Source organism: Vipera berus, assembly GCF_964194415.1.
Source record: "Vipera berus genome assembly, chromosome: 4".
In the NCBI taxonomy this organism is placed as follows: Eukaryota; Metazoa; Chordata; class Lepidosauria; order Squamata; family Viperidae; genus Vipera; species Vipera berus.
This window is the reverse complement of record NC_138206.1, coordinates 21,171,981-21,316,159: the sequence shown is the minus strand read 5'-3', so window position 1 is coordinate 21,316,159 and position 144,179 is coordinate 21,171,981. Positions and strand designations below refer to the sequence as shown.

The 144,179-nt window shown below is 38.0% G+C and overlaps 3 protein-coding genes across 4 annotated transcripts in view; all 3 read left to right on the top strand.

Annotated features, from left to right (window-relative positions):
• LATS2 (large tumor suppressor kinase 2) overlaps window positions 1-34,361 on the top strand; it is a 54,884-nt gene extending 20,523 nt beyond the window's left edge. Inside the window, exons 3-8 of the mRNA XM_081326989.1 lie at window positions 22,274-22,406; window positions 23,368-24,914; window positions 26,331-26,913; window positions 28,612-28,794; window positions 29,624-29,730; window positions 31,085-34,361. Of these exons, the coding sequence (XP_081183115.1) occupies window positions 22,274-22,406; window positions 23,368-24,914; window positions 26,331-26,913; window positions 28,612-28,794; window positions 29,624-29,730; window positions 31,085-31,579 (3,048 nt within the window). The 3' untranslated portion in view covers window positions 31,580-34,361. The remainder of the gene's footprint in view (window positions 1-22,273; window positions 22,407-23,367; window positions 24,915-26,330; window positions 26,914-28,611; window positions 28,795-29,623; window positions 29,731-31,084) is intronic.
• A 10,776-nt stretch (window positions 34,362-45,137) lies between these two features.
• On the top strand, window positions 45,138-127,018 carry XPO4 (exportin 4). The gene is made up of 23 exons (XM_081326283.1): window positions 45,138-47,966; window positions 61,616-61,721; window positions 63,349-63,490; window positions 65,883-66,021; window positions 81,110-81,226; window positions 83,635-83,806; window positions 89,058-89,167; window positions 92,097-92,254; window positions 92,456-92,630; window positions 97,369-97,545; window positions 104,744-104,886; window positions 105,000-105,142; window positions 108,735-108,912; window positions 110,672-110,831; window positions 111,699-111,868; window positions 113,190-113,364; window positions 115,759-116,052; window positions 117,303-117,483; window positions 119,158-119,276; window positions 119,849-119,979; window positions 120,804-120,921; window positions 122,016-122,108; window positions 122,396-127,018. The coding sequence occupies exons 1-23, from the start codon at window positions 47,889-47,891 to the stop codon at window positions 122,591-122,593; spliced, it is 3,477 nt and encodes a 1,158-aa protein (XP_081182409.1). The 5' UTR covers window positions 45,138-47,888; the 3' UTR covers window positions 122,594-127,018.
• Window positions 127,019-135,677: 8,659 nt separating this feature from the next.
• Window positions 135,678-144,179, top strand: part of EEF1AKMT1 (EEF1A lysine methyltransferase 1) — a 10,401-nt gene continuing 1,899 nt past the window's right edge. Inside the window, exons 1-4 of one of the 2 annotated variants that reach the window (XM_081326292.1) lie at window positions 135,678-135,736; window positions 139,310-139,455; window positions 140,812-140,894; window positions 142,162-142,442. In XM_081326292.1, coding sequence (XP_081182418.1) covers window positions 139,312-139,455; window positions 140,812-140,894; window positions 142,162-142,442 — 508 coding nt within the window. In that variant the 5' untranslated portion in view covers window positions 135,678-135,736; window positions 139,310-139,311. Of the gene's footprint in view, window positions 135,737-139,272; window positions 139,456-140,811; window positions 140,895-142,161; window positions 142,443-144,179 lie in introns of both variants that reach the window. The other variant, XM_081326291.1, reaches the window with a different exon arrangement.

Below are 144,179 nucleotides of genomic sequence, written 5' to 3'. Positions count from 1 at the left end.
AATGCACCAGTTACATGCCAATTTGCACTGGGCTAGCACTTAAAGCACCATATGGATATGGGGTGGTATCAAGATTTTCAGGTTTTTCTCCTAGTTTTGGGTGTGTGTTGAATGTTTGCTTTTAAAATTATGTCAGGTCCCTATACTACAGCTTGTGTATATTTTTTTAAAATAGAAACATACAATTTCTAACAGTTTACAGACTGTCTCAAGCTTTGTAGCATATCAGGGGCCACCTACAAAAGTGAGTGGTTCAGAATCTTTAACAAAACATATTTAAAAGTGAAATGGGTGTCTCTTAAGCCTCAAATAATTTATGTAGGAGTCTCCAATTATTTTGGCACTAGACACATTTGAAAATTTGAAAATATGGGCTGTCTTATATATTTTATGCTACCTATTTTGCTCTGTAAATTTTAGGTTATACACCAAGAGTTGCATGGTTGTGGTGGCATACAAATATTTCCAAAACAAGGTTGAGGTGAAAGCCCAAGGGCTGTATTCACAGGCACTTTGATTTCCATGAATAGCATGTAGTGATTCCAGGTTTAAGACTTCTAAACAAGAATCAATACCAGGGATCTTCACACTTGGCCCTTTTATGACTTGTGGCTGAGGAATTCTGGGAGTTGAAGTCCACAAGTCATAAAGGGACCAAGTTTGAAGACCCCTAATCAATACCTTGAATTGAGACTAGCAACACATTGGGAATAGCTGCAATTAATGTTAGAGTGGTATAATGGTCATGTAATAGTTAAAATGGTATTTTCTTGTTTTCTGAGATGAAGGTCCTGCAGCTGTTGCTTGCTTTCTCCCTGGAAGCTTATTCTTGGTCATTTGTAGACATAGACAGAAATTGAATAATATTGCTGCAGCTGCTTTGCATGGAAATGCCTGACCTTTTGGATGTTTCATCTCGCTGATTCTTTTGCCTCCAGCAGTCACTGAACAATTCAAAAATTGTACCCTACCATTTTCGAACTCAAAGCAAACGGATGGTGTATTAATTAACAAGCCTTCCTTCTAATGGTCTATAGTATGTTGACAGTCTAAATTCCAATCTTGCAGCTGTTCAGGCAGTTTCATAAGAATATATTCAGAGAGGAGTTCTATTTTTCCCTTCTCACAGGATTTTAATATTCCTTTGCTTCTCTGTCTTTTGTCGTGTTCTGTCTGTATGTTATGTACAAGTTGGTTTGGAATGTCCTGGCAGCTTTAATGGAGATTTAAAGACTGCAAGTGAGTCTGATCAGAGAGCTAACTGTGGAAGGATTAGTACACTGCAGATAAAAATAATAATTCATCAGATTTGTAAGGTCACCAATTCAAAAAGACAAAAAGACGTGCAGAATAAAAACCATGATAAGAAGACAAAACCAGTACAAAAAACCCCAATATATTGGGGAAATTGTCTCCCCATTTTTTATTTTTTATTTGGATACCATCAGCTAGGGAGTATCAGCTGGCAGTGCTTTGAAGCAGAGCCTTTCCTGCTGCGGCTCCTGCCCTTTGAAACATCCTTCCCCCTGGGATTAGATTGGCCCTGTCCCTGTTGACCTTTGTGCTTGAGCCTGGGGCCCTGGGCATGGGTCTATTTATTTATTTATTTGGAGAATTTATATGGCTGCCCGCTCGCTTTCAGTGAATCTAGGCAGCTTACAAAAAATAAAAAACCCAATATAAAAAGAGTAAAAACAATAACCTCCTACCTACCTTGTCTCCTAGTTGTATAGATGATAAATTGTGCCTGCCTGATATGCATTTTTATTTTTCTTCTATTTTATAGGTTGTCCTCGACTTGCAACAGTTCATTTAGCAACCATTCTAAGTTACAACGGCACTGAAAAAAGTGACTTATGACCATTTTTCACACTTATGACTGTTGCAGCATCCCCATGGTCATGTGATCAGAATTTAGACGCTTGGCAACTGACTCGTATTTATGACCGTCACAGTGTCCCAGGGTTATGTGGTCCCCTTTTGCAACTTTCTGACAAGCAAAGTCAATGGGGAAACCAGATTCACTTAACAACTGTGTTACTAACTTAACAACCATGTTACTAACTTAACAACTGCAGTGATTCACTTAACTGTGGCAAGAAAAGTCATAAAATGGGGCAAATTCACTTAATTGTCTACTTATCATTTAGGTTAATTACCAGGCATAATTACCTAGGAAAAGGTTCCATCAAATGTAATGGGATATACTACTGAGAAAATATGCAGGTTATACTGGGCATAATTAAATCCAGAACTACAAATACTACCTTGGTACTTCTTTTTAAGGGCAAGGAGAAATTCATTATTTACTGTTCAAGGAAAGTTTGAAATACAATACATTTTATTCACATATATTATGCTTTATATTTCTTGTGGACAATTTTTTGTTATTTGATTAACATCCTAGTTCTTTTAAAAAAAAATAGAGTGAAATGTAATGAACAGTGCATGTACTACTTCAGAAACAAAAGATCAGGTCATATAAAATTGATCATTCTCTTCCCATCTTTCAAAGAAGGATAAATTGTTAATACAAGCCCCAAAGGCATTTGTGCTGTAGTACAGATAGTCTTCAAATTACGACTGTAATTGACCCTGGAATTTCAGTCGTAGGTCATAAGAAAGACTGAACGGGTGACCATGAGACCACGGCCAATTTTGTGACCTTTTTGTGGCGCTCCTTAGGCAAACATGGCAGTTCTTAAGCATACCCATTGTAGTCAGTAAGCAATTTTTGCTGAACAGATGTAAACACCAATTTCTAGCAAAGAATTGTCATAAATCACAGTCATATGATTATGGGACACCGCAAACGGTTGTAAATGCAAGCCTGTTGCCAAGTGCCCAAAATGTGATCACGGGAGAGGGAGGCACTGTCGGAACTTTGGGTCATAAGTAGCTCTGGGGGGTTTATCATAAATCTGAACATTTGCTAAGGTACTGGTCATAAGTTGAGGACTAGCTGTACTGTAACAGGTGGAAGAAAAGCAAACTGCACAAACTAGGAATCACTCCCTACCCCAGTTCTTAATTTCAGTTGGATCAAAAGGGCTATTTTTTTTTATAGAAGAAGTAGCGGGAAACTGTACAGAATAAACTAAAGATCCACATTGAAACAATACCTTTTTATTAGATCAATTCAGGCTTTTCGATTCTGGACTCTGTCAAGGAAAATGGCAAACATTGCAAAAAGTAGATGGAAAGAAAAGAACTGGCAGACATTCAAGCCATATCTGTATTTTGTTACAGACTCAGATGAAATGTGGGAGTGAGCTAGAGACATTCATACCGGGTTCCAATCAGGTGCGAAGAGAGTGTCAAGTTGCACCAAAATTCTTTGCATGACTGCTAGGGAGAAGCAGCAAGCATATATTGTTCAATTCACCAATTCAGAGTAATCTCCAGTCTTTAGCAAAACATACATAGATCTTTTGGGGATAAAAGATAAAGAAGGGGGGGGGAAATATTTTATTAGATGATCAAAGATGAATTCTATCTCAAAAAAACCCCTGCCTTGATATATTTCAAAACCAAAATGGACCAGGGCAGGGGTAGACAACCTCGGCTCTTTTATGACTCATGGACTGACTCAGGAATTCTGGGAGTTGAAGTCCATGAGTCATAAAAGAGCCGAGGTTGCCTACCCCTGGACCAGGGGAATGTAAACATTTTTCCCAGCTGGGTTTCCTCCTGAGATCTTGATTGGGGAGAGATAGAGTTTATAATCCATCATACGTAGAGAGGTAGGTGAACACTTAACTGAAGAAGGCTGATGGAGACAATTCGAGGACCAGAAAACAGACTGTGGAGAAATGAAGCAGCAGATGGTGGACGGAAGAGCAAAGTGTGGGAGGCATCCGTGCCAGAGGAAATAATCAGCAAGAGATAAGGAATGGCAGATAGCAGACAGAAAGCACAGAGGTTCAAGAAAATTACCAGGATCCTCATAAGAAGAGAGGGATGAAGAAAACAGGATGCAGAAATGGAAAGGCAACTGGTTTAGGAGTTTATTACCCGCACCAGAAGCTGTTATGATGCAACTCAATTTATAAGGGAGAGGAAGGAAGGGTTTGTGTTTGTATATGTGTTGAATGGGATACTTTTTGTTATAAAATTATGCCCACACTGATAGAAAGTTCCCAATGAAGAGTAGATCAGCTAACTATAAGGATTTTTTGCCTATCATGTTTTTCTACAGGTTATATTAAAGATAAAAATGAGGTTCTTTAACAGAATAACAGACTTGGAAGGGACCTTGGAGATCTCAGTCCAACTCCCTGCTCAAGCAGGAAACTATAATATTTTCAGATAAATGTTTGTCCAATCTCTTCTTAAATTTTTTTGGTGTTGGAGCACCCACAACTTCTTGAGGCAAGCTGTTCCACTGATTAATTCAGACATGTCAAACACAAGGCCCGGGGGCCGGATCTGGACCACAAAGTGGTTTCATGTGGCCCGCGAAGCCATCCTGGAAACAGTGAGGGAACGGCCCCCACTGCCTTGGCCCTGGCCCAGAGACCCTCTTTCTGCCAGAGACCCTCAGATCTCTCCCACTCCTGCCTGGGCCCCCATAGGCACCCTTGATGCAAACGATGTAGAGCTGGCCAGACCCACCCAGTAGGCCACACCCACTCTAGCCATGCCCACCCAGTAGGCCACGCCAACCCTGGTCATACCCACCCGGCCCCCTGAGGGCAACCGCAATGCTGATGCGGCCCTCAATGAAATTGAGTTTGACACCCCTGATCTAGAACCAAATATAAGATACAGAATGATGAAAGAAACAATGTGATTTACAAAATCAACAAAATATCACATCAAGTGAAAACCAGGGTCCATGAACACCAGCTGGCAGTCAAACACCATGATCATAAATCCCTAATCACTACCCACACTGACACTAAACAGCACCAGTCGATACAAGAATCATCAGCCATGCTACCACCTGCCAGGCTCATGAATTTATCGAAGCCTTGCGCTCCACAAGCAATTCCATCAACTGACACATTGACTTACAACCAGTCTACAAACCCCTCAGAATTCAAATCAACAGCACAGCCACCAGAGACAGCACTCTCAACCAATTATGCAACCCCCGCACCAACACACCTCCCAATGATCCTCACGTAAGGTGACCTCCCCATCACAAGACTGTAACTAGTGACCCACACCTGACCCATCACAAGACTTGACCTGAAGTGACCCTGACTTGAGGTGACCTCACCATCACAAAATCACACAAAGCCCTTATAAACAAAAGAATCCTGACATTCCTTAAATTCTGCTGAAGATGTTACCTATCCTGGTAACAAAACGTTCAAAAACCAACCCACAAGCTCAGAGAACCAACCTCCACCTTCATTCTACATCTGAGCCACAGATATCACCAGTATCACAAATCTACATATGTATTTTTTTGCCAAATGTATATTATCTATATCTGTCTCTTGACTAATTAGGGATTAGGGAATAAACTTTTGAGATTCCTCTGGTCCATAGAAATAATATGCATCCAACTAAACAGCAACTAGAGAAGGAAAGAGTTCAGAACTAATTGTCCTCTCCTGTCTACGTAGCAATGGAGTATGCTACATAGATTCCATCATTTGATCAGGCTCTACCATGACAAATAGACAGAATACAAGGTGGATTTAGGTAAGCAAGAATTATTAAATGGCTGAAATCATTAGAAGTATGCTCTATGGCCAGCTATAACAGTGTAGTTAAGAATCTAATAGATTAAAAAACTATTTTTTATCTTGAATATCTTCAAGATTTCACCTAATAATCTTAGCCTATTCCATACTATAAAGTAGTCAAAATATGCACCATATGTCTTAGTGTAAACAACAATTTCTTTGGTAATATCTATACCAGACATGTCAAACACAAGGCCCGGGGGGTGGATCCGGCCCGCGAAGTGGTTTCATGTGGCCAGCGAAGCCATCCTGGAAACAGTGAGGGAACAGCCCCCGCTGCCTTGGCCCCAGCCCAGTCCAGCCAGGAGCCAATGTACAATTTCGTGGTGGCCATCTATGCTGAAACGCATTCAGTCTTAGCTCCACAAAGCCGTCTGGAAGCAGTATGGGACCAGCCCCTGCTGCATCAGCCCCACTCCCTGGGCGTGCGTTGGGGGAGGTATCACCCTTTGTGAGGAATGAAGAAATGCACCATTGCCTGGAAGTGGCCAGCACATGGCCCTGCCTACTTCAGGCAGGCTAGGGGCTGGGCAGCATTGCGCTTCTCTTCAGATTTATGCCACCCGGCTCAGCCTCTCGGCACTGTGAGAAGAGTGCCCCGCTGCCTGCCAAAACTGGGCAGGCTGGGGGCTGGGCAGCATTGCGCAGGTATCATCGACTCTCATGCTGCTCATGGCATCCCCTCCCCCAGAGCCGGATATGTGAAGTAGGCGAGATATGTGAAGTAGGCGACGGCCATGTGCTGGCCACTTCCAGGCGATGGTACATTTCTTCATTCCTCATGAAGGATGACACTTCCCCAGCTGTGTTTCTTGCCTGTTTTTCTCCCTCCCTCATCTCAAATATTTTCCCACCACTCTAAGGGAGGGAGGGAGGGAGGAAAGGGAGGGTCTGAGGGAAGTCCTGCCTTAGTCCTTCCCTGCTGCCCTTTCACCATCCTGTTGCCCCCTCCTCTGGCCTATCCTGGGTGGTCTCCCATCGTATTGCTAAGGAAGCTTTGGATACAAAGCCAGGTCTCCTCACATGGAGAGGGACTGGGCCTCCCTCTTGACTTTGCCCTCATACCCAACATGAGCAACCTGGCTAAGGAGAGCAAGCACAGCAGCAGCAGCCTTGAGGAGGAGGTAAGTGCAGCTGGGCACCCCCTTGGGGAAGTGGGACTGGGCTTAATGCTGCATATACTTGAGGGCTGGGCTGGGCATTTGACCTCTGCGCCACCATCCAGCCCCCCCATATGGCCTGAGAGGAACAGTGAGGCTCCTCCAGTGGACCATGCCTTGGCACTTGCCCCGGTCCTTCTGCTAGAGACCCTCAGATCTGTCCCACTCCTGCCCAGGCCCCCATAAGCACCCTTGACCCAAACGATGTAGAGTTGGCCATGCCCACCCAGTAGGCCACATGCAGTCCAGCCACGCCCAGCCAGTACACCGCACCCACCCACCCAGCCTCTCCGAGGGCAACCGTAATGCTGATGCGGCCCTCAATGAAATTGAGTTTGACACCCCTGGATTAATTGTTCTGTTAGGGAACTTCTCCTTAGTTCTAGAATGATTCTCTCCTTGATCAGTTTCCATCTATTGCTTCATCCAGTTTTGGCTGCCACAATGTAAAAAAGATGTTGAAACTCTAGAAAAAGTGCAGAGAAGAGCAACAAAGATGATTAGCAGACTGGAGGCTAAAACATATAAAGAACAATTGCTGGGATTGGGTATGTCTAGTTTAATGAAAAGAAGGACCGGGGTGACATGATAGCACTGTTCCAATATTTGAGGGGCTGCCACAAAGAAGTGGGGTTCAACCTATTCTCCAAAGCACCTGAAGGCAGGATAAGAAGCGATGGATGGAAACTAATCAAGAAGAGAAGCAACCTAGAACTAACGAGAAATGTCCTGACTATTAGAACAATTAATCAGTGGAACAATTTGTGAATGCTCCAACACTGGAAGTTTTTAAGAAGAGATTGGACAACCGTTTGTCTGAAATGGTATTGGTTTTCCTGCCTGTTATTCTTGTCCTGCCTCTAGGTTCTTGGTTGAACCCCTCTTCTTTGTGGCAGCCCCTGGGATATTGGAATACTACTATCATGTTATCCCTGATTCTTCTTTTCACTAGACCAGATATACCCAATTCCTACAATCATTCTTATGTTTTAGCCTTCAGTCCCCTAATCATCTTTGTTGCTCTTCTTTGCACTCTTTCTAGAGTCTCAACATCTTTTTTATATTGTAGCAACCAAAATAATTTAATAAAATAATAATGTAATAATTAATATTAAAGCTCATAATACAAAACTCCATATAACTTTGCTTTAAATGCAAAGGAGCCTTTTTTATTTTAAAAATAATTGTGCACTCTACCGTATGCATGATAACCATCTTGTCCCCCAAACTGTTAATTTTGGCACTCTATTCACCACATATCTCCATAAACTGTGTTACTACTAGAGTAACACAAGCTTCAGCCCATGCCTTTTATTGTCGTGCTACATTTACGGTATTTATTATTAAGTCTCACTGCCAAGTGACTCTGAACAGCTTGTCTTCAGAAAAGTAGTGATCATAAGGAAGAGAAAAATTAATTTGAGGATCATGCCCAAACAGCTTTTGGAGAATGGATATCTCCTATGAACTATCCAGTAATAAATATGTCAATCAACAGAAACTTGTTACTGGAGATGGATCATTTGAGTAATACCTTTAAAATATTTCTAGTTTCATTAGTAATTACTCCCCAAGTTGCCTGTAGAAAGACTTGTGTCCTCCTGTGCATGTTGTTGTTCAACAACATCTAAAAAAACACAGAATTCCAGTAGTAGGCGGTCAACAAAATCAAGAAATTCAAGTTTGTTTGAGCAAAGCTTCCATTACAAAAGAGCATGGTTATACTACATCTTCTTTATCACTATCAAGCATCTTTAAACATTTATGAATATGGAAATCCATTACATTTATACATTCCTTTTGTGTTATTTAGATAATTCTAGAATATATAGATAAAAATATATACAGTATCATTTTTTAAATGTTCATTAAAATATTTTTGAAAATTCAATTTTAAGGAGAGATGCTTTGCTCGGGCTAGTTCAATTGACCTACCACTGCTTTTGAATGCTTTGGGTAGGCTTATCAGTTTCTTTGAGTTCTTTGGAAAAACAATTCGGCAAGAAAAAAAAGGTAGGATAGCATTCTGTAAGGATAAAGGTAAAGGTAAAGTTTCCCCCGCACATGCATGCTAGTCGTTTCCAACTCTAGGGGCCGGTGCTCATCTCCATTTCAAAGCCAAAGAGCCAGCGCTTGTCCGAGGACGTCTCCATGGTCATGTGGCCTGCATGACTAGACGCCAAAGGCACACGGAACACTGTTATATCTGTAAGGATATAAACTTTAATTAATTAATTGTCAGTGCATCAAATACTGGGGAATTTGTATAAGGCTTATGGATTTCTTCAAGTTATTCTGAGGGCAGCTGGTTTAATAATTTGATCTGTACACACAACTGATGGATTTTTTGTGTTTTATCTGACAGGATTATTCTGTTTAAATCCTAAGAATGTTTGTAGACAGAACAGATTTTGTACATAATTTACATTTTTCTCTGTGACGAGAAGGAATTAATAGAATGTAGTCATTTCAAAAGTAGTAACTGCAATGCTGAAATGGTTACCATATTATACTTTTTATAAACAGTATTAGCCAGCAATATTTTTTTTTTATAAATGCAGTGTTTGGCAAAAGTGTGTATGGTAAAATTAGCAAAATGCATCATTGATGCTAATGCCAGAGAATAACCTCATCACAGAAGTTCATTGGAAGTGCTATCCAGACAGATCACTTACCCTGAAAGTTGGGGTCAAGATGTTGCTATCAAGTATATTTGTGTTTGTGACTGGGGGAGAGTGCAAGAGAATGAATGGTTGCTATTTATGATGTGGTATAATTACACTCTGACAACTGAACACATGGAGAGTAGTCTGGATGATAACTAGTAGAACATCAGTGGGGAAAAACAACCTGATGTTACAACTCATTACTCCTAAAAAGCCAAGTACCAATCATTATTTTTTAGTTGCAGATAAACAAGCAATTGCATCTTGCTTGAATGTCATTTTGTGTTTGTTCTACTTTACAGGTGAAAAATATAGCATCTGAGATCCCTCAACACATTTGTGATATTTTTCCTTATCAGAATTGAATGAAATAAAGTAATAAAGTAATGAAAAAAGGACTAGGGGTGATATGACAGCAATGTTCCAAATTCTAAGGGGCTGCAACAAAAAAGAGAGGGTCAAAGCATTTTTCAAAGCATCTGAAGGCATGATAAGAAGCAATGGATGGAAACCAATCAAGGAGAGAAGCAACCTAGAACTAAGGAGAATTTTTTTAATAGTCAGAACAATTAATCAGTGGAACAACTTGCCTCCAGAAGTTGTGGGTGCCCCAACGCTGGAGATGTTTAAGAAGAGATTTGTCTGAAATGGTATAGGTTTCCTGCCTGAGCAGGGGGTTGGACCAGAAGACCTCCAAGGTCCTTTCCAACTCTTGTTATTCTGTTATTGTCTTGCAAATGGGAGTCTTTCTTCTTCTGCTTTACTTTAGTAAATTAGCAAACTGCCATGTCTGAATTAATAAACTACTTTGTCAGCCAGATTTGAAAAGTGCCTTTGAAGATGATCATGAACTTTCTCTTCCGAAGTATTGTTAGATTTCCTTATTGAATCAAAGAAAGGTGTTTCTGGATACTGTAATGCAGAAGATGGGAAGCTTTTTCTTAGGGACATTGCTCTCAGCTGACTCAGTTGAGTTTTGCATCCAGTGGTGGAGGCAGAACAAAGGGGGGGGGACGGGGACACAGCTTTTCCTCTACACATTCCATCACTTCCTTAATCATTTGCACAGCCATAAGTTGCTGAGGGCTTTTCAACTCAGCATGAAGGGCTCCTCTGAAACTGAGTTTTCAGGAATATTTTTGGCATATTTTTAAGATTTAAATATATCAGAACCAGTTCTTTCCTTTTGCAAAATCTTATTTCTTTTGTGGCAAGTAAATTGGGTAAAAGAGTCCCTGCGGATTTTACTCTGCTAATTGTTGCCAACCAAAGGGGCAGTGCTCATCTCCATTTCAAGGCCATTGAGCCAGTACTGTTCAAAGACATTTCTGCAGACGTGGCCAGCTTGATGTCATGGGGTACTGTTACCTTTGCACCAAAGTGGTACCTATTTATCTACTTGCATTTGTATGCTTTTGAGCTGCTAGATTGGCAGGAACTGGGGCAAGGATGGGAACTCACCATGTTGTGTGACTCTTGAGTTTCAAACCTGGGCTGTCAGCTTTCAGGCCAACAAGCCCAGCATCTTAACTGTTGAGCCACCTTGCCGCCCCTTTTTGTGGCAAATATTTATTTATTTATTTATTTAATACTATTTCTATACCGCCCTTCTCCCGAAGGACTCAGGGCGGTGAACAGGGCAAGAATAAAAATACAGATTACAAAAGTTAAAACAAGATTAAATAAATGCCCACATACTAAAATACATCTTTAAAACTCAATAAAATAACCATAACAACCCCCCCCCAATCCCTTCATCAGGCCAGGCCAGCTTGTTCAAAAAAGCTTGTTGCATATTGCTAAATGCATTCACCACCATTCATTTGTTGCTCCTCTTCATGCAGCTGATGAAATTGACTTACGTCTATCAGAGTTTCTGTAACAATGAATTATTCTTTAAAGTGTCAGCGTATTTTTCTGTTGCTTTTCATATAACAGATTTATTGTTGGAAATTCTAATATTTCCTTTCCTTTAATGCAAACCTTCTACAAAGGATCAGTGTTGGACTAGTTAAGAATACTGATCTGGACACTTTAACTGATTTTGTGGCATTCAGGATCAAAACATGAATGGAGGATATTATTAAGGTGGAATCTAATTTTGTGAGGCTCAATGGAAGCACAAATTAACCAGTGCTATTTTAGCCCAGTGCAACTTTGCTGGGAGTTGAAGTCCACCCATCTTCAAGGGGCCAAGGTGGAGAAACACTGTCCTGGTGCATTGTGGGTGCCCATCCCATGTTCATTATTTTATGGTTCAGTGTCCATGCAAGTCCAGGAAATTAAGTTAGTTAAGTAAACTATGATTCAGCTAATAACAAGTAAGTCTGAACTTGTGTAAAAGATTGGCTAACCTGCAATATATTTAGCCAGTGTTCCTGGCCCTGACCATTGTTCAAACAGAGCAGCAAACAGCAATCAAACGTCATGTTACGGTATATATTCAGTTGCTTTCTACTCTTCGTGCCCCAGTAGACATCATTTGCCTGTTGGTGGCTGCTTTTTTTGAATTTTCATAAGCTCTTACTTGTACTGTCCCTGGTAATATCTACTTCCTTCTAGCAATTTATTTTTCAACTGCCTTTTTGTTAGCCTTTTCCAAATACCAGGATCTTCTCCTAGTCACCTAGTGACTCTTGTCATTGCATTATATGTCCAAAGTATTGAAGCTTTAGCTTCTTAGTGCATCAATGAATCACCTGATTTAATTTCATGTAAAATATTTATCTGAAGTAGGGAAGGTTTGCAATCCAAACTACTGCATTCTCAATTTTATCCAATCATATCAATTTTATTCAACACCTCAGTTAAAAGACATCAATTTTTCTTTGTTCAGCTTTTCTGGCAGGACATATGTTATATTACAGCTTGGAAAACCAAGGATTAGATCATACATTTGTTGTCAATATGATGTTACTGCACTCGGGAATCGTCTACAATTGTTATGGTCTTTCCATCAAGTAGCACTTGTCTCTTATTTCATGATTGCACTCACCATTATTGTAATTTCATTAGTTTAGGAAGATAATATATATATTACAGGTAGTCCTTGACTTACAACCATTTGTTTAGTGACCATTCAAAGTTACAATGGCACTGAAAAAAATAAACATAATGACCATTTTCCACACTTAATGACCATTGCAGTATCCCCATGGTTATGTAATCAAAATTCAGATGTTTGGCAACTGATTAATATTTATGATGGTTGCAGTATCCCAGTCATGTGATCACTTTTGCAACCTTCTACAAAGTCAATGGGGAAGCCAGATTCACTTAACAACCCTGTTACTAACTTAACAATTGCAGTGATTCACTTAACAACTGTAGCAAGAAAGGTTGTAAAATGGGGCGAAATTCCCTTAACAACTATCTTGCTTAACAACCGAAATTTTGGGATTGACTTTGGTATTCACTTCTTGCGATATGTGGTGCTTGCTTTCGAGTATCGAATAATTCAATATGTTCTGAACATGCTACAAAGAAATCAGATATCGAAATAAAACTTCTCTATACATATCACTTGGATCATTAAAATAATGTCAAGGAAGAAGGGAAGACTATATACATAGTCCTCACTTAACAACCACAATTGGGATAGGCAACTCATTGCTAAATGACAAAGTCGTTAAGGGAAACATGAAGTGACCACATCCAACTCTTGATGTCATTTCTACTGTGGTCATTAAGCGAATCATCTATGGTCATTAAACGCAATGTCACATGACCACAACTTGTGTCTTCATGCCAGCGTTCCCATTTACTTTGCTTGTCATAAGCCAGCTGTGAAGGTCATAAGCAAAGTTATATATCAACAAAGGATGTGGTAACAGTTATTTGAGCACTGTCCTAAATTCAAACGATTGTTAAATAGGGAAGTCATTAACCGAGGACTCCTGTGTATTAAATAAATAGCATATTGAGGGCTGTCAGAGATTTCATATGTTTAGATTTCACATTGCAATTCAGTGGAACAAATTCAGCTGCTACATACTGAGGAGAAATAAGCATGTAAACTATAGCTGTTGAAGTTACTTTCAGGGTTATCACTACATTTTCAGTCTGTGTACACAAAATGTATTTCAATACAGAATATTGGAGATTGACTTCGAAACAAAATGTTGATCAGATCTTATATGAAACTTGTTATATTTATTCAAAAGTTTGTCTTTTCAGTCTGAAAAATAGAATAATTACAGCAAGATTGTGACAATATAAAATTACTACAGCCACAAAATCAAAGATTAAAATAAAAGTCTGTATAAAATGGATCCTTTAATCCAGGCATATCAAACTCGCAACATCATGTGACATTGCACAACATATTGGGACTTTTCCCCCGTTGCCGGCAATGGGGTGAGCGCAGTTTCAGCATGACGCATCCCGCCCGCAGGCTGGCAGTTTGACATGCCTGCTTTAATCCAAATAAGTACATATAGTTGTCTAAAGCTATACTGAGTTTTCTGCAAATCTGTAAAATGCCACTGAAAATATAAAAATGGCCTACCTCAGTCCGTGGTGTCCAGTTACATTGTTATAGAGATTAAATCTTCCATACTTGTTTATTTTGCTTATTATTAAGGATTTGTACTGTTTATTTTTTGAAATGGATATTAGCACTAGGATTAGCAGAGATAATGCTAAATAACACACACATTTATCTCCCAAATTTTAACAGTTTGCAGAGTTCTGACCTTTGGTTGTCTGACTGAAGGTCACTTGGGAAGTTCTTCACAGCATGCAGAAAAGTTTAAATGAAAATCTCATTGGTTTTATTTTTTTTTATCCCAGCTGTATTTTCGGGTACCCCTGTAGTGATTGCTATTATTAGCTAATTTATCATTTAACCATTACATTTGCGTAACAGAAAGATATGCACAAATGTTTTGAATCTTTTGCTGCTAAAAGGGGCACATCAAAGCCTGAGCATTATTAGGAAGAGTAAAAACCCAATTTTTTCATCCTGAAGAAGTGAATTCTGAAATGGAAACTCTTTGTCAAGTCTTTCAACCCATTGAAGCACTTGGAGGATAATCTGCTCTGATGAATCTATTATGCTAGTCAAGTTGGCAAAGGACAATTTTTGCCCTGTTCACCTCAAGGTCTTGGCTAATAGCCCTGAATTTGAGAAATGTGCGGTCCATTCAAATTTAGAAATTATAGTCATTGAGGATGACCATTACTTCCAGGTGAAAGTGCCAATTAAGTTGTATCTTATGGTCAAACAGGCATGGCAATAAGGACTAAACAGCAAAAAAAAGGCAAAAGGTTAAGTATTATTCATAGGTTACTAGCAAATTGCTCTAGTTTTAAAAGATAAGGATGGCATAACGAAAGAATTTTGCTTATCTCATACAGGTAGTCCTTGACTTACGACCACAACCGAACCAAAAATTTCCACTGCTAAGCATTGAGTTTTGCCTCATTTAATGACCTTTCTTAGCCACAGTTGTTAAGTAAATCAAAGCAGTTGTTAAGTTAGTAACATGACTTTGCTTGTCAGAAGGTCGCAAAAGATGATCACATGACCCTGGGACGTGGCCACCGTCATAAATACGAGTCAGTTGCTAAGTGTCTGAATTTTGATCACATGACCATGGGGATGATACAATGGTCATAAGTCACCTTTTCCAGTGCTGTTGTAACTTCAGACGGTCACTAAATGAACTGTTGTAAGTCGAGGGCTACCTGTATACCAATTAGTTCCCATTGAGGCCAGAAAGATGCAGGATATGATTGAATAACTCACTCCAACTTCTGTCCCAGGAAATGATACCATGAGACATAAACTGCCTCTGAATATAGAAAATATGTAGCCACAATCAACTGAAATCCATCATTACTTCTTATAGTAATTACTTATTTTTAGGTTGGACCTTTGCAAAGAGTTTTCTTTTTACATTTCCTAATTTGACAAGCTTTCAGGTTTATTGGATGACCGTAGACTTCAGTACTGTGAGAGAGAAAATCTTCCTTTCTGAACTATCACATCTCCCCTCCCAATTTATTAATTCTGAAGCTAAACAAAGAAAGATCCTCGTACAGTAGGCCCCTTGATCAATTTAACTGTTTGTTTCATCGTTTTTGAAGGACAGTTACAAAAAAAACCACTATTCCCTGAATGAATGCATCACTAATCTAAATCATGGCATCTTATTGAAACTACCAGTTTTCATCTCATTTCCTAATGATCCCTAATTTTTATTTTATTAAGCCCAACAGTACTTTTCAGACCAATCACTGCCAAGTGCAACTCAGATTTCCATCAGCTTGTATAAAGAATTCCTTTTGGGGTTTTCATATTTGTTTGTATGAATTTCCCTAAATAATTGGTATAACACTAGCAAAATCAGCTAATTCCCTTGCTAATCCTAGCTTAATGACTGTAGAATAAGTTAAAAAGCATGGCCCCAATATTTTTATTTTTTATTTTTATTTTAATCCCATTTATATCCCACCCTTCTCCGAAGACTCAGGGCGGCTTACACTCTAAGCACAAATCAATCTGCTTTCCAGCAATATGTATGCTGGAAAGCTCTCACTGTTTAAATTCTCTACTATATAGAATAGAATAGAGCTGGAAGGGACCTTGGAGGTCTTCTAGTCCAGCCCCCTGCTCAAGCAAAAGAACCTATACCAGTGATGGCGAACCTTTTAGAGACTGAATGCCCAAACTGCAACCCAAAACCCACTTCTGTATCGTTGGGTGCTGGGTGGATGTGGCCCACTGGGCGGGTGTGGCCAATTGGGTGGGCGTGGCTGTGGTGGTAATGGCAGACTGGGTGGGATTAAAAAGTTCAATCAATTCCAACTTTGTGAGATTTTTTTCCCCCGTGATAAGTTGAAATTGATTGATTGATTGATTGAACCTTTTTTTTTGCACATGGTGGCAGAGGCCTAAAGCGAAAAGGTTTTATAAAACCCAGCTGAAGGCCTTGAACTGGGGCGATGGTGCACGTGCCCACAGAAAGGGCTCTGTGTGCCACCTGTGGCATGCGTGCCATAGGTTCGCCACCATGGACCTATACCATCTTGGACAAGTGACTGTCTAGAGCAGGCATGTCAAACTCGTGACGTCACGTGACGTCTCCAAGCTTTTTCCCCATTGCCGGCAATGGGGTGGGCGCGGTTTCGTCATGACGTGTCTAGCCCGCAGGCCGGCAGTTTGACACCCCTAGTCTAGAGACTCTAGTCTCTTCTTAAAAATCTCCAGTAATGGAGCATCCACAATTTCTGGAGGTAAGCTGTTCCACTGGTTAATTGTCCTCACTGTCAGGAAGTTTCTCCTTAATTCCAGGTTGCTTCTCTCTTTGATCAGCTTCCAACCCATTGTTTCCCGTCCTTCCATGTGGTGCTTTGGTGAATAATGTGACCCCCTCTTCTTTGTGGCACCCCCTCAAATACTGGAATACTGCTATCATGTCACCCCAATTTCTTCTTTTCTTTAGACTAGCCAAACGTCCTGCAGCCATTCTTCATATATTTTAGTCTCCAGGCCTTTGATCATCTTAGTTGCTCTTCTCTGAATTTTTTCCAGACTCTCAACCTTTTTTGTGTGATATGGTGACCAAAATTGGCTGCAGTATTCCAGGTGTGGTCTTACTAGGGTTTTATAAATCGGTACTAATACTTCGTGTGATCTTGATTCTATGCCTCTGTTTATACAACCCAGGATTGTATTAGCTTTTTTGGTTGCTGGTGCACACTGCTGTCTCATAGTCAAGTGATCATCCACTAGGACTCCAAGGTCCCTCTCACAGTTACTGTTTTTGAGCCAGGTCTTGCCCAATCTGTACTTGTACGTATCTAAATGTAAAACTTTCCTACCTAAATGTAAAACTTTGCTTTTCTCCACACTGAAACTTATTTTGTTGGATAGGGCCCATTGTTCAAGTTTGTCAAGATCTATTTGGATCCTGAGTTTGTCTTCTGCAGTGTTGGTTACTCCTGTTGGTTTGGTGTCATCTGCAAATTTGATGAGTTCCACTTCAATCCCCTCATCTAAGTCATTTATGAAGATATTGAAGAGTACTAGGCCTAAGACAGAACCTTGTGGTACCCCACTGCTTACTTCTCTCCATGTGGATGTGATGCCATTGAGGACTACTCGTTGAGTACGGTTTGCCAGCCAGCTCCAGATCCATCTGGTGGTGATGTTGTCTATTTCACCTTTTTCTAGCTTACCAAGGAGTAGGTTGTCGTCCACTTTATCAAATGCCTTACTGAAATCTAAGTATACTACATCTACAGCATTTCGCTGATCTACTAGTTTAGTCATTTTATTGAAGAATGAAATAAGATTGGTTTGGCAAGATCTATTTTTAACAAACTTGTGCTGGCTACTAGTTATAAATTTGTTTGCTTCTAGTTGTTCGCAGATCTGTTTTTTGATTATCTTTTCTAGGATCTTCCCAGGACCCAGGTATTGATGTTAAACTGATTGGTCTGTAGTTTCCTGGGTCTGTTTTTTTCCCTTATGAGGAATAAGCAATCAATATAAATTATTGATTGATTATTCCTATTTTCTGTTCTTTAGTTAATTACTGAGTTAAGGGGAGATCTCCTCTTACGTGTTTGCTGTATTTTCTTAGAAACCTTTCCAAAAAGCCTTTTTATGAGTTCAGGCAGCCATTGTCTACCAGATTATCTCATTCACATGCTTGTTGACACCCTCAGAAAATTCAAAAAGGTCAGAGAGACAACCATGTTGATGATTCCTTAACAAGCTTTGTCTTCCTATAAACCTGATCATTTTAACTCTAATAACACTTAGCACCAATTTACCCAGAACAGATGTTTCCTGGATCTTTCTTGGTTCCTGTATAAAAATGAACCACTGCCCGGTGCTGTTCTGAAGGTCATGTCACATATATTTGCTAAGGGATCGGCATGTTTATGTTTTAGTACTTTAAAATCTCTTGGATGACTTCTATCTGAACCAGAGGAATTATTTGCTTTTCATTTGCCAGTTCAATTTAAAACATATCTTGTCAGCACAATCTTTCCTCAGATTTCTCTTGTTAAATTATCAGTTCAGATATGGATATTTGCACTAGGATAATATATGCTGACTACTAAATTACTTTGGGGACATATCTTAGTTATATTGCTCTTATATAGGAATCTGCCCTTCTGTAATTTCTAGTTTATATGACATTGTATCTTCTTTCTGAAGTGCAAAGTGACAGCATTTACCATAGACTTTTATGCTGAGATGACTATATGCCCCTATTCGTCTCTGTGCCACTAAGTTTCTTTTTAGCACTATGGCTCTGGTCTCCCAAGTACCCCAGTTTTCCCCAATACACACAAACACACACAATTTTAACTCAAAGACTTTTAGCATTCACTTCTGAACATTTAGATAGGATGCCTTTATGCAAATATCTGAGATATGTGTTGTCTTCTGTGAGCACTCAGCTTCTTTGATTTCCGTCCTTTACAGTGTGCTTATGTCCTACTTTTTAATAATCAAATATATTACCTGAATTCTGCAGAGATGATTGATGTTCTCCAGCTCATTTCATTTTCCTGGCTAGGGCTGGGGCTGGGACCTGTTTTAAATTGTTACCTTCTTTCTAAACACAGTCTTAGTTCCACTGTTCCACAGAATCAGATTTGATTCTGCCCATGCATTCCTTCACACTCCTCAGGTTTGTCGGAGTAGCTGATTCTGCATATGAGCTATGTAACATTTCAGTTAAATTTAGCTTAGCCCTCTCAACTTCCTATTTAGAAACCTGTACTCGGCTTCCAGAATCTCACTTTCTAAAAAAAAAAAATCACAATTACATGGTTCCAACATTATTTACACCAATGTGCATCATGACTGCTGAATCAGCTGCAGAACTATTTACCACGCTGAAGTGAAATATGTAGTTTTGCTTCATCCTACAGCATGACTTTTACAAAACTTTTCTCTGTCAAATTGCTATGAAATCTCAGAAGCCATATCCTTGACAAAAGAGAGTGTCTGTTCATCACCAAGGAATGGAGAGCTTCTAATATTTTTTCCCCTTTTGGAATGATAGTTTTCATACAAAAAAACCCAAAAACCTCCATAAAAGCAAAGGAATTGTTACTCTGTTAATGAAATGAACATTGTCTGATCCCTGCAGGCCTTACCCTCAGTCTCTGAATATTTCCATTTCTCCATATCAGTTTTCCTAAGAAAGAAATCAATTCAGAAAACACTATCCAACTCTATTCTAGATAAAAAGTCTAAGCTTGCTTATACAAGGTCAAAAAAGTATTCAAGTTTCCATACAAGTGCAACCATCTTCTGCTATATAGCCTCATCTTTTTCTAGCTGACCTGTGAAAATGAGGCAATTGCTTTATTTAATGTGTTGATTCATTAAAGGAGCCATATATATTTTTTGCAACCTTGCGTAGAAGCATGAAAAAATGGCTACTTTAATGAGAACTAGGTGTGTTCGCATGAAGTTTGAAGCAGTTCATTCAGATTATTTGCAAAGTGTTCTCTGCACTAAGGGATAGGTCCATATCTCTGCTAGCTATCTTCCTTCCATGCACCATTGCTATAATCACCTGTCTGCCTAACCTCTTATTATAACTTATCACTTAGATGGAGGCATGTGCTCTCTTAGTCTCCCCCTCATGTCCTGAGAACTGTGCTCCATCAATGCTCCTCTAATTTCATAGCCTCACCCTCGGGTTTTTCTTTTAAAACTCCATGTAAAGGTTCAGTTTCATTTACCTACTCAGAATTGTGTCTCCTAGGACTGGCAGAGTATTTATAGAACTGAATAGCTGCTGGCCCATACCCAATTAGCTAAATACATCCCTTCAGCCACTACCTTGTGCTCAATGGAGGTCTATTGTAATGAAGTTGATCCAATTTTTCCCATATGTGTTTTTGTACAGTATTTTTCCATATTTGTCTTTTTATTGCCTTAATGTATGTAACAGGTATAATTTTTAAAATGTAATCATGGATATATCCTGCAGAAGCAGGGCCCCTGAGTATATACTACTATAAAACCTTAATAAATTGCTCAGAAATAGAAATTACTATGTGTTCCGGGAAATAATATTGTCTTCCTTGAGCTTCCAATGGGCAAGAGACTTAACAGCATGAATAATCACAATGAACTTTCCTTAAAAGGCTAATTCTCATTTCTTTTGAAGAAGCCCTTTCTTCTGCCTCTCTCTTGAAGAACTCTGGATCTCCTTCCGGCATCTATCACCCGTCCTTCTTGTGAATGGGAAAGCACATTGTTTATATTTGTATTAAGTATGGGACTCTTAGTAGTTTTCTTCTGTCCACATCTTGAACTGCCTGTTGTTTTCTTCAGACATACCAAGTTGGAAAGGATTCTTGTCTGTTTTTGAGAAGAGGAGGAATCTTTCCATAACTTCTTTCATAATCTTTACTTATGATTATAAATATACTCTGGCAACCAGCTCCTTTTTTCCCCTCTCAATGAAAAATGTTGCTGGGCAGTCTTATAAAACAACTGGAGTCCTATCCTCTGCCAATGTGAGTGGGGAAGTAAGCCAACACAGAGGCTAAAACAGGGGAAGCTCTTCACTGCTATTCCAGCCTTGATTAAATAGTGTGTAAGTAAAGAGTGCATGGAAATAACTGCTGGCTATTAAACGATATTTATTTTCTCCAAGTGGGGGGGGGTACTGTAGTCCCTGCTTAATAACCATTCCTTCAGCCAGTATTCGAAGTTACGACGGCAGTGAATGACTGGCAGTTACAATTGGTCCCTGACGTTATGGCCGCTGCAACGCCCCATGGTCATGTGATCATAATTTGGGCACTTGGCAACCTACTTGCATTTATGACAACAGCGTGCATTTCAACTCCCCCTCCCACCTGTCTCTCCCGATCGCTGTTCTTTTGGCCACCCTGTACTCCCCCATCTATTTTGTTCTCTATTTTAAAAGAATATAAAGATATAACATATAAACAATATAAAAGAATTTGAAGTCTCAGAAGCATGCTATCGGTGGCATATTGTAAGAAGAGCTGCTGGAGGGTGTTATTGCAGAACTGAATATTTTTTTAAACTATTTGGAGCATTCTAGCTACATGCCAAAACATAGTTCATTTGAGTTTGTGTCTTGAGTTGCTAGGCTTCATAATGTGGTGAGCATTCTCAGCCAGCTAGTTCTAGGAAGCTTTGTTCTACACCTAAGTGATAAAATATGTGAGTTTCCAGACATTTCAAAATATCTCATTGATTTACCTTTTAGTTAAATAGTCAGTTAATTGGGTTGTACATTTTGAAGCTTGAAACTGAACAAAAACCTTACAACAACCAGACAACAGTGGTTGTTTTTTAAAATGGAATGGGAATTACTTCTGCTACCAATGTTTATAAAAAGATGGTGCAGGAAGGAATGCCTCTTTTAAGATAAACTTTTTTGTGAGTGTAGTGGTTCAGATGCTGGATTAAGACCAGGGAGACCCAAGGTTGGGTGTTCTCTCAACCACAGAAGTTCATTGGGGGACTTTGGACTACTCTAAGCCCAACTTGCCTCATAAAATAGTTGTTGGAAAATCCGAAGGAGGACAATCTCTATGGTTTTGAGCTGCTGGAAGAAAGGCAGGATACAATAAATAAATGTTACTTGCTTTTAAATGTTTTTACTAGTTTAAAGGCATGATATATTCAGATATAATGCATCAATAAAATACATCATTTCATCTTACTTATATTAAATACTGTCAGATAATTTACAGATCTCTTGTGCATGTGTTTAATTTTCTCTAGGAGATGGCTATCAGAGCTCTCAAACAGACTGGGAGTAGAAGCATTGAAGCAGCTTTGGAATATATTAGCAAGATGGGATACTTAGACCCTAGAAATGAACAAATAGTCCGTGTAATTAAACAGACTTCTTCAGGTAAGCAACTTTGTTTAGTCTTCTACATGTGTTTCTCAACTATTTCAAGTGGATATCCCTCTGTGTGTACACAAGATTAAGATTTCAGCACTTCTAACTGTGTTAAATGTAGCTCCACAGAATAGGAGAGGAGGAAGAGAGATTGTGGTCCTATGGAAATCTCTACATAAAGTTCCATGACTGGATCTGTTATGTATTGGGCTCAATTGTAATACCACGTGGTTAGCTGGAGCAGCTAACGGCTCTCCAGCAACCCAGACTCCAGGTCTCCAGTGCTGCTATTGGCTGTCCCTAGGCGGCAATGCTTGCTTTAAACCTATTGGCTGCCACCTAGGGGCTAGGCTATAAATTGCTGCTAGTTGCAGCCCAATTATCAGTTCAGATCCTGCAAGCAATAAACCATGAGCTTTGTTGAACTCACTTGCCTTGTCTCCTTTCCTGCGTGAAGAACCCGCTACATAACAGGATCATATGATAGTCTCTCATGTAACTGAGTGGAATTCTTGCAGAAACTCCATTGCATCTAGTGTTAAAAGATTTGAGATAGAACTTACAAGGAAAAACTAGATATAAGAATTCTATGCTGTTTTCAGTGCAAAAAGAAAAAGAATAACATAGCCGATGGACTTCACTATTTTTCTTTCCCCATTTTTTTTCAATGTGCAGCAATACAAATGTGCTTATAAAGAAACTTCAGGAACATTTTACTTTCTCCAAAATTGATTTCATGCACAATGAAAAGTAAACTTGACTGGGAACCAGTGCTTAAACAGTAGACACAGTGAATAACTGTTGTAAATCTGGCATGGTTACACAACACTCTTTTCCTCCGTCTCTCTCTCCCTCTCTCCCTCCCTTCCTCCCCCCTTCCTCCCCACTCCCCAGTATGTTTGAAAGAAAGAACAGCATTCATATACCTATCTTTCTGATGTTAATCCATCCATTGTATTATTCTCCACAGGAAAAAGTATAATGCCAAGCAGTGTAAGCCGAAGGCCAAGTTTTGAAGGATCCACTGAATCTTTTTCACCTTATCACCAGATAACCAACCCAGCCTATGAAGGCACTGGCTTTGGTGCTGAATCTGCTAATGTGCTCAGTGATGTTCCCAGGCCATATATGGACTACTTACTTTCTGCTTCTCAGTCTGCAACCTTGAATGCTCCTGTACAAAGGCCACCATGCTTAAGCTCCCACAACACTCCTGGCAGTCTTCAGCAGAAAGCCTACCCTACTAACATGGATTCCTCAGTCATCAACTATCCAGTGGCTGGTCATAGTAACCAAGCTTTGCAGTTGCAGGGTAGCCATGGCTCAAATAGTCCACATTATGGCAGACAGCCTGTGATGGTGCAGAGTGAGGGTCTTGGATATGGAATTCAGCGAAGCCATTCTTTTCAAAATAAAATGCAGCAAGAAGGAGTGTATCCAAGTCTTCCTAACAAAGCAGCTGTTGCACCTAACAATTCTGGCCATGGGTTCCAGCAGGCACCAGCTGGTCTGTATATGCCACATTCCCATCACAAACAGCCAATCCCAAGTTCTCATCCAATTCATGTAATCACTAGAGGTGCTCCATTTAGTAATGAATTTTCAGACAGCCCACCCCAGGGTCTTTTAACCCCATCTAGAAATAGCCTGAATATGGACCTGTATGATCTGAATAACTCTCAGATTCAGCAGTGGCAAGCAACCTCTTCCTCCTCTTCCTCCTCTTCCTCCCGTCGTGATTCACTACAAAGCCAAGCATTGGAAGCATCTCCACGGCAACATGTACCTTTCAGGCCAGAAGCCTGTGTCCCCAGTAGAACCAATTCTTTTAATAACCACCAGCCACAAATGCCCGTACCTATGAGGCAAACTGCTTCAGGCAAAACTGAGGCCTCCATTCCTTCTCCAAATACCATTACGGCTGTCACAGCTACTCATATTCTCCAACCAGTGAAGAGCACAAGAGTGATGAGGCCTGAACCTCAGACAGCTGTAGGCCCTGCACATCCTGCGTGGTTACCTGCACAGTCCTCAGCGTTAGAGAGCTTAGGAATGATGGAGCCACACCCCCTTCCTGTTGGAGGAGCAAATGCCTATCAGTTAGATGTTGATTATAACAGTCAGGAACTCAGGTGTCCTCCACCACCATATCCCAAACATTTGCTGCTACCCAATAGTTCAGAACAGTTTGATATTAACTCTTTACGTCCAGGAATGGAACAAACCATTCGGAGAGTTCCAAGCTCATCAAGCAACAAAACTGAGGAAAACGGAGAAAGAAATGAAAAAGCCAAAACAGCTAAAGCAGAAAAAGTGGGCAAGGATAAAAAGCAAATACAGACCTCCCCAGTGCCACTGCGGAAGAATGGCAAAGATGAAGAGAAGAGAGAGTCCCGAATCAAGAGCTACTCGCCGTTTGCCTTTAAATTCTACATGGAGCAGCATGTGGAAAATGTTATAAAGACCTATCAGCAGAAAATGAATCGTCGGCTGCAGCTAGAGCAGGAAATGGCCAAGGTGATTTATTTTTATGGGCATCTGTATTTGATTTTGTAAAACTTGTTATGTTAGGACCTTCCAGGTACACATAAATCACATAAAACAGTGCTGTATCTAAAGCAAAGTAAGTTTGTAGATCTTTCTCTTTTCTACGTACAGCATCATTTCATCTAAAACCAAAAAGACATCATTTTTTCCTTTTAACGTGTGAATACATACTAGATCCAATGTTTTCCTCCAGCCATGGTTAAGTGCTACTCTGCTGACAGCCTGGGCAGGTCCGTGCCATTTTCCTGGCAGGATTGTGGAACTGGTTTGCCATTGTCTGTTTCTAAAGTGTGACTAGACCAAGGTCACGCAGCCGGCTTTGTGCCCAAGGCGGAACCAGAACTCACAGTCTCCTGGTTTCTAGCCTGATGCTCTAACCACTACGCCAAACTGGTTCTCTTATGTATATTTATTTATTTATTTATTTTAATTCCATTTATATCCCGCCCTTCTCCAAAGACTCAGGGCGGCTTACAAGCTTAGCAGTAGCCTTCATTCTATGTATATGCCTGCTTATTAGGGCTTTCACACAATTCTCAAAATTATATATATTTAATCCAACCATTTTTTTATGTCTGTCAACAGTGTCATGAAATGAATATGACTCTGAACACATTGGGAAAAACTTATTGTGCTAAATATACTCCTCCCTTGACATTTATTTTTATTTATTTAGAAAATTTATATTGCTGCCTACTTGCACATGGCAACTCAAGGTGGCTTACACAGATATAAAAACACCCTATAAAAAGAAGAAAAATAACAAGAAGAAAAATAATAAAATAATAACACCCCCCACCCCTCTACCCCAGCGACAACACACATTCAAACTAGCCATTTAATGGGTTCTATCCCACTCTGAATTCCCCAGGCCCGCTGGCAGAACCAGGTCTTCAGCTCCTTCCGGAAGAGTGTTAGAGTGGGGGCCAGTCTAATCTCTGGGGTAATGATGTTCCAGAGCGAGGGAGCCTCCACAGACAAGGTTCTTCTTCCCACCAGGTGCATCTCCTTAGGGGACAGGACCCACTATCTAATGTTATCCATGTGGAGGACTTTTTCTGCAGACTTTGAGCTGTGTAGGCAGATGCAGAGGAAGCCTTTGTCTACTTTTAAAAAGTTTGATTATCTGTAGTCAAACAGAAAAAGGCAGTAAACATAATCTATCTGTGCTGTATTTAAATATTTAGAGCCTCCATTCCCAACCTGATGTCCTCCAAATTAGGGAAAAACTATCTTAGAACCTGAGAATGGGACAAAAAGACGATTGGCTGTAATTTAGAATTATAACACAACTAACATACTTGTGTAGGTTTCTAATAATTGTTGCAATGGTACTGATTAATTTGCTTCTCCCCCCCCCTTCTCCATCTTCTGATTTTGATTAAGGCTGGTCTTTGTGAAGTAGAGCAAGAGCAGATGAGGAAAATTCTCTACCAAAAAGAATCAAACTATAACAGGCTTAAAAGAGCTAAAATGGATAAATCAATGTTTGTAAAAATCAAGACACTGGGCATTGGTGCTTTTGGTGAAGTCTGCCTTGCTTGCAAAGTGGATACTCATGCTCTGTATGCTATGAAAACATTGAGGAAGAAAGACGTGCTTAACCGTAACCAAGTGGCTCATGTCAAAGCAGAAAGGGATATTCTTGCAGAAGCAGACAATGAATGGGTGGTCAAGCTCTACTACTCCTTCCAAGATAAGGACAGCCTGTACTTTGTGATGGACTACATCCCAGGAGGAGACATGATGAGCCTGTTGATCCGAATGGAAGTCTTCCCAGAAAAACTAGCTCGGTTTTACATTGCTGAACTAACTTTAGCCATAGAAAGTGTCCACAAAATGGGATTTATCCACAGGGACATCAAACCTGATAATATCCTGATTGATCTTGATGGACACATCAAACTGACTGACTTTGGCCTCTGCACTGGATTCAGGTGGACACATAACTCAAAATACTATCAGAAAGGTAGGGTGCTTATATGATTTTAAAAAGGTATAACTAATAATGCTAGGCTTTGACATTTTGGTTACTAAAATGTAACTTTGTAGAGTATAAGAGCCATATTTCTGTTTTGCAAATTTACAGTCTAATTGTTTTGCACGAAAAAGACGAGGGATTGGGTGCAGGGTTTTATAGTAGAAGTATTATGTCTTTTTTATTGATCCTTGGATAGGCTGAGGTGCAACGTAGTGACTCTCTTTAATTTAACATCTTCCTTGGAAGGCTGAAGTCAAAGAATATGTGACACAGTGTTTAGAAAAAACATTCCTGAAGAATATTCAGAAATGCAGTAGAAATTAGGGTTTATTTATTGTAAGAATGTATATCTCACTTGTTAAGTAAATTCTTTGACTGGTTTGCAAAACACTGAAAATATTCTATCAATATTTTAAAAAGAACCACATAAAAGATCTCAAAAGACATAAGAAAGACAATACCTTGTGGTGTTTTGGGAAGCAATTAGAAGTAGAGATAGCAAGGAAAATACCTTGACGAAGCAGGGAGCTTTTGGCAAGGTTTTACTAAGATTGAAGAGTAGAGGAAAATGAGGGTGGAAGGCAGACAAAGCAGGAATTTAAAGACAAGAATAAAACATTTATGTTGGGCTAGGAATAGACACAAAATCAGTATGGATAGTCCTCAACTTATAACCATTCATTTAGTGACCATTTGAAGTTACAACAGCACTGGAAAAAGTGACTTATGACCATTGTTTACACTTATGCCTGTTTGTCACGAGATCAGAATTTGTATGCTTGGCAACTGGCATGTATTCATGAGGGTTGCAGTGTGCTGAGATCATGGGATCACTTTTTGCGACCTTCTGACAAGCACAGTCAACGGGAAAGCCAGATTCACTTAAAAACCATGTTACCAATTTAACAACTGCAGTGATACGCTTAACAACTGTGGCAAGAAAGGTTGTAAAATGGGGCAAAATTTACTCAACAACTGTCTTGCTTAGCAATGAACATTTTGGCTCAATTGGGGTCGTAAATTGACTACCTGAATACTGATTAAGGAACAAGGCAACTAAGGTGCTAGATATTTACCTTTTTTATTTTAGAAGCAGTATTCTGAATAGAAATAAGAGAAGCAAGGTGTTCAAATCAAATCTTTATTTATTTATTAAAATTAGATGCCATCTATTTCCCTCTGCAAAATGACTCAGGCCTTTGAGCCACAAAACTCAGCAATAAAATATATAGACTTATAATTATTAATAACACTTTTTAAAAATGCAGTATAAAATTACATAAAATATACTATTATATAACTGCCATACAAATAGCAGCAGCAATCACTAAAATTGTTGCTAAATTTCAACCGTAAGTTCAAACCGTAGGTGTACTTTGCCTTTAACATAAGTAACTCTTTCTGGACATACTTGATGTCCCAGAGCTTATTTTCAATAAAAGGCTGAAAAGCTGAGATTTCTTACAGTTCCTAACATTTGTGGAACACTCTTTTTAATAAATTAGCCACAGAAAAATGTTAAAATAAATTGCAATAAAAATGAATTATATTCTTCATATATATAGAATATTGTATTGCAATTCACTTTGAATAAGGTCAGCTTTTGTTTTCTAGCTTGGGAATGTTTGTATGTATCTTTGATTATATAATCTTCTTTTTTTGGTTTGGTTTTTCTTCTTTTGAAAGGGAGTCACATCAGGCAGGATAGCATGGAGCCAAGTGATCTCTGGGATGATGTGTCTAATTGTAGGTGTGGAGACAGGTTAAAGACCTTGGAGCAGAGAGCTAAAAAGCAACATCAGAGATGCTTAGCCCATTCCTTAGTTGGCACGCCCAACTATATTGCGCCGGAGGTTCTTCTCCGTAAAGGTAGATGATTTTTATCTTTGTGTGTGTGTGTGTGTGTGTGTATTACTGTTATTTACCTTGTGAAAATATGAATATGCTGTCTATGTCTAGATAAAGTCTTAAGATGTTCGGCTTTTATTATAATAAGCATAAAACTACAGAAAATCCATAACTGACTTTCAGATACAGACAATTTCCATGTCCCTGATATATAAAACAGACTTGGGCAGAACTATTTTTATAACAAATATTAGTTGAAACAGATGACTTAACATTCAGGATAGATGAAATTTTATGAAGAATGCAATACTTTGCATGTTCTCTTAGCTTTACAAGTTTAGTGAATAAAATAAGCTGAATATTCTTGAATGCACATTTTGCTTTCCTTAGTGGATTCTAAATGAACCATTTCAGTTATTTCAGTTTTTAGATTAAAAGCTTTAAGAAACCTGCATATAATGGGATATACATTATTGCAGAGTTCCCCAACCTTTCTAGCTTTGCAGACAGCCGGGATGGGAAGGGATGGTTCCGCACAAGCAGCCAACAGATGTGTATGTAAGCACAGCTCCATTTGTGTGAGCAGTGGGGACACACACACACCACTTGTGCAAATGGAGTGTGGCCACACATGCTCGCCCACTGCTTCCGCATGTGGGGATATATACGTATTCACTCACCACTTCTGTGGCCCAGTTCCAAATGGCTCATGGTCCATTAGTAGGCTGTGGCCCGGGGATTGGGGACCCCTGCATTATGGGGGTGGGGGTGATGGTGATGATCATGATCCTTAAACCTAGCACGAAACAATGGAAACTAATACTATATATTTTTTCTGCTTACCTTTCAGGATATACTCAGCTTTGTGATTGGTGGAGTGTTGGTGTAATTCTCTTTGAGATGTTAGTGGGGCAGCCTCCATTTTTGGCATCTACTCCTACTGAAACTCAGTTAAAGGTATATTCACTGATTGTTACATTTATTTATATTTAATGTGTGTACTCGCTTGCAAAGGATAACACTACCATACATTAAAATCATCTCAGAAACAACTGGTAGACCAATAGACCATGTCATTACTGTAGGACACGCACCAAGGACTCCACAGTTTAACTCTGACCTACATATATTCTTTCCTATTGATTGTTAGATAATTGTGCTGTCCAGGGACAAAGTTAAAACTGTTATTTTTTCACACAAACACATATACCTGTTAACTCTAAATAGGATTTACTGTTATTGAATATTTAATTAAAATAGCTTCATATGTGAGTTACGCTGGCTCTTCGGCTTTGAAACGGAGATGAGCACCGGCCCCTAGAGTCGGAAACGACTAGCACGCATGTGCGGGAGAAACTTTACCTTTTTTATATTGGCAATCAAACTCTTGATTTTTACATTGTATATATAATACATAGACATGGTGCTAAACCACTATATTACATCCCCGTCTTTGTCCCTCTAGAACTGGATCATCTTATTTGTTGGGTAATAATAATAATAATAATAATAATAATAATAATAATAATAATAATAATAATAACAACAACAACAACAACAACAACAACAACAACAATAATAATAATTAATTATTATTATTATTATTATTATTATTATTATTATTATTATTTGGAAGGGACCTTGGAGGTCATCTAGTCCAACCCCCTGCTCAGGCAGGAAACCTTATACCATTTCAGGCAAATGGCTGTCCAGTGTCTTAAAAACCTCCAGTGTTGGAGCATTCACCACCTCTGGAGGCAGGTTGTTCCACTGGTTAAATATAATTTGTTTAGATAGGCATATCAAGTGGTCTCTTTATGTAGAATGTAAAGCAATTCAAGGATTTTTTGGTTGTGTGGGGATTAGAATTATCTGTGCATTAATTATATAAATCCTTTTAGTTCCTTCTGATCATTTAGTAGGGTGTATTCAGCAGTGAGATGGGTCACTTTGCAACAGTGGTAGTTATAGTTTACTAAATATTTACTATTCTTCTTGGTTCAGAGACTACAAGACTTCAACATGATTATGATAAAAGAAATTGGTCAGCTGGGGACTGTGCTAAATATGCAATTAAATTGCTTCCCAGAATCCCTTTATGGAATAAGATTCTTTTTGCCGTGATCTGCTTGCCTATTTAATTTGCTCTCTTTGTAAGTGAAATGATACATACAAAATAAAGCAAAAGGCAGAATTATCATTGAGTACAGTTATACAGCTGTGTTGCGTGACAGTGTTATTTTGCATGTGGATGTTTTGCACTTCATGCAGATTGATATTCAACACTAACTATATATTTCTGTTTTTTTAGGTGATAAACTGGGAGAATACTCTGCACATTCCCTCTCAGATCAAGCTCAGCCCTGAAGCTAGCGATCTTATCGCAAAACTCTGTTGCTCTGCTGAAGAGAGGCTTGGAAGAAATGGAGCAGATGATATCAAGGCTCACACTTTCTTTGACTCCATAGACTTCTCCACTGACATCCGCAGACAGCCAGCTCCTTATGTCCCAAAGATAAGCCATCCAATGGACACTTCCAATTTTGATCCAGTTGAGGAAGATGGGCCTTGGGATGACACCAGTGAAGACAGTGCGAGGGCATGGGACCCTCAGGCCTCATCTAATGGAAAACATACAGAACATGCCTTCTATGAGTTCACTTTCCGAAGGTTTTTTGATGACAATGGTTACCCATTCAGATATCCAAAGCCTTCTGGGCTAGATATAAGCCAGTCTAAGAATCCTGATATAGAAAACAAAGATGGGCTGGATCAGAATGGAGCTTGTCAACCTGTATATGTGTAAATGACTGTATAGAATCCTAAAAAAAACTTTATTCATAAATTTAGGGTCTTCCTTATATAGTTGTTAGTTGGGATCTGTTCCAGTTCAGGATCGTGCAAGTCTGGGGAAAGAAAGACTTGAAAAGAAGGTTCTAAATGCTAGCTGTTCCAGATTTTAGGCCATATAGAACTGTAAATAGCTTTGTTGATGAGTGCACTTGAAATCCAGATTTTCAGTCTAGTTTCTAAGGCCTGGTGTGTTACATTCTTAACTAACCTTTTCTTATCTGCTGTTGCATTTACATGCTTCTACGGCATTGTGCTATTTTTTATTTTAAGTGAGCAAAAGAGCACTTACTTTTGTTTATAGCAGGGTTTTTTTTCCTACTAAATTATAGGAATTAACTTCGACAAATCATGCTGCTGATCTTCTTTTCTCATTTGTTAAGAATTGGATCCATCGCACTTATGTCACATTTTAGGAAAATACATAAGATTGAAGAACATATTATTAAAAGTGTCTGTGCAATAATATTTAGTAAGAGGAAAAAATGTATTGTGTCTAATGTCCTAAATTTACCAGTGCCATTTTTGTATTCAGAGCCTAATCTTTTATGTGTATTTTTCCACATTTCAAAATTCTGACACAATTGTTGAAGCTGCTTTATTTCCCTTTTGAAAAATATGTTGGAATTTAGTATAATCGTAGTCTGAGCAAGTGGCAGTCAGGATGTGATATCAATGATTGGTGTGCGGAGAGTGCTGCATGGCTTGTGTTATTTTGTTTTTCTGTTTGAAATGACCTTTCTCTTGCCATTCACAGGCAGGTCCTGTGCATCTATTTTTACTGAAGATCTTTAACTTTAGACCTTCAATAGGTGTGCTGATAAAGTATTGTGTGGATGGTTTTTCTATTATGATTGTGTGCTATCTATTATATGTTCTCTAAGACAAATAGCAAAAGTCTAATTCACGTAGGGATTGATGGTGTGTATAGGGGGAAGGAAAGTTTGGTTTAATCAGTTGTCTAATTTCATAAGATACTTAGCCGCCTATAAAAGGACAAATATCAAAACATAGCTTTCAAGATCACTTTGTGATCAAAATCTATGGCCCACCTACCTAACACAATGCACAGTATTCAGTGTGTTTGTAAGTTGCCATATAGTATTCATGATTATTATCTTTTAGTATCTATATGCAGAAATATATAATGAGAATCTTCAATTCTCTGTGCCTTAAAATTGAATCAGGAGCCTTATATTCTTTTTAAAATTTATAGGACTCTTCTAAGCTATAATGCTAAGTGACAATGAATTTCTGGGATGTATTGGACATATAAAGTTGATTTATTGATTCAGATGATTAGGTATAGTGTACTGTCTCCAGGCAATGAAGGGTAATCTAGCAACCTGTTTCTTTAAAACAGAAGTTTTCCAAGCCCTATTGTCTGAGACTCTTATTGGATATGCTGGAGATTGAAAATGGGACTCTTATGTACAAGGCATATACTTCATCAACAGGTTGTAGTCCTCCTTAAGTTGCAATTATTCATTATTGTGATTACATTTTACGGTGGAAAATGAAAGTGTGTAGCTTCCCTTAGTGATTTAGGAAAGGGTAAAGAACTTTTTTCCTTCAGAGGTTGCTGGACTATAATTCCCATGCCATCAGTTCCCTAGCATAATCTATAGTGAAGAATGTTGGGTTTTAATAAGTTCCAGCATCTGATTTAAGCATCTCTGAGACCATATGAATATTAACACATTTGGGGCATGTTTTTTTGTTTATCTGTGATGATTTCAAGATCTTGAAACCACATACATGATAAAAGCATGTAGTTTTATTTTGTTAAAATCTTCAGGTATGCACTATCTCATCCATATAAAGAAAATCAGAGATGGTACAATCACATAATGATTCATCTACACTACATGAAGGCAACAATGCTGATACTTCCAAGGCTGCTTGGAACTGTGAATGATTAAGAGCTGTTTAAGTAGTTTTATCTTAAACAAGTATATACAGAACAGAATCTATTTAGGTGGCAGCCATAGTTGTCTTAAGTGAAGTATCGAAATATTGGTCTTGATTATACCTGGTCCATTATATTGTTATGTATTATGATAGATCAAACTAATCCTTCATCTCTATCAAAATACAGACATATGTTTAAGATATTTTAAAAATTGTTTAAAATACACATTTTATTAGCTATGTTAACATGAATATTCAGAGTGATAATGGAATACTAAAGATAATTAAGCCATAAATATCTTCATTTATATTCTATATATACCTAAATAGATTTTTCTTTCAAATCTTTAATTCAGATTAGTCTAACAGTCCTATTTTAAATGACTGATTGCAATAACACTTGAGGGCAATATTCCACTGTGTGTTTGCTTATTTTATGTTTTTAAATCTAACAGTTCAGTTTTTCCTATGTTATTCCATATGTTATTTCTTAATATTTTAATCTATCATATCCTACCCATTGTCTAGATACTATCTAAAACAACATCTTTAAATCCATCAGAGTAAACTAAGCAAAATGATTGTGTATTTGTTTACATTTGTATGAAAGGAGTGTTCTGAGATATGCAGTGCTTGTGTTGTGGTGGTTTATGAAAGATTCAGTATTACTACTTTTTATATAATGCCATTTTTATATTTACATCTATCTGTCATCCTTTTATGTGGTAGGTTCTTCCTCAGGAACTCAGTTTAACTGTTATTTATTTATCATTGGCCTTTTGAAAGCTTCTGCTGGCACAATTTATTATTAAAAAAAATGAATCAAACTCCAAGATGTCTCTTTTGTATTCTTATGAGCTATGAAATGTTTGAAGATAAACCAGAATTGTGGTCTGTGGAACTGAAGATAAGTGTAGTCTCAGTACAGGTAGTCTTCACTCACCTAACAACCCTGACTGGATCTGGCAACTCTGTCATTAAGCAACATGGCCATTAAGTGAAATGTCATGTGACCGCTCTGCTTATTGGCAGCAGTTCCAGGTAAGCGTAAGGTAAAGCTGTCTTAAGTGAAGTATTGAAATGTTGGTCTTGATTATACCTGGTCCATTATATTATGTATTATGATAGATCAAACTAATCCTTCATCTCTATAAAAATACAAACATATGCTTAGGGTATTTTTAATTGTTTAAAATACACATTTTATTAGCTATACTAACATAAAGAATACTCAACGTATCAATTGATATCAATTATAGGCTTTTACAAATACTATTTTCATAAGTAATCCTGTTAAGTTGGGTATATTCCAAGTTGGTATCAGCTGCAGTGAAGTTTGCAAAGAATTTGTAACTTCTTCGGGCAAATGGAAAAAGAGGAGAAACCTAAAGAGTTTTCATTAATAGCATTTCAAAAATAAGAATAGGAGTCACTATTCTATTAAGTATTTTAGATATCATTTTAGTTAGAATAAGAAGGCTAGTAAGGGTTAAAGCACCTGATATTAAAGTCTCCAGAGTTAAATTTTAAAAAATAACACTTAACAGTATACATTCTATACTGCTAACATGCTCCTGAATCCAGACAATTTTGGCTTAGATAACAAATCATAGTTTATTTCAGTGTATGAACCCATCAATTATTTAATTCTAGAATACTTAGAACAGTAACAAGGTAGATTTTTCAGAATTTTGTGACAAATTAGTTTCCTACACTTTTTTTTTTGCCTGCACTTCAGTTCCCTAGCCGTTTCATAACATTACCATGAACAGCTGCTGGCTTGGATCCTGTAAGTTTGTGGAGAGAAAATTACTAGTCTCCCTTCCTCTCTGCAGCCCTGAACTTGATTCAGGAAGGGGCCTGAATCTCTGGGAATGCTTTTTCAAAGGGCATAGAAGGCTGTGGGGAGGAATGGGTGGGAAAGTTTCCTTCCATAAACATTCTTAAATCATCTTAGAATCCAAGCCATTGTTCTGTACAAAGCCAAACTTGCCTTTAATGAAAACATTTTGAAAAATGCAGTGATATTGGCAGATAATCAAACATGTCATTCCAAACATATTTTCCCCAAATACATTTTTTGTTGAGATGATAGTAAATTTAGAAAATCATATGACATAAATTACTTTCACTTGTTATCTTCCCAACCATTTTTAATGAAACCTGAGCAAAAAGAGTTCTGAATATATTAATAAATGATATTAAAATTTCAAACAATGTGTTCCCATTAAAATTGCCAAATCCCTAAGGAATCTCAGGGCTGAATAAAGTATATTTAAAGATATTTAACCAAACTGGTAAAGAACTGCAATGCTACAGTGCTGCAGCTCCAGGAACTCTTAGAGGAAATGGATTATTTAGATATTTAACAGTCTGGTTCAGACAGACGTTTGGCATGGGAAATGATCTTAGTTACCTTGATAGATGATCTTACCAGGAAAGAGGAAAGAGGAGTGTTTGATATTCAAGGATCTCTCAGACTTTTGATAGTGTTGACTCGGGAATGAGAATGGTTGAGATGGGAGTCCCTATTCAGTATTGCCTCCAATTCTATTACTTGGGGTGTTATCAGTAGACAGTTTTGGAAGACCTCTCAATTCCTCAGTATTTTCCTGTTTCTGGATCCAGCAAAAGTCCATTATCTTTAACGTTATCTAATTGTTCTATGGACTGAGAAAGCTCACATACGAGTCTGGAGTCAGGTTCCAACAATACTTTGATTATATTCAGTTGTACTTCTTTCTCCAATGTCAGGGTTACACATCTCCAGGCTGTAGAGGATTGGACACGGGAAAACAAGCTAAAACTGAATGTGGACAGGATTGAATTGTTGCTGATTCCAGAGTCTTAAGTTTAGAATTCAGGTGATTTGTCTGTTCTGGATGGAGTTGCATAAGGGAAAACATTTACAACTTCAGGTATTGTCTTGGAGCCAGCATTGCTGCTGGACAATATAATAGTAACTGTAGCAAGGAGGGACGATTTATCAGAGTAGTGTCAGTACTGTATCTTGAGTAGCAGGAAACATAATAGTCTTCAAGGGAAGCAGGGGAGTAGAAATGATTTTAAATTGTGTAATTTGAATTCCTGCAGAATTATTAATGGCAACATATATACATACCTAGCAAAACCAGAACGCAGTGCCACAAAGAAGAGGGAGTCAAGCTATTCTCCAAAGCACCTGAAAGCAGGACAAGAAGCAACGGAAGGAGAGAAGCAACCTAGAACTAAGGAGAAACTTCCTGACAGTTAGAGCAATTAACCAGTGGAACAACCTGCCTCCAGAAGTGGTGAATACTCCAACACTGGAGGTTTTTAAGGAGAGACTGGACAGCCATTTGCCTGAAATGGTACAGGGTTTCCTGCCCGAGCAGGGGGTTGGACTAGATGACCTCCAAGGTCCCTTCCAGCTTATTATTATTATTATTATTATTATTATTATTATTATTATTATTATTATTATTATTATTATTATTATTATTATTATTAGGGTTTTCCATCTGTGACATAAGCTTTCCACTCTCCATAAAACAAAACTCTCCACAAAACAAAGCCCCTGTGGGCATTAAACGTTGAAGCAATGGTGCTTCCCTTCAGTCTGGATACAGTATTTGCTGATTCTATAACATTTGGAGATCCAGCAGGCTAATTACGGTAGTTTGTGTCAGGAACTATAGGTGTGTTTTATGACAAATAAAATGAGATGTGCATTACACCTATTATGGTTACAAAGGGCCCCCTAGTGGTAAAGACTTGTGTTTCAAGTAGTCTTATACAGACATTACTCAACTTATGAACTTTCAAATTATGAATTTTCATTAATATAAACAAGCCTGTCTGCAACCCCAACCTAAAAGGTTCTAGGAGTGGGAGAACGAAGGAAAGGCTTAGTGTCCAGCATGCCACTTATGTAAGTGGCACATCAGAAACTAACCCTTTCCCGCCTTCCTCTTGCATTGTTCATTGTTTGTATACTGTAAGATAAGAACTGTATTATGCATGTTTTTATCTTGTCATGGTTCCGACAGATGAAACCCTTCAAAAGAACTTCAAGACATTGTTTTCCTTAAAAAAAATCTTTTATTAGGGGAAACAAAGTAACCTGAAAACTAAATTCCCCTCCCCTAGATACAAAGTAACAAAGTACAATTCCCACCCCCAATAACCAGTCATAAATCACATTTCCCAATTACCGTATTTTCCGGCGTATAAGACGACTGGGCGTATAAGACGACCCCCGACTTTTGAGAAGATTTTCAAGATTTTTTGTCTTATACGCCGGAAAATACTTACATGCCAGTTGCCAAGTGTCCAACCATCTGATGCAGATGGTGCAAAGCCCTGCCAGTTCCCGCCCGACACCAGACGACTCCGCCGGTGCCGCCTCGAGAGGGAAGGGCGTGAGGTGCCTGCCACAGCTCCCCGAGGACTCCTTAGCAGCCGGGGAGCGCGCGCGTGCGCAGGACTGCCCTGCCGGCTCCTGCCTGATGCCGGACGGCTCCGCCGGTGCCGCCTCGAGAGGGAAGGGCGTGACGCGCCTGCCACGGCTCCCCGAGGACTCCTTAGCAGCCGGGGAGCACGCATGTGCGCAAGACTGCCCTGCCGGCTCCCGCCCGACGCCAGCCTGCCCTGCTTCCTCCACAGTGAGAGGGGAGGGCGTGCCTTCCTGGGCTTGCTGACTTGCAGCCACGCCGGAGCCGAAAGGGGCTTTTCCTTCCACCCACCCTTTGGAATAAACACAAGAGCTGCGTTTACACGACGCGCTCTTCCAGGCCAGACTCTGCAAATGGCACGCCAGAAGCCGCAACCACCGCGGGAACTCCGAGTCCCCACCTTTCGGCAGCCTGCACGGCCGAGCGCAATCTGCTTATGCTCAGATGCTGCTTGGGCAAGGGGGAGGGGCTTCCTGCCGCTCCTGGGGTCTGGCGTTTGCAAGGGAGAGGGGAAGGGGCTTAGAGGCTCTTGGGGGTGGGAAGGGAGAGTCACGTTGGAGGGGGGACTGGACTAAGGAGGCTTGAAGTTGCTTTGCACGGGGGCGCTCGATTGATTTATGTACTATTTTCCGGCGTATAAGATGACTGGGCATATAAGACGACCCCCCAACTTTTGAGAAGATTTTCATGGGTTAAAAAGTCATCTTATACGCCGGAAAATACGGTAGCTTCAAGCCCGGGCTTTCTCCCCAGATCTCCAGCCCGCCAAAATGTTATCAGCTCTGGACCCAGTTTGTCCTTGGATTCCCATGGCACTTATTGTTATTATGACTAACTGAACTTTCATTCCAATCCCCCCTCCCAGCACCAACTAATTCTAAAAACAGAGAAAATGGCTGCATTTTCATCTTTTGTCAAAGCAAGAACATCCGATGTTAGCAGCGCTGACATATGCTTGTTAGACTTGCAAATGGACTTGTGAACTCTCAGAACGTAGCCCGTTTGTAAGAAGAATACTGTTGGTGTCTTCCAGGAAAGTTGAATAATTCCTTTAATCCATAACCAGCAAAGCATGCCAGCTAAGGATTATAGGAGCTGAAGTTGCACATTATATATAATATAATATAATATAATTATATTACATTATATATTATATTATATAATATATTATCCTTATATATTATAAGGATTATAGGAGCTGAAGTTGCACACATCTACATAGAGAAAAACTATGTAATGGTTCAATTTTTTTGATGACACTAATGTCTAAAAAATTAGTTGAATTTAGAGCTAGTTTGGTCTAACAGTTAAGGCACCAGGATTGAAACTGGGAGACTGAGAGTTCTAGCCCTGCCTTGGGCATAAAAGCCAGCGAGGTGACCTTGGGTCAGTCACTCTCTCAGCTCAACCTACCTCACAAGATTATTGCTGTGGTGAAAAAATAATATAGATGGGGTAAAAAAAGTCAAAATGTAAACATTAAAGCGTTGTTCTTCATTAAACATTGTTCTGCCAATTTTCTTTAAGTGGTAAATAATATTATACACAGGGGGTTTTTTGTCATAGAACGCACAGGAACAGAATTCCGGCACCTTTATCCGATGAATTTTCTAGAGTTGCGTTCTTTTCTTATTCCTATTCCTATTGTTTCCCTTCCAATCCTTGTTTGTTTTTGAAAATGCCCCACTGGCGGTATGGTGCGAGCGGGATTCCCTCCGGCGCTGTCTGCCTCCTCTAGAAGGAGCCATGAAGCACCAGAGCACAACAGCCAGTGTGGCTTGATTGGCTGGGTTGGACCATGTGGTGTGGAAGCCGATGGTGGCAGTTGGAGACACATAAACATGGAGGCCATCTTTCACGAGAGGGTGAGTCTTCTGCCTTCCCTTACAGAAGGTGGGGTGTGAGGTTAAAAAGAGGTGAAGCGAGAGGAAAGAAAGACGGCTGGTGAGGAAGCTTGCCCGACAGCGAAGTTTTGCTGTTTCGGTTCCTTGGGTAGTTCAAAGGCTGGGATGTCTACAAAAATCTCTTTTTAGTCCTTTATACTTTATAATCAAACTGCAGAGGGGAAGAATAAGAATAAAGCCAATGTCTTGTGATTTGGAGGTATTATTATTAACATATATTAATTATGTATTAGTCAGATGTAAAGGTAGACCTACAGTATGAGGTTTAATCAGATCTATTTATTAAATTCCCCTTCATGGATTACTGCCTTGTTGTGGCGAAGGGGCTTGCGTAATTCAATGAAGCTATGAGCTATGCCGTGCAGGGCCACCCAAGACGGAAAGGTCATAGCAGAGAGTTCTGACAAAATGTGATCCACTGGAGAAGGAAATGGCAAACCACTCCAGTATCTTTGCCATGAAAACCCTATGGACAGTACCAAAAGGCAAAACGATATGACGCTGGAAGATGAGCCCCTCAGGTCGGAAGGCGTCCAATATGCTACTGGGGAAGAGCAGAGGGCTAGTACTAGTAGCGCCAGAAAGAATGAAGCGACTGGGCCAAAGCCGAAAGGACGCTCAGCTGTGGATATGTCTGGTGGTGAAAGGAAAGTCCGATGCTGTAAAGATTTTTTCTCCATAGGAACCTGGAATGTAAGATCCATGAATCAAGGAAAGCTGGACGTGGTCAAACAAGAGATGACAAGACTAAACATCGACATCTTAGGTATCAGCGAACTAAAATGGACAGGAATGGGTGAATTTAATTCAGATAACCATCAAGTATACTACTGCGGGCAAGAATCCCTCAGAAGAAATGGAGTAGCCTTCATACTCAATAAAAAAGTAGGAAAAACAATACTGGGATACAATCCTCAAAATGACAGAATGATCTCAGTTCGAATCCAAGGCAAACCATTCAATATCACAGTAGTCCAAGTCTATGCCCCAACCACCGGTGCTGAAGAGGATGAAATTGACCGGTTCTATGAAGCCCTACAGCACCTTATAGAACTAACACCCCAAAATGATGTCCTTATCGTCATGGGGGATTGGAATGCTAAAGTAGGAAGCCAAAAGATAACTGGAATAACAGGCAAGTTTGGCCTTGGAGTACAAAATGAAGCAGGGCACAGGCTGATAGAATTTTGTCAAGAGAATACGATGGTCATAGCAAACACTCTTTTCCAACAACCCAAGAGACGGCTCTACACATGGACATCACCAGACGGTCAACACAGAAATCAGATTGACTATATGCTCTGCAGCCAAAGATGGAGAAGCTCTATACCAGGGGTCGGCAACCTGAAAAGGAAAAGAGCCACTGGGAACCGGTTCCATCACACATTAAAAAAAAGTGGGAGCCGCGTGCATGCGTCCATGCACATGCATGCGCAAAAAACGTTTTGTGCATGCGCAAAACAGGTTTTTCTTGCGCATGCGCAGACGTGTGCGGTTGCCATTTTTTTTAATGTGTGATGGAACCGGTTCCCGGTTGCGCGACGGCGACGGCCCGTTTGCAGAGCTACCGCCTTCGGCAACCTGCAAACGTGCCACGACAGCTTTCCCAAAGAGCGGCGCCGTTCGCGCGGAGGTGCGCGCGCACCTCTCCAAAGGTTTGGGGAGGTGCACGCGCACCTCCACTCGTTCGGAGAGGTGCACGCGCACCTCTCAGAATGGGCAGCGGCACCGCTTGTTGGGAAAGCTGCCGCGGCCCGTTTGCAGAGCTGCCGCTTTTGGCAGCCTGCAAACGTGCCGCGGCAGCTTTCCCAACAAGTGGCGCCGCAACCCATTCGTGGGGAGGTGCGCGCGCACCTCCACTCGTTCGGAGAGGTGCGCACGCACCTCTCGGAATGGGCAGCGGCGCCGCTTGTTGGGAAAGCTGCCGTGGCCCGTTTGCAGAGCTGCCGCTTTCATTTCTCATGCTAGTAAAGTTATGCTTAAAATTCTACAAGCTAGACTCCAGCAGTATGTGGATTGAGAACTACCAGAAGTACAGGCAGGATTTTGAAGAGGCAGAGGAACTAGAGATCAAATTGCTAACATACGCTGGATCATGGAGAAAGCTAGAGAGTTCCAGAAAAACATCTACTTCTGCTTCATTGACTATGCTAAAGCCTTTAATTGTGTGGATCATAACAAACTGTGTCAAGTCCTTAAAGAGATGGGCATACCAGACCATCTTATTTGTCTCTTGAGAAACCTATATGCGGGCCAAGAAGCAACAGTGAGAACTGGACACGGAACCACTGATTGGTTAAAAATTGGGAAAGGAGTCCGGCAAGGCTGTATACTGTCGCCTTGCCTATTTAACCTATACAGTATGCAGAGCACATCATGAGAAAGGCAGGGCTAGATGAATCAGAAAGTTGGAATTAAGATTGCCGGAAGAAACATCAACAACCTAAGATATGCAGATGATACCACTCTAATGGCAGAAAGTGAAGAGGAACTAAAGAGCCTCTTGTTGCGAGTGAAGAAGGAGAGTGCAAAACTTGGGTTGAAACTAAACATTAAGAAAACCAAGATCATGGCATCCGGCCCTCTCAATTCCTGGCAAATAGATGGGGAAGAAATGGAGGTAGTGACAGATTTTATTTTCCTGGGCTCCAAGATCACTGCAGATGGGGACTGTAGCCAAGAAATTAAAAGACGCTTGCTCCTTGGGAGGAAAGCCATGGCAAATCTAGACAGCACACTAAAAAGCAGAGACATCACCCTGTCAACAAAAGTGCGTATAGTCAAGGCTATGGTCTTCCCAGTTGCAATGTATGGCAGTGAAAGCTGGACCATAAGAAAGGCTGAGCGCCAAAGAATTGAGGCCTTTGAACTATGGTGCTGGAGAAGACTCCTGCAAGTCCCTTGGACTGCAAGGCGATCAAACCGGTCAGTCCTAGAGGAGATCAATCCTGACTGCTCTTTAGAAGGCCAGATCCTGAAGCTAAAACTCAAATACTTTGGCCACCTAATGAGAAGGAAGGACTCACTGGAGAAGCGCCTAATGCTGGGAAAGATTGAGGGCAATAGAAGAAGGGGACGACAGAGAATGAGGTGGCTGGATGGAGTCACTGAAGCAGTAGGTGTGAGCTTAAATGGACTCCAGAAGATGGTAGAGGACAGGAAGGCCTGGAGGAACATTGTCCATGGGGTCGCGATGGGTCGGACACGACTTCGCAACTAACAACAACAACAAAATTTATTAAATTGGGTTTAACTTAAAGGTAAATTAAAAGTAATCTGTTCACTGACAAAGTTTCAGCTTTAATTTGTTTCAAGTCAATATCCATATTTAACTCCAAATGTAAATTTTTCCACCTTGTAAACTTCTTAAAAATAATTCAATCTTTTACAAGCAACCAAATTTTGTTTTATTGGGCCAATTTCACTCCACGTAGAAAGCTGACATTTCCACTCATTAAACTAAATGGATATGCCAGTGGTAAATGTCCCAAATGTTTAATAAAATGCCTTCTTGTAATTTAAAGCCACACGGTGCATGGTAACATTAATAGTATTAACTTACCTTGAACAAAAATCCTAGTCTTTTAGATGCACTAAAATTTGAAGGGTTTTTTTTTCAATTACAAAGGTAAACCTTGTAGGGTAGGCAAGGCGGTTGTATGATATGCATAAGTTCCGGCACCTTTTTTTTTTTTTTTTACAAAAACAGCACTGATTATACATATAATCCAAAGAAATGATATCATTACCATAACTTTACAGTGACGAGATTGGATTCATAACTGCTCTCTACTGATCCTAACATAGAATTTACCCATTTTTTCCACAAATTTTGCATATTTGGTTGTTACTGAATGCTTCACTACATTCTAGTTACTAAACTCCAAATTCTGTTCTCAAATTAATTTTATCAGCATAGATCCCATCAGCATATGGGAGATTTTTTTAAGCAGCACAGTACATTGGTTTGTTATGTGTTTTTATGTTATTCCATTGCTCATATCCATAAGTCACTCTCATTACATTTGAGAATAAGCCATTTGGAGTTTTTCTCTGTAATTCCTAATGATCTAGTGAAGAACTAATGAAACATATCTAGATAAAATATCCACCATATGGACAAGTATAATTTAAGTGGAAATAAGTCATAAGACTTATTTCAAGTGCTGAGGCACAATCTGTCCGGAAGATTAATGATGCACCTACAAAGAGAACACTTTGTCCAATGATGCTGTTAATAGTTCCTTATGAAATAATTTGTGAGATTATAACGTTGGGATCATTTTTATATTATTTTTTATTATGGATAGTATACAATAGTTTGTGTATTTAGTTTAAATAACTGTGGTATGTGAATCCAGTCATTATGGTTTATGTCAAATCACTTATACTTTATTCAATTATGGTTAATGATCAAACCATAAATCGTCATTGTTTCTGTGTCCATCCTCGGCACTTACCAGGCTTTCTATGCACCTGATTCGTGTAGAAAATTAACTAATTTTCAAAATGGGAAATTAGCATCTGTGAAACAAAATGCTAGTTTTTAACATGATTAAAAACATGATTAAGGGAGGCTCAGCCAATCTGAATGTATACATGGTTGTACTTTGACAATAAAGGTTCATTCATGATTTTCACTTCCAAGAAAGCCTCTGGACTCCATATAGACTCATGACTTCCTTGGAAATAAAAATTATTGGCAATTATAATCATTATATTTAAAGGCGGAAGCAATAACCTTGAGAAACAGGAAGAAGAACTGCAACTAAGATTATGGTGAGATAAGAGAAATCTTTTATCTTTTTCAATACCATAGTTCAAAAGTTCAAAGTTCTTTCTATCCTGTTTCTTCAAAGTCCAACTTTTGCTTTCTATAACGTCACAGAGAATTGCTCGTACAATTCTGATTTTGGAGGTATAGACACATCACAACATCTGAATCTTTTCCAAGGCCTTCACAGTTGGCCTCTCAAGTGCTATACTGTGATTATTTCTTGACTGCTTGTCCTTTTATTAGTGTTGGTTGATCCTAAAAGGTAGAAGTTATCTACCACTTTGATATCTTTATTGTCAATTCTAGGGCTGGTTGCTGTATCCATTGTCATTATTTTGGTCTTTATATTTAATTTTAAGCCAGGTACAGAAGATTGCTTTTTAGCAAAGAAAGTTGAAAGTGATGTAAAAAGCTTGACAGAATTGAAAGATTAAAAATGGACACAGGTAAGAGAAAGTCAGGGCCCCATATTAGTGCACATCATGAATATTTTATTGCGAACATAATCTATAAGGCAGAGTAGATTCACACAGAACATTAAGACCAAACCATCCAAATAATACTTTAATTTAGGTATACTGTAGGAATTGGGTCAGGAACCGTAATCCTGAAGAAAGCTATTTCCAATTCATTCTTTGCACTGGCTCAGAATCAGATCTGAGCCTCTGCCCTTCCAAGACATTATTGGTAATATCCAAGAGATTCAATTTTTTCCCCCTGGTTCTTTATTGGTTTATCTGAGATTGCAGCAAACTTTTCTCCTTTTGTGTTTCTGCAGCTTGTGGGTGGTTTGTTTCTAGTTGACAGGAACTCTTGCTTTCCTCCTGTCTCCATCTCCAGCCCCTGGTATCATCTGTATGTATTTAACATGTATGTTTTCTCTTCTCTACTTCTGTCACAATGTGCAACCATGATGAAAGGCAGTGGGAAAAGGAAATGGTTGCAAAAGCCCAGTGCCTTTGTGCTGTCACCTTCACAATGTAGACGAGGATTATAGATTAGGGAAGAAATGCAACTCTGCAGCTAAAAAGCCTTTCCTTAATGCAGTGATGGCAAACCTTTTAGAGACCGAGTGCCCAAACTGCAACCCAAAACCCACTTATGTATCATCGGATGCCAGGTGGGCGTGGCCCATTGGGTGGGTGTGGCCATTTGGGTGGGCATGGCTGCGGTGGTAACGGCAGACTGGGTGGGACTAAAAAGTTCAATCAATCAATTTCAACTTTGCAAGATCTTTTTTTTCCCCACAAGAAGTTGAAATTGATTGATTGATTGAACCTTTTTTTTTTGCACATGGCGGCGGAGGCCTAAAGTGAAAAGGTTTTATAAAACCCAGCTGAAGGCCTAGGACTGGGGCAACAGTGCGTGTGCCCACAGAGAGGGCTCTGCGTGCCACCCGTGACACGTGTGCAATAGGTTCGCCACCATGGCCTTAATGCAATTGCTGTCTCTCCCCTCCCCTTTCTGAGACATGACCAAAGGATCAGATTCACAATGAATTGAAAATGTTAAGAGGGAGCAGTGAGGGCTGTGATAGGGGAGCTACTACAGTAATGACTTCTTTGCATTCCCCTATTGGTCAACTAAAAATGGATACTGGGTGACTCAGAGGGTTCTGCAGAGTTTTCTGCATTTTGAGGATGAAAGAAGTGAAGATGAGTGCAGATTGGGCTTGAGTTGAAAGCTCCTCAAAGAAAAAACAATACTGTGTACATAATTTAATCATAATAGATCAAGAATGCTGTAACTGCACTTTAATGCTTAAACCTTTGGTCCAGATGAGATCATATTCAGAATATGCTAGACATGATGCAGGTGAATGAGTTAAATGGTCAAAAGATATTCTGAAGTGCACAGATTATATAGTCTTCACCTAGTAAAAAAATAAACAACCTTGTATTATACTAAATCAGTTTGTTATTAAAACAAGGAATGGATGGATACAATATCTCTACCCCAAAAACATTCATTTCTAGCTCTTCACATACCGTAGAATAGGTGGGAGAAAAAGGCAGAAGAAATTAAACAATGACCATACTATGAATAGAGTTAGCATTTGACACAGCAGTGATGTGAATTCTTTCATAATAGCATTGTGGTTTTGTTAAATGACTGCTTACCTGAGCCTTTGTGTCTTGGGAAATAATTTATTGCAGTATATGCCTTGTCAGCGAAGAAAGGATCAATATTTACTTACAGTACTTGCTTTATTTTGTTTTCAATATTGCCTTGGTGTCTCAGGGTTGATGGTGCTACTCAAGTACAAAAAACCTTGGGCCAGATGAAGTGTATTTGGTAGACAAGTATGATGCACCGTAAGAATCTCCACACTGTGAGCTGCAACATCTGATATTTAAGCTGGCTATGCGATATTATCATGCATTACATGTTCTTACACAATTCTTACTATACAGATTTAAAAGAACAGAAGGCCATCCTAATGGAGATACTTATGGTTGGTTCCATAACTGTGGTTGGTTCCATTTTGGACACAGAATTATATAAATTCCACATCATGTAGTATTCTGCAAAAATTCAAATCACTTTTCTGTTGTCTTTCAAAATTTCTATAAATAAGGAACTGGGAAGAAGTAACTAACAAGTATTGCCTTAGCTGTACATTGTGTTTTTTGGGAGAATCCACAAAACGCAAATGCACAAAAACCTCGTACATGGATTGCTTCCAACTTGCTTGGAGAACAAATCCTTTGACCTGGGTGACCCTCCCTCGAATCCTTTATGGCTGGCAGTGGACTGGAGTTATACGGGGCTAAGAATGGAAAGAACCGGTCCCAGATCCACCGGCGTTTCTCGCAGTTTAGCTGGCGAAGGGCTTAAATCTCGAGTTATTGGGAGCTGGTGGATGTTGGCGTCCTCTTTCGGGGAGTGTTTAGACTTCCGACAACCCGCTCCAAGCCGTCACCACCTCAGCCCCTTTGGCTTTACGACCGCGAGGGGTGGGGAAAGGGTCGAGCCGCATGCCCGCACCCCCCCCTCTCCGCCCCAACCCGGCGGAACTGCTCTCTCGCCATTTTCCCCGAAGCCATTTCAAGAGACGACCCGCTGCTTCCGCCACCCCCGCAGCCGGCGGGGAGCGCCTCACGACCGCTCCGCCGGGCCGGCACGACCTCCCCGCTCCAGCGCTCCCTCCGGGCCCCCTCTGCTCTCCGGGATCCCGGATTGGCTGGTCGGCCGCCTCGTCCCAGAATGCATTGCATGGCGCGTCATTGAAGAGAGACGATGATGGCGGCGGCCGCGGCGGCGGGGGGAGCCTCCGAAGTGATCGCTCAGCTGGAGAGCGCGGCCAAAGTGCTGATGGTGAGGGAGCCGCGTGGGTCGGAAGGTCGACAGATCGGCCGGGGGCGGAGCGGATGGTGGGGTGGAAAAAGCCGACCTCTGTCCTTAAGGGAAGCCCTGTGAGTGCCCCTTCCCCGGGGATGACTGTCTTTGGACTCCTCTAGGGAAGCATCCTCGGATAACCCCGGGAGGTGGCATGGCCTTTCGTGCCCTAGAAACTTTGCAACAGGACGGGTCTTCCTCTCCCATTCCTTCTTATCGGAAGCCCCGTGCATCTTTCCTCCAGCATGAGCCTCTTTGACCCCAGGCGGGCAAAGGCGGGCAGAATCACGGTGCTGGCCACCCTTCGCTTTTGTCCCTGTCGCTTTCCATCACCTCTTTAATGTTGTGTGAGGCTTGGATTCCATTCATTGATACCATCATATCCCAACATAATCCTTTGCTTTTCACTTCGACATCCACGTGCTCAAATTTGGAATCGGGAGTGGTTTCCCCACTTCCCAGTTTCTATCCTGGTTCTCCCCTCCCCCTTCCCTTTTAATACCATTTTTCATGTCTTCTGATAAGAGTGTTTTAATATCAGCTTCTAATACAGAGCCGTTTTACCAACACTGCATGTAGTGTATTGCCTTTTTCTTTTCTTTTTCTCATATATTATTACACTGTGCTACTGAAATGGTTGTTCAGTTTGCTTTTTTCTTTCTCAGTGGTGGATGGATATGTAAAAGAACCAAGTTTCAATAGCAGAACCTTTTCTTTTATGGAGATTTTCTTCAAGGCTAGAAACTCATGCTCCAAAATGCTACTTGTGATTAAACTAAAATAACTTTATATTTGTTCTCTCTCATGAATTAAATACATTAAAACGGAAAATTCAAAACTGTTCTCAAAGAGCAAAGAATATCAGTAATCTTCTAGATTAGTGGCTTTTGCTGTACCAATGTATGGAATGTGTATAGACTTACTGAGTAAATGGATTATAATCTGCTCTACTTCCCAGGCAGTAAATAATGAACATTTTCTATAATAACTCCATGCAAAAAAGAAACAAGCTACAATCAGGATAGTTTTATATCTAGATTTATTACATCAGCTTTCTTTTCTTGAGTTCAGAATTATGCTTTATATATTTTATTTTTCTCCTTAATAATGTTTTGGTGTGCTAGGCTATCAGAGTGCTTTTTGGAAATATCAGACAGACAGACTGATGATATAAACAGATTAAGAATACAGATGGAAATAATATTTTGAAATTAATTATAAGAATCTTTCCTGTGGGAAAATGCTGTTGTTTTGAATTTTTAAAAAAATAGTAGAATGGGACTTTGAACACTGAAATTTGACTTACTAATGTAGACTGGAGCAATGTCATTTTAGTTAGTGAGATTATTCATATAACTCTGTTTCTTGTTATCAAATATACATCAATGGCTCTATTATGGCAGCTGCTTTACAGTTTAGCTGAATAACCCGACATGCAATGCAAATAACGCTCCTAGCACATTAAAAAGTCAGGACAAAAGATTCCTAGCTAGCCCTCACCCTCTGTGGTACAAAGTTTTATTAAAGGGTAGGATACAGCATTCAGATAAATAATAATTCTAAGATGATGTAGTCTAGTACTGTACCATATGAGATCCCTGAACATCTAACTTGGTTTTTAAGAAGTCTTTAAAAACTACCTGAGCCAAGAGTTCAACTTATCTTTTTGTTGCTAAGCTTGAACAATTTTGAAGTACAAAGCATGACTTGCTAATGCAAAAGGTGCAACCCTGGTTGCCACTAGATGTGTGCCAGATGATATACTTATTATAGTGTATACTTGATTGTGAATACATTTTTATAACAATTTTATTGAAATTTAAAATTACAAAAATAAACTAACAGAAAGTAAGAAAATATAAACAACAAAAAAATAGAAATTGCAAAAAGGAGAAATATATAAAAAAGAAAAGAAATATAGAAAAAAATAACTTCCCCTTCAACAAGACAAGTATAAACATTTTCAATAGCTTAACACCTCTAATATTTCAACCAAAACTATCTTCATCTCATATACACACACACATACACACACACACACACACACACACACACAAACAGGGACGCGGTGGCTCAGTGGGTTAGGACGCTGAGCCTGTCGATCAGAAGGTCGGCAGTTTGGTGGGTCGAATCTTGAGTGCCGCATAAAAGAGTGAGCGCCTGTTACTCGTCCCAGCTTCTGCCAACCTAGCAGTTCGAAAGCACGTAAAAATGCAAGTAGAAAAATAGGGACCACTACGGTGGGAAGGTAACAGCGTTCCATGCGCCTTTGGTGTCCAGTCATGCTGGCCACATGACTACGGAGACGTCCTCGGACAAGCGCTGGCTCTTCGGCTTTGAAACGGAGATGAGCACCGGCCCCTAGAGTTGGAAACGACTAGCACGCATGTGCGGGGGAACCTTTACCTTTATATACTGCTCAAAAAAAATAAAGGGAACACAAGATAAGACATCCTACTATTAAATACAGTACATTGTGTTGTTTAAGTGTTCCCTTTATTTTTTTGAGCAGTATATATACACATATACATACACACAGACACACACACATATGTATATATATGAAAATCAATTTCATAATTTATAATTCTAGGTTGACTGTAAATACGTTTAGTTAACTTATGCTGATTTCTTCTACTAATCAATGCAAACTTGGTTTTTTTTAGTATCTATAGATCTTCAAACTCTCTTGAGAGAGTGATAAACCATGAATAACATATCTAAATGAACTTATTTGATAGACTTTAAGATTGCCTCCTACCTTAGTAAACTTGAATCTAGTCAGGGAATTGCAAATGTCATAAATTACAGTAATGTGGCTTTAATTTGGTCTGTAATTCTTTTACACAAAATGGTATTAGTGCTAAAAATCTTAAGAGGGTTGATAAAAATTCTTAATGGTAATGATGAAAATAATGGTGTGAATAGTCTGCTAAAATAAATTGTAAACTGGAATTGGTAAAATATTTTTTTAAAGAGTGCTAAATAATTTGGCATAACATTATCCCAATTTTATCCAGCTACTTTAATGTTCAGACTGTTTTGCACTATTCTGAAGTTGTAATGTGTTCCTTGAATAAGAACACAGTATGTGATCCTACCAAATAATGCTGAATTACATTTTTTAGTATTCTTCATTGTTGACCTTGTGGTTGAGAATTAGCCAAATTCACAACTTTTGAACTTTTGATAAATAGATTTTTAAGTTTATATACTCACAGGTTTTAATTCAGGAGGCTTAATCCCAAAATAAGAATCTCATTACAACCTTAGACTACAATCTTACAAGCATATAAACTCAGTGAAGTTTGATTCTGAGTAAGCATTTTTAGGACTGCATTTTCAAATCGCATGTCTAATAGATCAAACTATGTAAAAATTATATACCTCCTCCTTGTATCTTGAACATACCCATAGTTTCATTCATTTGTCATTTTGCTAATTTTAAGCCAAGTATACTAAAGTGAGAATATTTTTTTTATCAGATTTGTTTGAATTGCAAATATTTGATTACTGTAAATGCAAATATCTATATTGTACCTAACTGTATGAAGGCTAGAAATGTACAAATCTGTAAAAAAAAAACCTTGATGAAATTTTTTTCTCAGTTCCCCAGGACTGACTATCTATCTATCTATCTATCTATCTATCTATCTATCTATCTATCTATCTATCTATCTATCTATCTATCATCTTTTCATATATATATGAAATAGCTATATCAGTCTCCCTTTAATTCTTTGTTAGCAATCCAAATTTGTTTAATATACATACATACATACATATATTCCTCAACTCTCAACAGTTCATTTAGTGACCATTCAAAGTTACAACAGCAATGAAAACAGTGACATATGACCATTTTTCACTTATGACTGTTGCAGCATATCCGTAGCCATGTGGTCAAAATTTGGATGCTTGGCAACTGGTTCATATTGATGATGGTTTATATTGATGATGGTTGCAGTGTCCTGGGGTCATGTGATCCCCTTTTTCAACCTTTTAGCAAACATTGTCACTGGGGAAGCCATGTTAACTTAACAACCATGTTACTAACTTAATAACTGCAGTGATTCACTTAACAACTGTGACAAGAAAGGTCATAAATGGGGCAAAATTTACTTAACAGTTGTCTCGCTTAGCAACAGAAATTTTGCGTTCAGTTGTGGTCGTACGTTGAGGACTATGTTTAGCTCCCTGTTCTACCCAGTTGCTATCCCTAAAAATGCAGCTTTCCTATAGCAGTTTGAACAACTAAAATGCCAGTGATACCAATGAGAGCAGACTTTGATGTTTCACGTCTTTAAATTGCTTAGAAACGGTGGTGGTTGGGGGCGGGGAGGATTTTAGTTCAGTATGTAATACTTGGATATATTTTGTAAGAACGTCAGTTAATTAACCTTTTTTTTCTTTTTAGTGTAATTAAGCTCAGCAGACTATCAGAGAAAGCAAGATGCAGTAACTGATGTACATAGTTTTACCCTGCAGCAACTTTATGAATCAAGAGATGTCTGCATATTAGTATGTGCTGCCATCTGCTTGTAAATCTAGAACACAGTACAGTACAGTACAAATAGCCCTTGACTTACAACAGTTCATTTAGTGAGTGTTTAGTTACAAGGGCACTGAAAAAAGTTACTTATACCAGTGGCCAGTTTTCACACTTACAATCGTTTGCAGCATCTCCATGGTCACATGATCAGAATTCAGAAGCTTGGCAACTGACTCATATTTATGACGGTTGCAGTGTCCCAGGATCATGTAATCACCTTTTGCAACTTTTTGACAAGCACATCAATGGGGAAACCAGATTCACTTAACAACCGTGTTATTAACTTAATTACTTAATTTACCTGCAGTTATTCACTTAACATCCGTGGCAAGAAAGGTCATAAAATGGGGCAAACCTCGCTTAACAAATGTCTTGCTTAACAATAGAATTTTTGTGCTTAGTTGTGGTCGTAAGTTGAGGACTACTGTGCAGTAAAGCAAAAAGACGTTTTACCAGTGAGAAAGTTCTGTTCTGAAAATAATTTTGAAGAATAGGAGGTAATTCATGATAATCATGTACAGATTCTAAATACTGTCTAACATTTCTGGCAGGAGATCAGGCATCCCTAAAATTTGTGGTTTCTAAATGATTGACTTTCAAATCCCATAATTTTTGCAAATAGAGCTATTAAAATTGCTGAGATTTGCTAGTCATGACCAGCCTAAGTCCCACTGATTTCACTAAGTATATTCTCAGTGTGACTAAGTAGGGATCAAACCTTAAGCTTTTATACAATACTGTATTCTTATGTGTTCATAATATCTTAATGTATTCTGTGCCATGACTGATGATCTTGGCATGGGCTTTACTCTGAAAGTTGCCTGTAAATATTTTGAACAAAGAGTTAGTTATAGAATTGTTGCCTTTGCCAATACTTGTATGAGGAAAGGGTATGAAAGACTCTGTAAAAGTATATAGTACTTTCATTATTATAGAATATTCTCTAAAGCAGCTTTCTAAAACTTTCTATTTTCCTGTAATGCATCTGGAGCACATCAGATTGAAGAAGTTTCCTGTGAAGGAGCATGTGGCTATTAAGGCATCTGGAATGAAAATCTGGATAAATGAGGACTGCAAACATAAAATCGCTAATCTAATTAAATTGATTTGGGTTTTTTTTTGAGCGAATAGAGTTATTGTAAAGAAACCACAACATCTAAGGGTTTTCTGACACCATAGAAAAAATAATTTTAGTTTTCCATGCTAAATTCAACATATAAATACATTTTTAATCCCATAGCCCTTCATGAATAAAGACATTCTGTCCTAGCAAAAAACGTACATTTGCCTGAAAATAAACACTTAACACATTGACCTGGCTCACCCAATTTACTAGTAAGCCATCATATAATTTGTTTGCCTTTGGCTTAGTGTGTTGTACAAACCCAGTCAATTATGACTTATACAATAAGCATGCCTTAAGCAAAATCGTGGTTTAGTGCAGTATGTGAATTTAATAACTGACTCCAATATTTTTGTATTTTAACAAGTACTACAGCTTTCAATATTCAATATTGAAATGGGTTATTCTGCACATAGATTTCTGTAATATTTAATTGTGGGGTTTCTCAAGAGCTTAAAACACCAAATTCTTCACAAACTGTTTGAGATTAGCTAGATATTCTTGTCAATTGTGATTTTGATGGGTTATTCTTATTTTTGTTATTGACTATTTTTTTAAACTGCCAAACTGAGACGCTATCTTTAGATACTGTCTTAATTCAGTATTACGTACAGAGTAATAAAAGCAAGTATTTTTTTCTTTTTTTGTAGATTCTTATTCTTACCATTTGTAAATTGTCTTTTCTCTTTTCTCTTTCCTTTTTCTTTTGTTTCCCTTTAGTTCTGTTCCTAAATATTTTAAAAAACAAAATGCAATAGAGATTAGAATTATTGAGGTATTTTGAAAGTGTCTGTTAAGAATGTAATATCAATAAATTCTGCTTTTGGATATAATTGTGTAAAAAATGTCTATTTTCTTCAGCTACAGACCTTGTCCCTGGATTCTTTTTGAAAGAGCCTTGTGTTGCTGGTAGCATTAGCCATCAGCTACACAACTAAAGTAAAATTTATCTTCTATGTACAAATATTGTTATGTTAGTTTTCTATCCTCCCTGTCTCTGACTTTCTAAATCAGTGATTTATAATTATTTACCCTTAATTATTTACCCGTAAAAAGGTAAAGGTAGGTTCCCCCGCACATGCGTGCTAGTCATTTCCGACTCTAGGGGCCGGTGCTCATCTCCATTTCAAAGCCGAAGAGCCAGCGCTTGTCCGAGGACGTCTCCATGGTCATGTGGCCGGCATGACTAGACGCCAAAGGCGCACGGAACGCTGTTACCTTCCCACCATAGTGGTCCCTATTTTTCTACTTGCATTTTTACGTGCTTTCGAACTGCTAGGTTGGCAGAAGCTGGGACGAGTAACAGACGCTCACTCTTTTACACGGCACTCGGGATTCGACCTGCCAAACTGCCGACCATCTGATCGACAAGCTCAGCGTCCTAACCCACTGAGCCACCGCGTCCTTAGGAGAGCATATATTTTCAACTGGTTTTGTATTTGGCGTATTGTTCTGATTTTCAAAAACTTCAGAGAACTTGTATTTTTCTGTCTCTGAATTCTTACATTCCAACACATCCTTTCTTGTGACTTTCACTTCCCTCTTTAGTTCAAAGGCTTCCTGCTTTTTCAGAAGATTATCTTCCTGTATTTTCTCAACATCTCTAAGATGCTATTTCTCTTCTTTCAAATCTCTGTTCAAAATCCTGCTTTTTCATTAACCATCTGCAAAGCTTTTTACTTCCTCTTGCGTGCCATTCTGGATAAAAATTTTGAGAGTTGTATTCTTAACAAATCTGGAAAGGAGTAGGTTGAGAAAATCTGGCTTACAGCGACCACACCTGTAATAAAGAGTAGCATGCATATTTCAGTTATTAAATCCCTATTTACACTGCCTGTGCTTCTTTTCAAATGACTGCCAGTTCCTTATTTTACATTCCAAGCTCATTGGAACAACAACCTTTTTGCTGTTTTTAACCATTGTGTCTGTCTTGTCTCTCTCTTCTCATATACATGGCAATATATTGAGATTTTTGTGTGTTCATTGGTTGACATTAAATTTATTTTATACTAAGAAAGCCAACTTAGAATGCACTGGAAAGAGTTAAGGTCATTTAACAGGAGACAAGCAACATTCATATTTTCTAAATAGCAATTACAAGTAATTGGGACTGGAATTAAACAGTGCTGTCAAAGTGCAACATTATGTGACTTCATTTAGTCACGGCAATCCCCATTGTTGTCATTAACTGAATCCCACTGGGCAAAGATCTATCCTGATCCAAGCCATTCCCGGTTTGTTCCTCCCAGTCTTGAGCTTCAGTAAGGTAAGGAACTCTTCTCTTCCTGCTCTTGAAACCACCCCCACCTATCCCTCCTTGTCTCTGCCCTTTTTGGCCTGCCAAACAGCAGCACTCCTTGCAGTGGGGCTGAAACAGAGGCCTGGTGCCTTTGTAGTTTCAATAAGCTGCCATTTCCTCCCAAGCCTCTATTTCAGCACCAGCACTGTTGCTATATTGCCCCGTGCCACAGCCAGCAACCCAGTGCCACAGCATAAAGCCCAACCACTCCCCCACCTTGCACTCTGCCAGTCCTGCCCTGCTCCGCCCAGCTAAATTTTGCAATCTTTCACTGCTGATGAGGTGTGCGTGGCATGGCCCTGCGTGAGGGAACTGTTGGCCATGCCAGACTTTCCTCCCAAGGCCGCTCATGCTGTTCTCCAAAAAGTGTGCATCGTTCTTGCAATGCTTCAGAAAGCTTTTTTTGTTGACCAGGCCCACAATGGACTTCCCAGAAACAGCATCCACACAGAGAACCGGTTGTTCGCATATTTGAATCCCACCACTGGCCTTGGGTTGAAATGGCTTGAGTTGGCACTCCTTAGTGGTAGCTGTGCTGGGGTTGCAATAGAGGCCTGGGGCAAAGTAGTCAGAGCGGAGACCGAGACTGCTGGAGACTCTGAGCCAGCCCCAGGGCTGCCACAGACGAGTTCCCTTGTGCAGGGCTACCAAATGGAGAGAGATGGGGGTGAGGGTGCAGGGTATCGAAGTACTCCTAAAGTGATAAGTGCAGATTTTGATCACCATAACTTTGAAGGTCCGGCGTAAGTACTGTTTGTTCAGCACCATTACTTTGAATGGTTGTTGAACGAATGATCATTAAGCAAGGAGTACTTACAATATATAATCTGTCACACTGAATCATTTTTAGTATGATTCAAAGGCAAAAAGATGTTTTGGAGCACTTGGAAATGGTCCTATAGCGCTTGCCTGCAATTCCTTAAAGCAATTACATCTTTTCTTGAGGTGGCAGGTAACACAGCTGCTCTTCATAGCTACAAAGAAAAGACAAGTGTTTTTTGAAGGAGTTGTACACAAGTGTGAACTCAAATCCTCAGAAGACCTTTTGCCTTTGCATCTCAGGCTCTGCATATCATTACATCAATATATATATTGCTCAGAAGGGAAAAAGAATCCATGCCTTCTTTGTGCAAGTTCAGGAATACGTGATAAAATCATTACTTTGAAAACTAAATTCACAATCTAAACCATAGAACAAGCCATGTAAAGAAGAGAGGAGTTTCTAAAATACTTTTACTATAATGAGAACTCATCTATTTGAAATAAAATAAAATAAAAGTCCACTGAACTGGCACAGAAATTAAGTTTATGCAGCTCTCTGGATTGCTATTGAGGTCTTAATTAGACATCTAGAAATTTCCAGAAATGAGAACTTGTAAGCAAAACAGCTTTTTTTCCCTCGTGAGATACAAAGTTAATGCTCCTGGTTGACCAACACAAATGTTACAATTTATTTTGTAATCAAAATAGGATATATTTGGACCCACGATTTTGCCTAGAGTTGTAGTGTTTGAAGATGATGAATTGTGTTTTGAAAGGGTGATCATTTGCATAATGGGACTTCCTTTCCCCTCATTTTCCTGCAGACCTCCATTTTCCTTCTCTCTCCCCTCCCCCTCCCCCCATCTCTTACACAGAAGGGAAAGGAATTACCATGTTCTCTTGGTGGAGGCCATTCCTGTGTGTACAACTATTCTTAGCTGTGAAATTGCTTATCCAGAGCAATATAAATTCCTTAAGCATGGTCTTGTTAGTCGATTTTTAGTGTTTCTCTCATTCCTGTATGTTATAAAATTTTTATTTTTTTTTAAATTTTATTTATTTTAATTCCATTTATATCCCGCCCTTCTCTGAAGACTCAGGGCGGCTTACAAGCTTAGCTGATTGGGCTTTTTATTACTATAAATTAATGTATTATTGTCAGTTTTTCCCCAAGCTATCGGTAATTCTCATAAATCCTTGTAACATTATGGTAGTACTATTATTCACAGGTCTGGGATAATTTGTCTAGACAAACCTTTCCTAAGCTCAATATGGTCATTAAAAATATTGCTGTTACAACTTCTTTGTCTGATGTTTTCTAAGTAATAAATTCGTCAAGTGTGGGTTTGATCTCAAGTATCATTCTGCTTCTTATTGTAGAGTGTTTGAATAAGTTGTCCTTTATTGACTTGTCCTCTTAAAAAAAGCCATCGAGCCATCTTTTGTAATCTCTCCGGCTAATGAAAACAAGCTTGCTTTATCTTTCCAGTACGTTCTTATTCTTGCAGCTTTTTAAAGAAAATATTCATTCTTTCAATATACCTGATTTGGAGAACAAAATATTTTTTGGTTGCCGAAGTGATTTAATAGTGCTGCAATTTAATAGCAAATAATATTTAATTTGCAGGCGTTCAGTAGGGCTGTAAATTCCTTTGAAGTATGTGTATGTTAAATTGTGTAACTTGTTGAAGTCTTGCAGTTAGAAGAAGAAATTAGATTTGAGTGTCACTCAAGAGAAAGTGATAATTTCATCACTTTGTAATACGTTCATATATACAAATTGTTTATGGTTTCTTGGGTGTGTTTTGTATCTACTGCTTATACAAGATAATGCACACATATTTTAGCAAGATTATAATATGCACTTTGTGTGTAAAATTACAGATATTACAAAAGTCTCACAAGTCCCTTAAGTTTGGGCATTTGCACAGTACTTTGCTATGATTTTATTCAGCTGCAGTTCTCTGGTAATTGGGATCACAATTTCTATTGATAAGCTGTGCGGTTTTAAAGTACAATGTCATGTGACCCTTAGTGATGACAGTTCCAGCGATCTCCAGTTACCACTGTTAAGTGAGGAGGTAGGTCATTCTAAGGAAAAACCTCATGTGATTGCAACTTTCTGCCAACTTTTTCCCATTGATTTTGTGTCGGGAAACTGACACGGAACATCGTGAATCACAATCACATGACCATGGGACACTGCAACAGTTGGAAATCTGGGACAGTTGCCAAGTGCTTAGAGCATGATTGTGTGACTGTAGTGATTCTGCACTGGCCAGAACTTTGAGGACTGGTATGTTAGGTGAAAGAAAGCAGGAACAGAAATTGAGTTCAAAGCACTAAACGGTAAGTACATGCAGCTTATACACAAGAATCTGATTACTAATGGTCAAGCCAAATTGGTACTAGATAAGGGTAAACGGAATTCATAAGGAGCTGGACTTAGGTCACTTGTGGGAAAGCAGCAACTCTAAACTAATGATGTGTTGAATCCCACCCTTAGGCTCAGCCTGTTCATCTCCTACGAGGCCATAACTACCACTTGTTCAAGCACTATCACAAGTTTAAATGGTCACTGAGTGAGTGGCTGTTAAACGAGGAACACTTGTACTTGTTAAATTACATGTGGATCTTCTATCCTGATAGAACTATGGATCCATTGCCTTCATCATAGGCTCATATGAAAGAATTTGATAGAACTCTGAGTAGTTAGAACAGTGGATGGCTATTTTAAGGAGAAAGATTAAAAATTGTACCTTCACAGGCATTTCTTTACATGGGTTGTGCTGTGAAAATGTCAATGTCATGTACATATTCTATGAAATAATATGTGTGAGAGGAAGATGTTGGCTGGATAAGTGAGAGATAGATATGGGCCCTTTTCATAAGAGTCCTATAGTTATGGAATATATCTTAACTTGTGCGATTCATCAGACTCTCTCTACCATTTATTTATGCAAGTTTTTTCTGGACTTTGTAGTTATTCTAGTGTTTTGGAAAAGTATTTTGATCTTAGTAGTGAGTTGGCCTCAATGTAACTTACATTACAACTCAACTTTAATTTCATGCCAACAGATGGCAGTACCTCCCCAGCTGTCTCTTAATTTTAGAAGCTAAACTATGTTGGCCATGTTTGGTTGGGGGACCACTTGAAACCACAGGACTATAGGCTAAACATCCTGGAAGAAGGCAGTGGCAAACAACATCCATGCTAAAACTGCATGTATGACATTGCCAAAAGTTGACTACAACTCAAAGGAGACTTCATCTTTTTAGTGATTCTAATTAATCAAGCTCAATATAAGCAATCTTGCTTTTTTCTGAACCAGTTCTGTTTGCAAGAAACCACCATTGTCCTGTGAGATTTCTGTTAGCAAGGCAGGATAAAATGCCACCAGTTATGGATTAAGATTTTTTTTAAAGTTTCCTGGAAGAAAACAGCAACAATACTCCAACCCCAATTAATTCTCATGTATAAAATGAAAGGACTTTCTTGGGTAGCCTAGAAATATTTTAAATAATCAAAATAAATAATACAGTCACATTTTGGAATGATTTATTAGAGAAAGTAAACATATTACATATTGCTATTGTTTTGATAAGAAATATGCTGGAACTGCACTAGAGGGCAACAAACTACTACACTACAATGTCTGAAAATTCAGGTTTCTAACTTTCAGTTTCTTCCTCATAAGTAGAGCTACCCTTTCCAGCATTTTTATATAAATGAAGTTAATTTTAATGTGTGTCATTGTGTATACAGGAAAATGACAGTAAAGATTATCTTAATCGGAATTATTTGCACATTATTGATAAGAATGTTTATTTGTAGAATGATGATTTATTGGTATATCTTATTTGGTTGCTCATTGGATTTGTTAGATGCTAATACAAAAACATTGAAGATAAAATAATACAACCATAATAATGATCACACTGTACCCATGTTGCCTTAATAAATTAATATGTCATAATATAACAAATACATCCATACAATCCAACATTCCTTACAAGTAAGATGATACATACATAATATTGGAGTTAGAAAGAGCTTTTTTTCCACTTTTAAATTGGCATTTCATTACTTTTTCTGTGAAGTATTGAAAAAAAATATCAGAATATTTTTTCCTAGTATGGGTACCCATCAAGCCCCAGAATTCTCTACATGGCTCTGCTAGAGGGAATTTCTGAGAAGATCTACCCATTGGGACAGCATCCACCCAGGAGAAAAGCAGCAATGTTGATTTGATGAATGCAATTAAATTGTTCATTTGAACACATCTTCAGGGTATTATTGAAAATCACATCATAGAATTACATTATATAGTCTTATTACTGTTAGTTTATATCACCATTTCTAGGATTGTTGTTCTTTACTCTTTGGACATTATTATTTTCTTTTGATTGTTTCTTGGTTTTAACCCTTTGTTCACCTTCCAAAGTCACATTTGCAAAACAGATGGCTATACAAATCAATATAATCTGATCTGCAAAAATCCACATAAGTGCTAGATTTTCATCTAGCTAAGAATTACTATTTCTGTATTTATTTCCTTATTGTGAACTTGCTGTCCTCCAGAGTTTGAAAGCCAAATATAGTTGTCTTGTTATACTGTCATACCGAATGATACTAGTTACATAGTACAGGCTGCATTGGATTGGATTAACAGGTTGGAATAGAATACTTTAATGGACTAGTTAAGTGATGAACTTTCATCTGATTTATTAATTAGTTGCTACTTTATTATTAGTACTCCCTTATTACTACCTTAATTTGGAGTATTTTTTCATAGATTAAAGTAAAAGCTTTTTATTGTGATATATGCTTGAATAAGAAATGGCAACTTTCTGTATTCCATTGTTAGAAAGAGACTTTGTTTTCTCTGTAGGCACCACCCTCCATGGTCAATAACGAACAACGTCAGCACGCCGAACACATTTTTTTATCGTTTAGAAAATCAAAATCGCCGTTTGCAGTTTGCAAACATATTTTAGGTAAGTTCTATGTTCCAGTCGGTGTACCATTAATTCATAACCATATAACTTTGTAAAACAGGCTAAGGATATATGTGTGAAATGCTGTTTTTTCTAACAGTGTCGATGTGGATTTAGAGATTCACATATTAAGCATTGTTAACTTGAAAATAACCCTTATTGATCTTAGTAAGTCTTGGTTTTATATAAATCTGGCTAAGATGTTTGATTCAAATGTACAAATACAGCTGATTCCAGAAACTGTAACCTTACACCATATTAAGAGTTATGACAGTTAATTTATACTTTTCTGTGGCAGCTACCGTGATTTAAAATATTGCTTGCCTTCTTTTCCATGAATCAAACACAAAGTGTTTTGCAGTATTTAAAAGATCATCACAAAACCAAACTGGAGAGATAGTACATGTTTAAGAAATTAAAGCTAATAAGGAAAACTTAATAAATATCCAAATAAAGTTTAACAGAATAAAGGAAGTCATCAGTTAACAGCAGTCACATTCAGCGACCATTTGAACTTACAACAGCACTGGAAAAAAGTAGATTTACAATGTGTCCTTGAATTTACTGCCATTGCGAGGTCCTTGTAAATCACATGATCACGATTTATGCACTTTGCAACTGGCGCTCGTATATGATGTCATCCTGAGGTCACATGATTTCCATTTCTGACCTCACAGCTGGCTTCGGACAAGCAAAACCAGTGGGAAAGCCAACAGGTAGTAAGTAGCATGTCACAATCATGTGACATTGTATTTAATAGCTATAGATGATTTGCTTAACAATGGCAGTGAAACTGACATCATTGAGTCAGGTGTAGTTATGTGATGTTTCACTTAATGATCGCTTCAATTAGCAATGAACTTGCCAGTCATTAAATGAATATTTATAGAAGTGCTATATTTGATGTTTTAATTGAAACAGTGTGGTTACGAAATAGAAATGTCTGGGAAAGGTATTACAAAAACATCCAGAAATACTAATAATAGAAAAATGTTAATGGGAAGATAGATAAAGACAATGGTGTACCTGCTTTTCAGGAAAAGCATATAGACTATTAGAATAGAATCTTCTGATTTCAGACCTCTGTTTTGTGTTTTCTTGCTGACTGCAGGAGTTGTGTACAACAGAATCATCTTTTAATGGCTGGGTATATGATTGTGGCTTGGGTGGTTTTAATACACTGAATTGGAGGACAGCAAAATATTATGGAATATTGTCACCACTGGAGTTTCACTGGGAGAATTGTCTCTAAAAGTGTCTGCTTTTTGCATTGATGTTGACCATTCCCTTTAAAAATTGCTTTGGGTTTAACATTTATTGATGCCTAATATTTACTTACTTCTAATTTTAACTTGCTGATGCTAGTGCTTCAGCAAGTTGTTGTTTCTGCTGTCGATTTATGTATTTTTATATTGTTTTTATATCTGCTGCAAAATATATATAGAAATGTTTGAGCATTGTAAAAGACGAGGTTATAATTGCTATGAACCCTTTAGAAAGAGTCCTAAAATCTGGCCTATAATTTTGGACATAAATAAAAATAACACTTTTACAGGTATTCTACAGTTATGTATTTCAAGCTTTTGTCTATGGATTATGAGTTTATAAACCTGCATTTCTTTAACAGAAACTAGTAAAGTGGACTATGTCCTTTTTCAAGCTGCCACAGCGATAATGGAAGCAGTTGTACGAGAATGGATTCTGTTGGAAAAAAGCAGTATAGAATCACTACGAACATTCCTTTTAACGTATGTCTTACAAAGGCCAAAGTAAGTACAGAGCATGATATAAAACATTTATAAAGTGTCCTGAATAAGAACATTATATGCTTCCCGATTCAGATAAATAAAATCCACATAATGAATTGGCTTCTGTTTTCATGGCCAAAGAAAACATAATTTACTGGTGGAGTCAGTGCTGCATACAAGGGGAAGTTTCTGTCCCTGAGATTTCCAGTTAAAAACATGTCAAAAGTAATGGAGAGACATTCTAGGATGATTCCAGAGACAATATTAATTGGAATACAGAGCACTTGGTGTACGTCAGTGGTCCCCAACCTATGGGCTGCGGCCGGGGCTGCGGGCTCTTGGCCAGCAGCCTGCAGAAATGGCTGGCCGGTGCGTGCACACCTGGGCGTGTATTCCCCCCCACTTGCACTAGTGCCTGTGGCCCCATTTGTGTATGGGCACAAGCGGGGATGCTAGCGCGGGGTGTGTGTCTGCAGCCCATTTATGCATGTGCGAATGGGCCGCTACCCATCATGGGGGGCTGTTCGTGCATGCTCATGGTGCCAGCAAATGCTGCATGCGCGAATGGGGCTGCTAGTGCCGTGCCAGTGTGCATGGCCCCGTGTGCATGCACACCCACCCACCAATTTTGAAGCTGCTCTCCTTCCCTCCGGTCCGCGAGGCTGGATAGGTTTGAGACCTCTGGTATGTGATATAAAAGAACTTATGTTCACTTAGATGTTAGTAGTTGTTGTTAGTTGTTTGGGACATCTGAGATTCTTTCTAGAAGTTGGTGTAAATTAGAAGGGATGTTTTCACACTTGGTAGGGGCAATCTAAAAGTAACAGGACAGTCGTATCCTCCTGGAGGTTTTGCTTATTGTGATTTTGGTGTTCATTGATTCCTCTGTAGAAGCCCATCCATTGACTTAGAACTGTCTGAACAATGAGGGATATTGCATGAAAGGAGAGATTGCCCAAATTCAGTTGAAGCATTCTCCAGTATAGATACAAGTTGAGAGGGTTGTTCTGTGTTCCAGTGAAGCTTTGAATGACGCACAAGAGCAGCTTAAAGGAGGGAAGTAAAAAAATATGAGTAAGGTCCTTGTCTTTAAGTAATATTGTCATCTTAGTCTTACATAAAATATGATTAATTAACGTATGCCTCTTCATCTCATAGATATCGTAATAGGTTTCTCAGAGCCTGAGAAGGAAGATGGCAATTTGCAAAATATTATAAGTACTGAACAGTTGCATGTTTTTCCTTTATCAGGAAAACAGATAGCTGCTTCCCCTGCATTTCAGCGGTTAGTAAGCAAAAGGATCAAGAAAGCTCTGTCTTAACAAACTTTGAAAATAAATTGGGTGCTAAAATAAACATATCCAGATGCTAAATTGTTATAATCAAATTCCATTTTTTATTTCAATAAATACGATTAATCTTCCAAGAAAATGTTTGTTAACTATTTTAATGAACTCCAGAAAGCGAAAACCCTGCTCCTGATGACAGATTGCAGTTTCAGCTATAACTGCTATGAATAAAAACATTAAAAACAATTCACTAAGCCTAAAAATACATTTGAAAGCCAATAAGCAAAATAGCTAACATTAGGACTGAATCTGCTTCCTGATTCAAATGAACAGGTGTAACCATTCTAGAATTTAATTCAGCCAGATAAAACGGTTGTAAACAGCCATGAGATTTCCATAGTCACTGTATAACAATTTAATAAATAAAAGTACAAACGGTGCCTTGAACATGAACTGTATAAATTACTGTTGGAGATGTAACACAGGGGATGCTGCAGGATATGAACTGAATCTGGCCCAAAAACAGCCTCCTATGCCTAGGGGACCAGGTGGCATTTGGGGTTGGGAAATGTCAGTCTGACATTCATCCATTGCCTCTCCCTGACACTCTTCAGCCTCTCTGCAGAGGAGGAAAGAACCGGTTGTTCCACCCTTCCCTTAAATATGTAGTACTAAGAGACTACGTTTTCTGCATTCATGAGAATTATCTCCAGCCTCTGGGTCAGAACAGGAATCTGCTCAAAGATGTCAGAAGATGGGGTTTTCCTATTTCCATAAATTCTGCCTGCAAGGGGAATTGTTTGCCTCCACTCAGAAAAAAATTAAATGCTAGGACAGTGAGGATGCTAAAGCCCAAATTAAAAGGCTGGCAGGCCACATCCCATCCACATGCCAGAGATTCCCTCTTCCTGGCTTATAAGAAAAACTATATTTAATTATCCTAACAATGCAAGATAACCAAACTCAAGGCAGCAGAAGACAAAAGAATTTTGTACACAATTAGCCCAGTCATTCCTGCTTTCTAAAAGCAGTACAACTAAGAAGAGTTTGCGTGTTCTTGCTTTGTAAACAATAACGTGGTCATCTTGATCAGTGCTGAATATATTTTATATTTTACTTTGCAGTCTCCAGAAATATGTGCGGGAACAGATATTATTAGCAGTAGCAGTAATAGTGAAACGAGGGTCTTTAGACAAATCAATTGACTGCAAGAGCATTTTTCATGAAGTCAGCCAGTTGATAAGCAGCGGCAATCCCACAGTGGTAAGTTCTTATGTTTAAAAACATACATCTTTCTTTACATCTTCCTGGACATTTTATTTCTGTCAATATATTAATTATTTACTTCTTGTAATGACTTAAATCTCCCTCCATACTTGTGCCTTCCAAATCTGTTGGAATTGCTGTGTCCATTGAGCGTTCCCAAGTTGTAGTTTGCAACACAGTTGGAAGCAAGATGTTGAGGAAAAAGGCATTAAATCAAAGAGACTCCCCATTTGGCTCCATGAGAAGATCAGACCTAAACTGCTCAGAGGAGAAAGTTTGCCATTAAAAGGAAAAAGGAATAGGCAGCTGTACAATATATTTAGCGATTGAAGGAGAGCAATAAAATTACATTCTGTTATTCTGGCACCAGTGGTATCGGTATGTTCGGATTCAACTTTGGCACTTAATTACAGCATAAGTTGTTTTCGAGTCTCATATATTTTTGACTCCCCAGTCAAATTATTAAGTGATAGATACCCAGATAGATGTTGAGTACTGAACTGCCAAATTCGAAGTGTCATCGCTTTTTGTACCCAAATGGGTTTTCAATAGTTGTTAAGCAACATTCTTGTATTTGGCTTGGTTTACATCTGTTCCTTGTTGTGTTCTGTCTGTAAGTCAGCTGTTGCAATGGCCTGAGGAAAGACCTGTTCCATTCCCTGGGGAAGTGGTATGGTGGGGTAGAAGGGGTGTGTGCCGACTCAGGACTGAAGATGGCAATATAAAATTTACTCGCGTTACATTTTTAGAACTCGATGAGGAAATATCCTCCACCCTCTCATGAAGCTCTAAATAGAATTCCAGCACCTTATTTCCACTTGCGCCGTTAGTTCCAATTCCATATGCTGTGCCAGAAAATGTTCCACTCTGGAAATGCTTGCTAAAATCTTTGGTAGCTAAAATGGAATGATCTGAGAGAGCTTATCTGCAATAAAATGAAACTAATGCTAAGTGTATAACAGCAACAAAATTTCTAAGAATAGAACAACACACATGTCACAGTGCTAAAAAAAAAAAAGTACAGATATTTATAAAATCCTTTACCTGAAATCGAAGTTGTCATCAACTTCAACTTTATTTTAATAAAGGGTGAGTATTGGTCAGCCATTTGATTAGTTTAAACCTTTCCCTACTTTGTGACTATGAGAAGTACAATGTTTTAATTCTCATTGGAAGACTAGGATAAGGTTGGTATTCATACTTACACTGTTTCTCCTTCCATCTATTTCAATTCTGACCAAGGGAAAGTAGTAGCTTTCAGGTTATTCAACTCCAAATCTGTCTTATGTTCCCATGTGAGTTTCCATCTGTCCGTTCTCCCTTTTTTTGATCAGTAAAGCCCAGTTCTTTCTGTTACAACTTTCCTTCTCTTTCCATCATTCAGTGACCAGATCACACTCATTTTATTACAGTTTCTACTTTTTTGCAAAAAAAAAAGCAATGGGAACAGAAGCAAATTCGAACTTCTTGCTATTTTTCCCATTGTCTTTACTTATAGAAGCTAGCCAGGACCATTGGTAATTATGATCACTTAACCGCGGATGACCATTGCAGCACTGAACCACCCACAACATTGCCAAATTTCAATCCCAAAGGAGTCATAGGTTAAGGTTAGGGCTTACTTAGCTCATTTGAAATAGCATTAATTCAAAAAAAAAATGCCCGATTGAAGCTTACAAAATAATCAGACAGTATTATAGATTCCCTCCTCAGGCAGTATAATAAATAAATATAATACAGGTATTCTTCATCTCATAACCACAATTGAGCCCAAAATTTTTGTTGCTATATGAGATAGTTATTGAGTTTTGCCCCATTTTATGACCTTAATTGCCACAGATGATGTGAATTATTGCAGTTGTTCAGTTGTGAAATGAGTCTAACTTCCCCATTGACTTTGCTTGTCAGAAGGTCACAAAAGGTGATCACATGACTCCAGAACATTGAAACCGTCGTAAATATAAGTCAATTGCCAAGCATTTGAATTTTGATCATATGATCATGGGGATGCTACAAAGGTTGTAAGTGTGAAAAATGGTCATAAGTCACTTTTTTCAGTGCCATTGTAACTTTGAATGGTCACTAAATGAACTGTTGTAAGTCGAGGACTACCTGTGATAATTCTAATGAATGAAATATCTAGAATTCTTTTTAATAGGGATTTGTAAAGGAATAACCCAAACACTTAAGATATAGCCTCCTTGTGGAGGAAAGAAAATCAGTCAGCCTGCATACCTAGAAGTTACATAGGACATCTCCGTTGTCTATCTGTTATAACTGGGGAAAAAATTTTTTAGAGCTGAATGAATTTTATCATGTCATGGTTTTTTTTCCTAACATTTTTTTTCATCTTTCAAGGGCTTGGATAGGTTGAGTGCATGGACTGAGAGAAGAGAAAAAATTATTTATTGATGAGATACTTAGAACTAACTTGGTAGCAGATGGCAGATCAATTAAAGAAGTCCTAGATTTATATTTTGCAAGTCCTAGAGGTAGAAAGATTTATCAAAAATGGACACAACCACTGGCATAGAGTCAGGATGAAAAATTTTCCATTTACTGACTTGGGAATGAAAAGTGAATTTTATCACTCATGAAGTAGTCAATTAAAATAATAACTTTAATTTTCAACACTTAGAAAGCAGTTCCATACTACACATACTCTGGAATATTATTCACAAAGACATTATTGCCAAGTATGTAAGATTTCTATTGTACATTTATCTTTACATGTCAGCTTTTTATTCTGTGAACTCAAGATGACATACATAGTTCCTTCCTTACCATTTTATTCTCACAACAATTTCATAGGGCTAGGAGTTAACAGTTACTGAGTTCTTGCATCTCAGTAGAATTATCTGCTCTGCCATAGTGTAATGCCACTCTCTTTCTTAGAATCGAAGCTGAGCAAACTGTTTTAACATACAAACATTTGATTGAAATTTGATAGTGCTAAGACCTGGTACAGACTGCCTGTTTATGATCCCTTGGCAAGAGACCTATATGTACAATTGATTGGTTGATTATATACCGTCAGATTGCATTGACTATTAGCGCCTTCATCAATTTTCTCCTTGGCAATCAGCTTTTATATACAACTGGTGATATTTAGTAAATAGTAATCTACATTTAGCAAAGTATAAAAAATATTTTAGTTACTCACTGAGACAACGCAGTTAAGGCACTCCTAGAACATGATTTTATCTTAGGGAACTGATTCCATATCTTTAGTACCTTTTCCCAGTATAGCCAACATTGGTCTCTGATGGACAGAGCTTCCGCTAAAAAGCCAATTACTAATTTTAGTCTGCTTAATTCATGTTTTCCAGCACTGATTCCAAGATGCTGAGGAAATGTATGTAGAATAAATTCCACTTAACCACAAATGCCTGCAGCTCCTTGGTGCTGGACCTCAATACAGAATTCTCTTTTCTACTTTGGCTATTTTGAAAGATACCCTATTCTGAGACCTGGAGTGCAACTTTGTGTGTGTGTGTGTGTTTGTGTGTGTGTGTGTGTGTGTGTGTGTGTGTGTGTGTGTTTGTGTGAACTTTCAGCTGCCAGTGGAGCTGCCTCATATTAATATATAAAAATAGTCTGTTCAACAACTTGTCAAGTGTTGTTCCTAATGTGTTCACTGAATTATGTATGCCTGGAGGTCTTCACTGAAAGAAGGTAAACATGTTCACCATGAGCTGTGCAAAGTAAATTAGCTGTTTGTTAAAAACTGCATGAATTTAAAAACAGGTCATACTATCTTACCCCTGCACACAACAAAGCAAAACCCAAAAGAGATATAAAAAGATGCTCATCTTTGTCCTCATCCCTGGTTTATATTTGACACCATTAGTCTTTATGTTTTTGCACTAACGTTTTTGTATGTTTTACAATTAGGCATGCAGAGTTGTTTCTGCCTATAATATAAGATAAAACCCAAGATTTTTTTAAAAAACTAAAAAGTTAAAAAAGATTAAAGTGATTGCAAAGAACAGGATTTCGTCAGATCTGTCAAAGACTGTTAAATCATTTGCATGCCATAAGAAGGAGCAATACAAATATACTTTATGCTAATTACATTTAATATAATACAAATCACTTTTGAAGAGCCAGAAAATATTGGTTATATAAATGTAATTTTGAACTATGGTGCTGGAGAAGACTCCTGCGAGTCCCTTGGACTGCAAGGCGATCAAACCGGTCAGTCCTAGAGGAGATCAACCCTGGCTGCTCTTTAGAAGGCCAGATCCTAAAGCTAAAACTCAAATGCACGGAGATGGCATTGGTCACGCTGGTGAATGATCTCTGGCGGGCTCGGGAGAGAGGTTGCTCCTCTGTCCTAGTCCTTTTAGACCTCTCAGCGGCTTTTGATACCATCGACCATGGTATCCTGCTGCGACGTCTCAGAGGGTTAGGAGTGGGAGGCACAGTTCTCCAGTGGTTCTCCTCTTACCTTCTGGGACGTTCGCAGTCGGTGTTGGCAGGGGGGCAGAGATCGACCTTGAGACCTCTCATTTGTGGAGTCCCTCAGGGATCGGTTCTCTCGCCTCTCCTGTTCAACATCTACATGAAGCCACTGGGTGAGATCATTCGTGGTTTTGGAGTTGGGTATCACCAATATGCTGATGATACCCAACTTTTTATTTCTACCCCAAACCCCCCCAGCGATGCCCTCGACGTGATGTCCCGTTGCCTGGAGGCGGTCCGGGTCTGGATGGGGAGGAACAGGCTTCGACTCAACCCTGACAAGACTGAATGGCTGTTCGTGCCGGCATCCCGGGAAATTCCGATTATTCCATCATTGGCCATGGGGGGTGAGCTATTACCCCCCGTAGATAGGGCCCACAACTTGGGGGTCCTTCTAGACTCACAGCTCTCTTTGGAAGAGCATATTGGAGCTGTGACTAGGGGGGCCTTTGCCCAGGTTCGCCTGGTGCGCCAGTTGCGGCCCTATCTAGACCGGGATGCCTTGCGCACAGTCACTCATGCGCTCGTGACCTCTCGTCTAGACTACTGTAATGCTCTCTACATGGGGCTGCCCTTGAGGTCCACCCGGAGACTCCAACTTGTGCAGAATGCAGCCGCGCGAGTTGTCTTGGGAGCTTCCCGATACTCCCATGTTACACCTTTGCTCCGCGAGCTGCATTGGCTACCGGTTGCTCTCTGGGTGAGGTTCAAGGTGTTAGTTATGACTTACAAAGCCCTTCATGGCATGGGTCCGGATTACCTACGGCAACACCTGCGGCCGGCGTCAACTTCCCTCCGTCCAGTGCGCTCCCACAGAGAGGGCCTCCTCAGGGTGCCGCCGATTAAAGAATGCCGATTAGTGACCCCCAGGGGGAGAGCGTTCTCTGTGGGCGCGCCAGACCTTTGGAACCGCTTACCGGTTGAGCTCCGGATGGCCCCCGACCTTCGCTCCTTCCGGCGCGATCTCAAAACATTCTTTTTTGAACAAGCTGGCCTGGTCTGACGGGATGGGGTTGGGTTTTTAAAACTAGTTTTAATTTTAATATGGATTGATTTATGGGCATGATGTTTAATGGCTTTTTAATTTTTGTATTCGACTTTTACTGTGTATTGCCCTGTTCACCGCCCTGAGTCCTTCGGGAGAAGGGCGGTATAGAAATCAAATTATTAAATTAAATTAAATTAAATACTTTGGCCACCTAATGAGAAGGAAGGACTCACTGGAGAAGAGCCTAATGCTGGGAAAGATTGAGGGCAAGAGAAGAAGGGGACGACAGAGAATGAGGTGGCTGGATGGAGTCACTGAAGCAGTAGGAGTGAGCTTAAATGGACTCCAGCAGATGGTAGAGGACAGGAAGGCCTGGAGGAACGTTGTCCATAGGGTTGTGATGGGTCGGACACGACTTCGCAGCTAACAACAACAACAACAAAAATAAATGTACCGTATATACTTGAGTATAAGCCGAATTTTTCAGTCCACTTTTTGGGCTGAAAAATTCCACTTCGGCTTATACTCCAGTCAACAAAAAAACTTACCGAGGACTTGTGCGCGGCCGAGGCTTTGGTGCTTCCGGGATCGCGCGCACCTCTCCCAAGCCACCGCCGTCCGGAGACCTGCCGAAGTTTGGGGAGGTTTGGGGAGGTGCGCGCGCACCTCCCCAAACCTCCCCAAACGTCGGCAGGTCTCCGGACCTCCGCGCCCTGCCTGCCTGCTTCTTTCCGCAGCGGAAAGAAGCAGGCAGGCAGGGCGCGGAGGTCCGGAGACCTCCCCAAACCTCCCCAAACGTCGGCAGGTCTCCGGACCTCCGCGGCAGGCAGGGCTGGATCCGTGCTCCACAAGCCTCTGCCGCAAGCCTCTGCCGCCGGCGGTTCCAGCCTCCGCCGGCGGCAGAGGCTTGCGGAGCGCAGATCCAGCCGGTGGCAGAGGCTTGCGGAGCGCGGATCCAGTGGGGGCGAAAAGCCCTTTAGCAGGATTTGCCTGCATGCCGGCGGAGGCTGGATCCGTGCTCTACAAGCCTCTGCCGCCGGCTGGATCTGCGCCCTGCCGCCGGCAGAGGCTTGCGGAGCGCGGATCCAGTGGGGGGGAAAAGCCCTTTAGCAGGATTTGCCTGCATGCCGGCGGAGGGTGGATCCGCGCTCCGCAAGCCTCTGCCGGCGGCAGGGCGCGGATCCAGCCGGCGGCAGAGGCTTGTGGAGCACGGATCCAGCCTCCGCCGGCATGCAGGCAAATCCTGCTAAAGGGCTTTCCCCCCCCACTGGATCCGCGCTCCGCAAGCCTCTGCCGCCGGCTGGATCCGCGCCCTGCCGCCGGCAGAGGCTTGCGGAGCGCGGATCCAGTGGGGGGGAAAAGCCCTTTAGCAGGATTTGCCTGCATGCCGGCGGAGGGTGGATCCGCGCTCCGCAAGCCTCTGCCGGCGGCAGGGCGCGGATCCAGCCGGCGGCAGAGGCTTGTGGAGCACGGATCCACCCTCCGCCGGCATGCAGGCAAATCCTGCTAAAGGGCTTTTCCCCCCCACTGGATCCGCGCTCCGCAAGCCTCTGCCACCGGCTGGATCCGCGCTCCGCAAGCCTCTGCCGCCGGCGGAGGCTGGAACCGCCGGCGGCAGAGGCTTGCGGCAGAGGCTTGCGGAGCGCGGATCCAGCCGCCGGCGACAGAGGCTCGATCCGCCGTTCTGCAAGCCTCCGCCGCCGGTTAATACCCTGTATTCAGCTCTGGGAAGTGGGGGGAAGGGGGAGAGAGGGGGAGTTTGGGAGGAGGGGGAGGGGGAGCTCCACGGTGCAAAAATAAAGCCCTGCCGCTCTTCGCGTTGCTTGCCCGACTGGCTGTCACGGGACCGCACGGATCGCCTCGCTCCCACCGGCAGCTGATTCCTTCGAGTTTGGTCTCGAGCGATTTTGCATTTTCTCCAGTGCTGAAAGCCACTCGGCGGATCCCAGCCTCGGCTTATACTTGAGTCAAGAACTTTTCCCAGTTTTTGGGGGTAAAATTAGGGGTCTCGGCTTATACTCGAGTCGGCTTATGTTCAAGTATATACGGTAATACTAAACTAGTATCCCAAATTCAAAATACCACACTTTTAAAATTCAGTAACTATTGTTTATAGGAATAAATGATAGGAATGCAGCTTTTATATTTTTGAACAGCTTATTAATATTATGGGGGACTGTGGATAGAAAATGTTCCTTCCAAATATTAGGACTAGCAATTAATTTGTAATAGTTTCAAGCTTAAAAAAAAGGAATAACATTCTGTGCATTATTACAGTATTTATTTAGTGTATGGCAATGGTACATTAGCCAGGAGACTACAGTGTTAATACAGAATAGTTGTTTGGCTGTCTAAGACTTCTAGTCCATTCAGTTGATGCTTGCTCACTATCCAGAAGTACATCACAAGGAGTGAACTAGCTCTGCACTCAATACTGTGCATTGAAGACTCTTCTTGAAAATCTGAGTAGTTTATGTGCTAATTTGGCTGACTGTGCTTAACAATGTTTAAACAATGATGCTTTATTATCCGTTTTCATTCGGGGTGGGAAAAAGACACAAGGAATTTCTGTAGACAGAAATGCCTGAATCATTTCCTTCCCCTCAGAGACAAGAGAGATTGGAGAGGAAGGGCTTACAAGAGAGTAAGCAGGCACACAGTGGGGAATACAGAGGGCTGTTTGCATAGTGCACTTATGGCTCCCAACCTGTCAGATGCAAGAAATCAGGAACTGCGGTTGTTGAAATGAGTATCAATTTATTCCATACTATCTCTAAACAAGAATCTAAACTAATAATGGCCAAGGCAAATTGGAAGTAGATAAAAGTCAATAGAATTCAAAGAGGGATGGATTTAGATCTCTTGTGGACATGAAGGGACCCTCAACTGATGAAGCTCTTGAATCCTCTCTCATGCTCAGCTTCATCATTCCTACACAACTCTTCCTGGCTGCTGGTTACACCACATGGCTTTTGATGTGCATTACCAATTTGATGTGTATTATCCATTACTTACTCTCTTGTAATTCCTTCCTTTCCAATCTATCCACTGGGCAAGTTTGGGGCGGGGGGGGGGGAACCACAGATCAGGCATACAGCAATATATACTGACAGTAATGGTGATCACATAACTGAAGAACACTGCAAAGATTGTAAGTGTGGGCATTGGTTGTCAAGTTATTACTTTCAGCATTGTTGTAACTTCAAACAGTTGCTGAACGAGGCAGTTGCTAAGCAAGAATTACCGTTAATACATTTACTCTTAATGGAAATAAGTTTAGCCCCATATGCTGTCTTGTTTTAAATATCAATTAAATATGCATCCGTTCACCTGGATGTTTGAGGCTTAATAACTCCTGTGGGATCAGGCTGATTTTTAATTAAATGTTATTTTAAATTATAGTATTCAGGTGTCTGATGAATGTCAAGACTGTAACTCTAACTCTGATTCCTTTTATCAGATTACTTATTTTTTGAACATTGTTCTGGGCTCCTTTCTGAACTGAATATTATGTAATTGAACAATAAGTAATAATAATATGTACATTATATATTGCCCGTCATATTGAAACCAGTTGCATTCAACCTTTGCTTGGCTCCCCATCTTTGAATCTTTTGGTGGAGAACCAGTGGTCTCATATTTCCTTCAGGTATCTTCTCCCTCTCATTTTGGAATAGGCTCAGATGATTTGCAGGATGAGCTTTTATTCTGATTTCTGATACCATAACTTTTCTTGCATGAATCCATTGGGAATTCAGTAAGTCATGGTTAAATCAGTCATAGCTTAATGATAAGCAGTTTTTACATTCCAATTTATCCTTTTTAAAAAATATTGATTTTATTTTTATTAATTTATTTTCAAACAAATATGCATAAAATAAAAATGAACAGTTCACTGCACTGAAGGAAAAAAAGGACGAAACCTAAGGAAGAAAAACATTAAAAAGAAAAATATTTAACTAAAAATATATTGCAAGTTAATCAGATTTAATAACTTTAAAAGGAAAAAACTACGCTATCAGTGTTCATCAAGCCCCTCCAAAAACATTTTCCAAAGGCAGAGAGTGTTACATTTTCTGCTTAACAGAATATATAATTATCTCAAAAATTGCCAAATCATTACATCTCTGACATCCATCCTTTGAATCATCGTTTGAAATATGTTCCCATCTCCTAAAACATTTGGTTTTTCCCAGTAATTCAACATATTGTACAACATTACTCCAAAAGGAGTCTAAGAAAGAACATTGGAATTGGACTGACCTCAAATATCTTGCAATGGCTAACACAAATAATCATTAGTGGTCGGTTATGTATCATTCAGGTTTTTGGTTTTTTTTATTTGTTAGCTTCTGCTTTTATTATAATACCTAAGGTGAATTTTAGTACCTTTTCATCTGATAGAGATTGTTCAAGGACAAAAAATTAAAGAAAGTCACTTTTGAATTAGCTGTTCTAGAGAATGTTTTGATTTCATTTTGCTTTCATTACCGGCAGAGTTGCCTTGTGGCACTGTGCCTGCTTCCTCCCACTGTATTAGTTATAAGTATCTCTTGAAGGATGTTATCAAATACTTCCTGTCTTCTTAGGCATCAGTTAACACTGACAATATAGATTTCACAGAAGCATTTGAGAAGAACAGCAGCCCAATAAATCTTCTCGACACTATCTGAGAATGATTTAAGACAGTAGGATTAACTCGATAGGCTAGGAAAACACAACTGTGCAACCTCTTTGCCTAAAGTGCATTATTCTTTTGCAGTTTCCATAGATATAAAAGATAAATACATTTTCTCCTGCATGGAAAACGGTAAGATCATCCTAATGGATTTTGAAGTTTCGAGAGTTAATTTTTGAACAGGCAAACCAAATGTTCCTTTTTATGCTGATGACTGAAGCACAAATGCCTGATGCAGACACAACAGTTTTAACTCTGAAATTTATTCTCTGATCAATTTCTAAGTTTTGGACAGGTGTATACTAGCCTCTATATTTTCCTAAACTCTTTGAACTCTTATATCCCTTTCATCCCCTGTAATCTAAGCACATTCAAATACTGGTGCACGTTTTCCACCAACCGCCCAGTCACAAGTGTGAAATCCATTCTAACATTCATTATAGCTTTAATTTTTTCATTTAAATGAAATTCTTCTTTAAAGGCATGAACCATCCTTTATAAGACATGCACCACTATACAGGAATATTCACAGTGTTGTCTATTTTTCAGTGCATTGCTGTACTTTCTGTTTGTTTCTTTGTTTTAACAGGGAAGTAGCTTTTAGAGGGAGTTTATAAAAAAAGAAAAAGAAAAAAAACAATGATTGTCTAAGACTGCTTAACTTCCACTGAGTATCTGATTGCCCAGTTAATCTCTCTTAGCACATTCTGATTGATCTCCTCTTAGAGCAGCTGAAAGTCTCTTTTAAGCATGGCAGACTTTTATAACTACCCAACTGGGGTAAGTGCCAGGCTATTCTAAGAAATAATCCACTCTCCAAACAAGAGAAGTATTTTATGTTGTCAGACCAGGGTTATTGTTTGAGCATGTAATTTGTTCATGTGGTAGAACTCATAACATTTCTGTTAAGTGAGGCAGTAGACTAGTTTTATAGGTTCACCCTTAACTGGATGATGTTCTCTCTGTAGTTACTCATTAAATTTGCACAATGAGCGGCAGTTGTTAAAAGCAATTTTGGGGCCATCTTTGTTCTAATTTTTGTAGAGTTCTACGACATCTGAAATTCAACATTCCAACACTAGAAATGCAGCTTATACAATTCTGTTATCCTTAGCCTTTTATCTGTTCATGCAAAATCGAAACCTTCATCATTCCATAGTCAGCTATACTGTAATGCATACGTTTCTAGATCCAGAGAATAAGAAAATAAAATTCTCAATCAGGCAATCCAGACTATGGTGGCGTAAATAGTAATGGCTCCTGTTACTCAATGCATGTGACACCGCATTGCTCCCAGTATGCTTCTGGGTGCAATTCATAGTACTGGTAGTCACCTTTAAAGCCCTTCTTGGTTTGGGACTGGGTTACTTATGGGACACTCTCTCCCCAATTGTTTCTATTCATCCCATCAGGTCTGACAGAATAGGCATGCTTTGGGTCCCGTCTTTTGGGGAGTGTCATTTGGCAGGACCCAGGAGCAGAGCCTTTTTTTGTCATGGCAACCACTCTCTGGAATATCATCCCTCCAGAGATCTGATGATTGGCCGGAACCTTGCTGGACCTTCTGCAAGGCTTTGAAGACTTGGATCTGTGCTCAAGCTGGGGCCCCTGGGTGTATAATGAAGTACGTTTTCTGGTTGTACTGACTCTATGATGCTTTTTCTCTCAGGTGCTATGCAATTTATGTTTTTGAGTTTGACAGCCGTATAAATCTAATAAAAAGTAAAAAATTAAATATGAAACTTTGTGTTATTGTGGCTAGTGAGTCCACGATCATTACGGAAATCAGCTATTACATTCAGCTTGCATATATATTTCACATAAATTTCTAAAATTTTCTTTTTATCTGTTTGGGATTTATATAGCAAAGAAGACTATCAATTTTGTACATAGCGACTGTGATAACTAGCTTGTGTGTGGGGTCAAGGTATTGACATCAGAGGCATTTCTGAACAAAGATGTTGCAGTTGGTGGGTGGATGGAACTACTGTCAGCTGTTGCATGACCTCGCATAAATAGTATCATCACAACTTTAATCTTTCGGGAGTTCAGAGGTAGTGTGCATATTTCTGTTTAACCCCTGGACGCTTGCCTGCATTCATGACCCTTTAACAATTCCTATTCCTCTGCCCGCCCGTGGCACCTTGGCTCCAAATAGTCTAGGAATAAAGCCAATAGTTGTATACTTCCATTGTATGTACATCTATTGTAAGAAATATAAAACATGCTACTTTTTGCATAATGTATGGAGGAGCTAGATATTATGAAATCATCATTTACTAGTTTGATACTTTAAAATTTACCTTAAGAATTAAGCTTTAAATAATATTGGAGGAAGAAGTACCTGTGCATTCTGGAAATTTATATACTTTGTATTTGGCAGTTTCATATATATGTTTTTCAGGGTCAACCAAACTTACACAGATTTCTACTATTCTGTATAAAAGTTAGTGGTATATATGGGGGCGTAGGGGTTGTCTTTGCATTTAGCCTTAATTCTAAATAAGTCCTATTAACTTTCAGAATAAAGCTATAGCAAATGCTTTTATTCTTGGGGAACCTTTACTACTAATTTAAGCACAAAAGTTTTACAATTTCATTAAGAAGGCATTGATTATAAGAATTTGCTAGCTTAGTAGCAGGATTTGACTGACCCAGCATGTGACTCTCACATATAAACAGGTTTATTGGAATGATTGAAATGCACCATAAAATCTGTCTGTCTGATCCATTGCTTTAGAAATAGAGTCAATAAATGAACCATAATTTTCTTATAAAGTGGATATTTCTAGCTACAGTGTTCTGTTTAAACTGATCTTTCCTGCCAGTATTAACTTCAATAATGAGATCTATCCTGTTTTGAACTCCACTTTGGTGGGGCGAGAAGAACCTCCTAATGAATCAGTGCTACCTGATGAAGTTTTAAAACTTGCATAGTAGTGTTTGTGCTGTGATTCACCAAGACCAAAGAAAAACTTTTAATTCATACATGATTATTGCTAGTATGCCATGATCTTAATAGAACTTTGCAAATATAGAAAGTACAACAAACAGTAAATATTAACATGAAGACTTTACACATTGGTATCCCATTAATGTTTTCAGACCAAAGATAATTTGTGCTTCTTGCCTAATAAATTATTTGTCTAAAATTATTTGTATACTCTACTAGGTTAGACCAAAAACATAAATACATTCCTGTTGATTTTAGTTCAAAATGTACCCCCAAAATAGGACAAAATCCAAACCAAGGAAAGTCCAGCACTATTAAACCTCTCAGCAGCATTTGGTATCACCAATTATGGCATCTTTCTGGAATGTCTATGAAAATTGGGAGTAATGGGAACTATATTATAGTGATTCCACTTTTTTTGGAGTGCCTGTTCCTGTTAGGGGTTTTGTAGCTGGAGAGATTGTCTCCAATGAAGTATAGGAAGATGGAGTTACTATTTGTTCATTGAGGTTCTTTGTCACATGTACTTTTAATAGGTAGTGCTTCCCCTGAAAGAATTGGCCGATGACTTTTCATCATGGTTGGAGGGGAGTGGTCTTTGCCCAGCTTTAGTTGATGTGCCAGTTCTGATTTAGTGGATTAAGAGATTTGGCCATTGTGGAAGGCTGGAAGGCCCATGTTCCTTCCCCTGCATTTGCATCATCAAGCTAACTCAGCTGCCAATCAAACAGCAGCCACCAATCAAACAAGAAGGAATGAAAAAGAGAAGATGGCTGCCTGGGAGCTCTGTCATCACAAGACTTGTGAGAAAAGCTGAATAAACAAAGCCAAAATCCTAGAGCCAAATAAAGAGACAAACTAAATGATAGCCAACTTTGATGACTCTCACTGGGAAGGAAGAGTCATTTATTTCGTTTCCTCTATCATTTACAAATAAACATTCAGAAGAAGAGGCCGAGAATCAAGAATCCTGACCAGAAACAAACAAGCAGAAAAGGTGAATAAAAAATAAATACTGTGACAGGACAGAAATAAAAAAGTAGTAACTAAGAAAGATAAATGGCAAATTTAACTTTGTAAGTTTTCCCTTGATAAAATAACAGTCATCCACTAAGGGAGATTACAACCCAACCAACTGCCAAGTTTCCAATGCTTTGGGCCTATTGAGTCTGGGTCAAACTGGTTACTGGTAGTTCAGAAAAAAGAACGTGCAACAGCCATGATAACTCACACCTTTATCACCGTATGTCTAAATTACTGCAATTAAATACTGCTTAGAAACTGCTGTTGTAAAAATGAGGTGACCTGCACTTTGGCAGATAAGAGGAAAGTCCTACGCTGGCTTCTAGTAGATTTATGGTTGCAATTGAAAGTGCTGATTTTAACATAGAAAGCTCTATATAGCTTTGCACCTGTTTTTTCCCCAAATGGAATCAATTCAACAATATCCCTTTGATTTTGGGAGATGAGGGTGGCAGGATGCTGGAAGCAGTGTTCTCCAATTATAGTCCCTGTTCTATGGAACAGTCTCCTTCCACATGCCAGTTTGACACTAACCTTGGCAGTATTCTGACAACTGGTGAAAATGGAACTGTTGTAAAGAGTTTTGGAGAGAGTAGGCATCTAGATAGGGTGGTTTAGAACATTACTGTTTTTATGAGTTTCACTCATATTACTGTCATTTTTTTCAATAAGTCTGGGGGTTGTAACCATGGCACCATACAGAATTGCTAAATAAATACATGAATGTCCCTACTTTTGAATTAGTAAGCATTCTCTGAAATGCCTAATATGCACAGACTAGTTTCTCCACATTCTTTAAACTACCATGGAGTTCAAAAATAACAATATCAAGACCAGGTAACAAATGCTTTTTTGACTAAATCCAAATCTAAGAATGGATGTGACATTTATCGTTTTTAATGATAAAAGATCTGATATAATAAAAATTTACACAATAAATTACTCAACTAATAAATCTTTTCTCATCAAATTTTCTCAGCAAACTCTGGCCTGTTCCATTTTAACCGCATTGCTAAGTGAGTTCTCAAGTTCAAGTAAAACCAGCAACATTGGATTAAGTATGGAATTCCACGGCAATTGCAAACTAATATTTCAGGTAAGTATGTGTTTCTGTGTTTCCAAGAACAATATGAACAGGGAAAGATCCATGACATTGCAGACATATGGAAGAGAATGATGTAATTCTAATATGCAGAAGGAATTAAATTTCAGGTTAGAAAGTGTGGGGGTGCCTATGTGATAGTAACTCATATATTTCTCTCATATATTTCCACAGCTACTCAGATGAAAGTAATAACATACAATGAATACCATAAGGAAAGGTTGCAAGTACTACCAAGAAAATTATAGAAATAAAAATGGAAGGCTGTCCAGAGAGTAGAATCCTTTCCAAATGATAAGAGCTGTGGTGGCACAGTGGTTAGAAAGCAGTATTGCAGGCTAACTCTGCCCACAGTCAGGAGATTGATCCTGATGGGCTCAAGCCTTCCATTCTTCTGAGGTTGGTAAAATAAGGACCCAGGTGTTTGGAGGCAATATTCTAACACTGTAAACCACTCAGAGTACTGTAAAGCACTATGGAGTGCTATATAACAGAGGTCCCCAACCTTTTGGGCACCAGGGACTGGTTCTGTGGAGAAAGTTTTTTCCGCTTTTGTGTGCTGCCTACATCCCATGAATAGGACTTTGCTTGTTTGTGCAGACCGGTTGCTGGCATGCCACAGACCAGAGGTTGGGTATATAAGTTTAAATGCTACTTCTATAAGAGCTTAGAGGAACACATTTGAATAAATTAAATACAAGCAGACAACAAAAAAAGCATTTGAGCAGCCATACCACTAATGAAGTTTTTAAAAAGCTTGCAATTAAAAACCACAAAACATCTTTACATTCTTTGGAAGCAAAAGGAGTTGACATCATTGGCTGAAATCAAATAACTAGTACCAGATGCTGTCCATCCAAGTGTTTTTAAAGGACTAACATGTGAAATTGCTGATCTCCTAGGAAAAATATGTAGCATTATTCTACTTGTATTAGAGAACTGGAATGGAACTCAGGAATTATCAAGGAAGTTACATGCCAGAAATTTAACATCTGTTTTGAATAAATTTAGAAAGCATGATTAAAGATAGAATTATCTATCATATCAAAGAAAAAAGTAAACAATTGTCTTTTACAAGTAAATCCTGAATCCTGTTATACAGTATTAACTATACCCTGAGTGTCAGCAAAAATATTTATTAGTCACGGAAACATTAGTGGATTTTTCAAAAGCCTTTTGTTAAAACACTCTAAAAATTTCTGGAAAACTTAATGTCATTAATTGGTTGTGTAAAAGGAAAAAATCAACTGCCTATATACACGATTGGTTCATTGATTTGATTTGATTTCACCAAACAACTCTGGGCAGCTCACAATTCAGAAATGTATATTATAATTAAAATCTTTAAAAAATTAAAATAATCAAAACAGTAAAAACCATTTAAACACTGAACAATATTAAAACGTCTTAATTCGAGTACATACAAAGGAAGACATCTGGCCTGTTAACAATATAGGCAGGAGGTGTGGCCCTTGGTTCCCAGGCTTGGGAACATAGCCAGGTCTTTAAAGCTTTACGGAAGGCTAACAGGGTGAAGCCTATAATGTCGGTTTTATATTGTTTGGAACTCTTCAGGAAAAAAAGTGAGTAAATGCACCTCAGTTTGAAGAAGTATAAAGCAATTCACCCTGGGCAAAGACACCTAACTTTACACATGCATTGATGAAACCCGGATATGTATTACTAATAACAAAAAAATGAATTTGTAAATGTTAATATCAATGTAGTGTGTGGCAGCTGTGCAAAAAATATCAGGTGACTTGTATACCTTCCTTATGGGAGAAAAGGCTAGAATATTTGGGACACTTTAATTTGGAAAAACATTACCTCCTAATTGAGCGCAATATGTCTTTGGATACCAATTATAGGAGAGTAATAGTGGGAGCAATTGGTTAACCACCATGAGAAGCAAAGGTTGAAATAAGATGGGTTTTGAACCCATCATGGCTACAATTAAGTTCTTTTGACAAACTACTAAGAGAAGCTTTTGTCATCAGCAAACCTGAATGGTGCGTGATTCAGAACAGAACGGAAGGATGTGCTTCATGCTCAGAGGCAGAGGCATAGCAATGGCAGTGTGTTGCAATGTCACATGAGTAGATTGTGGAATTACACTCCTTTTCCTCTGTGAATTTCCTGTGGGCTTGTAAGATAGGGCATACTGGACTAGATGATCTTTTGATATGATTCATATATGATTAACTAACTTCTCAGATGAAAAAGAATTAAATGTTATTTTAGTAGCAAATGCATGATTTTTGTGTAAAAGATTCAGTCCATGAGGGATGAAGTTAGGTTGATCTGAGAGTTGTAATTGAAATGTTTAACTTGACTTGCATACTGATTTATATTGTGCAAAAATTAAAAAGATTATTAAAACATCTTGTCTTTATTCTGCACAGGAGGACAATCTCCGCCAGATTTTTATGCTCACAGTAGAGGTACTACAGGAATTCAGCCGGCGTGAAAATCTTAATGCTCAGATGTCTTCTGTCTTTCAGCGTTACCTTGCACTAGCGAATCAGGTCTTAAGCTGGAATTTTCTTCCTCCAAATTATATCCTTTTGATTGTTTGTCAAAATTCTGTGATACCTCAGCTTCAGTATGAATCCTATAAAGTAGAAGCAATGTCTTAAATCTAAAGATTAAAATCTGAGCATGCTAGAAGGCTGTCAGGAAGTAGATATAGTGATTATTCCAGTGCGTGTGTGCGTGCATGTGTGTGTGTGTCCGCGCACACATGCACATATATAGAGAGAGTCATGCATTTCTTTATTCTTTTCTCACCCAGGAATGTCTAATCTACTTAAAAATGTTGTTTATTGCACATGAAAAAGCTAGACGCGGTGTAATAAAAATTGGTGGATTTATTAATAGGATAATATGAACATAAATCATATTTATTATTGTTATTATTATTCTGATAAGCAGAGTTATTCTCTAAAGTGTGTCTTTTGATAGCTACATAAAAGCAGACACATTCCTCATAATTTAAACTTCTGAAATAGCCCATTGAGAAAGGTCTGAGGAGATATTAAAAGAGAGGCAGACAGGCAGAGAAAATAGAACAGAAATCATGACTTCTGGTAAATAGCCTATTTTATTGCAAACTGAGAGGGGATAATTTAAAATCTCCCTTCAGATCCCCTTTTCCACGAGTTCCCCAATAAAGAACTTTTACATTAGGCTGCTACCAGTGAGGTTGAACTTCTTGACACCCCTTGTCTATAAGCTGGGAACGTCTTGGCTGCTCTGCCAAAAAATTTCACTTCTGCCTAGCCCAAGAAATTCCCTTGTTATATCAAACTTTAGACTATTATTTTGTTATAAAAATGTACTTATTGGGAAAAGGGAATATAGCATATAGGAAAAAGCAAACAAAGTGAACGCATATCCAGAATTGTGAAGATGATCAACACAAATAGCCTAGGCTGATTAGATGCTTGCTACTTTCTTGAATAAAATCTTGACTGTCAACATATAAACTGTGACAGTTCATAGCTAAAGAGCTAGTTAGAGGTAGCATCTAGATCTCCTGATGGAATATTTATATGCTCCACTTCTCTGTATATTTGTCTCTCTCTTTTGTCTCTTTTTTTTAGCACCATCCTCAGTTCTACAGAACATAGAGGAAAAGTGAAAGCCATTTTCTCTGTGAAGATTGTTTTGTCCAGCAAAACAGAATGCTCAACTATGGATGTTCTGGATCTAGATAGCAAGTAAAAAATTATTTAACAATTGAAGCCATCTTAGTAATTCTTGATATAATTGTAAAGATGCAGTCTATTTTTCCCAAGTTATGACATTATATAAATAGGATTACATGGCTTTTTAAGGGAACAAAAGCTGGATTGTTTTTGTTCTGGCTTCTAACTGTGGGTCCAATTTGTCAGACACTTTAGGGGGCACTGTTGTGCCATATCAAAAGTCTAGAGATTTGTCCTCTTGCTTTATGCCAAAGAAACAGTTCAAGAGCTGGGAAAGTTCCGTAATGTAGAAAAACTACAACATTTGGGATTGTTTAGGACAAAAGACAGTGAAGGGAAAAATAATAGAGGTTTATAAAAAAAACAAGCTTTATGTAGATATTCCCCTAAATTAGGGGAGATTCAAGATCAACAGAACAAAATGCTTTTTCACAAACTACATAATTAAAGTGTGGAATCTGTTGCCAGCAGATGTAATGCCTGTTAATTTGGATGGCTTTAAAAAGGGACAAGACAGGTTCATGAAGGATCCAACCATCAATGGCTAAGGTAAAGGTAAAGGTTCCCCCGCACACGCGTGCTAGTCGTTTCCAACTCTAGGGGCTGGTGCTCATCTCCGTTTCAAAGCCGAAGAGCCAGCGCTTGTCCGAGGACATCTCCGTGGTCATGTGGCCAGCATGACTAGATGCCAAAGGCACACGGAACGCTGTTACCTTCACGTCGTAGTGGTCCCTATTTTTCTACTTGCATTTTTACATGCTTTCGAACTGCTAGGTTGGCAGAAGCTGGGACGAGTAACAGGCGCTCACTCTGTTACGCGGCATTCGGGATTCGACCCGCCAAACTGCTGATCTTCTGATCGACAAGCTCAGCGTCCTAACCCACTGAGCCACCGCGTCCCTTCAATGGCTAGTGATAGTCATTTACTACTTCCTGAATTATAGGCAACATGTCTTATATACAAGGGATACAATGTGGCAAGAGACTATTTCCCTGCAGTTCAGGCTTTATTTTTATTGTTTATTTGTTACATTCATACACGGTTAGTCCGTGACTTACAACAGTTCATTTAGTGACTGTTCAAAGTTACAGCAGCACTGAAAAAATGACATGACCATTTTTCACACTTACGACCATTGCAGCTTCCCATGATCAAAATTCAGATGCATGTCAACTACTACATATTTATGACCATTGCAGTGTCCTGGGGTCAAGTGATCCCCTTTTGCAACTTTCTGACAAACAAAGTCAGTGGGTCATTCACTTAATAACTGTGTTACTAACTTAACAAATACAATGATTCACTAAACAACTGTGGCAAGAAAAGTCGTAAATTGGGCTAACTCACTGAACAAATGTTTCACTTAGCAATGTAAATTTTGGGCCCAGTTGTGATTGTAACTCAAGGACTACCTGTACTACTACCTTTCCTCCAGGAACTCAAGGCCGGATTCATAGTCCTCATTCTTTTTCTTCTCCCCACGGTAACATTCCTCTTAGTTTGGTTGGGCTGAGGGTTGTGTGTGACCCAGAATCACCCATTGGGCTTCCAGGGCTGAAAGTGGACTTGAATTCTGTGCCTTCTCAGTTTTAGTCTAATACTTTAACCACTACACTGCAGCTTGGGTGAATTTCCCAAGTAATCCCTCATTTCATTCATAACTCCTAATTCCTGATTCCATTTCTTCTTTAGAAAACAGATAAATTGAAAGGGAATTTGAGGTGTTATCAGCTTATGCAAGCCTTAATGCTAAACTGCACTGAAAGTATAATGCTGTAACTGTCAAAGTGAAGACTAGAACAAAACAGAACGGAATGGAATGGAATAACAGAGTTGGAAGGGACGTTAGAGGTCTTCTAGTCCAACCCCGTACTTAGGCAGGAAACCCTATACCATTTCTGTCAAATGGTTGTCCATTTTTTTTCTTAAAAACTTCCAGTGTTGGAGCATTCACAGCTTCTGGAGGCAGGTTGTTCCACTGATTAATTGTTCTAACTGTCAGGAAATTCCTCCTTAGTTCTAGGTTGCTTCTCTCCTTGATTAGTTTCCATCCGTTGCTTCTTGTCCTGCCTTCAGGTGCTTTGGAGAATAGCTTGACTCCCTCTAATTTGTGGCAGCCCCTGAGATATTAGAACACTGCTATGATATCACCCCTAGTCCTTCTTATCATTAAACTAGACATGCCCAATTCCAGCAACCGTTCTTTATTTGTTTTAGCCTCCAGTCCCTAGTCATCTTTGTTGCTCTTCTCTGCACTCTTTCTAGAGTCTCAACATCTTTTTTACATCGCAGTGACCAAAACTGGATGCAGTATTCCAAGTGTGGCCTTACCAAGGCATTGTAAAGTGGTATTAACACTTCATGTGATCTTGATTCTATCCCTCTGTTAATGCAGCCTAGAACTGTGTTGGCTTTTTTGGCAGCTGCAGCACAACTTTGGCTTACAGAAAAAGGAGAGAATAAATTTTTCTCCAGCTATTGCTATTACAGGTCTTGTATGTTATTTCTCCTTATTCAAAATTAAAATAGTACTTTCCGCATTTTAAAATTGAATTCCGTGTGTGTGTATCAGCATTTAATATAATGTACTTTAATAGAAAAAATGTATTTACAACTGAGTAATTGACTCTGAGCCATTATTACTAAGCATTTATTATTTTATCATTATTTAATAAGCATTGCCTTTGATGCTTTTCAAAGCAATGAACAGGTTCCATGTGCACAGGAGATTTACTGTCAAATATAAACAGACAAGAAAAGGAGAGGGAAATGGGAAAAAAGGAGAGAGTATTTCATTCACCCTATGTGCTTAACCAAGCAGCAGCTTTAAGAAGAAAGTTGTATTGTGTGTGTGTGTGTGTGTGTGTGTAGATATGAGAAAAGAAGTGCATGTGTGTGTGTGTATGTATGTATGTATAATATAGATATAGATATATATGAGAAAGGAAGTGCATAGAGAAACCAGCAACAGTTTTGGAGTCAGCTATGTGGCCAGTCAGTGCATTGGAAATGGTGAATAATGTTCATTAAAGCTTAAACTATTATATTTATTTTTTAGAATGATTAGTATTCAGTTACAAAACTAATTGAATTCCATTGTTCTGTGTGGCATTGTTCTCTCCCCCCAACCAAACAAAATAAATATCTCAATGTTACATGAGATTCATTAGTATACTCATTTGTCTTTCTTTGTTAACTTTTAAGATCCTCCAATAGCTGAACACGAATATTTAGGCGGATTGATAATTAAACCTGTCTTTCAAATATACTATTTTTACCAGATTTATGTGTAACTTAATGAATAGCAAATCCATATGCATTCTGGACAACTGCCCTACGTTTTAAGTATTTTTAGCTTTGCAACTTTGGAGTAGTACATAATGTAAATTCACAAAATGATATTATGTTTGACATTGATTCTCTATGTATACTAATATCCTTTTTATAGAATTACCTTGTATTATCTGAAACATAACATATGTTTTGTCTTTTAAAGACTGCTCCTATGTAAAGTTATGAGTAAAGAAACTCAATCAAAATTAGTGTGACATGTGTGCATGAGGTTGGGATATAAAGTTCCAGATTTAAACCATGTATCCATTATCCCTGCTGTGAAGTGTGTAGACACTCATGCATATGTGTAATTGATACATTTTTTTAATCTAACAAGAAGCTAAACTCAGTTGAATCCTTTGAAGTATGTAGGATATGCTAGTAGGTTTCAAAGACTTAAATTGCCTTGCAACATCCGATAAAACCATCCCAAAGCATTTTAATATACAAAGCATATTTTGGACAGGTTTGATACCTGTTGAATGTGGTATCATTTTTGTTCCTCGTCTCATTAGAATGATTATTACACGATTGTGCCACTATGGAATGTTTCGTCATTGTGATCAAACTGTTATCTGGCATTCCTAGGGTGTTCTTTTTTGCAGCACAATGTCTTTTATTCCTTGTCCTCATGCATGAATTATGCTGTGTATGTGAAGAGGCTTAAAATTTGTTTCCATTGCATTCTTTCTGAATGGGACCTGTTGTATCAGGGATTTAAAAAAAAAAGAAAGAAGAAGGCCAAATTGGAATGTTGTTGTTGACCTTGACACCAGACAACTAGGCAGACATTATATAGCTATGTTTGAATCCTCACAAAATGTGATGTTAAAGCCAACAGAGTCCTGGCGTGAGACCCTCCTGGACAGCAGAGTGATGGAGCTTTTCTTTACGGTAAGTTCCATTGTTCTCTTTTGCTAGTTTAGTAGCAACAAAACTACAGCTCCCATCACTTCTTTCTCAAATTGTTGTTGGATTTTTCCCCTCTCTTGGATGTGGTAGGAAGACTTCAGGTAAGAGTTGCATAAATCATACTCTATGCTTCACCAGCACAACCAGTTAAACGTTTTAAATCAGTCGGTGTTTGTATTAATTCCTTTGCATTGTGTTCATTTAATTTAATAATGGTTGTGATTTAAACAGAACAGGGTTGTTGGGTATCTTTCAGCTATTTCTTCAGTATTGCTGGTCAAATAAAATTTCTCTAGTTGATTGTAAAAGCAAATTAAACTAAGTCTGCTCTCCTCTTAGGCACTGTGCAAATAGAGTAAAACAAAACTAAAGGGAGCTTAAAGCTGTTTCCCATTTGGCAACTTCCTAATGGATAATGTTTCCATTTAGGAAACCTATGTTTATTCTGGCATGTACCATAAGAGTCCTGCCTGATGCACATGGCTTTTCCTTTGGAATCTTAGTTCTATGTAAGAATTTGTGGCATTTCATGTGAACCAGCCTGTGGTGTTTGAGTTAAGAGCTCTTCGTGAAATGTTCAGTCCAGTCATCTGCAAGTTCAATATGCAGAAGAAGGAAAACCAAATTTAACCACAATCAATATCCAGCAAAGAAAAGATTCAGAAGCAACAACCAAGCATAGCAGAGATAGTGTAACAATCATATTAGGTCTAAAAATTAAGCCAGGGTGAGGAACAAATTGAATAAAATATAAGGAAGTAGTGTAAAACAAGATAAAAGTAATAGGTGTTTAAAAGCTCAGAATCTGTGCTAATTTTAAAAGGTTTTTACTTGTCAAATAGAACTAACATGTAATAAATAATAATTCAGAATACAATAAAATAATAATTAGAATGAATTAAAACTAACAAAACTCCATGTAATATTATTCTAGAATTAATATATTTAATAATATATTATTAAATCTAGAAAACATAGAAATTGCTCCATGTCTCATTTTTACAGTATAAAAATTAATAGGAAATACATCTCCTGTATAGCAATAGCAATACACTTTTTCAACATGATGAGTGTAAATTTTCTCCAGCAAGGTTTGATAATTTTCTATGAATTAATGGAGAGATTGACCAAGTTTTTAGCATTAGACAACTGCCTTAGGTAATCTATTTTTGGAAGATAAACAGCAACTGTTTTCCCCCATAAATTAGAATGAGATAGCTGGAATTTGGGATTATTGCTTCTAAAATAATGGATGTTTTAAAGACTTTTTTAAAAAAATAATGCTTTTATATAGCATGCTAATTTTTTCAAAACGTTTAGTTATGGATATGTAGTTACTTGTAAATTTTTAATCTTGCTCAGGCATTTTCAAAAAAAAATTAAAAAAAAATGCTGGCAGACCACTTAACAGCTGCACACAATATGAACAGCTGTCTAGACAACCAGACAGTTGCTACTGTCAGCTGGGACCTCCTAAAGCAAATAGCTTTTAGGTTTACAGGTTAACCCTTTCTAACATAATTCTTCTTTGGCAAGTCTTCAGGTTAAATTCCTTTGCTTGCTGGTAAAGAAACTATTTTTTTAGATTAGGTATTGTTTTCATGTTTCCCAGTAAACATCAACTCCATATTAATGGAATAAGGTTTAATAATTTCATTTGTACGTTATTCACTGAATTCCAGAATAGCTATGTCCTTCATATGGTTATAAATCCCTCATTTAGAGTGGATTTGCTGCATTTGTAACTCAATTTAAAAAAATATATTTCTTGATTGACGACAAAATCAGTAGTGAATTCAGTTTTTAAAATAATTATATGTGCCTTTCATTATTATCTAGGGAATGTATTCTAGTTAGTAGGTTTTTTGTGAAGCTAAACTTCACATTTTTCTATAAATAAAAATATATAAAGTCTCCATTTTAACAACTATGTATTTTGTTGTAGGTATGACAACTGTACGTTGTATTTTGTTGTAGGTTTTCTATATTTATTAAACACTGTATTGTGAGCAGTTCATAAAGCATGTTAAGCGCATATAATAATGTAATAATAGCAATAAATATTAATTTAGCGTACCTTTAAATTGTGAGACTAGTATTTGTTAGGTTATAATAACCATTTGAAATATTAAATTTGTTTAAACCAGGAGAAAACAGTTATCCCATATTACTTTATAGTAATAAATCCTAAAAGCATATCAGAATATTGAATTCAGAAATTCTATTGTGCATCCAAGGTTGTCTTTTAAAGATTGGTCTCTTGATGCCCACGCTTGCTATAAATATTCAGTCTATAAATGATTGATCTATAGGAAAGATTTATTGTCCATGAGGATCACTTAAGAAGCCTAGTGCCAAAAAGGAGAGCAGTCTTGCAGACAGAAACATTAGGATCAAGACTAAAGAGATTTGGAAAATTATAAGATTTTGGTTCAAAGAAATGTGTTTGGTTTCTTGAGAGTTTGGTGTTTACCTCTACTAAAAAAGCATCTATATAATCTTGATTGAACTTGTTGACTAACTTTAGCAAGGCACTGTAGCCCAGGCATAGTTAGCATAATAGAGATGGCTGTCATTATTGCTGTTTTTAGAAGGAGCAGCATGTCTGACTGGCTGGCAACTGTTTCCCTCTAAGACTTAAAATGCATAGATAGTTTAACATGTAGGTAGGTCCCGGGCTTTGACTAATTTAATATGATTGTTTGAGTTGGTCTACTGAAGTAGCAGTTTGCACACATACCAAGGAATGACTACGAATACGCGAGATACTAGGAAAAGCTGTTTATGTGGGGGATGTGCATGTGCGTTTGCTCACGCTCTTTAGGAGTGTGTCATGTGATTATGGTAAAAGAACATCTTATTTCTTCTCCCCACCTCCTCATGTGGTGTTAACCCTCTCACTTCTGAAAAGGTGCATCGAAAAATTAGAGAAGACACCGATATGGCACAAGACTCTCTGCAGTGTTTAGCCCAGCTAGCCTCTCTTCATGGGCCAGTCTTTCCAGATGAAAGCTCTCAAGTTGATTATTTGGCTCACTTCATTGAGGGATTGCTCAATACGATCAATGGGTAGGTAATATGTTTACTTCCTAGAATTTGGGATAGCTGGGGAAGGGAGGTGGAGACTTGCGTTCTGTTGTTTGAAGAACAGTTTGAAGAGCGGCATAGCACCACAACACAAAGATATCTTTCTGAGCAATACTGAAATGCTTTTAAACTTTACAATAAAATGTTATTTGGGCTTTTTTCAAAAAAATGTTTTGTCTACAGGATTGAGATAGAAGATTCTGAAGCTGTGGGCATATCCAGTATAATCAGCAATTTGATCACTGTATTTCCTCGCAATATATTAACAGCCATTCCGAATGAACTTTTCTCTTCATTTGTTAACTGCCTCACACATCTCACTTGCTCTTTTGGAAGAAGTGCTGCCTTGGAAGAAGTTGTAAGTAGCAACTTTATTTTTATGAGGTTCTTCCAAAAATGTTGAAACTTTAAAATACTTTTAGTTTTATGTAATGTCTCGTTTATGGCACTACTTTTTCCCTTAGTACTCAGTTTAATTTGTAATGGTTACAGTGAGTTGCATCCTTTTCTGTGGTTCTATTCTGTTTTATGAAGAAATTTGGTTGGTTTAAAGGCTCCTAATGAAGCACAAAATTACCCTGAGTTAGAGAATGTACTAGATGCAGAGTTGGCAGTTCTGCGGTAAATTACATATTTATGTTGCATTTTGATATTTTCCTCAATATAATATTGTTTGATATTAGCATGGAAAAATGAAGTTTGGAGATGGCATTATGCTACTCCAATTAATACATTTTAGTTCCTGTTATAATAACATTTTGTGTGGGGATTATATGGACATTATTGGATATAGCAGGTTGAATTGGATAATTTCCCACATGTGAACATTTTTGTTGCCCTTATTGCATCCTTTATAAGTTAAAGCAATTAACTGAAAAGAAACCAGTAAATCTGTATACTTTGGAGTTCATATTATAAGGATTTTTCTGTATAGTGGTTTATAGTTATAACTATATTTATAGGGAAATATAAAACTGAGTAAGAGTGAGGTATGAAAACTGGTAATGTGGTTTTTTAAAAAAAATCTGAGCTTCCAGTGTTTGGTCTCCAATTTAATGGGATTTTTTTCGTTTCATTGTTCTTTCCTATAAAGCTCACTCCCTATCTCTCTCATCTTGCATTTTAATTTACAATGTCCCATACATTTTATATCTTAATTCTTCTCCACTTTTTGTTGGTGCAACTCTTATGCCATAACCTTCTGCTCATGAAATCTTCAAACGTCTGAGTAAGAGTAAGAGATCTGTGTAATATCTAGTTTGGGCTTCCAGAATTGTCTTCAGCTTTTGCTCTGTAAAATTAAGATTTTGGAGTAAGAGATGAATTTCAAACTATTCCACTTTTCAAATTGAGTAGAACAGTAATTGATGGATGGAGCATCTACTGTATATCTCTTGAGTGAATTTGACAGGGCAGACTAGTTTCCTTAATCTGGTGCTGATGTTCACTTTCAAAACTGTAATAGTGGAATAAAAGGATTTTTTGAACAGTTGTGAATTTTGTCTTGAGATTGGTACCTTGAATGAAATGTAAATATCAGAAATTCAGCATGATTACCATCATTTAGAATGCATTGTCTTCAGAAATTCAGAAAGCCATCTTATCACAATGCTGAAAGAATATTTGCTTTTAATTTTAGAATTTAATTTTAGATATTAAATCATTGTGGCCTTTAGTTTCTTGGTTTTGGCACATATGGCTGTATCTCAAACACCAGATGGGTATAATATTTCCTGCAGAGGAATCTGCATTGACAGTTCTTAATACCTTGTAGGTTTATACTGGCACAGTATGTCCTTGTGCCCCAAAAGTGTTTTAAATGTGTGTTCTTCTTAGGTATATGAAGAAGTGATACAGTAGACTTAATGTATTTTTTCAATTGCAAGTGCTGGTACTTTAATATTTATTCAGCATTGCTTGTCAGTGATACATTTCCATGGGTTGGCTACATATTGATAACATGGGATATCTGTGCATTGGAATCTAGGAGAGATGTGTGATGCTTCAGATCCAATTGTAAATAGATACTTCAGAGGATATAGCCATCTATGTCCAACAAAAGATGTAGCTGCTTTAAAGAGTTGTAAATAAATACAATGTATGTACCTCTAGATATTCAAAATATTTTTTTTCCAAATCAGAACTGAACCTCTGTATAATTCTAGAATCTAATAACTTAGCTTTCCACCTTATTTATCAATATTTCACATAGTTGTATCTTGAATTACTAAAGGAATGTTTTTATTAATCCTGATAACACTACACAGATTTTTTTAAAAAAATAACAGAAAGTTGCTCCTGCTTTACAGTATTGTTTTTTGCTTTGTGTACTTAAGTATATAGTTGGCTGATAGATTTTGAATGGAGCAAAAAAAGGGGGTGAGTTTTACTATTGCATTTCAATTTTTCTCATCACCTTTGACAGATTTCCATAAAACAGTTAGCATGGGGCTAGCCCACTACTAGCATATAGCAGCAGGCAATTATCTTCCCACATTCTTCTTAAATAGCAAAGGATTTTTGCATTGCACTGAGCTTTGTTGTAATCAGAAGCATGAGCCTATTCCAAAGCTCCGTATAACAGGAGATTTACCCCAGACCATTCCACTCATAGAATCATTAGAAAAGTTTTGTCATCTTGACTGAGAAAACAAGCAGTGGGATGTTTGAACTGAACCATGCTGATATCGCCAGCCCTGAAGTTTTGGAGTAATGATGTAAGATATTCCTAAAGTCTTCTTTAGGAAGGGCCTGTTGTGGCCCCTTCACTAATAAATAAGCCCCATTACCCTACGGATTGCAGTCAGAAATTATTAATTGTTCATTAGTTTAAACAATATGTAGAACTAACCAGTATGCAGGGAGTTAGTTATTTAGCTTCTTTTATATGGCTTTTGCTAATGTGTTAGTATTAATAAAAAATAATAATTTCAGTAGCAGCAGATTTGTAAAGGAGATGTGAAAAACCTCTGTTATTTATTAATTATCTAGAACGTCTCTGTTATTAGTTCTAGCACTGTAGCAAATCCAATGCTTAAGCAGAATTTAATTCTTATTTATTATTTATATCCCACCTTTATTTTGTACAAGTCAAGGTAGCATGAGGTACTCAGTATTCTCTCCTCCTATTTCCCTCACAATGACAACCTTAGGTGGTGGCCTGGGTAAACGTGACTGTTCAAAAGTTAAACCAGTTGACGTTTGTGCCTAAGAAGAGATTAGAACTCATAGTTTTCCAGTTTCTAGCCCAGCACTACATTAAACTGATTCTCAGTTTTTAAATGAATTTAAATTTCTTAAAAGAAACAAATAATAAAAAACATTTGATATAAGCAACGTGCACATAGGAAAATCATGCCATCTTAGTCAGCTTTACTCCGTAGACTACACATTTCTTCTGTACATAGTTACAGAATTTGCAGAAAATTTTAAACAGTGAAATAAAATTGGATCTTTTCTCTTACTTTTCAGAATAGCAATTTCTAATACTATTTCCCAGTTGCTTTACTTGTTTTTGTTTTGAAAAATCAATTTTGTATAATTTAGTTTGCTTATAGATATATGTTTGATATGTAATATACAACAGTATAGTTTATTCAGGCAATACTCATATATTATTGGATTGAATTTACCATACTTTAACATAGTCTGAGTATCTGTTACAGACAGATCTATAAACTATTAATTCCTAAATAATGCAAGAAAAAAGTTAACAAAAAGAGTAAGCCATCAACACTGAAGTACTATATATTAAACCCCTTCACTGTATTTGCTATTTGCTGCATTGCTTTTCAAAAGAAGAGAATTAACAAGAATCAGAGAACACGTTTGTCATGTGAAATGTTGTAAATTTAAAAGACTATCAGTATACAGAATTCTTTCTTCTGCTCCTTTTGCTTTAATCATTTCCACGGACTTCTGTAAAGGGAAGACTTGTCTGCATATTTTTAACTTTTCAGAGCAGCGTTTTCAAATGGTGTTCCATGGAACTCTGGGGGTCCCATTAGAGTTTGACAAGATTCTGTGAGAGATTAAGGGGGGCAAAGGTTACTTAAATGCAGCCAACTGTTGGTCACTAGATCAGAGGTTATGAGAGATTTTATTTTTAAATTACAGCTTCTTCAGCCTGAAAAAAAATTGAAAACTCCTGTGTTAGGGGTCAGATATTTTTTGGTATGAATGTTTGTAAACAGATTAATTTCTTTCACCTCTTGTCATTTTATAAATAATTTAAAACATAGTAGGAAATATTTGTGGTCCAGTTTTTTTTAAAAAAAAATTCAATTAAAATGTTTGGAAAAAACTTTCTAGTTTCTTCCCTTCATATCTTTATATCTAATATCATATAAATGAAAAATTAGACTTGCAGAAAATTTACCCCTCATTCACCTCTGATCATATTTGATAAAAAAAAGTCTACCGGGTTACTTGGCCACTGTAATCTTGGTGTGTCAGGTAAAGGTTTAAAAAACTAAGAACTTCATATTTCTTAGTTAGAATGTGATTTTTATCATAAGAACACTTTCTGATAATTTATTCTTGAGCTATTATTGAGTTTACCTTTTTATTTGGGAGGTAAACTGTTTGAATCGTTTTAAATCCTCTGAGTTTGCATAAAAGAAACATGATCTCTAAGTGTGTATGTGTACTTGGTAATGTCTATTTATCAGTCAGCCTTTGTTTCTAGTTTTAAAAATAACAATTTACTGGAAGAGACTTCTTTTTCCAAACCTAAACTTCCTTTCTCATTCTTGCAAAAATGATCCAGAGGCTTGAGGGAACTTATGTAACATTTTGACAGGAGAGTAGAGACACAGCTAATGGGAAGGAATATCATATAGTACTCCAGATGTGCACTAGCTGTTTGGATTCTTTGAAGACTTATACTGTACTGGGTTCAAATCACAGTAAATTATCTGTTAATCTAAAAGCCTACTGCAAACAGTGGGGGGAAAAAGTATTGTCACAAAATAAAAATTGGAATTAAGTAAATAGACAACTAACAGAAAAAAATATCCTTGCAAATTTACTGAGTAAATATTGATGAAAGCTCTGACAACTTTTGGATAATTAGTATTTTTGCTTTATTTCTTTAGCTTGACAAAGATGATATGGTATATATGGAGGCATACGACAAGCTCTTGGAGTCATGGCTTACCTTGGTACAAGATGATAAACATTTCCACAAAGGCTTCTTCACTCAGCATGCTGTTCAGGTTTTTAATTCTTACATCCAGTGCCACTTAGCTGCTCCTGATGGTACAAGGAATTTGGTAAGTTCTTGAAGCAATTATGAAAACCTTGAAATGTGGAATAATTGAAAAGTTGATTTATTTAAACATAAATATGAAGGTATTGACCAAGATTGAACAGTCATGTTAAACCAGTGTGTGTGTGTTTGTGTGTGTGTGTGTGTGTGTGTGTGTGTGAGAGAGAGAGAGAGAGAGAGAGGGGGGGGGGGAGGTAGTTCTCTCTGCCCTGATTTTCCTGTCTGTTCGGTAGAAGTAAATGTATTCATCTTTACAGTTCTACATAATAGGTTTCAAATACAGTCATTTCTATTTAAAAGATCTTTAAAAAATGCCAAAGACTGGGTGACGAGTCTAACCACAATGAGATAATTAAAAAGCTTTGTTAAAATTATGTGGAAATCCAAACCATCCTCCTTCCATACTGACTCCTCCAGTTTTCTTGATTTGTTACATATAATTCTGAAAAGCCAGAATTTGGCGGTAATGGTATAAGGATCACTATTTATGTATCAGCCTTGGATTGTTGAAATTGGATTTAATGATAATTCAAGCATTCATTTTGTGCGTGAAGAACACTTATTGATGATTGAGTCCTCAGTTACTAGGTTGATGGTGCCCAAAGTGCCAGCCAATATATTTCATAATTAAGGCCTTTGAGTTTGTGACTAGATAATCCCAACATAATTCGTTAATTTCTCTGAGATAAGTTCAACCACATGCCCCATACTTATAAGCTGACAACACAAAAGCTTCTGCCTTGTTCAATATCAAAGCAGGAGCTATTTTTTTCCACACAAGAAGCACTTTCCATAGACAGCTGTGGCATCGAATCTATTAAGAACATTATTGGGTGGTGGAATCAAGGGAACAGGATTGAAAGAGCCTCTTAGAAGATGAAAGCATGGCTTAGTTCTAGGGTCCAGGATCCTGGCTAAGAAATCTGCAATGATTTTAGACGGGATTACACGTTTTGTTTTTTGTTTGTTTTTGCTGTGGGGGGAAAAACCTGATTTACCCCAGTTGAAAAATATGGTAATTGTGAGTTGATAATTAAAAATAATTACGCACTCTTGATTCTCTGTTTTGCAGTAATCAGCTTTATTATTACAATCTAATGCATTCAACAAAGCACAATGCTGCAGAGTGCTTTTGCAGGAGTCTTGGTTAATGTTAAAGGATTCTTGTTAATGACCATATTTGGGAGGCTAGGCGTATATGGTAGTGCCAGGACTGCCATGGGGGAGGGCTTGCCTATTTAAAATACAGCTGTTGCAATAAATACAACTGCCACAAATCAGTGGGTTCTGGAGGATGACATAGGATAGGTCTGACCTGTTAATTGGGCACCTTAGTGCTACTATTGATGATAATGATACTGGGGCAGGAAACACACTATAGTCTTTAAATGCTCTAAAGCAGGGGTGTCAAACTGCCGGCCCGCAGGCCAGATGCATCATGGCAAAACCGCACCCACCCCATTGCCAGCAATGGAAAAAAAAAGTCACGATATGTCGCGACACATCACATGACATTGCGAGTTTGACACTCCTGCTCTAAAGAAAAGGTAATGTCTTCATTTTAATTGCTTCATTGAAGTACTGATCAGGAGTTGTTTCCCCAAGGTTGCAGGAAATGTATATTATTGTTTTTGAGGTTTTTTTTATGTTCTCAGATTTATCATGAAATAGAAATAGGAATCTTATTTTTGACCACTGGAATGATAAAATCATGAGCATTTACATCCTCTGCAGTTTCTGTGACTGACTCATTCTTAAGCATTCTGAAAATGCTTAAGTCCCTAAAGAAGCTGTATTTTCAAGCTGTACATTTGAAGAATTGTAAATGAACCATACATTAGCAGCCTTCCCCTGTTATATGCTGTTTCCCCTTTAACAGTTCAGAATGGGAGAACTCACCTCAGCCAACTCGTTGCAGGACAACTTGCCAATTCGCCGTGCGACAACTTGCCATGAGACAATTTAACAATTCAATTTAATTATTTAAAATTATTTTAAAAATTGTTTTGGTCATTCACATTTCATTTTATCCCTCCTTTTGCATCATCTCTTTAATAATTCTATTCTACCATTTCTTCAATATTACTGTAACTCATGTCCTGCAGCAATTTGTCCCGTGGTGAGTTGGACATGGCAAGTTGTGCTCTGGTGAGTTGGGCGCTGCAAACTGTAGACCCTCAGGAGTTGGTCTGAAAATCTACTTTGGGCATTCTATGGAACTCAGCATGGTTAACTTCTCACTTGGGTTTGGAAGGGAGCAGAAAGCAGAATTTGTAAGTGTGTTAACAAAATAACAGTGGTGAGCAGAGAAGGAAATGGTTTATTACAAAGGAGGTTAAAAATTGACTTCTTGGTTGTTGTGCATTTTGAAAAAGAAAAAAAAACTCTAGTTCCACTTCATGGTATGATCCTAATGGAGCCTGCCCACTAGGATTGTAAATCAAAACTGCCATAAAAAGAATTGGACTCATTTTTACAACATTTTTCTGGTACTCTTTAACCAAATGAACAGGTTGTTAAACAAAGATCAGAGTTACTGTTTGCTTTTGTTTGCCACCTGCTATCAGCTGTTCTGGCAAGGCAAAGCAGCCCCTCTACCTCTGAACTGCAGTACCGCCAAGCAGGTGCCCGGACTTAAACTGGATGGGGAGCTGAATTTGCAGGGCTCCAAGTGGAGCCTCCAGAAGGAACCGCTGCCCTCTGCCCATCAGCTATTCTACAAGCCATCTACAGTAGTGCACACTAATGCTTAGAGCAAAAGCAAACAAACAGTACAGTAGAGGATCTTTGTGCAAGCAGTCTCAAATTACATGCAAACAAACATTTGGTAGAGTAGAATGCACAGGAATTTACTAAGGGAGTTCTCTGTGCAGGCCAGCTAATATTTGTGCTAGCAATTCCAAAGCAAAATGCAAACAAACACAGTAATGAAAAAAAAAATGTTATCTTTGTAAAGTAGTTACAAACAAGATCATACCATCATGAAAAAGACAATTTTTTTTATTGAAAAGTTTTAAAATACATTTTATCTTTAAAATGTATTATCTTTAACAGTCCCCCCTCCCCCTCCCCAACCTATCCCTCCCTACCCCCCCCCCCTCCTACTTACAAAGGAAACCACAGTACTCCAGTCCTCAAGGCAACAGCAATGAAAGAAGCAACAGAGCCAGCAATTCACTCTTCTAGTCCTCCATCTGGCAGCAGCGAGGTGGGGAAAAAAAAAACTGAGCTCCAGATGCAAAGACTCTGTATCTTGATTAGTCATGTGACTAGGAGAAAAAAAATGTGCCGTCTATATGGGCCTCAGAAATCACCTGTTGTAATTGTGGGTGACCAGGGCAGACATAGGACTAAAACTGGCCATTGCTTCGGGAGTAACTGAAAATTGGTTGCAATTTTGAAGCCCTATCTTAAGTCCACTTTTGGGGTGCATTCATAACTTCAAACAGCCATTAAATGGCCATTCATACCTCGAAGACTACCTGTAATAAAGAAATGTATGGATGATTTTCTAAGGGTTCAGAAAAGAGAACAATGCTTAAAACAGCATCACTTATGATCTTAGTACTTGTATTCACTGTACATCTTTGATCTCTTTCTGCGGGTGCTCTCTTTATTGCATGCTCTTCGGAATTGTTATTTATAGTTTATTAAGTTGATCTTTAGTGAAAGAGCATCAAAAATATTTTGAGGCATTAAATAAATAGTTTTACAAAACTCATTCTAGATCCAATGTGTACAATTTTATCTATTTGTTCACCAGAATTTACTGACCGGGTTTAGCAATTATGCTAACCCATGGCTTGCTGTACAAGCCTTTGTATCCTTATTTACACTTTTTTTCCATCAGCCTTAAAATGCATAGAGAATTATGTCCCCTTGTCTAATCAGCACAGATGGGTCATACCTTTCCTCAAGATTAATGGATAGGTCGAAAATTGAAGAATCTGAAGAGGCTGGAATGTGCCTCTCTCCCTGTCCTGTTTGAGTTTGAAACAGTAGTTGCGGTTGGGAGCACAGAGCATATCACTGTGAGACCAAAAGTTACAATGTAGTGAAACTTGATATTATGAATATCTAAGTCTGTTAAATATTTATGCCCCTCCATCCAAATTAAATTTATATTCTTGATCTGCCATTGTTAAGCTCACTATCATTGGCTTACTACTGGTTATATGTGCAAGCCCAACTTCTACACAATAGCACCATCTGTGAAATTAACATCCCAGAATCCAAAAGCTGATGGGTTTCTGAGTCTGTGGAGGTGCAAAGCCCAAGGACAGTATAAAATGCATTTGCCTGGTTTCAGATATGGGAGCTCTTTTTAATTATAACGGATGGGGTGGGGGTGGGGCGGGATAATCTAGCTAAGCTCTTGAGAGGGGCTTCTGCAAAATTTCCCAAAGTCATGGTTTGCAGGTATTTATTTGCAAGGTGTCCTAAAACTGTACAGGTGTGATACTGTACAGCCATTTCAGAGCACGGAATCTAAGGTCTCTTTTTGTTTCTTTATTACAAATGTAGTTCTCTTCATTGTCCCTTTTTTCCTTGGGTTTCACACCTTGGAATCCAATAAGGCGATTTTGGGGAACGCTAGGTTGAAGCAAGGGTTATTTCCTCTATTTATCAACTTCTCTAGCCTACCATTAGCCATCATACAATGTTGAACTAATTCTTCCAAGATCTAAGGTGTGCTGTGTCATACTAATTGATCTTCAGTTAATAGGAGAGACCTTCTCAAAGCTGCTTGATTGGGGCAAAATCGTTCTAGCACATGGTCCTGACACATACAACTGAAAATCTGCTGTGTAGTCACCTATTTGGCATCTACCAGGTCATAATTTATTAATCTCCCAATTGGTGATCACTCTGTAGGTCAGGGATGTCAAACTACTAGCCCACGGGCCGGTTGCGTCATACAGAGGCTGCGCCCAACCCAGCTTCAGCAATGCAAAAAAGTCGCGATACGTCGCAAATGTCACGTGACACAGCACGTTTGACACTCGTGCTCTAGGTGGACTCATCAAAAGCAGCTCTGAATATCTACATACAATTTTAATAGCTATCTCATATAGTATGTTGATTTCAATGAGTGGTACTGCTGATCTGCCTACTCTTTCTTTCAAATGCCATTTTGGTCTGGTCTGTAGGGAATTCTGCCCAGCTGAACTGAATAGGGAAAGTAAGGAATTGGTCCTGGCTCCCCCTTCACCCACGACATCATTGGCAAACCTGCATAGGAACATAATTTAAGTATCTGCATAGCAGCCTGTGGGGCTGCTCCTTGTAAATCCTTGCCAAAATACTGTAATAACTGCATTTTGCAAACTGTAGCTCTTCCTCCTGAATTTTCTGTAATGGAGCACCTCTGCCATTTGATGTGCCAGTGAGGTACCTTGAGGACAGAAGTCATGTCTAGATCCTGAACACAGGACCCAGACCTCTTTAATGGGGGAGAATAAGGGAGCTTACAAATTTAATGTCAGATGTGTGAAGCTGACAAACATAGAAAGCAAAACCCACTTGGATTTCTGGAAAGACCTATACAGAATTCTAAAAGCCTAGCAAACTGATTTTCCTGCATGACCTATATGTAGTATAATTAGATCCTTTTGAATTTTTTTCTCATGTTTCCCCCTTCCCTGGATTCAAGAATACCTTCTCTAATGATCCTATTTCCTCCCTTAACTCTTTTGCTCTGTGCTCCGTCTTCTCATGGTTTGTTAGTTATTAGTTCCACTACAGAGATGATGCAACCTCTTTGTTCTAAATCCTGTCAAATGTTTGGAGAATTCGTGCTTGTAAGAACATTGGAAGTAAGTGACTCCCATTTTTTAAAAATTGAATTAACTTGATCAACAATCTCCCCCTGCTCCCCCTATAGTTGAGCAGAATTTCAGCTTGATTTTACAGACCAAAATGAGCATGAAGTAGGACCTTCAGCTGTAATAACTACCAGTAGGAAGGAAGCTTCACATGCCAGGACTGTCAACATACATTTTTATATAACTTCAGAATTTTCTTCTACAAAGTATAATGAGGGCCAACTTAGACTGCTTTAAAACCAAGATAGACTGTTTCATGGAGAAGAAAGCCTGTACTCTTAGTCATTATGGCTATTTATTATCTCTCATCTCTTAAACAATATGTATGCCGATTATTAAGAAACATGATCAGAAGAATCTATTTTAGGGTTTTCCACAGATAGCTGGTTTGCCCCTGTGGGATTAGAATGCTGAATTGGGTGTGCTTTTGGTCATATCCAATAAAGCAGTCCCGTATTTTTAGAGTAGAATAGAATAGAATAGAATAGAATAGAATAGAATAGAATAGAATAGAATAGAATAGAATAGAATAGAATAGAATAGAATAGAATAGAATAGAATAGAATAGAATAGAATAGAATAGAATAGAACAGAACCTTGGAGAACCTATACTATCTCAGACAGTTGACTCTATAGTCGCTTAAAAATCTCCAGTGATGGAGTGCCCACGATTTCTGGGAGTAAGCTGTTCCACTGGTTGATTGTCCTCACTGTCAGGAAATTTCTCCTTAATTCCAGGTTGCTTCTTTCCTTGATCAGTTTTCAACCATCGTTTCTCGTCTTTCCCTCTGGTGAACAACCTGACCCCCTCTGTCATGTGGCAGCCCCTCAGATACTGGAATACTGCTATCATGTCTGTTTCTTCGCAGCCGTTCTTCGTATGTTTTAGCCTCCAGGTCTCATCTTAGTTGCTCTTCTCTGATTTTCCCCCAAACTCTCAACACCTTTTTTGTGATATGGTGACCAAAATTGACTGCAGTATTCCAGGTGTGGTCTTACTACAGCTTTGTAAAGCGGCACTAGTACTTTGTGTGATCTTGATTCTATGCCTCTGTTTATACAACCCAGGATTGTATTAGCTTTTCTGTTTGCTGCTGCACACTGCTGGCTCATAATCAAGTGATCGTCCACTAGGACTCCAAGGTCCCTCTCACAGTTGCTGTACAAAAAGAGAAAGAAGAAACCATGCAGTAGCTGCAAATCTACCGTATCTATTTTTCTACATTTGTACTTTTTCACCTTGAATAACACCTGGACATATTACGTTATATTTGCTTATGATGGGTCAGTTTTTAATCCATTTTATTTAAAATATTGACAAATTCTAGACAATCAGTTTTTGCAATGTGACAGGCTTGCATTCTCCTTCCAATTCAGACTGCCAATGGTGTAACTTCCAGGGAGGAGGAGGAAATAAGTGAGCTGCAGGAGGATGACAGAGAACAATTTTCTGATCAGCTGGCCAGCATAGGCATGTTAGGAAGAATTGCTGCTGAACACTGTATACCTCTTCTTATCAGGTATAGCTCAAGTCATTTATATCCTATGACATTGCCTTTGCTGTTTTCATTCATTGCATCTTCATTGTGGGGGAAAAAACAACTAATAAACTTATTTAATGTTTCCCCGTCAGTTTGTTAGAAGACAGAGTGACAAGGCTTCATGGCCAGTTACAAAGGCATCAGCAGTTAATAAGTTCAGCTGGATCAAGCTCCATTGACAGTAAAGTGCTTGATGACTTGTATGAGGATATTCATTGGCTTATTCTAGTCACAGGTGAGTAGAAGGCTTCTGCATGCAGGGCAATTGAGATAATGCCATTAGAAATGGAGGTTCCTTTGTCAAATCTTATTACAAACTAGCTCTTCTATCAATTGTGTATGTGTAGCTTACACACATAGATGCACCCTTATTTTCACAACACTCAAGTCAGGAAAAATGGCCTTGTATAAGTGTGGTGGTTTTCTTTAGCACATAGCAAAAAACCAAACCAAACCAAAAGCACCAGATCTGGAGATTAGGTACAAGAAATCTTAGTGCTTCTGGTTTATTTCCATTGAAAAAGAGGGAAAATATAGTACCATTAAGCAGTATATTGGGATTTTGGTTGATAAGGGGGAGCAGTTTCTATAGGCATGAAAGTTTTCTTCCTATTTTGGCCAAGTTGGAATTTTATTCAAGTAGAAAATAGAGGAACAATTTTACCTGGCATCATTGCATCATTGAGTTGAGGTTTCCAGTTGTCCAGTATGATTCAGTGAAGCAAATTACTAGCTTCTGCAGTCTTTAATCCCCTCCCTCAAAAACCCAAAGTTACAAATTTGAAAATATAGTCTAATTGTTTTACAGTATTTGAGAGCAATTGCTGGTTTCTTGAATGAGGATTGCTGTATTTGGGAAGGACTGGCATTGGTACTATATGCAATGCAGAAAACCTTAACATTTAGCCCAAGGCCTATGAAAAAGGAAAAATAAATGAAGGAGGTTTAAGAAAAGTCCAGCTAAACTGGACTTCAGAAGATGGCTATTATGAATTAGACCAGGCATCATTTATTTATTTATTAAATTTCTATGCCACCTATCTCACGTAGATGACTGGCTGATTTAAAACATCATAAAATGATAAAAAGATATGACTAAAGGCATAGTTCAATACAAATTAAAAGCAAGATTAACATCTACAAGTTAAAAAGTTAAATTAGGAAGGGTACAATATATTTGCTGTATTCCACTACTACAGCCAAAATTCTTTCAGTCATTAACATAGCCTTCAGATTCTTTACACTAGTACCTGCATGAAAATAGGAAGGAAGCACAGAAAAAGAAAAAATTAAATGCAGCACATATTTTGAGGGGTCCCAGTAGTTACAGACTGTCCAGGAAAGATGTCTCTTTAATCAGTGTCTAATAATCTCAGTTTCCTGGGAAACAAGTGATGTTTGAGCCCTGAAGGCCAAATTGCCTCTTAATCTTTTGGCCTCCAAGAATAAGAGCTTCATCCTATTATAAACTGCTTTTCCATTAATCAGCACAAAACCCCCTCACATTTAGGCTCAGCATTTAATTCAGATAACACCGTGTGCCAATACTTTGTACTAAAAAGAGAACTACTAACAGAATTACCATAGGGACAAATGGAAAGGTCATCACTTATGTGGAGAAAATAAAATACACAGGAATAGAAAGAGGAATATTTGACTTTGTAACAGTATATACAAAAAGAATTTTGAAATTGTACTTGGTTATAAAACTGAATATGAGTCAAAGGTTTGTCATGGTTTCCAAAAAGGCTTAAGGAATGTTAGGTTTTATCAATAGAAATACACTTCCCAAATCTTGGAATAGTTTTGCTTTGCTCTGCAGTGGGCAAACTGGCATACTTTGTCCAGTTCTGTGCATTAACATTTTTAAAGGATTCAGTCAAACTGGAACAGGCACAAAGAAGACAGCGAGGATGACCTGGGCTTGGAAATTTAGTTCTATGAGAAAAAAAAGTGTTTAATGTTGAGAAGGTGCAATTGAGGAGAGTCATGATGGAATTCTTCAAAAAAAAAAAATACAAAACATTAACACAGGTAATCCTCGACTTACGACCACAATTGAGTCCAATATTTATATTGCTAAGTGAGAAATTTGTTAAGTGAGTTTTGCCCCATTTTAGGATTTTTCTCACCACAGTTGTTAAGTGAATCACTGCAGTTGTTAAATTAGTAACACGATTGTTAAGTAAATCTGGTTTCCCCATTCACTTTGCTTGTCAGACGGTCGCTAAAGGGGATCACATGACTTCAGGAAACTGCAACCATCATAAACATGAGCCTATTGTCAAGCATCTGAATGTAAATCACGTGACTATGGGGGATGCTGCAATGGCCGTGTGAAAAATGGTCAATGCTCACTTTTTTTCAGTGCCATTGTAACTTTGAATGGTCACTAGACAAACTGTTGTAAGTCGATGACTACCTGTATTTGCCATCATTCCAGAATGCAAGGCAGAATAATAGATTTAAGTCTTAGGAAGTCTGATTCCAACTGAATGTTATATAAAAAAAAATGTCCAAACAGTAAGAACTGTTTCAGAGCAGAACCAATTTTCGAGACAGGATGGGTTCCTTTTTGTTGGATGCATTCAAGTATTTTTTTATTATTATTATTTTAATCCCATTTATATCCCGCCCTTCTCCGAAGACTCAGGGCGGCTTACAATCTAAAGCACAAATCAATGTGCTTAGCAAGTAGGACATAGCCATCTGACTGGGATGCATTAAGATTACTGCATTGTGCACAGGGTTGAACTCAGTAGTCTAAATGATCTCTACTGTACTATAATCTTATTTCTATTATTTATTTTCACATCTGTTTGAAATACATAAGCGCATTCCTATCCAGATATCTCAACAGTGGATGTATATATATGACCATATCTCAGATGACACTAAAATGTGTTTATGTGTTCCAAACTGATGTTAAAACAATAGTCCTGTTTTACTGACATATTGGGTCACAATATACAAGCAAAGACTTTTTATTGAGGTTTTATGGAAATGAATGTCTTAATACACATGCTATAATGTTTTGTTCATTTACCTTTTGGCATAAAACTCTTCTTTTTGAGAGCCTAATGGCCTTCAAGTGCTGCTATGCTGATGATACTGCATGCAAATGCATTGGGGGATTGGAAGCACTCCAGCATCTCTACTCTGGTGTATCTCAGAGTGTGAATATTGGGAGATAAACCCTGATATTGATATATTATGTTGCAAATTAAGAAGGAGGTCTTCTGCCTCTGGAGGAACAGATACTGCAGGCTTCAGGCAAATCCATGGAAGGAGGAACAACAAGATTATTCATGCCCCCCCCCCAACACGTTGTTTTGATCTTTAAATTTGTGTAATTTCTCTCAGACCTTCCTCTGCATTTTTAGCTATTATATATTCCCTCTGGAAGGAGTTAATTGGTTAGAGCTGCCAGTATTACAGGATTTTTTTTTGAAGAGGTTCTGTCTAGCCTAGGCTGCAAATGCAAAAAAACCTTTAAGAAGTATTAGTGACATGATGGCCAACACAGGAGATGTATTATTTTAAAATTATATTTGTTATGGGATTTAAGGTGGATTTAATTTTATTTGCTACTTTCTCCCTAGTAATTGTAGCTGCTTATAGACTTTATTCTGACATGTAGAAATCCAATACAAAACCAAATTGAACTCTGTAACATAAATGCAAGTTTTAATTTAAGCATATCATAGAATTTAGCCAAATATTGATGCCAATTCTCTTTTTGATGGCCCTTAAAGCAGTATTTAATTTAGGCTAGGTAACCTGAGGTCACTACTTTCTTTTTTTGTTTGTTTGCTTTTAATTTTAAGGCTACCTCTTAGCTAATGATACTCAGGGAGAGACTCCGCTAATACCTCCAGAAATAATGGAGTATTCCATTAAGCATTCAACTGAGGTTGACATCAATACAACGCTTCAAATTCTTGGATCTCCAGGAGAAAAGGCCTCTTCCATTCCAGGGTACAACAGAACCGATTCTGTTATTAGGTAATTTATTTAGTATTTTAATGCCAAATATTGAACCGTAAATCAGAAATAGATAGGGCTATCATTGTAAATTATTAATCCATGATAACAATGCGAATGTCAAAACTGGTGAAAGAAAGTTAAATAGGCTTTTTGTAGAATTAAGGTGTAGTGACTGAGGAAAAAAACCTTAATAGTTAAGGTTTTTTGCTTTAAGCAAACCTTACGATGCACTATGGTATAAGTGAAAATTGGGGCGGGGGGTTGGTGCAAGAATAACACAAACACCACTTTTGGAGGGCTGTGTGTCAGTCAAAGGAAGTAGTACTTGCTTATTAAATGAACATAAAATGAGTTGTTGTGAACATGTTTACAGGCATGTGACATGGGTGCATCTTTAAATCAAAATAAATATCTTATAGCAAGGCAGAAATAGCTATTCAAAATATGTTTGGCAGAACATATATTCAATTTTGTAAGCCAGTATGAAGTCACAGAATGCTTTCTAAGTCAACAAAATCAAAATTCTCAAGTAATTTGTTTGTCTTTAAGTAAAAATTCAGAGCACTTTGAGGAGAGTATTTTAAAAGGTTTTACTCTGTTAAAAGAGGAATACCTGTTTCTAATACCTCACAATAAGGAAGCATAGTATATTGAATTAAATTTTTAGTATCCATTTGTTTTTTAAAAAAATTGTTTTATAAGAGAAAAACAATGTCTTTATTAATATGCATATGGTCTCTATTATTTGCTGTAATAAAACTGCTACATTGAGTCCTTACATGGTCTGTAATATTGTAAATGTTGGCAGGAATAAGTATTTTCTGCAGATCTGAAGATCAAACTGCTAAAAGTAAGGAGGGATGGACATAGAGTTCTTAAATTTTAAGGAAATGGCAATAAATACTTTGGCTGTTTAGAAGATAAATTTGAGCCAGTGTACCACAGACTCTCTTCATTTCCAGAATACTTATAAGCCACTTTTCATACCAGGATAGCAAGTTTTTCCGTAGTTCCTTCCTGCATACTTGTATTGACTAAATAGAAGTTATATAGTGGTTATTGCAGACATATCTTTTAGCAATACCGAGAAATAAATTTCTAAGGTATCAAACTACCAGTCCAGCACTGCCTTCTATTTGGTTAGAGTTCCCCAGGTTTATGGGTTAAAAAAATCTATCCCAACTGGGCAGCCTCAGAGTATGTAAATGGGAAGTGATCTTATACTTTGGGGTTTCTTTTGAGGGAGCTGTATGTGTTGCCACTGAACTGTGGCATCACTTTCCCTCTTTTCTCCAAGATAACTGTCCCCTGAAGAGACTGTTTTCTTTGGGCTAACATGCTCCTTCATGAGTTAAATAACTGAAAATCAGTGCTGTGTCTTGGAAAACTCTTCAGCAATATTAAACTAGTCTTGGGCTGAAGAGTTATAATATTAACTGGTATAAAGTCTCAATAAAAATTTCAAATACTTTTATGTTGTATTAATCTTGGAGAATTAGTTCTTCCTGCAACAATAACCTGAGATTTCTAAATTAACAATTGAGGATTTTCATACTAGCCTCTAAGGTAAAGAATGGGCAGTATATGCTGCTATTCAGTGGCTAAAAGAGTGAATACTTGGAAAACTTAGTATTCCAAACAGAAAACAATGTTTTCTATTGGAAAAAATGGTGAAGATGACAAAACCTAAAAAACCCCTAAAGGTTCTGTGTGTTTAAGCATAAATCAACATCAGTGAGTGCTAGGGGAAAGTCACGGTATCTTTAATTTTCTTCAGGTTATTGTCTTCTGTTCTAAGAGTTTCGGAAGTGGAGTCTCGAGCAATAAGAGCAGATCTTACGCACCTTCTGAGCCCGCAAATGGGGAAAGATATTGTGTGGTTCCTCAAACGGTGGGCAAAAACCTATCTCCTCGTAGATGAAAAACTATATGACCAGGTAAAACAATTTTAAACTTGTGGAGATTTTTGCATTTAATTTCAAATTTCTTAAAACATGAATAGGATCTCCTGCTTAAACAGGGGGATGGACTAGAAGACCTCCAAGGTCACTTCCAGCTCTATTCTAAATTCTGAGATTTTGCAACAAACGGCATGAGCTTATTCATTGCAGTACTTACGGTAAATATGATCTGATCTAAATGTACAATGAAAGGAGAAGAAAATGAAACAAAAAAAGTCTTGTTATACAATACAATGGGAGAATTATTCTTTGGTATGCTTTTGTGATATTCCTTATAAATAATAAACTACAATGGCTTTTAGGGAATTTATACATGGGGAAAATATTCAAAATAGCACAACATTTTTATGATTTCTCATCTGCTTCTGCTGCATGTGTGGACCAGCTATATTCCTCTAAAATTACTAGGTGCATGTATGCAGAAACACCATAATGTAGCTGACCCCAACCTTTTCGGTGCCAGGGACCAGTTCCACGTAGGGCAGTTTTTCTGTGGACAGGGGGGCATAGTTTTATTCACTGCCTGGATCCTGCACTTGCAATGGAGCTTCTCTCACTTGCGTGGCCCAGTTCCTGGTCGGCTGTAAACTGGTGCTGATCTGTGGCCTAGGGATTGGGTACCCCTGCCATACTGGATCTAGCTATTCAATCTGTATGTGCCTTCACTTATTTTATTCCTAATGCATTTTTGAACAAAACGGACATGTATTTTTAACTTACAATCCACAGATCAAATATAAGGTATAAGCAAAAGAAGGATTAGACGTCAGACCATGTTCTTATCAATATACAATCAATATACGTCTTCTATGGCATTCATAAATATTAACTTTTTTTTTTTAGATAAGCTTGCCACTCAACACCGCATTTGGTGCTGACACTGAGGGTGCCCAATGGATTGTGGGCTACCTTTTAGAAAAAGTAATCAGCAATCTTGCAGTGTGGAGTTCTGAGCAAGATCTTGCTAATGACACTGTGCAGCTACTAGTAACTTTGGTAGAAAGGAGAGAGAGGTAAGCCTAAAAGTTATACTCCTAGATGAAAAAATAAATGCCTTTCTAAGAATCCCAACTGAGAATTTCTAGACCAAACTAGATGTTAATAGGAAGCATTAGTAGCACTGAAACAACTACCTAGTGCCATCTATCTGGAAGGCAGATAGATGAAATATTTTTATATTTATTTTTCATGGGTTGAGTGGGATTAAGTACAAAGTACATATGTTAAACTTAATAGAGTTTAAAACTCCAAATTTGTATCTTTTGAGGACAGATCACATAACCAGCATGCATCTGGGATACATTCACAATATAGATTGCCTGTCCATCAAAAGTATGTTGTAAAGATACATGTTTGAACTACTTCAAAAGAGTTTTAGGCATACACTGAGGTAAACAGAGATTAAAATGGTTGGAAGTGTTTTTACTACCCAATAAGTTGATATTGCTTGAACGAACTGTATTGCAGGGAGTCCTTGACTTACAAAAGCAATTGGGGCTGGATTTCCAATCATAAGTCAGTTGTAAGTTGAGATCCCACCTGACTGGACCCAATTTTACAGCATTTTTGCAGAGGTCATTGAGTGAATGCCGCACAATCATAAGAGCAACCCATTTTCCAAATGGGTGGAAAGTAGAAAAAAAGTCGCAAATAGCAGTCATGTGACCCCATGACATTGCAGCAGATGATAAGCACTTGTTCCAGGCCAGTCGTAATTTCAAATGATCTTTTAAAAGACTGGCCATAAGTTGAGGACTACCTGTTATTTAAGGGCTGGAACTCATACTTCATTTACAAAATGATTCTTTTCAGAACCTTGATGAGTCAAGTGCTAAGCTACCATTGTTAAGATACCATATTTATTTCCAAGGCATGGAGCATGATTGTGATAACTGCTTTGATCTGATCAACATTAAGAATTAAAAAGACAATTTGCTGAGCCTCAGTTTACTGTTAACGTCTTCCAGAAACCGATCCCTTCATATTATCAGATAGAAATGGCACTTCCAAAGCTCACTTATAAATGTCCCTTTTAACCTGTGCTTATATATAAGTACAGAATATCTGCTATAGCTAGCTCAGGTTTAATTTCCCAAAAGAAGAATATTGTGGACAAGACATAAATTATTCTTGTCCTATTTATATTCATGAACAAATCAAAAGGAAAGTGTTTTGATGACGACTCTTAATACTAGTGCCAGCACACCATATTATTAGAGTATTATTCGTTTGTTAAGAGTCTGCTTAATTTTTTATCTGGGAGAAAGCTGCTTTTATTTAACTGTTCCAGGCTATTGCTTTGTTATTTATTGTGTTTCAATGTCTTTCCGTAAGGGCAAATTTAGTAATTCAGTGTGAAAACTGGTGGAACTTAGCAAAACAGTTTGCCAGACGGAACCCCCCTCTTCACTTTCTATCCAGTTCAGTGCAACGTACATTAATGAAAGCCTTAGTTCTTGGAGGTTTTGCTCATATGGATGGAGATACCAAACAACAGTACTGGACAGAAGTAAGTACAATCTCTGTTTCAAAAATTGAGATGAGTGAAATCAGCAAGTGAGAGTTTGGCATTCCATAGTCTTGATTTTTTTTTCTTGTTGACTTAAAAAACCCTTTAACTTAATTTTATATATAAAAAGTTAGAGCATCAATTATTCACTAGCATTGTATTATTTGGGAATGTGTGCATGCCTTTGAGTCAGTTTTTGATTCTTGATGAGTGCCTGAACTTGTCCTTGCAGTTTTCTTGACAAATTTTTTCAGAAGTAGTTTGCCATTGCCTTCTTCCTAAGGCTGAAATAGAGTGGCTGGCCCAACATCACTCAGCTGCCTTTGGGCCTAAGCCAGGACTCTTGGTTTCTAGCCTGATATCTTAACCACTATATGTCTATGGTGATTCTCAGTCATCCAGGTCATGGTTGTCCCAAAGGTGCTTTTTCAAGAGGCAACTGGATTTCTTGTTTTTCTTTGAAGACATTTTGCTTCTCATCCAAGAAGCTTCTTCAGCTCTGACTAGATGGTGGGGAATGGAAGGATTTTTATACTCCTTGTAGACAGCTGGTCATTTGCATTCTTTTAGAGAGTCAACAGAGGGGGAGGGATATGACATCATCTACCTCCAGTCTACAACAAAGTCCTTTCAGCACTTCCAAGAAGGCTTCACACCCATTTCACTACTTAGGTGACCTTGAGGACACAGATAAACCTCCAAAACGAATCTCTAAAAGAATGCAAATGACCAGCTATCTGCAAGGAATATTAAGCATGTAATATTTCTTAATCAATCATTCCCCTTTCTTCTTCAAGGAAGCTTTTCAAAAATGACTCTTCAAAATAGTACGAGGCATGTGTTTAAAAATGTGGCTGCAAAAACAAAGGCTTATATTCTTGAGCCAGAAGCAGCTAGTTGTAAAATTTTACAATGGATAATGAGCCCTTTTGGCAAACAAAATATTATACAAAACCAGAAAGGACAAGTCAACATAAAAGAATTTGAACCATGCTCATCAGGTTTTGGAGGCCTAGGGCATTCGTGATTTAAAAGAGCAAAAAATGATATGACTCCTCCACCACTCCCATAGACAGCTGTTCTGTTGTGACTCAGTTTCTCCCACACATCTCTTCCACAATTGTTTAAAATAATCCCACTAGCCCCAGTAGCATTTATACAATCCCAATTTTGCTGTGGATGTCCCAAAGGTGCTTTTTTTTAAAGGCAACTGGACTTTCTTAGTTTTTTTTGTTTGTTTTCTTGAAAAACCTTTCACTTCTCATGCAAGAAGCTTCTTCATTTCTGACTGAAGGGAAAAAAGAAAAAAAAGTCCAGTTGCCTTTTGAAAAAAGCACCTTTGGGACAACCATGACCTGGATGGTTGAGAATCTCCGTAGACATTTTGCTATGGACATTTAAGGTAAAGGTAAAGGTTCCCCCGCACATGTGTGCTAGTCGTTTCCGACTCTAGGGGCCGGTGCTCATCTCCGTTTCAAAGCCGAAGAGCCGGTGCTTGTCCGAGGACGTCTCCGTGGTCATGTGGCCGGCATGACTAGACACCAAAGGCGCACGGAACGCTGTTACCTTCCCACCGTAGTGGTCCCTATTTTTCTACTTGCATTTTTACGTGCTTTCGAACTGCTAGGTTGGCAGAAGCTGGGACGAGTAACAGGCGCTCACTCTGCTACGCGGCACTCGGGATTCGACCCGCCAAACTGCTGATCATCTGATCAACAAGCTCAGCGTCCTAACACCTTGCTCTTTAAAATCAGTTTGAAAACGCTCCCCCTCTGCCTTTTAAGTTGCCTTTTAACTTATTGTTATTCTATTTTTTAACCCTGTTTTCAATTGTATTTTTGTTTTATAGCTTTTGTTTATTACCCGCCCAGAGTCACTTAGACTGTGCAATGGGATAGTTCAGCATTTTTATTTTTATTTTTTGCTTAAAATTTTACATACGTACTGCTTTTTCAAAATGGGTATTCCTTTAGCGTTTGGCCAGGTATCTTTTATATATACCATTCAAACAAGAAATAAATTATTTATTTACTTAATTTATTTAGCACAGGGGTGTCAAACTGCTGGCCCATGGGCCGGACGTGTCATCAGGAAGCCACACCCTCCCCATTGCCGGCAATGGCGAAAAAGCTCCGATACATTGCGCGATGTCACGTGACGTCATGAGTTTGACATGTCTGATTTAGCATATTTAGAAGCTGCCATTGCCCACTTGTTTAGAACTGAAGCAATACTTCTGTGATCAATCCTAAACTTCTAGGTTGTGTTATATATATATATGTTATCCATGTTAAGTGTATTTACATGAAAAATCTTTGGGTCAAAATACTTTGTCTGCATCTTTAGCTTCTGCAGGAAAGCTACAGTATACTTCCTTTTATTTTTGTTTTGCAGGTTCTTCAGCCACTGCAACAACGATTCTTAAATGTGATAAACCAAGAAAACTTCCAACAAATCTGCCAGGAAGAGGAGGTGAAACAGGAAATCACTGCCACCTTAGAAGCACTTTGTGGTATTGCTGAGGCTACCCAAATAGACAATGTAGCAATTCTCTTTAATTTTCTCATGGACTTTCTTACAAATTGCATTGGACTCATGGAGGTGTACAAGAATACACCAGAGACTGTTAACCTCATCATAGAAGTTTTTGTTGAAGTTGCACATAAACAAATATGCTATCTTGGAGAGGTAAATAAATTTAAAAATATATTCTAAATGTAAGATATATGCTGGAAATGTACAAATCTGTGCAGTAATGTCAATTTCTTTTCATACTCTTAAAGCCTTTCTTTGTGTTTTATTTCTAATAAAAGAAATCAGTGAGCTCTGTAAATTGAAACATTTCCACATTTTGGAAGAATATTTTGAAAAGCCTGGAATTTCTAAACATTTTTTGTATTATCAGGTTGAAATAGAACTGAGAGTTGATGATTCACGACATGATGCATTTCTTTCTTTTAGAATATTTTCCTTCACCATTGTGCTGTTTTATCCATTTGGAGAGGATTTGGGCTAGATATTATGTATGTCTCATGCCTTGCTTGCATTATTTTATGACCTACCTGGGTGGTGAGGCTGTGCGCTTCCAGATACTGGAGAATATGACCACGTCAAGAAGAATACAAGTAGTTCTGAACTTATAACTATTTGTTTAGTGATCACTCAAAGATACAACAGCATTGAAAAATGTGACTTATGACTGTTTTTCACACTTACAGCCTTTGCACCATTACCATGGTCATGTGATCAAAATTTGGATGCTTGGCAACTGGCTCACATTTATGATGGCTGCAGTGTCTCGGGGTCATATGATCATCTTTTGTGACCTTTTGACATGCAATCTCAATGGGAAATCAGATTCAGTTTACAACCGTGTTACTAACTTAACCACTGCAGTGATTCACTTTAACAACTGTGGCAAGAAAGGCAAATCCCAGTTAACAACTGTCTCACTTAATAATAGCAATTTTCAACTCAGTTGTGGTCGTACGTCAAGGACTACCTGTACAGGTTCTCTGTTATACATCAACAGAATACTTACTGCAACATAGAAGGTGTATGCCCCAATGTTAACTGTTAAAGATACATTGGACACTTACTTACCTCTTCCAGCACAGGACTCCTAAAATGGAGAAATTAATAATACCGAGATAGAATTTCCTACAAAATGTTATAACGATACAATGGAAATTCTGCACTGCTTAAATGTATGCCTGACAATGTGATTTACTATGTTGGAGAGTGTTCCCTTCAAGCAATAAGTTTAATAATGAGTAAGAATTGTTATTTTATTGTTTTAAACCTTTGCTATGGATGGAGTATATTCCGCTTAGTATCAGTAGCATCTGAAGTGGTTTTGAGGCCTGAATCACAAGTACATTCTAGCAACTGTATATCTTTCATTAAGCCTTCTTTTCTTTTTTTCACTTTTTTTTCAGTCTAAAGCCATGAATTTATATGAAGCTTGTCTGACCCTACTTCAAGTATACTCCAAGAATAATTTAGGTAGACAACGAATAGATGTTACAGCAGAAGAGGACCAATACCAGGATCTTCTTCTCATTATGGAGCTTCTCACAAACCTACTGTCAAAAGAATTTATAGATTTCAGTGATACAGGTAGGGGGAAATTTAGAACTGAAAATAACATGGATGAAACTTAAAGAGCTCTTTTATCTCTTGACACCATGATGTAATGAACAAATAACAGAGCTCCATTGCTTAGGTTTCTTAAACTTCAGAGTTAAAACCTCAGTTCACTGATGCATCCATTCAAATGGTTTTTGATGTTTTCCTATTTGGTTCTGCAGTGGCTTTCAATTTTTCTAACCTTTTATTGCCTTCCTGATTTTTATATTGTTTGTTTTTTTATGGAATGTTTAAACCAACATTGGAGAATTTAAGCAACCAGTTGAGAAATGTAGGCAGTCAAATATCTCTTTAAAAAGTAGTATATATACAAATGTTTTTGAACCGTTTGCATAATGGCATTAATAAATATTACTAATTATAGAGTATAGATACAGGTAGTCCTTGATTTATGACTTACAGATCCCCCACAAAAGCTACTTTCAACTTGGTTCCAAAATTACAGCAGCTGCAGCACTTTTGCAGTTGATCACCCTTACAACTGATCACAGGGATCTAGCAGTGGCCCCCCACCTATCTCCCCAAGGGTGGGAGGGTGTGGGGCCCAGCAGCTTGGGAAGCAGGATTGGCGGCTTGTCGGGATCCCGAGGAGCAGGACATTGAGTATGGATGCCTCAAAGAGGGGAAGACCTAAGGCAGGACCTGTTCATTTGACGATCTCATCAGGAAGAGCAGGTCAGGTGATCATGTGGGCACTTAATGGCCATTATGACTTCCAACCTGTTGGGAAGATGGGCAGCATATACATTTATTTATTCCTTCGGGAATAGGGCGGTATAGAAAACTAATTAAATAAATAAATAAATAAATTGAAGGAAGGACGGTTGATGGTTGAAAACTACCTATATTGGTTAACCTGTATTTGTCTGTTTATAATATATAAAACCATTCCCCAAGCAGATAATTATTTATTGTAAGTACAGTTTTTCATAGAATTTTATATTCATTTATCAGCCAAATCTTTGTGGCTAATAAGATTACTGTTTGGGTTTTTTACCTTCTACATTTTGAACTATAAGAAGATATGTTTAACTAGACGTTAAGCAAATCATTAGTGAATCGTCGCTTTAAAATATATTAAAGTGGTCTGCCTCATGATAAATCTAAATTTGAAGAGTTTGAAATGAGTAAGTATGTATCTTATAATTGTATGTCGAGGTACATTAATTTTGGCTATAATAGATTACAAAGTATCTTTTTATTAAATTTCAGACTTTTTCACCTTAAAATTGATTTCCTATTTTTCTTGATGGATTTCTTTATCTTTTTATTCACCTCAAAATCCAAAGAATAGGAAAAAAGCAGATATAATTTAACATTACATTACTAACTTTAAAAAAATGTGTCTGTTTCAAGAAGTGCATACAGAAAATGCAGAAGTCAAATGCTTGTAATACACCTCACTGTATTGTTTAATTTTTCTAAAGGAAAATTTAAAATTTAAGATCAACTGCGGAAGGCAAAATTAAGTTTGGAATCACCTTCAAGCACTGTATTCCAATTACTTTAATTAATAATTTATGAACACATTTCATGCTCACTAATAATGAATGAAATTCTAAGTTCAGAGTTCAGAAAATATTTACGGATAGCCAAATGTGTTCTTATATTCCTATATTTCTCCCTTCTTCCCCATATTTTTAGATGAAGTGTTTAGGGGACATGAACCTGGGCAAGCAACAAACAGATCCGTATCAGCAGCAGATGTTGTCTTATATGGAGTGAACCTAATTCTGCCTTTAATGTCTCAAGATTTGTTAAAGGTATGTACAGTGTCAGTAGTGTTGCAGAAAGAGATGAGGAATTTTGACCATTATTTTAAAAATTTTAACAATTAAAATATTGTTTCTTTAAATATGAGCATGCATTTTCTACTACTACCAGAACTCTCATGGCTGACTGAACATGGCCACTGGCATTAACTCAGCTTCAACCAAGCTCATGCCTGTCTTTAAACAACCTTTTAAATCTTGTACTGTCTAAATGTGTGAATAGTACCATCTGTGGAATAGCTTGGTATTGGAGAATTAGTGTAACAAAGCAGTTAATATACTGGGTTGAAACAGGAGCCTAACAAACCATTATGAAACAACATGCATGTATGTATTCACCACAGTTTATCACAATAAGTGATAAACAATGGGCCATGAATTAAAAAAAATATGTCAGCTTTAATTCTGTATTGACCTCAAGAACCTATGTATTGCAAATTGTGATATATGTATTCTTGAAATATAATTATTTAAGAATGCATATTACTTTGTATTCTTGAAATACAATTATTTATTTTAAGAAGCCTCATTAACATAAATTTATTTACTTTTTCCTTCCATAGTTTCCATCACTATGTAATCAGTACTACAAACTAATTACTTTTATTTGTGAAATATTTCCTGAGAAAATTCCACAGCTTCCAGAAGATTTGTTTAAAAGCCTTATGTATTCATTAGAATTGGGGATGACATCGTATCCTTTAAGACTTTCTTTTGGGGAGCAGGAATAGGAGTTATTAAGTTGATCTCTTATTTTTCTTTCTTTAAATTATTATATTACTGTATACTAGTTATATACTTTTAAGTATATGCCTTAATGTCAACAATTTCAGTTATTGATTACTTACCTGAACATTTGCATTGTGTTTGTTTACCGAAGTTATTCTGTGTGAGAGAATCCACATATTTCTTATTTTATTTTGGCAGAGAGTCTAATATAATCTTTCATCAAGTTCTGCATATTCTTTGCTTGAAGTAACATCCTTATAATGAGAAGCAGTTATTCATTTATTGCAATTTTCCCATCCTGTCAGCAGTAAGAACCAGGATACATGTGCACCGGATTGTTTAAGCCTCTTGCCGGAGTATTCTAGCATTTAAAATATCAGCAAAAATAAAACCACTTTTACAATTTTGCAGGGATGGAATCTGTTCTCCTTATCTAGTTTCTAGGTTCAATGACATTTTAATGCAAAAATATTTAGATATCCTGTGCTTCTCATTCATTTGCTACAAGGTGGCCCACTTCACTTGATTATGTGTTCAGCCTTAAATTCTCCCTCTTTACTTTCCTTAGTTTCATTTCATTTGAACAGAAATGCCATAAGAACCATTTCTGGGGGAAAATATTGGAGGAGGAACCAATTTCAGCCACTTAGTGGTAATCTGAGCTTGAAATAATATATAGGGAAATGGCAGTTTTTAACTTCTATTTACTGTTTCCCTGACATACTGTATAATTTCCAAATACCCCCCCTCCCAAAGTAATAAATATATTTCTTGACTTGGAATAATCAGAATGAGTTCAGATGTTTGCCAGCTCTGCTTAGAAGCTCTGACACCATTAGCAGAACAATGTGCAAAAACCCAGGAATCAGAGTCATCCCTCTTTTTAGCAACGAGACACTTCCTTAAGGTAAGAGACATCGTTCCATATCATACCCTATTATCTAATATTGTGGTGGCTTGGATTCAGCACAGTGCAACCCCCACTGCAAAATATCGTCGGTGTTAGTAGCTTTCCCCAGTGGTGGGACTGCACGTTTCACGCAGCTGCTGAGGACTCTGGGAAATCCAGCTCAGTTTATTTGCACAATGCTGCATTGGCGAATACAATATTGCAAAATAGGAAATAGAGGTTGAGGGGCATAAGCCTTAGTGATCCTTCAGAAAGCCTTGAGAATGAACCTTGTGCCATATTATTTATGGGAAACCGCTTTCTCTTGCCGGGGAGCTTTTTGGATGCAAGCCAGTAATCAGGTTAACAGCACATTTGATGCCAGCTTTTGTAAAATGAACCGTGTTTTAAGTTTAACTTATTGGTAACTTAAGCTGAGCTTGTCAATCAGAAGATCGGCAGTTTGGTGGGTCGAATACCGAGTGCCGCGTAGCAGAGTGAGCGCCTGTTACTCGTCCCAGCTTCTGCCAACCTAGCAGTTCGAAAGCACGTAAAAAATGCAAGTAGAAAAATAGGGACCACTCCGGTGGGAAGGTAACAGCGTTCCGTGCGCCTTTGGTGTCTAGTCATGCCAGCCACATGACCACGGAGACGTCCTTGGACAAGCGTTGGCTCTTCGGCTTTGAAACGGAGATGAGCACCGGCCCCTAGAGTCAGAAACGACTAGCACGCATGTGCGGGGGAACCTTTACCTTTACCTTTACCTATTGGTAACTAAGGAGCCCGGGGTATCTATTAAAAAGTACCCAGTTTTTCCAACAGAAAATTCTTTCTTTGTTTCCACGGGAGTCGGCTATATTGGTAAGGAAGTTCAAAATTCTTAACATAATTAAGCAGATAGATTAGGGGTCTCTACTTCAGCCATTTAGCATCCATTTTGTTATATGATTCTGTTCTAACTTACACATTGTTGCAAGCAATTATGTATATAATTTGAAAGTTAATATTTAGTTCTCATCTTAAAACCTAGGCTTCTACAAAGTAGTTGGTCACTTTCAGCTTAAATTTTTTCTTAAAAAGTCAGGATATAAAGTTTTGTTTTTAAATTTTAGATGGTTTTTGATATGCTGGTACTACAAAAGCACAATACAGAGATGACAGCTGCAGCAGGAGAAGCATTTTATACATTAGTATGTTTGCATCAGGTATGGTATTTTATGATGTCATTATCTCCTGCATGTTCCATAATGTTTAGGGATAGTAGAGTGTATAATTGAATCTTGCAGTCAGAAAGAGTTATCTTGATGACTTGAGGGAAGCCACTATCTCTTAACCTTAAAGAAATATTCCTAGCATCCAAAATTGGAAATATAGTTGTATTGTAATTCTGTTAACAAGTCAATCTATAGGAAGATTGATATTAATTACACAGAGTTAATTTTTATTAATAACATTTTCTTCTGAAATATAAATGTGATTATCTTCTTTACAGGCAGAATATTCTGAATTAGTTGAAACTTTACTATCAAGTCAGCAAGATCCCATAATTTACCAGCGGTTAGCAGATGCTTTCAACAAACTTACTGCAAGCAGCACTCCGCCTACGCTGGACCGTAAGCAGAAGATGGCCTTCCTCAAAAGTTTAGAAGACTTTATGTCAAATGTTGGTGGTCTTCTCTGTGTAAAATAAATACCAGAACTGTATGCCTAACTTAGACCCTTTTTGCAAAATGCACTGAAAAACGCTGAAAGCTGACTTAATCTTAAATGCCTGTTGCTGGGTTTTTTGCAGCCACCTAAAATTTCAGAGCCTGGAAGATTTGAGCAGTGGAATAGGAGATGTCAACTCTAAAATCAGCTTCTGCTAATATGTGTTAGTCATCATCTGTCATACACCTTTTATGTTGTATAGAATAAACAGAAAAACTGAAATGTTTAAAAGAATTCCACAAGTGCATACAGACATGGGCACAGTAAAAAAAAACAAAAAAAAACCAAGAATCAGTGCCTTGTCCCAGAAGTCCTCAAGTAGTGATGAATCAAACTCCTATATTATTTTTTTGTTTTTGCTAGAAGCCCTTTTGGTGCGTGATTTAGACACATACAGAACTGTAAAACAATTCTAAGCTTTATTTTTCCTCTCTGAAAACTGTGTAACCCAGTGAAGAAGAAACCACCAAATGATATTTTTTAACTTGGATTTAGTGTTGTTGTTTTTTTTTGTTTTGCTTTTTTTTACATCAACCTGGCGTTGCATGTTTGTGTAATACAACTTTTTACATTATATGCTGCTGCCCTAAAGTTCAGAAAGAAGAAAGGTGTATATTTTTGTTTCCCCTGAAATGAACTTTAGGAAATGTAGCCATTTCATTGCCTTAATTTAAAACAAAAAATAGCTGAAATAAGTTAGGTGAGTTATATAAGGCAAGCTTTGAATCTTCAAAACTGGTTTAGAATGTTGGCACTAAGCTGCCATGTACCTGTTTGCAGCCCTTGTGTGTTGGGAGTATTATGTCTGTGAGTGTAAACAAAAATCAATGTGTACTTTTAGTTTTAATATTTGTTGAGTCATACCCAGGTCATACACAACTGCAGTGTATTTCAAGATTGAATTGTTTGCTGAAGCAATAATGTTTCTAAACATTGTAAATTATTGATTTCTAGTTTTTTTTTATGTTAGGGCATTAGATTCAGTGGCTAGACTACATGAGTATCAAACTCTTCTAGCAAAGGCCGTGCATGTTTGACTTCATGATTCAGAATATGAACCCGTGGTTTAATATTTTGCCACCATTGTCAAATTAATAGTGCTGTCTTCTGCTGCTCCGATCCCACTTGTTTGGTGTGTTGGCACTTTAACTATGTAAGATAACCTATATGGTTTAATCCTGCACTCACCAAATAGGAAGTTGCCATGGGAACAAAGTGGCAGGATGTCAAGAATATGGAAGCAGAACATTTATTCATAATTGTAAGCCAAACTAAATCAACCGGAATGTGTATGCTGCTGATTAAAAATAACCTTTTTTAATGAAGGAAGGAGAAAATTTGTCTCCAGAACCTTGTGCTTCATACTTGTAAGAACTAAGCTATTGGATATTAACAAAGATTTTTACATTTTATATAGAGATGTAAGCCCTAACCTAATCTTAGCATCATGTTTGCAATTCCATGCCAGTCTCGAGCTGTTCATCTCAACATTTAATCACACTACCCATAATTATTTATATATGATTTGAAATCTTTAATATTATAGAGTTTTATAAGGGTCCAAGACTTCTTTAATTCCTTCTAATTAAATCACAATCAGAAATCAAGGCAAAGATGGGTCATGGCTTGTAAATCTTTCCTATGAACTGTAATGTTTTCAAAAAATGAAGACTGGCTAGAGGAAGTTGCTTGCTTGAATAAGTAAACAAAAAGATTCAGTAAAGGATGGCTCAGTTTAGAGATCACTATGAACAAAATGGCTTGGCCTTCAGAACATTCTGTCTTAAACCCTTTGCACTTGATTTAATTTAGTATGCATGAGTGGCTGGGCTGAGCAAATGATGGTTATTTAACCACTGATTGGTCTCCTAAAGAAGAAGTTTTAAAATACATATTCCTAATGAGCTAATCCATAATTTGCCATGGTATCTGAACTGAGCCTCAGTTGTTCAATTCACAATTATACTGTTCCATCTCTTTCTGTTAGTGTTATTTGTAGAATAAGGGAATTGTTTTGGCTTCTGATTTGTTTTAAAAATTGGGTTTCTCCTGTGGCTCCAACACAATTATATGTGTTTTAAGTATGATCAATTCTATATGTGTCTTTTAAAATAATTTGTTAACATCGAAGTTTCTAAACCAATTGTTTTCAAAATTTTACTCATGATATTGAAAGAAACTCTACTGCCTATATTTGACTGATGGCAATTTATTGATAGGATGTAAGTTCTCATTGTGAGCAACAATTCTAGCTTATAAAATTAGTGCTTAAAGGTGCCATGTGAACTTTTGGAAATGTGAGACATAATGTTTATCTCTGGAAGCATTGAAGAGCCCATTTGCACAATTTCTTTAAAGTGGAAATACTTGCAAGGCAACAGTGAATCATGCCCAAGAATTCCACCTTCTTGACTGTTTTGGGAAGAATCTGCTAAGTGCTGCTGGGCATCATTTGTTCGTTTCAAATTACTCTGTTCCAGATTTCTGCACAAATGAATGGTGGTTGTGCACAACAAGGCTTGGTGGATGGTTTCTAAATTGTCAAGGATTATTTGCAATTTTAAACTTGCTTCCCGATTTAAAATGTATATTATATTAAAGGGACACTCTCCAATACATTTTTATCTGAAATTTTGTAATTGTTAGAAATTTCTAAGAAGGCTATCTTTCCAGTTTTTGTATTTTTTTAAAAGTATGAATAATACTATCTTACCCTTACTCCACCCAACATGTTTCCAGATGTAATACAATGTATCTCCACTCCTAAATGTTGACATTTTAACAATCCAGAATTGCTCTATTAATTCGGAAAGCTCAATTTCAAGCATAGACAGATTTATCACATTGGAGAACTCTTTTATTACTTGACTGTGCCCAGATCTTTATAAGAAAGGAGTCTTTAATGGGATACAATGTACTTCTTTTAGTGGAAAACACAGACAAAGCCAATGGAAGACAATAAAAATATGCATTTCAGTTAGCTGATGGTCTTTGAGAATTTGGTTCATTATTCAATAACACCAATGAATCTACCTTCAGGGAAAACTTAGAGAAAAGGAAAACATTAAGTTAAAAAAACCACATGCTATAAGAGCCCATTATGCAACCTACTTTATAATTCAGACATACCAAATACGATGCTTTGACAGAGCAAACAATTTTCTTGGGATATCTTTTTAATGATAGCCATTGCTCTTCTGTACGTACTTCCAAATTATATATTTGGCTCTATTGCTAGATTTTCAAAACATATTAACATAAAAAACATGAATAATATGATTTGAGCATAGCTAAACTGACCTTGCTTTTATCTTGGGTGTTGATAGTGCTATTACGCTTTTCAGAAAAAAAGGTATGGAATTCGAATTTGAGCATGTTAAAATGCAATTCAAATATTGGGTTGTCATGATATTTAGTGAAATATATGCAATTTCCACATAAAGACAGAATGTAAAAATTTTGATAAAATGCTTAAAATCCAAATTAATTGTCATATTCAACAACTCATTTATCACAATAGAAATTGAAATAATTCAACCTGGTCCTAGCAATTATTGGTGTTAAAAATATACAGTAGTAACATATCTGCACAATAATAGCAAAGTTAGTTACAGTAGGTTCCCCAGTCTTCTGTGATTTTATTTGGTTTGGTTTTTTTCCAATGAGCCACTTCCATACAGAACTTAAACCATGCAAAAGAACACCCTCTGAAAAACAATACCACCCTTAGAGATTATTGGAAATGAAACAGAATAACATAGCATTTTCCATCTTATTTTATTAATCTGTGTGAAAAGTGAATTCTGCTGAACAGCTTATATTTATAGGTTTATCTCATTCTGAGAGTCGGCTTCATTAAAGATTATTTTAAAAATAATGAAAATCTATTTTTCCAAATTTTCTGGTCTTGCAAAATTTTGCAAGTACAATATCACTTTTTGTGCTGCAACATGCTTTGTATGTCACAGTTCTGAAGATTCAGCAACAGCCATATTTCAATCCAATAGTCACTTAATTGGAAGTAATCCTCTGAATTTTGTGATCCTTTTGCATAGGGACACGTAGCCTTGTGCTGTGACTATTAACTTAATGGCTATCACAGAAATTGAAAGCTTGGTCTGAAGCAAACAAAATAGAATGGCAGTTTTGAGATTACATGAGTTCCATAATTCCACTATTTATTACTGTAGTTGGAATTGCTGGAATATTCCATAAAATGAAGCCATATTCAATGTAATATAGTCACCTTTTAAGCCAGAATTTTGGGGAATGACATTTTTCTTGTTAAATATTTTTTTGTGTTTTGTCCATGTGCAATTACTGCTTTTTTACTATAAGCTGACTTGCTCTGAAGCCTAAAAAATGGTTTTTCAGTTGTTTCTATCAAATAAAAATAATGAATTCAGTTTTGCACTGATTCAGTCTTCTTGCTTTAGAATATCACTAAGATACAAGTTGAACTTATCCACTGCTCTTGGTAAACCAAGCTTTCAGAATGAGAAGGAGACAGCCATAACTAAATGTGCAAAATATAATTAACTTCTTAACATCACTAATGTTATTTTGATCCTCTCACTCAAACAGAACTGCTTTTTGGAAGAAGTAAAACAGTTGCTAAATTCAACCAATCAATTTTATTACACCCTTAAATTATTGAAATATTCCAATTACTGGAGTTGAAACATTATTTTCTATTCTTCAGATTTTGGTATCTAGACGTTATATTTGGCTGAATCTTACTAACACGAGTTCAGAACTTCACTGGAATGTTAAGTTTGCCAACCACACTTCTGTTAAATGAATTGTTTTTAATTTTAATAATTTTGTATGTTTATTAAGCTCAAGAATTATTATTGATTTTGTTCAGTCTCTTTTTATTCCAGTCCCTTTGTGCAATGGAAAATATTTAAAGCCACAGATTGTCTGAAATGAAATTTTGCTTTAAATTAATAAGATCTGGAATAAACTTGAAAGTCATGCAGGGAGAAAAAATGATTAGATTTTTTTGTAAAAAGACAGATTTGTGCTGTCTTGCATGATTGGATTTGGGTTCTTAGTATGCTTTCACTTTTTTAATACACCTGCTATCCAAATAAAGCAGCCTGATCAAAAAATGAAAGTCATGAAGGTAGTTAAACAATAACAGCAAGAAATAATTTTGTTTTTCAAAGCGGTCTGCAATCTTAAGCAGTTGTAATTAACAGTGGGTGTTTAAAAAGTAGAATAAATGTTTTGAATTGCATTTGAAAACTCTGTAAATGTAAATGAATCTTGGTGCTTCAATATGTGAATTTCAGTACTTTAATTTTTTTTTATTAAAAAGGGGCAGGTTCTCATTAAACATTTTGTTGCATAAATGTGTTTAGTTAAAATTCCAACTCTTTCCTATTGCACCTAATCCTTGTTTTTATATGATTGATCTTTTTTAAGGTTTGTCTTTCATTCTAAAGTGCATTAGATTGCCTTTTAACCAAAAAGACGTATATGAGAGCCTTAAATAGTTTGTACCTGTTGAAGGATAGGTGATTACTACAAGAAAGGTTGCAAACAAAACTCTGTCTGATTATGTCTCTGATTCTTTGAACTAAGGGATCCTAATTTAGTCTATTTCACCGCAAAATGGTTGGGGAAAGGATTTTCACTGGCCCCTAATAGATACATTTGCAATGCTGTTTTAAATATTGTTGTTTCTACTGTACATTCTGCTTGTTATGCTCCATTACGTTTAAACAATGTTTTGCTATTTTTGAACTATTACTGTATTTCTAAGAAATATCTTAGGAAGATCTCTTCTCACAACATCAGCTCTACTGGCAGTGAATTCTTACATTCTTCTATCCGTCCTTAATGAAAGACTGTTGGCCAAAATACTTTTGGACTGCTTTAAAGCTGTTAATGCACTTTTGTGACTTTATGGCTGTTGAAAATGAATTGTCTTGCAAATATTTTGATAAACGTATGTACTCAATGAAAAACAAAAATTTACTGACTCAGGAAAGCAAGTTGCAGTAGATACCTGTCTCTTCTTTTTTTAAGTAGAATATATTAATCTGCATATTTTAAATAGCCAGATTATGTTTAGAAGCTACAACTTTAAAAAGTGTGCGCGGGGGATGGGGAGTAATTTAATGTGAAGAACAGGCCTATTTATTTTTAAATGTTTTTATTCTCCAATGTTCATGAAGTTAAATTATATATTTACCTAATAGATACCAAGAGTATCTATTTTAAGTTATTTTCTTCAGCAGTGTTCCACCAAACAATTGTGAGTAGGATGAAGGGGCAGGGTGGTTAAGTTGAGACAGCTTGAAATATAGTCAAGAGATACTTATTTAAAGTATTTAAATCTTTAAGGAAAAATGAATGGGATGTTAGAGTACTGAAAGAATTTGATGATGGTTTGGCTAAATAATTTATACATTATCTTTGAGACTGTTGGAGAAGGCTAATTGTCCTTTTCTTCCAAAAATACAAAAGGAGAATTTAACAAATTGTGAACATGTTAATCTAACATTAATATATGGGAACATCTGGGGAAGTAGTTCGTTAAGTTAACATATATCAGCATCAGGTCTTGACTATTTCAGCTACAGTAGCAATGAGTGCAACATTCGAGGACCAAGTTAGGGACAGATTGTCATGGAGAAAATCTATATGGTCTCAAGAGTCCATGACTTGATGGCACATAATCAATTAATTGTGACCACTTTACTGGGGAGCTTAGTAGATTGTGGGAATGCTATATGTAAATCATGATGTCCAAAAAGCATTTGACATGACATTCTAATTAGCAAGTTAGAAAGTACAGGTCACATATAGGTGATATAAAAATTACAATCATCAAATTAGAGTAAAATATGTAGATGCCACACAGTTCAGCTCTAGATCCTGTACACATCAACATTTTTATTAATTTGGGTGAAGAAACAAGGATGATTCTCAAGTCTGTCACTAATACAAATTTTAGAAGAATACTTAAAACCTTAGAAGACATAAACAAAATATGAAAAGATCTTAGTAATTCAGAAAAACAGACTAGGGGAAACAACAAGGAATATAGTCAAACATGAACATTGTCAATAAGGAAATAGTCAAATTGGTAGGTAACGATACTTGAAATAATAATTATGAAAAAGGGTCTATTTGTTATACAGAAAGAAAGTCCTGATGAATTACTGACAAGAAATTGAGTTTTTGTGATAGAGATTGAATACCAGTCTCTGAATGATGTAATTTGAAAATAGTCAATAAATAGGAGTTACAGTGCAATGTAGAATAAAGCAAAGAACAAGATAATTGTAACCCTTATGAAAATCACATCATAGTAAACTTTAAAGCAACCATTTTTCCTGCCATTCATCCTGCCTTATGATAACTGTATGAAATCTAAAAAAGTATATTGGTACAGCACAGTAGTTGATTATAAACTGAATATGAGACAGTATGATTATGACTATTTAATGCTGTTTAATGCAGTTACAGCTACAGTATATCAACAGAACTATAATAATAGTTGCACTTTGTTCTGCATTAGTCAGGTCCTCTTGAATATTGTGTGAAACCCACACTTTTAGAAGGATGCAGACAAACTGTAATGAGTAATTAGAAAATATTAGAAGAGTGGGATATATCATAACATTCTTCAAATATCTAAAATAAGAGCTGTACAGTCTTTAGATTCAAAGATGGAAAGGTGTTTTGGATCCAGCATTGGCAGTTTTAGCAAGCAAAGGGGGTACTGTCTTATTGAATCTAAAGTACTTTTCTTGCTAAAGTTCTGAAGACTACAAAAGTCTGAAGGAGTTACATAAAAGAAAGTCAGATTGCAAGACATGGAATGAAGAATTTAAATTACCATAAATCGATTCCAATTAATTTTTTAATCCTATCAAATAGAGCAAAGTGACAAAGATGTTGAGTTGCTTCTTACCTGAAGTGTTCAAGTACAGATTGCAGTTACCTGTCTTGGGGTGCTTTAATTTCCTTTTCTGCATTCAGCAAGTTGGCAAATTCTGTTCAAATGCCTAACTTTCCAACATTGTTCTTGTAAGATCAAAGGGAACGTAGGTTCATGCATTATTATTTCTCCTGGGATGCTCTGGTGGTGTACCAGCTGTATTGTCAACTAAATATTTGCTTCACTTCTGTTTTTCCTGGTTTTACTCAATTTATATCTTCTGATTCTGAAGTTATTGTTAGGTTAAGAAGTTGTTTTACTACCTCTACAGATTTAATAGGGCGCATAACATGGCTTTGAATGTAGCTCAGCACATATAGATTGAGCCAGTTAGGAAAAACATTTAGTAGGAGAACAAGACATTTACTCTCTTTTTTTGGAATAAACAGTAATTTTTAAGGTTTAGATGTGTTTTTCATAATGGTTTATTGAAAATATAAATGATACAGTGGTAAGGTCTTTTAACGGGTGCTGTTAAAACTTGTAATTAAAAAAAGAGAAAATTAAAGGAAAAAGTATGTTTCTAATCTCACCAGAAAACCATATTATAAAGAAACGTACTATTAGAACTGCAGTTTGATTCTACAGTATTTACTGCAGGAGAAGCAGCGATTTTGTTTTCTTGCATGTTGTTGTTTCATTGTAGCACTATCACTCCTCTCCAGCATCACACTTCTCCTAAATCCATCACCCACCATTGTGTATAACTCCAATTAGCAGAGGACACTGCAGTCACAATGTTCCTGAAAACATCCTGAAATAAGCTGGGTATCCAAAACAACTTTAAGGATCTCACTGTCCCTACTTTCAAAAACTGCAGTCCAGAAGTCAAAAGAAGTTTATGATAGGACTTGCAGTCAGCACTAACATACCAGGGGTGGGGTTGTCAAATAATGGTCTATGATGGTTCTTGTGATGGGTCAGGTGTGAGTCTTCTGACTCTTGTGACCCATCACAAGATCCATCACAGAACCTCATTTGACACACCCAAACCTGAAGCCCTTATAAACAGAAGTAACAACCCCCCCACACACACACACACAAACTCTGCTGAAGATGTTACCTAACCTGGTAACAAAATGTTCAGAAACCAACCCACAAGCTTGGAGAAGGCACCTTTACCCAGTAATTTCTTGCAGCCATCTAACATTCCAAAGGAAAGCCACATTAGGTACTATAAACATGTTTATAGTATAAACTTTTTTTTCTTTTTAATCTGAATTTTTAGTTGATGATTATGGAGGAAAAACTTGTCCCCTTAAATAAACAATTGGGCTACCAGGTCTAGGTTGCAACAATGCAAATAACTACTTGACAGCAACCAAACGGTACAGAAATTTCTACCATTCTGCTTCCACCCAAATGATTCTGCACATGTAAGAGCCCCAACAGGCATCTAGCAATTTGTTAGCCCTTGTTTAGTACATATGCCTTATATAGTGTCTGTCTGAAGTTACCACAGTGCTAAAAAAAGTAACTTTGTGACCAGTCCTCTCATTAACTTCCTTTGCAGATCTATAAAGCAAAGGAAAGCTGAGGTAAGATTTAAGCAGAAGTCATGGTTTCACTTAGCAACTGTCTTGCTTAATGTCTAAGTTGCAAATCCCGATTTTGGTCACTAAACAAGGATTATCTGTGTATGAGTTAAAGTATTCAGAAAATCTAATTCTATTTCTGCAGCACTGCATGTTATTTGTAGGCTTTTAATTGACATCCAATGTATTATACCTGTTCATTTCCTAAGACAAAATTGCAGGAAATTCTCTGCAGAGCACGTAATACAAGTTTGGGGATCCAGCTTGGCCTAGTAGTGGTTAATGTGTCTGATGAGAAACTGGAGAGAGTTCTAGTGGTATCTTAGGCATGAAGCTAGCTGGGAGACCTTGGGCTACTAGTCATTGTCTTTCAGTCCTAGGAAAGAGGCAATAGCAAACCACTTAGGAAATCTTGCCAAGAAAACTGCATGGACTACTCCAGGCACTCGCCAGAAGTCAACACTGTTTTGAAGACACACAAACACAAAAATGGAGCAAATTATTAATTACATAGATGGGCTTTGCATAACATAAAATGTGGCTGACCAATTGCCATTCAGTTGTTTAATAATCATAGTATAACAGAGAAGTATAAACTTCTCTAATAGCCTACTATGCAGTACACAGAGCATTCAGAAAATATGCAGACCCCCTTTACTTTTGTCAATTTTATTACGCTGCACCCTGATTCTACACTTGAAATTATTTTCTCATTAATGTACACTCTGTACCCCATAATGATAAAGTGAAAACAGAATTTTAGAAATGTCTGTAAATTTATTACAGAAAAAACTGAAATATGACATTGGCATAAGTATTTAGACCCTTTGCAACAACACTTGAAATTTAACTCAGGTGCCTCCCATTACTCTTGATGATTGCTGATATGTTTCTACATCTTAGAGTCCACCTGTGGTAAATTAAATTGATTGGACATGATTTGGAAATGTACATACCTCTCTATAGAACAGGCATGTCAAACTGCCGGCCCGTGGGCCGGATGCATCATGCTGAAACTGCACCTACCCCATTGCCAGCAATGGGGAAAAAGTTGCGATACATTGCGCAACGTCACATGACGTTGCGAGTTTGACATGCCTGCTATAGAAAGTCTCATAGCTGACAATGCATATTGTAGCAGAGCAAAAGCCATGAGGTCAAAGGAACTGCCTGCAGAGCTCAGACAGGATTATTGGAAATCACGATCTGGGGAAGGCTATAATGAAATTTCTGCTGCAGTGAAGGTTCCTAAGAGCACAGTGGCCTCCATAATTCTCAAATGGAAGAAGTTTGACACAACCTGGACTCTTCCAAGAGCTGGTCACCTGCTCAAACCAAGCAATTGGGGGGAGAAGGACCTTAGTAAAAGAGGCGACCAGAACCTGATGGTCACTCTGACTGTGCTCCAGAGATCCTGTGTGGAGATGGGACAGAGTTCCAGAAGGATAACCATCACTGAAGCCCTCCACCTATCTGGCTTTATGGCAGAGTGGCTAGACAGAAACCTCTCCTCAGTGCAAAACACATGAAAGCCAGCTTGAAGTTTGCAACAAAGCACCTGAAGGACTCTCAAACTGTGAGGAAGAAGATTCTCTGCTCTGATGAAACAAAAATTGAACTGTTTAGCCTCAGCTCTAAAAGTTATGTCTGGAGGAAAGCAGGCACCACTCATCACCTGTCCAATATCATCGCAAAAGTAAAGCACAGTGGTGGCAGCATCAAGCTGTGGGGGTGTTTTTCTGTAGCAGGGACTGGGAGACTGGTCAGGGTTGAAAGAAAGCTGAATGGAGCAAAGTATAGGGATATCCTCAATGAAAACCTGTTCTACAGCGCTCAGGTCCTCAGACTGGGCTGAAGGTTCACTTTCCAACATGACAATGATCTTAAGCACGCAGCCAAGACAACACAGGAGTGACTTAGGGGCAACTGTGAATGTCCTAGAGTGGCCAGCCAGAGCCCTGACTTGAACGGTATTGGTTGCCATCCAACCTCACTGAGTTTGAGAGGATTTGCAAGGAAGAATGGCAGAAAATCCCCCAAACCAGGTGTGCAAAGCTTGTTGCGTCATACCCCCAAAGACTTGAAGCTGTAATTGCTGCCAAAGGTGCTTCAACAAAGGTCTGAGTGAAAGGTCTGAATACTTATGCCAATGTGATATTTCATTTTTTTTCTTTTTAATAAATTTACAGACATTTCTAAAATTCTGTTTTCTCAGTGTTGTTATGGGGTACTAAGTGTAGATTAATGAGGAAAAAATGAATTTCAACAACTGTAGAATCGGGGTACAGCATAACAAAACTGACAAAAGTATTTACACTGTAAATACTTTTTGGCCTTTTAAGATCCAGCAAGGAGATTTAAAATTCAGACTAGATACTTCAGCTTCAAAGTGAAGCAAATGTCAGGAGTCAATGATGGGAAATTGTTTCAAATAGAACAGACCAGCGAAATGGCAACTAAGTGCATTTTATAATATTGCCAGTACTACAAGATAGATCGACTAGAAAACCAATGCCATATAGATCAGTACTACTCTTACTGTAAAGCTTTATACCAGAATCTTGCAAGACTAAATATGGTTCCTCCTCCCAGGTTCATACAAGCTAGGGAAGAGACTTGTCTGAGATTTTTCTCAAGGCAATTTCTTGGCCTCAGCTCAGGCCCATTTTATCCAACCATTCCATTGCTTTGGTAGGCATTTTTTCCAGTCCTTCATTCTCTTTTCTAGAAGTGTGTATGTTGCCTTGTCTTAAATGTAAAAACAAATTCCCCCCCCAAAAAAAGTTGGAACTTCAATTTAGTAAAATAACGTCATTTTTGGAGAATCATATTAACACATATTCATCAGATTTCACTGGCCTGGCAAGAGGTCTGTGATGGTACATTTCTATTTAAGGACGAAGTAGCAATAAATTCATTTTGTGGAAAACCATGCAAAGCACTACATTTTGTTTTATACAGAAAGCTTACTCATCTTCTATAAAAAGGCACCACTGGGAACCAATTTATCATAGATGCATAAACGCATGTCCTTAATTGGGGGATTAACGTTCTAACTAGAGCCACCTAAAACCATGACCAAGTCCCATATGTGATGCTTTTGAGCAAATTGCCACTGACACAATTGGCTGTTTGTAGCAATAGTGGCTCAGGCAAACATCATTTTGGTAGGCTTGTTTCAGTCCTGGAACCGAGTGGAAAAGTCCTCCCCTGCATTGCGAGGTAAATACATTTTGCAATTTGAAAAAGTCCCCTCACATTGCCTCTCTGGGCATTGATTCGGAACATAAGGAATGGGAGGCTCTAAATCCTATGACCCACCATCCCATCCTCCTCTTTTTTAAGCTCTAATATGCCCTTAAAACATGCTGCTTGGCAAGAATCAGGGAAGCCATGCTCTTTAGCTCCGTTTTCCTTGGCACGCTACTTTACCATCTTTTTCTGCCCTCTTTTGCACCCCTTTCCCCAACAGCACCTATTAAAATAGCAACCAGGTGAGCGGCTCGCCAGAGCTCCTTTCGCGGTAGAGGGCGCCGGAGCGGGCTGGGTGATCGGGCGGAGGAAAGGCGGAGTTCCGGGAAGAAGGGGAAAGGGAAAGAGGCGGGCGGGAGCCGAGAGGCCTAGGCCGCTGGTGAGTGGAGCGGGCTGCCGGGGAGGGGAGCGCCGGTAGTGGAGGGAGAGCCTGCTTTGGGTAGCCGAGAGGAGAGTGCACGAATAGGGTTTAAGCTTAGGGCTTAGTCTCCAGGGCTAAGGCTTGCCTTTCACGAGAGTTCGTGGCCGAATGGCCCACCCTGCACCCACCAACTCGTCCTGTACGGTTTGCCCTCGCGGGATATGCAGACCCAGTCCGCGCGATTAGTTCCGAGTTTTAGCAATCGGGCTCCTCTGTCTGCAAGCAAGCGGCCGACCACGACATGGCAGCAGCGAGGGCTCTCTTTGCTGCCGCTTATTGGTCGTATGTATAACTACAACTGTATTGGGGTTAGGGTTAGGGCAGGGGTAGGCAACCTCGGCTCTTTTATGACTCATGGACTTCAACTCCCAGAATTCCTGAGTCAGCTATGCTGACTCAGGAATTCTGGGAGTTGAAGTCCATGAGTCATAAAAGAGCCGAGGTTGCGTACCCCTGGGTTAGGGCAAACATGTCAAACACAAGGCCCGGGGGCCAGATCAGGCCTGCGAAGTGGTTTCATGTGGCCCGCAAAGCCATCCTGGAAACAGTGAGGGAACGCCCCGCCCCCCCGCTGCCTTGGCCCTGGCCCAGAGACCCTCCTCCTGCCAGAGACCCTCAGATCTGTCCCACTCCTGCCCAGGCCCCCATAGGCACCCTTGATGCGAACGATGTAGAGCTGGCCACGCCCACCCAGTAGGCCATACGCGCTTTAGCCACACCCACCTAGTAGGCCACGCCTACCCTGGCCATACCCACCTGGCCCCCTGAGGGCAACCGCAATGCTGATGCAGCCCTCAATGAAATTGAGTTTGACACCCCTGGGTTAGGGTTAGGGTGAATGAATGCAGAGTTTTCCTAGTGGTGCCAGTGTGCGTTGGGCTGAGCTACAAAGGCAACCACTGAGGCCCATGTTGATGTTAGGTCTTCCCGCCTGGGCAGCAGGGTGGCATCAAAAGAATGTGAGCAGAAGAAGAGGACCTTTGTAGTTTCCACCTTCAGAAGCGTAAAAACGAGAAGGGTTCCTCTTGCTTCCTCATCTGTTACGCTCATCTCATAACACAGAGAAGCACACCTGGTCAGGGACTTAGGTTTGTCAAAATCAAGAGCAGCCGTGCTGGGTTCAAGATTGCAAGGACCACCCGTAGGAATCTTTGAAATGTTAAAAGTGATTAATACAGCATATGGGTGTTGAAAGAAAAATCTTCGTCAGGGTCCGGTCCAAGCAGAGAATAAACAAAATGGAGACTGCTTTAGAAAGAAGGTTGCAGTTTATTGAAAAGGAGAATCAGACAGAAAGATGGCTCTGGGAAAACTGACCACATGTAGCAGGGAGTGGTGGGCTTTTATACCTTTCTGGGCTTTGTATTTGGAGTTCTTCCCGTTTGAGGCTTTGTATTTCCTGTGTCATGTACTTTCACCTGAGTCTGAGTGTGCCCTTCTGGTATTCTGATGGTGGTGGGTTAATCCTATTATGTCCCAAAGGTCATATCCTGCTTACCTGGGGCTGATGAGTGTTGGATTTTTGGGTTTGAGAGATTGTTGATTCTAGGGATCTTTATCTTTCTAATCCCAGCTTCCTGGCTCCAATCTTTCTGACATGATTATCACATCTGCATTTCTGAAGACCTGGTTTCTGTTTGGGGCAGAGAGACTTGTGGGTGGGGGGAGTTGGTTTCTGCCTTTAAGATCCTTTGGGGAAATATAATATTCTGCCTTTTAATATTCCCAAAAATATTTCTTTCCGGGGGGGGGCTGGCTTCTCACATGGGCAATGCTTATGAAGATTGCTGTTTTATATGAAAAGTTATATTTCATAATTTTGTTCAGTTCAGAAGTACTGAGCTGTCTTTGCTGGCAGAACAACTTTTCCTAATAAAGTAGACCCTTTGAATTCTCAAATTTGGAACCGTGTAAGTAGATGCAAGGGGATGTCTAGGAGAGCAAGGGGTTCCCAACCGGGGGGGGGGGTGAGACGATATTCCAGGGGGTGCAAAAACCTGGGTTTTAGAAGTTTCAAAATTCCTTTTGAACTTTTGTAAGGGGTGCAAGAATATATCAAGTGTTCTAGGAGTGTGGGGTATAGAAAAGGTTGGAAACCGCTACCCTAGAGGATGTCTGCTCACATAACCGTGTGGCCTGTTTCTTTTCATACTCTTTTAGGAAGGGCAACCTTTGTGTGCTGTCTGCTACGTGGCAAGACTTGCTAATGGCCTTTCCTTTAACTTACCATGAATTTATTTTTCATGCAGCAGAACTGTAGGGATGTTGGATGTACAATAAATTTATGTCACTTTGATTGAATTACTGTTGATGTTTAAGGGGCCACGTGTGCAGTCTTAACTTCTTGAAGTTGTAACTGAAAATTACAATCCTTTTTGCAAGAATGAATCTCTTTCTTGGTTGGAGATGTGGTTCAAGATGTGACCTTTTTAGCTGCTGCTGTACTCTTAATTCTCATTTTCCTTAGCCAACATTTTCGAACATTAGGGATGCTGAAAAATTTAGTTCATAACATGAGAAACACTTTTTCCATTTCTGAAATACTGTAGTTCCTCAATGTCTTTTGTGGGGACCTCTTTGTGACTTTTATGTAATTGTGATTACCTCCATATTCTAGTGAGATATTGATAATCTTTTCTAAAATTCTAATTTTGCCATCCTTAGGAGCTTCTGATTATCAAAACAGCCAAAAGGATATTGGCTACAGAATCATGTGCAGGTGTTTATAGCACTATATTTATCAGCCCATATTATCTTCTTTCATATGTATATAATTACTTTTTCCTTAACTGGTTTGGTTTACAAGTTTAATATTTAGATCTTCAAAAGCTAATGTGTAAGACACTTCGTTGTAAAAAGAAATTACATTAAAATTGCTAATATTTTTTCCTGTTATTAAAGCTATACAGCACTAGAGCAATGATGAATCAAACAAGAAATATTTAAAATATTTGCAGAATTTGCTTGAAAGAAATAGCTGCAGGCATCCTTTTGGATACATGATTTTAGTGCATAAAGGATTTTTCATTAAATATATTTAACAAAAATACAGCTGGTTATTTATAAAATGAAAACATGTTCTTCATGAATGCACTATTTGGAGAGAAAAAAAGAGCTGCAGTTGAAACAATTCCATTTTGAAACCTTCAAACTACAATCGAAGTAACCTTCATTCTGTTTTTTTCTTGCAAACTAAAGATACGTTCAACATGAGAGAATTTGGGAAGGGTCTACTATAATAGGAGGAACGATAAGCAGGAATGTAAGATCATAAGCACAGTTATGGTTTCACTTAGCAACTGCCTCCCTGATGCCAAGTTGCTTTTCCCAGTTGATGATCACTAAATGAGGATTACCTGTATTGGCAAACAAGTATATAAAATGAAAAAAATCTCTATTTTAATTCTTAAATCTTTTCCTCTTATGTTTTCCTCTCATGGCAAAATATTTGAATTTTATACCTAAGTTGTTTGCCTTTTGCCAATTCCTTTCAGCTGACAAAAGGCTCTTTATCTCGTGCTTTATATCCAGAAATGAATGATGATGATGATGATGATGTTCCTCAGCTTTCATCTGAAGCTTTAGCTGCTCTGCAGGAGTTCTATGTTGAGCAACAGCAGAGAGAAGCTACTAATAAAACTCACAGTTACTCAGTTGGTTCTATTGAAGAGAACTGGGTAAGCATTTTTGCTAAAATATGGCTAATGGTGACTCCTGTGTAGAAAGACCCGCAAGTTTTCATTTCCAGTTTCCATGAATGGAAATAGCAGTGACTAAGTGAGCTTAGAGCACTTAGATTAATGATCTCTGCAAGATAAATAGTATCTGAACCTTGGCGGCCATTACTTATATCTTGGTGTATCACATTAGTCCAGCTTTGTTTTCCATTCTACAACCTCAACATCCCTGGCTGCTGTGAACTGGGGACAGATACAGGTAGTCCTTGATTTACAACCTCAGTTGAGCCCAAAATTTCTGTTGCTAAGTGACAGTTGTTATGTTTTATGACCTGTCTTAAATAAATCACTGCAGTTGTTAAGTCGGTAACATGATTTGTTAAGTGAATCTGGCTTCCCCATTAACTTTGCTTGTCAGAAGGTCAGAAAAGGTGATCACAATCTCAGGACACTGCAACTGTCATAAATATGAGCCAGTTGCCAAGCATCTGAATTTAGATCATGTGACTATGGGGATGCTACCACGGTCATAAATGTGAAAAACTGTCATAAATCACTTCAGTGCTGTTATAACTTTAAACGGTCACTAAACAAACTGTTGTAAGTTGAGGACTACCTGTAATTCTCATTGAAATAAGTATAATTCCCAAACAGACCTATTCATTATTGAATTCTTAGAACAATTTGTGAATGATTACATAATTCAGTGTTATGCCTACTCACTATTAGTTTTTCACTGAAACTAAATCGATTCCTAGATTCCTGTTATTTTTGTCTTGATATCATCTAACTTGAATCTGCCAGTATTTCAATACCAAGGATCCTAATTCTTGTTATATATATATATATATAATTTTTTCTTAATATAAAATAAAATTTAAAAACAATGGAAAAAAGAGGAAAGGGATGGAAAAAGAAAATTAAGGTGTAAGAAAGAAGAAAGAAACAAGAGAAGTGACTTCCAGCTTCTTTTGGTGCAGTAAGATGCATGATAGAGTTATAGTGTCAACTTTTTACTTATAGAAATGGCTAGTATTCATTATTTTATATAACAACAATCTACAAAATGATCAAAGCCCAAAATCAAAGTTTTTTTTTTTTGTTTCTTTAGAGCAGAGAAACCAGAAACAGTTTCCAAGTGGAAACAAACCTATTTACAGTCTTTTCCCTAATTTGTATAATTAACTTCAGCATCTCTGCCAATTCCATCATCTTTTTGATCCATTCTTCCTTGGATGGATACTATTTCTTTAAGGTGGTATTTCAAACCAAACCTCTGGGTTGTAGCAAATAACCTTCTACGGATAAATTACCAAAAATTTATGCTATTAACATTTGCACTTTTTTCCCTTTCAGCAACTGAGCCAGTTTTGGTATGATCCTGAGACAGCATTTTGTTTAGCTAATGAGGCCATAAGAGCAGCTGGGAAAGGTGGCAGGTAAATTCTGTTGGCTTTCTACAAACCAAGCATTGTGACTATCTTGTGAAAATGCTGGCTTATTCATCTATCAACCCTTTCCTTTCAGAGCATTAAACTACAAATAATCCTTGATTTGCAACTATTTGTTTAATAACCATTTGAAGTTAACAATAGCACTGAAAAAGTGACTTACAACTGGTTGTCCCACTTAACAATCATCTCAGCATTCCTATAGCCACATGATCAAAATTTGAGTGCTTGGCATGTGGCATATATTTATGATGTTTGCTGGATTCTGGGGTCATGTGATCATTAATTGTGACCTTCCCAGCTGGCTTGTGACAAGCAAAGTCAAGGCGGAAAGCCTAATTTGCTTAATGACTGCATGATTCACTTAACAGCTGCAGTGATTTGCTTAAGAACTGTAGCAAAAAAGGTCACAAAATCAGGTTCAACTCACTTTACAACTCTTTTGCAAGCACTCAAGAATATACAAACAGCTCTAGATCGTCACAATAACTTTTCCCTTTTATGGATGAGAGCTGAAGATTGTTCTTTTAACAAGCTTATGATCTGTAGAAGAATTTGAATCCAGAGTTTTATCCAGGGTTATTGGGGCACAAAGAATGTCAAAAAAAAAGAAAATGGCCACAACTATGCAGTCAAAGCCCTGCTCATTATTTTATGTGTAAAAACAATGGCGAGGCTTCCATCTTCAATTCTCCCCCTCCCCCACCCCAGAAATTCCTACTTTATTAGCAGAATCAGCATTTTTTTGATGCACAGAACTCTCAGGTTAGTACTTTAAAAAGCATTTAATATTTAGACATGAATTAACCACAAGTGCATGAGAGAGGTGTACTTATAATAATAGTAGAAATAGAAGCAGCTTATTTCAGGAAACCACGCCTTTTTTGATCCTGCCCTGTGTATAGAATAGATGGACAGAGACTGTTTATTCAGCAGTCCAGAAGGTGCTGTTACTTTTTGAGTGGTAGGTTATTTGTAAAATTGATTGTGGTTGCAATACTGTGTATAATCACCCAAGAATTGCACTGTTCAGTGAATGATTATTATTGATTTATAAATAATTTGTTCAGTTATTTCAAATTAGCACTTTCCTGTCTGTGGTGAAGGGAAAAAATTCTGCAGCTGTGTTATTGAACAAGAATGATGTTTGTGGTCTCAAGTGAGTAGTTAAATGTTTATATTCAGGAAAAGGTGTGAATTAAACATTTTGATGTATTAAGTAACCACTTCTTTCCTTGCTTCATTATCCTTGCAGGATAGCTTGTGTCAGTGCCCCGAGTGTTTATCAAAAACTGAAAGAGCAGGACAGCCAGGATTTTTCAACCTGCATTTTGGAGTATGACCAAAGATTTTCTGTGTATGGAACTGAGTATATTTTCTATGATTACAACAGTCCTTTGAAACTTCCAACCCACCTTGGAGCACATAGTTTTGATATTGTCTTAGCAGATCCACCCTACCTATCTGAAGAATGTCTCAAAAAAATAGCCGAAACCATTAAATACTTAACTAAAGGAAAGATTCTGCTCTGCACAGGTATATCGCTTATTTTCTCAAATTTATTTGCTTCAATAGCTTTTGGGAAGAAAACAGCAGCCATTTATAAAATCATTATTATTATAGAGTTGCATACATTGTAAATAGGTTTCTATAGATTTAAAGAATGTTCTGATAAAACTTCAGATAGTCCTCACTTAGTGACTGCCTCATTTAGTGACCATTTGCAGTTATGACTGTGATGAAAAAGTAACTTTTATGACTAGTCCTCACATTTACAAGCTTTGCAGGTCCGTAAAACAAAGGAAAGATGAAGGGAGATCATAACCACAGTTGCAGTTTCACTTAACAACTGCTTCTCTTAATGACCCACAAGAACTATCTATAATTAAATATTTCTCCTGTCATTGGTATGCCAAAGGTGACCAGCAGACAGCAACAGCCTTGGAGGTTGAGGGAAGCAAAAAGGGGAGAAAGTATAGAGAAATAACACCATTGTCAAAAATACCAAAGCGCAGTTACTTTGAGTATAAAAGTAACTGAAAACAGGTAGTAAAGGTTTAGAGGACCAGCATTAATTCATTCAGTTAATATAGCTATTTGTGAAGATGTATTCAAGAAATAGATGGCTTTTGGAACAAATTTCAAAAGCATGCTTTATTATTATTATTATTATTATTATTATTATTATTATTATTATTATTATTATTATTATTATTATTATTATTATTATATAATAATAATAATAATAATAATTTTATTTATATATTTATAAATAATATTTATATTATATATATTTATATATTTATATATTTATTGTACCTAAGATATGTATACAGATAGTCTGTGACTTAACAACAGTTCATTTAGTGACCATTCAAAGTTACAACGGCACTAAAAAAAGTGACATGGCCATTTTTTTTTTTGCTTACAACCATTACAGCATCCCCATGGTCATGCGATCAAAATTCAGATGCTTGGCAATTGACTCATACTTACGACAGTTGCAATGTCCCAGGATCATGTGATCACCTTTTGTGACCTTCTGACAAGAAGAGTCAATTGGGATGACAGATTCACTTAACAACCATGATACTAACTGAACAACTGAAATGATTCACTCAACAAATATGGCAAGAAAGTTCTTAAAATGGGGCAAAACTCACTTAACATGTTTCACTTAGCAATGGAAATGTTTGGCTCAATTGTCATAAGTCGAAGACTACCTGTATATTTTTGCCATTGTATGACCAGATATGAGGGATGTGCTAGGGTTAATCTATGAACACAGTATATTTGATTTATTGTTTAAAAGAATGCTCTATGAAGTGTTGCTTGATTCAAAACATATGGCAGAACAAATATTCCTTTTGTGTAGGTTTTCATGGCTGGTTTCTGTTGTGAACAGCTATTGTGTTTTGGCTTGTATTTTTTTCAGAATGTTCCCATTTGGGAACTAATCAGCTCTTCCCCACAGTGAATGATTTTTTATTTTTTTATTTTTAATCCCATTTATATCCCGCCCTTCTCCGAAGACTCAGGGCAGCTTACAATCTAAAGCACAAGTCAATGTGCTTAGCAATAGCCTTCATTCTATGTATATGCCTGCTTATTAGGACTTTCGCCCGCCCCGCCCCCCAAAAAAATGAATATCCTGGGGATTTAGTTTGAGAAGGAGAATTTGCATTTTTGATACCGTTCTCATAACAACGGAGAACATATAGGTAGTTCTCGATTTATGACTGGTTGCTTAGCAACCATTCTATGTTATGACAG

What these genes read in the sequence shown, in the direction of transcription:
- XPO4 (XM_081326283.1), top strand. Translation starts at nt 47,889, where the DNA reads ATGATGGCGGCGGCCGCGGCGGCGGGGGGAGCCTCCGAAGTGATCGCT. An exon ending in TATAGATTTCAGTGATACAG is followed by an intron (nt 117,484 to 119,157) that starts GTAGGGGGAAAT and finishes CCATATTTTTAG; the next exon opens with ATGAAGTGTTTAGGGGACAT. An exon ending in TGTCTCAAGATTTGTTAAAG is followed by an intron (nt 119,277 to 119,848) that starts GTATGTACAGTG and finishes TTCCTTCCATAG; the next exon opens with TTTCCATCACTATGTAATCA.